Source organism: Eptesicus fuscus, chromosome 13 (genome assembly GCF_027574615.1).
Source record: "Eptesicus fuscus isolate TK198812 chromosome 13, DD_ASM_mEF_20220401, whole genome shotgun sequence".
NCBI lineage: Eukaryota > Metazoa > Chordata > Mammalia > Chiroptera > Vespertilionidae > Eptesicus > Eptesicus fuscus.
Genome location: NC_072485.1, coordinates 80,928,571 through 81,067,374, shown reverse-complemented (window position 1 = coordinate 81,067,374; position 138,804 = coordinate 80,928,571). Strand labels below are relative to the sequence as shown.

General features: G+C 55.1%; 7 protein-coding genes across 8 annotated transcripts in view; 1 reads left to right on the top strand and 6 right to left on the bottom strand.

Annotated features, from left to right (window-relative positions):
- PLAAT5 (phospholipase A and acyltransferase 5) overlaps positions 1–7,882 on the bottom strand; it is a 9,276-nt gene extending 1,394 nt beyond the window's left edge. Inside the window, exons 1-5 of the mRNA XM_008160752.3 lie at positions 7,659–7,882; positions 6,920–6,983; positions 5,409–5,517; positions 4,216–4,324; positions 1,850–2,112 (exon numbers count right to left, since the gene is read on the bottom strand). Of these exons, the coding sequence (XP_008158974.3) occupies positions 1,850–2,112; positions 4,216–4,324; positions 5,409–5,517; positions 6,920–6,983; positions 7,659–7,788 (675 nt within the window). The 5' untranslated portion in view covers positions 7,789–7,882. The remainder of the gene's footprint in view (positions 1–1,849; positions 2,113–4,215; positions 4,325–5,408; positions 5,518–6,919; positions 6,984–7,658) is intronic.
- A 3,804-nt stretch (positions 7,883–11,686) lies between these two features.
- On the top strand, positions 11,687–20,424 carry LGALS12 (galectin 12). 2 transcript variants are annotated; one of them, XM_028137905.2, is made up of 9 exons: positions 11,687–11,755; positions 13,361–13,449; positions 13,557–13,770; positions 13,981–14,070; positions 15,335–15,373; positions 16,007–16,033; positions 16,571–16,659; positions 19,387–19,537; positions 19,886–20,424. In XM_028137905.2, the coding sequence occupies exons 1-9, from the start codon at positions 11,687–11,689 to the stop codon at positions 20,030–20,032; spliced, it is 915 nt and encodes a 304-aa protein (XP_027993706.1). In that variant the 3' UTR covers positions 20,033–20,424. The 2 variants fall into 2 exon arrangements, with proteins under 2 accessions (XP_027993706.1, XP_008158939.1); XM_008160717.3 differs by having other exon boundaries at positions 13,951–14,070.
- Positions 20,425–27,632: 7,208 nt separating this feature from the next.
- LOC103304798 (uncharacterized) lies at positions 27,633–45,706 on the bottom strand. The gene is made up of 10 exons (XM_054725831.1): positions 45,493–45,706; positions 43,330–43,438; positions 42,493–42,743; positions 40,140–40,248; positions 37,312–37,562; positions 34,629–34,737; positions 32,479–32,747; positions 30,260–30,368; positions 29,162–29,416; positions 27,633–27,979 (listed from the first exon to the last, which is right to left on the bottom strand). The coding sequence occupies exons 1-9, from the start codon at positions 45,604–45,606 to the stop codon at positions 29,187–29,189; spliced, it is 1,551 nt and encodes a 516-aa protein (XP_054581806.1). The 5' UTR covers positions 45,607–45,706; the 3' UTR covers positions 27,633–27,979; positions 29,162–29,186.
- Positions 45,707–50,774: 5,068 nt separating this feature from the next.
- On the bottom strand, positions 50,775–62,528 carry LOC129151335 (uncharacterized). The gene is made up of 8 exons (XM_054725717.1): positions 62,523–62,528; positions 61,926–62,034; positions 60,150–60,400; positions 57,952–58,060; positions 57,123–57,373; positions 54,756–54,864; positions 52,980–53,230; positions 50,775–50,903 (listed from the first exon to the last, which is right to left on the bottom strand). Exons 1-8 carry the CDS (start codon positions 62,526–62,528, stop codon positions 50,775–50,777), a joined length of 1,215 nt encoding a protein of 404 aa, XP_054581692.1.
- A 1,120-nt stretch (positions 62,529–63,648) lies between these two features.
- On the bottom strand, positions 63,649–89,692 carry LOC129151334 (uncharacterized). The gene is made up of 12 exons (XM_054725716.1): positions 89,490–89,692; positions 87,226–87,334; positions 86,408–86,658; positions 84,023–84,131; positions 82,241–82,491; positions 71,653–71,761; positions 70,814–71,064; positions 68,498–68,606; positions 67,659–67,909; positions 65,341–65,449; positions 64,285–64,535; positions 63,649–63,720 (listed from the first exon to the last, which is right to left on the bottom strand). Exons 1-12 carry the CDS (start codon positions 89,565–89,567, stop codon positions 63,649–63,651), a joined length of 1,950 nt encoding a protein of 649 aa, XP_054581691.1. The 5' UTR covers positions 89,568–89,692.
- A 10,720-nt stretch (positions 89,693–100,412) lies between these two features.
- Positions 100,413–121,488, bottom strand: LOC114228894 (uncharacterized). Its single transcript, XM_054725715.1, has 12 exons — positions 121,483–121,488; positions 120,884–120,992; positions 119,104–119,354; positions 116,651–116,759; positions 115,813–116,063; positions 113,404–113,512; positions 110,826–111,076; positions 108,484–108,592; positions 106,319–106,587; positions 103,239–103,347; positions 102,136–102,390; positions 100,413–100,445 (listed from the first exon to the last, which is right to left on the bottom strand). Exons 1-11 carry the CDS (start codon positions 121,486–121,488, stop codon positions 102,161–102,163), a joined length of 1,803 nt encoding a protein of 600 aa, XP_054581690.1. The 3' UTR covers positions 100,413–100,445; positions 102,136–102,160.
- A 17,243-nt stretch (positions 121,489–138,731) lies between these two features.
- Positions 138,732–138,804, bottom strand: part of LOC129151333 (phospholipase A and acyltransferase 4-like) — a 2,936-nt gene continuing 2,863 nt past the window's right edge. The window contains exon 4 of the mRNA XM_054725714.1: positions 138,732–138,749. Coding sequence (XP_054581689.1) covers positions 138,732–138,749 — 18 coding nt within the window. The remainder of the gene's footprint in view (positions 138,750–138,804) is intronic.

Genomic DNA, 138,804 nt, shown 5'->3' with positions numbered 1-138,804 from the left:
GAGGCTGGGAATCCATATTGTTTCATATAAAATTTCTATATTTTTAAATGCAGGCAAATAAGTAAAAAATGCTACTCATTCAATTTGCACCGTTAGCAGCTAAGCACCTGCCTCGGTTAATCCCCGTTCTGTAAAGGAAGGGACCGTCTCCAAGGAGACCAGGCCAGTGATAGCCCAGTGGTCCTACCACGTCGCCCAGCGCCTTTCCTACTCCTCGACGGGTTCATAGGGAGGAGAAGGACGCAAAGTCCTCGGAAACGGAAGGCCCCACCAGTGCAACAGGTAACATGAAACCCGGATCGCCATTCGGACCACCGTGAGAGGAGGAGCCCAGACCGCTCAGCGGAAGCGGCGTCCATCCCAGCCACTGGCTCCTGGGCACGCCTACCTGCTGGCTCCTGGGCACCCACACCTGCTGGCTCCTGGGCACCCCTACCTGCTGGCTCCTGGGCACCCGCACCTGCTGGCTCCTGGGCACCCCTACCTGCTGGCTCCTGGGCACCCGCACCTGCTGGCTCCTGGGCACGCCTACCTGCTGGCTCCTGGGCACCCCTACCTGCTGGCTCCTGGGCACGCCTACCTCCTGGCTCCGGGGCACGCCTACCTGCTGGCTCCTGGGCACGCCTACCTGCTGGCTCCTGGGCACACACACCTGCTGGCTCCTGGGCACGCCTACCTGCTGGCTCCTGGGCACCCCTACCTGCTGGCTCCTGGCATGCCTACCTGCTGGCTCCTGGGCACCCCTACCTGCTGGCTCCTGGGCACCCCTACCTGCTGGCTCCTGGGCACGCCTACCTCCTGGCTCCTGGGCACGCCTACCTGCTGGCTCCTGGGCACGCCTACCTGCTGGCTCCTGGGCACCCGCACCTGCTGGCTCCTGGGCACCCCTACCTTCTGGCTCCTGGGCACCCCCACCTGCTGGCTCCTGGGCACCCGCACCTGCTGGCTCCTGGCAGCCTACCTGCTGGCTCCTGGGCACCCCTACCTGCTGGCTCCTGGGCACCCCTACCTGCTGGCTCCTGGGCACCCCTACCTGCTGGCTCCTGGGCACCCCTACCTGCTGGCTCCTGGGCACGCCTACCTGCTGGCTCCTGGGCACCCGCACCTGCTGGCTCCTGGGCACACGCACCTGCTGGCTCCTGGGCACCCCTACCTGCTGGCTCCTGGGCACCCCTACCTGCTGGCTCCTGGGCACGCCTACCTGCTGGCTCCTGGGCACCCCTACCTGCTGGCTCCTGGGCACCCCTACCTGCTGGCTCCTGGGCACCCGCACCTGCTGGCTCCTGGGCACCCGCACCTGCTGGCTCCTGGGCACCCCTACCTGCTGGCTCCTGGGCACCCCTACCTGCTGGCTCCTGGGCACCCGCACCTGCTGGCTCCTGGGCACACCCACCTGCTGGCTCCTGGGCACGCCTACCTGCTGGCTCCTGGGCACCCCTACCTGCTGGCTCCTGGGCACGCCTACCTGCTGGCTCCTGGGCACGCCTACCTGCTGGCTCCTGGGCACCCCTACCTGCTGGCTCCTGGGCACAAGCACCTGCTGGCTCCTGGGCACCCCTACCTGCTGGCTCCTGGGCACGCCTACCTGCTGGCTCCTGGGCACGCCTACCTGCTGGCTCCTGGGCACGCCTACCTGCTGGCTCCTGGGCACCCCTACCTGCTGGCTCCTGGGCACCCCTACCTGCTGGCTCCTGGGCACGCCTACCTGCTGGCTCCTGGGCACCCCTACCTGCTGGCTCCTGGGCACGCCTACCTGCTGGCTCCTGGGCACGCCTACCTGCTGGCTCCTGGGCACGCCTACCTGCTGGCTCCTGGGCACCCCTACCTGCTGGCTCCTGGGCACGCCTACCTGCTGGCTCCTGGGCACGCCGTATCTGAGGTCGTTGACGAAGTGCTCGCAGTTCCCGTCGATCAGGCTGTACTGCACGATCTTGTTGACCAGGCCGCGCGTGCGCTGGAGGATCTTGTCCACGGGCAGCGGCAGGTACGTCCCGTCCAGCTTGTTGTTGACCTTCCAGGAGCAGCCGTGCAGCACGTCCTCCAGGCGGCTGCACTTGACCACGGCCCGGTTGCTGAAGATGGAGGTGATGCTGCCGGCCACGAACTCCTCACCTGAGGCCAGAGGCAAACAGGGCTGGAGAGCCGCCAGGGCAGCGCGGCAGAGCCCGGCGCTCGCCCATGCCGGCCAAGCTGCTGTCCTCCGGGGCCTCAGTTTCCCCACCTGTCGGAGGCGTGCCGGGGATGGGGAGCTGGTCGATGAGCGAAGGGACAGCTTGCCCAGGAAGCCCGGGCCTTGCCCTGCACCCCGCTCTCCACCCACGGCCTCGCTCAGGAAGCTCTAACAGAGCCGATGGCGTGGCCCCGACGGCTCTGTGTCCTCCCCACCAGACGCCAGGCGCCTCCACACGTGTGCCGAGCGCCCGGCCGTGTAGGCGCCGGCTCCTGGGTAAGGGGCTCACGTGTGGGTCCATGACACGCGTCCTTCCGTAGCCACAGCCAGGGCGCAGGCGAGGCCACACAGATGGGGCTCTGGATGGGGACCCCCACTCTGCCTCTCCCCACTCAAACATGGGGGTTTTCACCAAGGGCTCCAGCCACAGCCTTGACAAAAGGGACGTTTGGAAGCCGGTAAGTTACCATGTTCAGCCCTGAGCGGGGACAGAGGCTCGGAGAGGGCCCGGAAGCTGCCCACGGGGGGGTGGGGGTGGCGGTTTACCACCAGGCTGTTTTTCTGCAAACGTGTCTCCGCCCCCTGCGAAGCTGTTGGAGGGCGAGTCACGTCCCCAGCTCTTTCCTTACATATTTGAAGAAAATCCGCTATTTCACACAAGCTGGCAGGAGGCAATTCAGCCTCCGGGGACAGGGATGGCGAAGTCACGTTTAGAGACAGATCTGAGGGGAGGGGGGATGTGGCTGTGCCAGCCCCTTCGGTTGTGCAGAGGGAGGCTCCTGGGAAGGAGAGATGGGGTGTGTGTGCAGCGTGAAGCGATGTCGCCTTCGCTCTGCTCTCCGTGTGGGCCCCCGGGAAGTGGGGGTGCGGGTGGCGGGGCTGAAGGGAGGGCTGGGAGAGGGGCCGGTCTGCGGGAAGGTCTCAGCCAGGGGCCGGGCTGGGCCGGAGAGGTGACAGGACACAGGCGGGGCGAGAGCCGTGAACAAGGCCCTGGGCCTTGGGCGCCAGTGACGCTCTGTAATTTAACCTCGAACGGGCCGGGTGGGCCGGGTGGGCCGGGTGGGCACAGGGCACACGTCCCCCAGGCATCAAAGGACCGGCCGCGGCCCCTCCCTCCCGCGCCCTGGCCCCGCCTCCTGAGGCGGTCACCGTGGCCAAGGGCTCCAATGCCACTTCCAATGGCTTCCCAGTCTACGCTGTAACCCCGTCCCCCCACCCCCCATCGCCAGACGCCACAGCCTCGGGTTCATGCTGCCTCGAGGAAGGAGCGCTGAGGGTGGGCGCCGGGAGCGGGTGGGGAGGAGCTGGGGACCAGGTGAGGGTGGGGGGCCAGAGGTGAGGAAGCGGGAGCAGCACTGGGGACAACAGGAAGCAAGTGGCGGCCAGGGTGTAAGCACCCCTCCCGGGGGCCCCCGGGAACACGAGGACGCATGTGAACTGCCGTCAACACCGACGGGCCGGGGCTCACGTTCCTAAACGCCACGGAAACGAAGGGGACCTGGGACCCTGTCACTCGCTTCTGCTTTAGGGCTGGACACACGGCGTGTCTGGTAGACAGAGGCCAAGCTCTGTCACAGGACCGTTAGGTCTAGTCTGTGTGTGTGTGTGCACGGGGGTGTGTGTGTGTGTGTGTGTGTGTGTGTGTGTGTGTGTGTTCATCCTCCCCCGAGGATATTGTTCCATTGATTTTTAGAGAGAGTGGCAGGGAGGGGGAGAGACAGAGAGAGAGAGAAACATCGATGTGAGAGAGACACATCGATTGGCTGCCTCCCGCATGAGCCCTGACCAGGGTGGGGATCCAGCCTGCAACAAGGTACATGCCCTTGACCGGAATCGAACCCGGGACCCTTCAGTCTGCAAGCCAACGCTCTCTCCACTGAGCCACACCGGCCGGGACTCAGTCTAGTCTTGCGTTGGGGTGTTTACTGCTAAGTGGGCCGCGCCGAGGACGCGGGAATGAGCTGGGCTGAGGGCGCGGGAATGAGCTGGGCCGCTTCACTCGGCGCGCCCCAACGCCGCCAGCTTGGCGGCGCCTCCGCTCTTACTCGGGGGCGCCAGGTGGACCACGCGGTCGTCCTCCACGCAGATGGCCCAGTGCTCGTAGCCGATTCGGAAAATCTCGATCAGGTCCCCAGGTCTCGGTCTCGGTTTGCCCTACGAGGTAAAAAGGCACCAATCGATCCGAGGCGCATGCCCACCGGACTCCGAGACCCCGTCCGGGCATCGGCCACGCTCAGCCTGCAGACGCGGGCCTCCTCGCGGTGCAGAGCCCCGGCGGGGAGCGCTCCTCACACGCGGGACCCAGGCCGCCCTCCCGCCCGCTGTCTCTCCTTATTGAGGCGGCGAGGCTACCAGCTGGGTACCCACCGCGCCCTCCGTGCAGGCACGAGCTGCGGGAGGAGCGAGGGCTCCTGCAGGCGTCTCTGCTGGACGCTGCGCACCAGGCTAAGCTGTCTCGGTGGAGGGACAGGTGGAGGGACGTTGCTCCTGCCACGTCTGGCTGGGGGGAGGGGACCACGGTCCGGGCCGTATGGGGGGTGAGGACATCTGTGGAGCTCTGTCTGAGCCCAGACCCCTCCGTCCCCACCCGCTGCAGCCTTGGCCTGGTGATCGCCTTTCTGGGACTTCCGCCCCCAGCGCTAACGTCACGCTGCCCGCATGCGTCCTCGCCCGGCGCTGAGGTGAAGCTGCCGGCCTGCATCCCCGGCTAAGGACATGACACTGTCTGCGTGCGTCCCCGTTCACTTCAGTGCTGACCTGACGCTGTGGGGGAGGGAGCTGGGCTCGACGGGGGACCTGAGGCTGCGCCCCCCCACCCAGAGGGGCTTGATAAGGGTGAGTCCAGCCGGATCTGGGTCTCCTGCATTTCCGAAGTGCGTGTGGGTGGTGGGCGGGGACTTGACTCTAGGTCCTGTGGCGCGCCCCAGACTCTGACAGGAGGGAGATTTTCATACATATTTACTAATTTTCTTTCATCTCTGACACTTCTATTATAGAAAAAGGGCAAGTAGCAATACTAAAATATTTCTTCTAATTAATCCCCTTTTAATGTGCACGAATTTCATGCACCGGGCCACTCGTACCTCAATCAAGCTCAGTAAACAGCTCACCAAAAACGGTTTCTACAAAACTAAAAAGCCATAGCCAACATCCCAAGTCAGGATGCAGATCAACCTGCCACACGGTCTAAACCGAGAATGTGGAGACGTCCCCGGGCTGAGAAGCCTGTGGCACCCACCTCGGCGGCTTGCTTCGCTAACTGGCCGGAGCTCTCAGACCTCAGGGACAAGCTCGACTCCGTTCTCTTCTGGCTGGGCGTGGTTTCCGCGTTGACGCCCGGCTTCTCCCTGGATGAGTTTTGTGATCATGTAGTTAACGGATAACACGACTTCACAACGACGGGACACTCTGCATTCCTTCCGGCGTGTGACTTTAAGACACCTTTCACTTTTGAGATCCTCGGACACATTCCCCCCCGAAGCTTGCTGCTGGGACACCACTCACTGCCACACAGAGGATGGCCGCTTACTGCTCTCCAGACAATTGTTTGAAAATGCCAGTGGTAACAGCGAGTCGCTTTCAGAATGTTTGTATTTGCTAATAATATTTTTTGAACGTTTATCAAAGTGATACTTGCGTATAGCTTTGTCAAAAAATGGCAACAGGCCCCAGCCGGTTTGGCTCAGTGGATAGAGCGTCGGCCTGCAGACTGAAGGGTCCTGGGTTCAATTCCGGTCAAGGGCACATGCCCGGGTTGCGGGCTCGATCCCCAGTGTGGGGCGTGCAGGAGGCAGCCGATTAATGATTCCCTCTCATCATTGATGTTTCTATCTCTCTCTCCTTCTCCCTTCCTCTCTGAAATCAATAATAAAAAAATTAAAAAAAATGGTAACAGTACATAATGGCTTATAACGAAATGCAAGAGACCTCTGCCCCCTCCTGGTCACCCGGGTCCTGCTGCCGGAGGCAGGCCCCTGGAAGCCCTGAGCTGCTTCTTCCCACAATCAGCTCCACGTCTGAGAAATCTTGTCGAGCCCCACCACTGTGACCGCACGCGATGTGACAGAAATCGGTATATCCTGTCCCTTGAGACAGAATGCTGTCGGAGAGGACTGGCCCTGGGAGCGAGACAGTAGAGGGAAATACACCGGAGCCCAAAAGACCCGGGTTCGAGACCTGGCTCTGAGAGCCGTTGCCCAACCTTGAGCTAGTAAATCAATCCGTCTGAAACGCGTGTGATTTTCTCTGAAATGGAGACGGTGATGTTGGTGTCACAGAGCTGTCAGGAGGCTTCAATGAGAGAGCGTGTGTACCTGTCCGGCACTGTACCATCCCCAAAAGGCATTTTCTTGACCTTTCCCCGGCTTTAACTCTCCTCTAAAGTGTAGTGAAGGGGGGCGGGGGGCGGCTGTTGTATTTAATGTGGGTCTGGAAACTCTCAGCCCCTCGGGATTTTACAAAAGAAGCAAAGCCTGTTGTCAATGAGAGGGAATTGAGGAACTGCCCTGGTCACCAACTGGCAGTGTCGAGAGGTCCTTCAAAGCAATGCGGTCCTCAGGTTCCGGAGGGGGCCTGTGGGAAATGGCTGCAGAACCCCCTCCTGTGGCTCAGACCACACCTGCCTGCTGCCCGCTGCTTAGGGGTTTGCACAGAAATCACGCCAAGATTTGCTTTTCCAAAACTACCGGCAACACCCCCCTCCAAAAGGCTGTCCCGCTCGGACCCAGGCCTCCCAGGCGGAGAACTCACCCCTCCTCCAACGGGACAAGCTTGGGCGAGAGCTGCACCAGCGCTTGAGAGCCCATGGATTCTTCTATTTCAAGAAAAAAAAAAAAAGCGGGTTAAGCCACACGTGCCTTCCCTGGAGGCTGAACCTGTGAACGGTGGGCTCGAAGCTCTGGTCTAGGACCCGGCGGGCCGGCTAGCCTGGGATCGATTCTTGGATGAACCAAGGGGTTTGTAGGACTGGACGCTGGAGAGGGCTCCGTTCCTCCGGGACGGAGAGACTTTGGAATTCCAGGGGACAGGATCTGGGAGAGGAGGAAGGCAGGTGTCTCTATTCCAGATTGCAGACACCTCGGGGCTGCCCTCGCCGGTGTGGCTCAGTGGATAGAGCGTGGGCCTGCGGACCGAAGGGTCCCAGGTTCGGTTCGGGTCAGGGGCGCCTGCCTGGGCTGTGGGCTCCGTCCAAGTGCAGGAGGCAGCCAATCAATGATTCTCTCTCATCATTGATGTTTCTCTCTCTCTTCCTCTCCCTTCCTCTTTAACATCAATAAAGAGGACGCCTGCCCCACCTAGGTTAGTAGTAAGCCATCATTCCCAAGTTCCCGTTAGCAGGCATTGGGCACAAACAACCAACGTCTACAAGAAGGACTCGAAGACAACCAAGGTGACTTTTCTGGGGGGACCACCCAGCGTGGCGGCTCCATGGGGAGGGCGACCCTCCCCCCAATGTCCGGAGCAGCTTGCTCGTCACCTGGCCCCATACCTGCCGTTCTTGAGGTCGGTTTGGGCCCGAACCTGGGGAACCTAGAGGGACAGAGCCGGCCCTTTCTCCCCGCATCCGGGCTCAGGCCCATCCCGCAGCTGTGGCGTGTGGGGTCCGGGCTCAGGCCCATCCTGAAGCTGTGGCGTGTGGGTCCTCAGGCCTCGCAGTGGAGAGGAGGCAGACCCGTTCCCGGTGGGCGTGGCCCCTGGTCCCCGCGGGGCAGAACGTCGGAGGGGGATCGCGGGGCGCCCACAAACGGGCGGGGCGCGGGGCGAGGAGCGCGGGGCGGGGCACGGGGAGAGGGGCGCGCGCGCGCGGGGAGAGGGGCGCGCGCGCAGGGCCAACGGGCTGAGCGCACCCAAGGGAGAGGGCGCCAATGGGCTCTGAGTGGAAAGGCGGGGAAGGGGGCTGGGAGGCTATTCGAGGGGTGCCAGGAAACGCAGCACAGAGTGCGCACAGGCTGGGGGGGCACGGTGTGCGCGCAGGCTGGGGCGGGGCACGGTGTGCGCGCAGGCTGGGGGGCACGGTGTGAGCACAGGCTGGGGGGGGGCAGGGGGGGGGGGGGGCGGGGCACGGTGTGCGCCCAGGCTGGGGGGCGCACGGTGTGCGCGCAGGCTGGGGCGGGGCACGGTGTGCGCGCAGGCTGGGGGGGGGCACGGTGTGCGCGCAGGCTGGGGCGGGGCACGGTGTGCGCGCAGGCTGGGGGGGGCACGGTGTGCGCACAGGCTGGGGGGGCACGGTGTGCGCACAGGCTGGCGGGCGTGGGGGGGGGGGCACGGGGCGCGGCTGGAGAAGCTGGAGGTCGCGGGCGGCGGAGGAGAGAGGGATGGAGGCCAGGTGAGGAGGGACTGGGGCGGCTCGCTCAGGAGTTAAAATCTTGAGGGATTCAGCGTTTTATATGCATTTTTTCACAAATATATTTTATTTTATATCTTTAATGTAAATTGCATACACCATGTACCATAGACAAAAGGATACAGGAAGCTCATGCAGTTGTGACACATGAATACGCCCGTGGTTAACGCACAGGTTCTGCCCACGAATGCGCCGCCCAGGAGAGAGCGGGCACCCGGCGCAGTGCCCCTCCCGGTCCCGTCTCCCCTGGAGGCCGCCGAGCCTCCCCAGCACCCGGCCAGGCTGGAGCCACTCCTTTGGAGCCCCTCCCCGGCTCCCTTCTCCGGCCAGCGCCCGCTCTGCCAGGTTCTGTGGATTCTTCTCGCCGAGCGTTTCTCCTGATCACCCCCCTTCTGTTCCAGGTGCCGCAACTGGTCCCCCGCGAACGAGGGTCCCTGAGGGTTTCCGGGGACGCAGGAAAGACTCGGGTGGAAGAAAAGGGAGGCCCATTGGAGACCGGGGACTGTGAGCGAGGCCGCCGGGCCACAGGATGGGGCAGCGGGCACCACGGGATCCCTGGCCGCGGACTGCGTCCCCCGGGCCGTGGGCTGGTAACGGATCACTGGTCACCTGTGCCGGTTAGAACGGTACGGACTCGTTTGTGGCGTGGGCCACAATCCCTCCTCTGCTGGCGGAGACCGAGGAGGCGGCCGAGACCGGACAGGGGCCCTGCCCCACCCCTGGCTGTTGAACTCCATTTTGAGCGCTGGCTCTGTGTCCGGCGTCCGCGCAGCACGGAGGGTGTGAGACCCAGCCTGCCTCATGGGACTGCTGTTGGAGGGCAGGGAGACACACAGCCAACAGACGTCAGCGTGCTGTGACGAGTTCTGATGAGTGCTCAGACCGGAAAGAAAGGGAGTGGGGCGCCAGCATGGGGAAGAGGGGGATCCCCCCTGCAGGAGTCAGGGTCATGGCCAGGGTGGACCTCCCCGAGGCCCCTCCCTCGGGCTCAGGATGGAGGCGTTGCCCTCCCCCGGTCCAGACAGACTCACAGGCACGAAGGCTCTCTCCTCCCCTGGAACCTCTCTGTTCAGCAAGCTCTGGGGGTGCGAGAAGCCCCCCCAAGCTGCCAAGTCCCAGTCACCAGCAAAGGCAAACGGAATGTGCCGTCCTCCTTCCTCTGCCCCCCCCCCCCCCCGCCTGCAGGGGTCACCAGCCCCAGGCCTGGCTGGGCACCAGCCTTGGGGGTCGGAAAGTGAGCAGTTACAGCCACTGTGGAATCGTGTTCCTCCAAATCCCGCGCTGTGCCTAGAACGTGACCGCCTTTGGAGACAAGGACTCTAAGTGGGTAGTGAGGCCCTGTGGGTGGGCCCTAGTCCAACAGGACTGGCCCCTTATAGGAAGGGGTTAGGGCACAAGCACACAGAGGAGGGCCCACCGTCCGCAATCTGAGCAGAGAGGCCTCGGGGAAAGGACCCTGCCGCTCTGTGACCTTGGCCTTCCCGCCTTCAGAGCCGAGAGACACGCGATGTCTGTGGTATAAGCCGCCCGGTCTGTAGCAGCCCGAGCGAAGGAACACGTCTCCTGGTTGATTCACAGACCGGAGCTGAGGCCGGGGTGGGAAGGAGGGAGGTGGTGCATTGCCTCAGGCTGGGAGGCTGGGAACGGGGCCCAGATCTGGTGCCCAGGGCCGCTGCCCAGCTGGTTTTTCCACCTTTGCCCCCCCATACCCTCCCCCCACGTCTGTATATAGATTTTTCTACCTGAACACACCTCGGATCGAATTTCCCCACACAAGGCAGCCCAGCTCCACCCCCCCGGAAAGATCTGAACACACTTCCCGGCTCCATACTCCCAGCCCTGCCACTTAGGGCCGAAGCCAGTGCTTCTCAGGCCTCAGCGTGCCTCAGTCACCTGGACGGGGCGGGCGTTACATGGAGACTCCCGGGCCCTGAGGTCCCTCCGCACCAAGTGCATGTCTAACAAGCTTCTAGGTGAGGCGCCCTTGAGTGGCAGCTGCGTTGCCTTCCCCTCCCCCACGCCCCATGCCCTCGCCCTCCTTCAACACAGCCCTGGCCCTTCCCCGCACCCCCTGCACTTGAGCCTCTGCCCAGCCCGGTCCTGCCATGAATTCCCTGCTGCCAAGTCTGACGCTGGGCAGATCCCGGGACTTCCCAACTCGGGATAAAGGGGAACGGCTGTGCTGCTTTTAACAGGGCAGCCTTGTTGGCATTCAAACCGTAACTGGTCCGCCTCTGTCTAAAGGGTCCTGGGGAGCTTGATAAAAATGCGGGTATCTGAGTGCACCCCCAGACACAGACCTCCCTGACACACACACACACACACACACACACACACACACACACGGCTGTGGTCGCCCTGTCTGCATACAGACGACTGGAGGGAGTCCCAGCGAGGGACGTGGCCTGTCCCAGGGCACACAGCCCAGTGGCTGAGCAAGAAGCCAGGTCCCCTTGGGTGCGCTGTGCCTCTCTGTGCCTCGCTGCCTTTTCTGAGCTCAAAGGGGGCCCTCCTCTCTTCCTGCCCTTTTCTCTGCACCCCCCCCCGCCCCCCACTTTCTTGGGGCACCAGCTGGGCCCTGGCATTTCCAGCCGATGCTGAAACGGGGCCCCAGGGAAGGATACAACTTACAAAACTGAGAAAAATGGAGAAAAGGGCAAGGGAATGAGGGAGAGCGGAGAACCTCTGGTGGGGAGTGGGGAGGGGAGGAGGGAATGGGAAGCCGGTCCGGTCTGGTCCGAGGTGTCCAGGGAGCTGGGGAGCTGGGGCGGGGCCACCAGCCTGCTCTGGCCTGGGAGGGCTCCGGGGGCGGGCCTGGAAACCACACCTCCCCGGGCCCCCAGGAGCCAGCCTCTGCCCCCTCCACCCCGCTCTGCGACAGCCAGCCCTGTGCTTCAGGCCCAGAGGGGCCAGTCGGTCGGTTGGTTGGTTGGTTAGTGTGAGTTTCCTACCCGGACACGGATTTCTGCAGACAGCCCAGTCCGGCCTTCGGGGCTAGGCCGCGGGCGGGCGTGGCACCAGGAGTGGGTGGGCCATGCCCCCCCCCCCCCAGGCCAGCGCCAAGCAGCATTAGGACCAACAGCTGGACCCGCCGCCCGGGGCTAAGGAGTCAGCCAGCTGGCGGTGCTCCTGGAATCGGGACCAGCAGCTCCCGCTGGAGGCGCCCACCGCCCATGTCACCGGCAGAAAACCTGGACCCGCTTCCTGACCCCTTCATCCTGCAGCCGCCCGCCTTCCACCCGGTGAGCAGCCTCCTCCCTTCCAGCGGGCCGGCCTCCAGGTGGAGGGATGGGGAGACCAGCCCTGGGCCAGCTGCCCCAGCATCTGCCCTCCAGCTCCCGAAAGGCCCTCCTGAGCTTGGCAAAGTGCTGACCAGCTGCTCCCACTTGGGTGTGAGTGACTGCTGAGCTCACAGGGTGCTTGCATTTAAAAAGCAGTAGAGCTGTGACTAGGAGCATCTGGGGGAGTGGGGGAGCAGGAGGGCCTGGGGGAGTGGGTAGTATTGTTGGGGGGACACTGAGCACCTGGCAGGGAGTCAGGAGGGAACTTCCACCTCAGGGATGGGGCGGGCTTAGCTTCCTCCTCCCGCTGTGTCCGTGGGGATTTGTGGGAGCCTGGCTGAGCTTTGCAGAAGGCTGAGCTGCAGGCGACGGCACCCTCCCCGGAGGGGGCAGGAGCCCTTTCTCCCCACGTGGCCTCTTCTCTCACAGGAGCCCAGCAGCTGTTACAAGCTGAGCCTGGAGCCTGGGGAGCGGGAGGGACAGGGAGCCAGCCCAGCCGAGTTGTGGGTGCTCTGGCCTTCGGACCTCCCACATCGCTCCAGGCCCTAGTAATCGGGGGAAGCAGCGGCACCCCGCACTCCCCCCTCCATCTGTCCTCCTCCATCCTCCCCCCTCCATCCTCGCCACCCCCCAGCCCCTCCTTGCTTTCCAGGCTGCAGCTCCCGCCCAGTGAGGTCGGAAGGTTGGCGACCGCAGGTGCAGGTGGCTGGGCCTCTGGAGGTGCTGGCGGTGGGGAAACCGCCCGCTGTGCACCTGCTGCAGACACCTGCTCAGAGCCCACGCTGTGCCAGGCCGGGCACTGAGCCCACAGAGGGAGAGATGGGGCTGCGGCTTTGAGGGCCTTGTGCCTCCCACGGCCAGCCAGCCACACGTCGCCCGTGAGCCGGCGGCAAGGGCCACGCTCGCCAAACCGGCAGCGTTCTGGAGCACGGGGAGGGGAGACCAGTTCAGACACTAGAGGGTGTGGTGCCAGAGAAGGTGCCAGGAGCCTCGAAGGTCAGGGCGGAGGAAGCAGCCGGAGAGGCGTGTGTTTTGTGGCTGCCAGGCAGCTTCGAGGTCAGTGTCAGGTTCCTGTCCAGGCGTCCCCATCAGGGGCCACGCTCAGGTCCCCGCCTGTCCGTCCCCCTGCCTCCCGGGTCCCAGGCTCTGGCCGGGGAACCGTCCTCAGGGAGCCTCGCTAGCCCACTCCTGGAGGCCAGGGTGCCAGCAGTGGGCACCGAGCCTCCCTGGGCACGGCTGTGCCCTAGGCGCCGGGGGAGGGGCTGGGCTGGTGGTGGGAGGGAGGGGTTGGGCTGGGCTGGCGGGGGTGGGGGCGTGGGGGGCGCACAGAGGAGCTGAATTTGGCTTTCCCAGGGCTGTGTGGCTTCGACAGGTGGGGGTGCAGGAAAGGGGAGTGGGTAGAAGACCACATTCCAGAGAAAACTAATCCCCCAGCTGCTTGGGGGGGACGGGGGGGGGAAGTCAAGTTTTCTCGTTCTTGTCCCTCCCCCCCCTCCCCCCGTGATATGGGGCCCCTTGGCCTCTTCTCCGACCACGTCAGTCAGGGTGGGTTTCTCCCTCGTTCAGGTGGTTCCTTATGTCACAACCATTTTCGGCGGCTTGCGCGCGGGCAAGATGGTCATGCTGCAGGGCGTGGTCCCGCTGGACGCGCGCAGGTAAGGGGCGCTCCCCGGAGCGGGCTCAGCCCAGGGGGCGGAGCGGGGGCTCCTCCCTGCCTCCGGGCCTCTGGGCGGAGTGCCCTTCAGAGCCTCGCCGCCCACAGGTTCCAAGTGGACTTCCAGTGCGGCTGCAGCCTGCACCCCCCGCCCGACATCGCCATCCACTTCAACCCCCGCTTCCACACCACCCAGCCGCACGCCATCTGCAACACGCTGCAGGGCGGCCGCTGGCAGGCCGAGGTCCGGTGGCCCCGCCTGGCCCTGCGGAGGGGAGCCAGCTTCCGCATCCTCTTCCTCTTCGGACACGAGGACGTGAAGGTGAGGGCACGGGCCCGTCCTTCCGTCCGTCCTTCCGCCCATCCTTCCGCCCATCCTTCCTCTGCCGAGTCCCCACGGCACTGTGTTCAGGGGGTGGGGGAGGGTCAGGTACCCAGAGGACCAAGGAGCTGCCCCATCCGGGGCCTGATGGGAGCTGCGCTGAGCGGCCCCGCCCTGCAGGTGAGCGTGAACGGCCGGCACTTCCTCCAGTACCGCTACCGGCTCCCGCTGTCCCGCGTGGACACCCTGGGCATCTTCGGGGACATCCTGGTGAAGGCTGTTGGATTCCTGAACATCAACGTAAGTTCCCGTGGGGCCAGGGCCGGCGGGGCAGTGGCCTCTGACCCCCTCGGACATGTGGGCAGGCCCGGGACCCCCGTCCGCCCCAGACAAGTCCTGTCGCCCCAGCTGTGGCCAAGGTGGGGGGGTTCGTGGCGGTGCCAGATGTGAGTGGGGTGAGGGCGGGAGAAGGTGACGACAGGAGGGGCCCAGGAGCCGGGGACGGAAGTCCACACCGGGCGTGGGGTTCGTTTAACACGGGGAGCGGAGGTCAGGAGGCGTGGCACTTGGAGACGTGGTGCCGAGGGGCCCCGACATAGCAGCTGGCTGTCACTCCCCCTGAGGGGCGTGAAAAGCCAGGTTTCTGGGGGCCGAGGCCAGAGATTCTGATTCCAAGTCTGAGATGGAGCCTGGGAACCCACGAGGCCAGCTCTGAGCACCACTGTCCAGGCCTGTGGGCAGCACTCAAGGCCCAAGCGACCTCTGCCAGCATCTGGGCCAGGCAGGCAGGCAGGCAGGCAGGCAGGCAGGCAGGCAGGCAGGGCCAGGCAGGCAGGCAGGACCAGGCAGGCAGGCAGGCAGGCAGGCAGGCAGGCAGGGCCAGGCAGGCAGGGCCAGGCAGGGCCAGGCAGGCAGGCAGGCAGGCAGGCAGGCAGGCAGGCAGGCAGAGCCAGGCAGGCAGGCAGGGCCAGGCAGGCAGAGCTAGGCAGGCAGGCAGGGCCAGGCAGGCAGAGCCAGGCAGGCAGGCAGGCAGGCAGGCAGGGCCAGGCAGGCAGGCAGGACCAGGCAGGCAGGCAGGCAGGCCAGGCAGGCAGAGCCAGGCAGGCAGGGCCAGGCAGGCAGGCAGGGCCAGGCAGGCAGGCAGGGCCAGGCAGGCAGGGCCAGGCAGGCAGGCAGGCAGGGCCAGGCAGGGCCAGGCAGGCAGGGCCAGGTAGGCAGGCAGGGCCAGGCAGGGCCAGGCAGGCAGGCAGGCAGGGCCAGGCAGGGCCAGGCAGGGCCAGGCAGGGCCAGGCAGGGCCAGGCAGGCAGGCAGGCAGGCAGGCAGGGCCAGGTAGGCAGGCAGGGCCAGGCAGGCAGGACCAGGCAGGCAGGCAGGGCCAGGCAGGCAGGCAGGCAGGCAGGCAGGCAGGCAGGCAGGCAGGCAGGCAGGGCCAGGCAGGCAGGCAGGCAGGCAGGCAGGACCAGGCAGGCAGGGCCAGGCAGGCAGGGCCAAACAGTGGCCCCGGGGGTGGGGGTGGGGGGCAGCAGTTCTGATCCCGGGGTTGCCTTTTCTCTTTCCCAACAGCCGTTTCCAGAGGGCGGCAGCGAGTACCCAGTTGGATATGTGAGTCTCTTGGGAGCAAGGTGGGCCCTTGTCCCAGACACCAGAGCTGAGCCCCTGGTTCTCCCTCCCCCGGCGTGACCTGCCCCTCGCCTGCTGGGCTGCTGGTCCCCTGACACAGGCCCAGCTGCCCCTTCCCTCGCTGCATGGTTGCCATGGATACGACTAGCTCTGCCTTGGCCCCTGGAGAGCCTGGATTGGCCTTGCCCAGCACCCAGCTGTCTCCTGGGCCAGCTTGGGAAGAGGAATGGGGGAGGGGTGCCCTGAACGGGCAGGCCCCGCATTCATAGCAGAAGATCCCTGTAGATCGGAGCTTTGATTCCCACAGCCAGCCCACGAGGCGGCTGGGCTGGGCTGGCCTGCGGGGGTGAGGGTGGGCAGTTGGGGGGGATGAGGCGCAGGTATTGCCAAGGCCACGTGTTGAGTGAGCGACAGACCCTCTGCCAGTCCCTCCCCGTGTCCAGAGCTGGCGTCCATCTGAATTCACGAGGGGCCCCCGGGGTCCCACTCGCTCACCTGCACTGTCTCCGAGAGAGACCAACCCCACAGACCCCCGTTTTTAACAATTGTGTCCAGCGTCTCCCTTTCACTGAGCGAACCCCGCCTGACCTCCGCGTCCCTCTTCTTCCCTTACAGCCCTTCCTGCTGGGGAGCCCCAGGCTGGTGAGTGAGCGCCCCCAGCCCTCACCTGCCCTCGGGTAGGAGGCCCCCACCTGGCAGGAAGTGCCCCCCCCCACACCAGGGTTCTCCCTCCCTTCAGAGAGAAGTGCGGCCGCGGGCGGCTGGCTGCGCTCCAGTTCCCCTTGACCTTGACCTTCATTCTGCTCACAGTTACTGGATCCTCCCGGGCCAGGCTCCAGGGTAGAGGGACAAGCCAGCCCCCAGGCCTCCAGCTGCTCACAGGCTGGTGGGAGGCAGACCAAGGAACGGGCCGTTACAGTTCGGGGTGCAGGATGGGGGGCATCGCACAGCGGCAGCGAGCTCACCCTGGAAAGGCAGGGAGAGCAGGCAGAGGCCAGGCCCGCAGGGTGTCGGATAAACGGGCAGAGCCAAGTCCCTCCAGCTGCAGGCCTAGAGGCAGAGACTTACCTGCTCCAGGGCCCCCCGCCCCTGAGGGTGGCCCCCAAAGCTGCTCCTGGGGGTGGCAGCCCTCCCTGAGCCCTCTGTGAGTCCCCTCAGTCGCCTCCCATGTTCCTCCAGGAGGTGCCCTGCTCACGCCCCCTCCCCCGGGGCCTCTGGCCGGGACAGGTCATCCTGCTGCGGGGGCTGGTCCTGCCGGAGCCCAAGGAGTGAGTGTGCCGACGGAGGAGGGCGGGACCCTGCGCCGCGCCAGGCACCGGGTTACACGCATTTGCCTCTTCGCCTCCAAAGCCACCGTTCACCCCGTTTGACGGAGGAGGAGGAGCGGACTGAGGAGCGGAGAGGAGTCAGCTGGTCGGGGTTGCAGAGCTTGCACGAGGCGGGCTGGGATTGGGGCCGGGATCCAGCTGCCTTCTGGGCCCCAGCAGCCCCGGTTCTAGTAGCCCTCGCTGGGGCCTCCCCGGAGAGGCACGGGCTGAGCCCCGAGAGGGTGCGCCCTCCAGCGGTGACACAGCGCACGGCTTAGGAAACAGCAGGCGCCCAGAGAGGCGGCCAGGCGCTGGGGGTGGGGACTTGGAGGGACACGGTAGCCAAGGAGACGCTGCCAGCTTCTCCCCTTGGGGGCACCCCTGCTCCATCCCCAAACCCTGCCCTCTTTTCCCTTTCCTGGAACTGCTTTGGACATCCTGGTTTTTCTGGGCCACACTGCCTCCTGGGTTTGACGGGGGGGGGGGGGGGGGGGGGGGGGGGGGCGGGGCGGGGAGTCGGGGACCGCCTCTGTGCTCCCACTCTTCCCGTTGGCTCTGTTACTGTTTGAGGTCACTGACCTCACTCAGCCCTTGCCCTCCTGCCCCGCCCTGGACAGCGCGGGCCTCAGAGCCCGGCTCCGCGGGGCTGGGTTCCTGATGTTGCCTCCTGCACCGTGTGGTCTTGGGTAGGCACCCCTCCTCTCTGCGTCGGGGGTCCTGAGTTTCCCCACCAGGAAAACAGAAGGAGAAATAATCCCGGTCATACAGGGAACGCGACTGGTTCCCAGGGATAAAGAGCACCTTCCCCTGTCCCCCCATAACGCGGAGGCATGAGGCCAGGCTCCTGGTCCAGCTCCGAGGCCCGCGGTTACGAGGGACACGGCCAGTGATGTAGCTGCTCGGCCGCCAGGCCCGTGAGCCCGCGGGCCCTCTGAGGCCGGACCGGTGGCGGAGCAGGCTGGGGCGCTGGCGGCGTGGAGAGCACGTGTCCACAGACCTCGCGTGACAGATGGGATCATTTGAAGGAGAAGCTGGGAGCCGTCCTCACACAAAGGCTCGCAGTTGGGAACAGGGAGTGGCCTTAGAGCGGAAGAGTAGTGTGGACCAGCCGGACACTTGTGCAGGCCGCCTGGCCGGCCCCCCACAGCCGGGCTCGCACAGTGGCTGCGGCAGGTTTTCGGAAAGCAGCTGTGGCTGGGCTGCGGCAAACGGGGCGAGCATGTGAGGCGCGGGCCTCAGGTGCACTGAAGAGTGTCCTCCTCCTCTGACCCCTCCCCCCAGCACTGAGGATCTGGGGGTTCGGCAGCAGCCTCGGAGAGCTCCCCCAGAGCTCCCCCGGGCCTCCCGAGGGAGTCGGTACCCACGGGGCTGTGCTGGGCAGGGCTGAGGGGGGACACTGAGGCCCCCAAGGGTTCTCAGGCCACTGGGGAGACAAGGCCTTTCTGGGGAGGAGTCTGGGGAAGCGGTGGGTGGGGCTGGCCGGCTCCTGGCCACTGTGGGCTGGAGGCTCCCTGCAGGCCCCTCTCCAGGGTCCCCGCCTTCAAGCTTCTGCCCGGCGTCGAGTCCTTGCCGTCTTCTTCCCAAAGCTGCACATGCATGGCGTGCCCGCCAGGAACAGGTTCCAGAAGGGATTCCCTGAAAGGGCCCCCCCCCCCCGCCCCGAGGCAGGCTCTCCCAGGCTCCGCGCCCTCTGAGCCCGAGGCTCCTCTCCACTCCCAACCACTTCCTGCCCAGGGCTCGGGCCACAGTGTCGGGGCTGTCATTTCAAAGAAAGTGACTGGAGCAGAACCTGGCTGTCCTGACAGGCGGGTGCCAGGCGGCAGAAGGACACCCCCTGCCCCCCGAGTCCTGAATCCTGGCTCACACCCCGCCGGAAGCCCTGCAGCTGTGACTCGTAGCAGGGAAGTCCTCTACCCTCCCGTCCTCCTCCGAAAAGTGGGCTGACACACCCCAGCACAGGGTTTTGGTGAGGGGTCCAGAAAAGCAAACACTGCATCTACAAAGCACCTACTGCGTGCCAGGCACTTGCTACGTGTCACATACATTGCCTCCTCTGCTCCTCGCAGCGCCCTCAGAGGTGTGGTCTGGTATTTTCACATTGATTTTATAGCATTTTTAAATGATAGGGGTAGTTTGAATGCTTGTTGTTCAGCAGCTGCAGTTCTGAGCACTTGGAGTTAAATGTGTTAACTCATTTAATTCTCCTCACCACCCCACAGACAGGTGCAGTCCTGTTGTCGTCCCCATGCTACAGATGGGGAAACTGAGGCACAGAGCCACTGACTTGCCCAGGCCCGCGGGGCTGGAGAGTGGCCGAGGCAGAGCTGAGCCCAGGCGGCCTCACTCTAACCCCTGCGCCGTTTGCAGAACACTTAACACGGGCCCTCAGGAGGCGCTGGCCATCGCTAGTACCGCCATTATCCCTGTTCCGAGGAGGGAAACTGAGGCTCGGGCGAGATCGTTGGCTCCCCCGGGGTCCTGCAGCCAGTGTGTGGCCACGTGGGGGTTCAGTCTCCACGTGGGGTTCCCACAGGCGGTTCCCTCCGCACGGTCGGGGGTCCAGAGCTGCTTTCTGGGGGCAGACCCGCCCAATCTTCCAGCCGCCCCCCCAGCTGGGAGCGGGGGTGGGGGAGTCAGGGCGTCAGGGCCGGGGAGGAGGCTGAGCCCCTTCTCCGCTCCTGCCCGCAGCGTCACGCTGAGCCTGCTGGACGCGGCCGCGCGGGTGCCGGTGGCGCTCAGGGCCTCCTTCGCGGACAGGACGCTGGCCTGGGTCTGGCCCTGGGGGCGGAGGCAGCTGATCTCGGCCCCCTTCCTCTTCCACCCGCAGCGGTTCTTCGAGGTGGGTCAGAGCCAAGCGCCCCCACCCCCCGGGCACCGAGGAGGGGGTGCGTCCGGGGGGACCTCCACGCCAGGGCTCTCCGCCCGGGCACCGTGGCCAGGGACCCAGGGACCGGGCGGGGCCTGGCACCGGCGTCGGGCACAGCCCTGGCGCAGCTGCTGGAGCTGAGGCCGAGCTGAGAGGCCCCTGGTGGGAGGATGGTGACCAGCGGGCCGTTCTGTGCGGGGCAGCACCGGGCGCCCCGGGGCCCGTGGGGGGAGGGGGGCTGGCTGGGTGGGCAGCGGGGAGGCAGCGGGAGGCAGCGGAGGGCCCAGCGGGAAGCCGCGGCCTCACGCGCTGCTTTGCCAGGTGCTGCTGCTGTGCCAGGAGGGCGGGCTGAAGCTGGCGCTCAACGGGCAGGGCCTGGGCGCCGCCCGCCTGGGCCGGCAGGTCCTGGAGCGGCTGCGGGAGCTGCGGGTCAGCGGCACCGTCCAGCTGTACTGCGTGCACCACTGAGGCCCGGACAGGAGGCCGCCAGCCCGCGCTCTGCCCGCCCCTCCGAGTGCCTGCCTGTCGCCGCCTGCCAGGCCCAGCTCGCTTCCAGGGGCCGCCGGGGCTCCCCCCGCACCCCGCCACAGAGGGCAGGCAGGGGGTGTGAGGGCGCCTCCAGCTCTGCCCCCCAGCTCTGCCCGCCCCCCCACCCCCAGGAGCCGGGGGTTTGCCTCCGTCTTCCTTCAGGCCCGGAGAGGAGGCGGGTTGTGTACCCCGAAGGGAGGTACTCGGAGTCCTGGCCCAGGGCAGGGAGAGGCCCGCCGCCCTCCTGACAGCGGGGAGAGGGGCGCCCACGGACCCCAGGGTCGTCCTGGCCAGCGTCCCACCGCCCCAGGCTGGTGGCGTCGGTGTGGCTCTGCTGCTCACACGTCCTTCTTGTGAGAAGCCAGGGACGCGGACAGGATGGAGGGCGGGATGGAGGGCGAGGCGTGGCGGGCTTGTCCCATGTCGCAGAGCTGGCCCCTGGGCGCCAGGGCAGAAGCAGCTCCGTCCCCTGGTCAGCGCTGGCGCTCAGGGTCCCGCGGGCGGTCCTGGGTGTGCGGCTCCCCCGGCCGCAGCGCTGTCCCCGGAGGAGAAACACCAACCTGGGGTCGCCTCCTGGCACCTGCAGGAGCTCAGGAGCCTGGGTCTGGGCAAACACCGTGTGCTCCCCGGAAGGGCGTGCGGAGTGGCATCCACCGAGCGGGCGGTTGTGCGAATTTGTGAGTGGAAATTGCTTAACAGGCCGCGTACCGAGTTGGAATCAATAAATGGTGGCTCTTACTGCTATTGGGGGACTGGGCCATTTACATTCATCTCCCTTTAACTCTCTCTCTCTCTCTCTCTCTCCATCTATATACACGTACAGATGACATGTTTACATTATTGCTATGTTGTTTTCTACTTGTCCCATGATTCCTCTCTTCCCTTCTCTTTCTCCTTCTGCTTTGGGTCGTAACTGAGTGTGTTTGTTTGCATTTCACCGGTTACGGACTCCCCAGCTGGGCCCCTCTCCTGTGCTTTCGGTGATGGCTCAGGGCAGAGACTCCGCCGCAGCACCAATGCCTGCTGAGCCGGGGGCCTGTGCCTTGCGGGACACTGAGCAGCATCCCTGAGCTCTGCCCGCTGTGCCCGAGCCTCCCAGGCCCGCAGGGGGCGGTCAATGGCAGCGCAGGTCCGAGAGCCTCTAGAAGAGCTTCACAGCTCACGAGGCCGAGGCAGGGACAGCACTCCCTCTGCAGAGCCGCGGGCAGGAGGCTCCGGGGGCTTGGCCGGCGGGCGGCGATGGGGGGGGGGGGGGGGGTCCTGGCTGGTGGGCGGGCTTTATGCCCCAGTGGAGACGTTCACTTCCGTTTCCTTCCGACGGCGCTGGGAGACATGCTCCGCGTCGAGAAGCTAACCGTCCACTACATCGGAAGATGGACGCATCGGTGCAGCGTCCTACCTGGACGTGTGCAGTACCTGCACCCAAACGCCGGCTCCCCGGGGCCGCAGTCCCCCCGGGAGCAGCCCGAGCAGGCGGGGAGCCGCATCTCTGCCCCTGCTCCCCCTGCTCCCCCGCTCCCCCTGCTCCCCCTGCTCCCCCTGCTCCCCCTGCTCCCCCTGCTCCCCCTGTTCCCTCTGCTCCCCCTGCTCCCCCTGTTCCCCCTGCTCCCCCTGTTCCCTCTGCTCCCCCTGCTCCCCCTGCTCCCCCTGCTCCCCCTGCTCCCCCTGCTCCCCCTGCTCCCCCTGTTCCCTCTGCTCCCTCTGCTCCCCCTGCTCCCCCTGCTCCCCCTGCTCCCCTGCTCCCCCTGCTCCCCCTGTTCTCCCTGCTCCCCTGCTCCCCCTGCTCCCCCTGCTCTTCCTGCTCTTCCTGCTCCCCCTGCTCCCCCTGCTCCCCCTGTTCCCCCTGTTCCCCCTGTTCCCCCTGTTCTCCCTGCTCCCCCTGCTCCCCCTGCTCCCCCTGCTCCCCCTGCTCCCCCTGTTCCCCCTGTTCCCCCTGTTCTCCCTGCTCCCCCTGCTCCCCCTGCTCCCCCTGTTCCCCCTGTTCTCCCTGCTCCCCCTGCTCCCCCTGCTCCCCTGCTCCCCCTGCTCCCCCTGTTCTCCCTGCTCCCCTGCTCCCCCTGCTCCCCCTGCTCCCCCTGCTCCCCCTGTTCCCCCTGTTCTCCCTGCTCCCCCTGCTCCCCCTGCTCCCCTGCTCCCCCTGCTCCCCCTGCTCCCCCTGCTCCCCCTGCTCCCCCTGTTCCCCCTGTTCTCCCTGCTCCCCCTGCTCCCCCTGCTCCCCTGCTCCCCCTGCTCCCCCTGTTCTCCCTGCTCCCCCTGCTCCCCCTGTTCCCCCTGCTCCCCCTGCTCTCCCTTCTCCCCCTGCTCCCCCTGCTCCCCCTGCTCCCCCTGTTCCCCCTGCTCCCCCTGCTCCCCCTGCTCCCCCCGCTCCCCCTGCTCCCCCTGCTCTTCCTGCTCTTCCTGCTCCCCCTGCTCCCCCTGTTCCCCCTGTTCCCCCTGTTCTCCCTGCTCCCCCTGCTCCCCCTGCTCCCCCTGCTCCCCCTGCTCCCCCTGTTCCCCCTGTTCCCCCTGTTCTCCCTGCTCCCCCTGCTCCCCCTGCTCCCCCTGTTCCCCCTGTTCTCCCTGCTCCCCCTGCTCCCCCTGCTCCCCTGCTCCCCCTGCTCCCCCTGTTCTCCCTGCTCCCCTGCTCCCCCTGCTCCCCCTGCTCCCCCTGCTCCCCCTGTTCCCCCTGTTCTCCCTGCTCCCCCTGCTCCCCCTGCTCCCCTGCTCCCCCTGCTCCCCCTGCTCCCCCTGCTCTTCCTGCTCTTCCTGCTCCCCCTGCTCCCCCTGTTCCCCCTGTTCCCCCTGTTCCCCCTGTTCCCCCTGTTCTCCCTGCTCCCCTGCTCCCCCTGCTCCCCCTGCTCTTCCTGCTCTTCCTGCTCCCCCTGCTCCCCCTGTTCCCCCTGTTCCCCCTGTTCCCCCTGTTCTCCCTGCTCCCCCTGCTCCCCCTGCTCCCCCTGTTCTCCCTGCTCCCCTGCTCCCCCTGCTCCCCCTGCTCTTCCTGCTCTTCCTGCTCCCCCTGCTCCCCCTGCTCCCCCTGCTCCCCCTGTTCCCCCTGTTCCCCCTGTTCCCCCTGTTCTCCCTGCTCCCCCTGCTCCCCCTGCTCCCCCTGCTCCCCCTGTTCCCCCTGTTCCCCCTGTTCTCCCTGCTCCCCCTGCTCCCCCTGCTCCCCCTGTTCCCCCTGTTCTCCCTGTTCCCCCTGCTCCCCCTGCTCCCCTGCTCCCCCTGCTCCCCCTGTTCTCCCTGCTCCCCTGCTCCCCCTGCTCCCCCTGCTCCCCCTGCTCCCCCTGTTCCCCCTGTTCTCCCTGCTCCCCCTGCTCCCCTGCTCCCCCTGCTCCCCCTGCTCCCCCTGCTCCCCCTGCTCCCCCTGTTCCCCCTGTTCTCCCTGCTCCCCCTGCTCCCCCTGCTCCCCTGCTCCCCCTGCTCCCCCTGCTCTCCCTGCTCCCCCTGCTCCCCCTGTTCCCCCTGCTCCCCCTGTTCTCCCTTCTCCCCCTGCTCCCCCTGCTCCCCCTGCTCCCCCTGTTCCCCCTGCTCCCCCTGCTCCCTCTGCTCCCCCTGCTCCCCCTGTTCCCCGTTCCCCCTGCTCCCCTGCTCCCCCTGCTCCCCCTGCTCCCCCTGCTCCCCTGCTCCCCCTGCTCCCCCTGTTCTCCCTGCTCCCCTGCTCCCCCTGCTCCCCCTGCTCTTCCTGCTCTTCCTGCTCCCCCTGCTCCCCCTGTTCCCCCTGTTCCCCCTGTTCCCCCTGTTCTCCCTGCTCCCCCTGCTCCCCCTGCTCCCCCTGTTCTCCCTGCTCCCCCTGCTCCCCCTGCTCCCCCTGCTCTTCCTGCTCTTCCTGCTCCCCCTGCTCCCCCTGTTCCCCCTGTTCCCCCTGTTCTCCCTGCTCCCCCTGCTCCCCCTGCTCCCCCTGTTCTCCCTGCTCCCCTGCTCCCCCTGCTCCCCCTGCTCTTCCTGCTCTTCCTGCTCCCCCTGCTCCCCCTGCTCCCCCTGCTCCCCCTGTTCCCCCTGTTCCCCCTGTTCCCCCTGTTCTCCCTGCTCCCCCTGCTCCCCCTGCTCCCCCTGCTCCCCCTGCTCCCCCTGTTCCCCCTGTTCCCCCTGTTCTCCCTGCTCCCCCTGCTCCCCCTGCTCCCCTGCTCCCCCTGCTCCCCCTGTTCTCCCTGCTCCCCTGCTCCCCCTGCTCCCCCTGCTCCCCCTGCTCCCCCTGTTCCCCCTGTTCTCCCTGCTCCCCCTGCTCCCCCTGCTCCCCTGCTCCCCCTGCTCCCCCTGCTCCCCCTGCTCCCCCTGCTCCCCCTGTTCCCCCTGTTCTCCCTGCTCCCCCTGCTCCCCCTGCTCCCCTGCTCCCCCTGCTCCCCCTGTTCTCCCTGCTCCCCTGCTCCCCCTGCTCCCCCTGCTCCCCCTGCTCCCCCTGCTCCCCCTTCTCCCCCTTCTCCCCCTGCTCCCCCTGTTCCCCCTGTTCCCCCTGCTCCCCCTGTTCCCCCTGCTCCCCCTGCTCCCCCTGCTCCCCCTGTTCCCCCTGCTCTCCCTGCTCCCCCTGCTCCCCCTGCTCCCCCTGCTCCCCCTGCTCTCCCTGCTCCCCCTGCTCCCCCTGCTCCCGGAGCTCGGGACCTCTCCACTGGACCCTGGGCTGCCATTTCTGTCTGGAGAGAATAGGCATTTCCAGGCACAGAGATGTGGACCCCAATCCCCCCGCTAGGACTTGGTCTTAGCAAAGCCTTCAGAAATACTGGGCCGCAGACGGTGGGGCAGACCAGGGCTCCTGCACCCCGCAGGGGGGACCTCCAGCAGGTGGCGCCTTAGAACAAGGGGCCCAGGAGCTCATTGGCCTCGGGGTGCATGCGGGTGGGAGAAGCAGAACTTCCCTGAGAGCGGCTTCCACAGCCGGCCGCCCGCTGTCCCTGGGACGAGGGCGTGGGGGAGGCAGGGGCGCAGGCTCCGTCCAGCAGCTCCCGAGGCCACTGAGGGACCCGCAAGGAGGCTCTTTTTGCCCAAACGACCTCAGGAGCGTGTTTGCCGTGGGAGAAGGTGGTGATGGGGGGCGGGCTGGTTAGGCAGCCAACGGTGCTCTCTGTCTCCGAAGCCACCAGAATGGAAGCTGGGGGGCAGAGCGGCCTGGGGACACTCAGCTGTCCTACCCGGAGGGACAGAGCATGAGGAGGGACGGAGCAGGGAGGAGGGGGCAAGGGGACAAGGGGACTCAGCGGGAGCTCCGGACACGCCCGGAAGGAGGGGTGCGCGGGTTAGCCACTTTCGGGGAGTGGGCCGCATACACTGGAGCAGAGCGCATACCCCTCGGCTGTGTGGCCACGGACGCGAGAGAATTTGTGCACGTGTCCGTGAAAGCACACGCCCTGCAGGGCTTCCTTAAGTCCTGACGCCCCGTCCTCCCGCTGAGCTGTCTGCTGCCCCACGGCTGGCGGCTCGGGGCTCCTGGGGGGCGCGTGCCCTGCTTTTATGGCCGCGGGCACCCCCTCGTCCACACCGGGCTTCCCCCAGGGGCAGCAGCCACACAGACTTGCCACGTGCACACAGAAATGGCTCCCTTTGCAGTTTCTCAGGGACACACTTCTAGTTGTACCCCCGAAGCTCTGGGCGGCGTTTCCATCGTCCTCCCCCTCTCACCAAGGGGTTCTTTCTTTTGGGGCTTCAGCTCCTGCAGAGCCCAGCGCCCCTTCCTTAGCTCTCCTGGCGCAGCGCGGACACCCCTGTCCGCACAGGCACGGCGGCTCCCCTCGGAGACCTCTGCGGGCTGGACCGGGACCAAACCCGCACATCTGCGCTCCTCGCTGGGGCACCGGTGCCGGCTCGGGGTCACTGCACCTTCCCCCGCGCCCCCGGCCCCCGGGAGATCAGCGTTTCTGTTCAGTCGTACACTAAGTCGGCATTTTCAGGGGGGGCATCTTCATATTCGTGATGGGACGGTGGGCTCGGGGCTGACAATGGGGAAGGGAAGGCGTCCGAGGCCTGGCGTGGAGAGGAACATTTCTTGTTGGGAAAACACGTATTTGCCACAAAAGCACCCAGTCCAGGGGACGGAGTGTGACAAGTGCTGCTCCCGAGCGGCACTGGGAGGCTCGCCCTCGTCACGGAGCAGACGCAGGGGAGAGCCCGTGTCCCGCAAGGGCAAGGCCACGCGCGTGGTCAGCTGTCCTGGGAGACACTGGTCCGGGGCAGCTCAGGTGTCAGGGCCGTGAGTCAGGCTGGGACAGGGAGGTCCTCCTCCACGGGGTGTGGCCCGGGATGTTGTGGCCTGGGCCCCGGGAGGGCCATGTCCCAGCGTCGCCCTGTGGAAGGTGAGCTGAGCCCACGGGCGCAGAGGCAGATCAGGGTCCTTGCAGGGACAGCCATTCTTGACTCTGTAAATACATGAACCCACGTGCGTCCTGGATCGGAGCATGGTCACGTGACATCGTGGCAGCGATGTTTCCCCCTAGCTCTTCTTCCTTCTGGTAAATTCTCTGAGCTTCTGGTAAATTCTCTGTATTAGCTACCGGCTGGGATTTGCTGAGCTCTGGGGGTGGAGGGTCCAGACTTTCGTATCTTTGGGATGGGAAGCGAAGTGGAAAGTGCCCCCTGTCCGCAGGGCCAGAGGAGTGGCGGCCATGGTGACCCCAAGGCGGACACTCTCCTGGGGCCACCTCTGGGAAGCTTGGTGGCAGACGCAGCAGCCCAGCAGCCTTGAAGGAGAGGGGCGTCGCCACTTCCGAGCCCACACGGGACGCAAACAGGAAAACAGCTGGGACTGACATCAAGAGGAGACACCTTCCAGAAATCAGACCCGGAGCCCATGAAGTGACAGTGATCTCACGCAATAGTCACGGGCAGGGAAGGCTGGACCCTGTGTCTTAGCTGCCACCTTTATCGCAGTGGAGGCCGGCCCCCCAAGGCACTGCCGTGGCGGGAGGTGGCCGCCTGCTCTCACGCTGGACTCATCGCCGGATGCTGGGGTCAGCCAGAGGAATTTGAGTCCCTTGTCCACCCAGAGAGTAAAACTAATCGAGGCAGGAGCCAAAGTGAGTGGAACCAATTTATTGAACGTCTGCGGATGGCCCGGCAGTGTGCTAAGGCAGTGGTCGGCAAACTCATTAGTCAACAGCCAAATACCAACAGCACAACGATTGAAATTTCTTTGGAGAGCCAAATTTTTTAAACTGAAACTTCTTCTAATGCCACTTCTTCAATATAGACTCGCCCAGGCCTTGGTATTTTGTGGGAGAGCCACACTCAAGGGGCCAAAGAGCCGCATGTGGCTCGCGAGCCGCAGTTTGCCAACCATGGTGCTAAGGCATCTTACACCACCTCAAGGAAACCAGCGGCGAGGCAGTCACTCTCACCCCACATGACAGCAGAGGGAGCTGAAGCTCAGATTTCAAGGGTCTTTTTCAAGATGAGCCAGTCGAAGTGGCCAACGCGTACTCAATGGTAGATGCTTCCTTTCCAAAGATTTTTTTCTCCAGTTTTTTTATTTCAAGAAAAATGATTTTAAATATAATAATGTTACATGCAGTAAACCTTAATATTTCAAGAAAAATGATCTTAAATATAATAATTTAAATGCAATAAATACCCATTATTCAAGCAAAAGGATCTTACCTATAATAATATTACATGCAATAAACATTAATATTTCAAGAATATCCAAAGATGCTTGGGTTTGCAGGAAAGCAGGGGAAATATTTGATGAAGGGGTCACTGGACTCATTCATTTTCTTCAAGAAGCTGTGGTCTTGTTAGAAGTGGTTCCTCACGATGCCAGGGCGAGAGAACCAGGCACAGAGGGGAGCAGCTGGTGCTTGACGCAGCCTCTAGCTGGAGACTTCAGTGGCTTCCTCACGCACTTACTGCTTCTGGGGAGCACGGGAAGCAGCAGCCAGGATGGTGGCCCAGCCGCACAAGCACCAGCTGACTCACAGCTCCACCCTGCGAAGCAGAACAGTGCCTTGCTCAGAGCTAAAAGGAAGTCCGAGATTGATGGTCCCTCCCTCTCGAGTCACACAAACACGTGAATCCTCCTGTCCACGCCAGAGACCTTACCCCAGGGAAGAAGCGGACCGTGTCCCCAAGAGCTCCCGTCTGAGCAGCTCTGGGCCTGGAGGTCCTCTGCGGGGGAAGGTGATCTTATCTGGACCCTGGCTCATCCTAGACTCTCCCTGACAACCCCCAGGACTTTTCAGGGTCTGCCTTCAGAGCTGAGCGCAGAGGTCAAGGACTGCACGTGCTCAGAGCCAGCCAGGCCCTCCCTCACAGGTCCTCCATCTGCCCCCTCCTTCCGCACACGAGGAAGGCCCAGGGGGCGAAGTGACCTCCCCAGAGCCCTCAGCGGACGGGAAGCCGGTTTGGGGTTTGAGCTAGGTGTCCGCTATTCGCAGGCAGCACAGTATTTGGAAGGGACCCAGACAGCTGCGAGCACAGAGGGCGAGAGGGGGTGCTGCTGCGGAACTGGGGACGAGAGGGCCCCGGTGCATCCTGGTGGCAGGCGGCTTCGGGGTCACGGAAGCTATGCTGATGAGCCTGGGCCCCTCTGAGCCTGCGCCCCTCCTCTGGAGACGGGACAAGGAATGCCTGCCTGATGGGCCACGGGCCTGTGGGAGGAGCACCTGCTAGTCAGAGTGGCTCACAATGAGCGGCGCTTCCCCGATCATGTAATGCTCACAGGGACCATGACGTGGAGGGGACAGAGGCACGGGGCTGGTTCTGGATAGAAACACGAGTCGAGGCAGGAACGTGATCCTGTGGCAGGTCTCCTGGCTGGGCGGGGGCGGTGCCAGCACCGACACCCGTTTTTCCTGGCATGCAGGGCAAGGAGCCCTCCCCGGGCTGCACTGGTGACCCTTCGAAAGAGGGCTCCCCACGGAAAAGGGCTCTTCAAAGAGCAGAAAGCAGTCACACTCAGTGGACAAAACCCTGCTTTTGGAGTCAAAGCAATTGGTTCACACACTGAAGTGTGCGCGTAGCTTTGGGGCCTTGGGCTGGTTAAGTGCTTGGTCCCTGGGTGTTCCCGTAAGAGATGTCAGGGGGGCGCCTCTGATATTTACCAAGAGCTGCGCCCCCCCCCCTCCTGTGAAGGGAACTCCACGTGGAATCACCCCCGAGGGCTCTTACCTGTTGGCTGCAGGGCGGCCATTTCTCAGTTTAGCGACAAAGCGCTCACAGTTGGGAAACAAAGGTTGTCATTCCAGGTTTCACCAACTTTCTTCCTCGCCAAACTGACAATGTCATGCCCAGGCCGGGGCCTGACCTGGTTATCCAAGTAGTTGTTGACCTTGTACTTGTTATCCTCTGCCACTGCCTTCAGAGGGTCACATTTCACCACATAGTCATGGACATTCTTGGAAGAGCTCGGCCCGCAGGACACACCTGGGATCACAGAGAGACTAAGATGCTGCCATGCTCAGCAGTGCATGTCGGACAAGGAGGGGAAGAAGAAAGGAAGTCGCTCTATTGACATCCGAGGTCATGGTCCCTTCCTTCTACTACCATTCCCTCTTGTTGGAAGTTAAGTTTAGCAGGAGTGCAATTGTTTGATCCACTCTTTTGTAACTTAAATACTTAAGGATCTGTTGCCAGCAGGTTCCCAGAGCAACAAGTGGCAACTCCGCCATAACTTAGAATGGCTGCCGTGGTATTCCACTGTCAGACTTTGATGCGTTTAACAAATCTCCAATTGTTGGGTGTGTCAGTTCTTTAAACTTGTCTTTGACGACACACAATGAAATCATAAAAATGCTTGCAGATGGTGCATCTTTGGGCATGGGTCTGACTCAGACAACTTTTTGAGTTTTTCAGAATCTACCTGGAAGAAGCCAGTCTCAACTGATTCGCTTACCACCTCTCCCAGGTGGTAACTTGTCTCCATTTCACAGAACACATTTTGAGCCAGAGAACTTAAGCGACAAAAGTTGTGGAGCAAGGATTCGAAAGAACTCAAGGCCTAGCGATTTCTACTGTTGTGTAGAAGCTGTGTGGCCAGAGGGAACTTCTCATCGTGTTCTTATGTCCTATCACCTGGCTTAGTTCTGGACACTTAAGAGAGAGTCAACAGAATTGTCAACTGATGGAGTCCCCATTCCATTCCTTAGTGTAAAGATCTGACATGTCATAGTTCAAAAGCAAACAGATGCTATTAGCATAGCAATGAGTTCTCTTTTATTCCCTCTTTTCAACATAAAGCTGGTGATTAAACAAATATTTTACCTTTACCTGAGGTTGTCGCATGAATCACAAAGCCGTCTCCCACATAGATTGCCCAGTGCTTATGAACACCTTGACCGATTTCAATCAGGTCTCCAGGCATTGGGTCTTCACTTGACTACAACAGAAAAGCAGAGAGAGTGCAGACAGACGGTAGGCAGCAGCAGAGGCCGGGCTGGAGACCTGCAGGCTGCTCCCTGCCACACACCTACTAGTAACCCCGGGAGAGGAGCCTCCGGGACTGCTGGGGTCACCAGCTTTGCTGTCCTGTCCGTTGGGGTCAGGAGGGACAGGAAGCCTGGACAAGGTCAGGCTGAAGCCTCTCCTCTCAGGGCCCTAGCACAGCTGTCCCGCCCCATTGCTCCTGCCCCTTTGCTGGGCATTAGCCTGGCTTTCCTCTTCTGCTGACACTTCCCCCGGGAGCCTGACTGCAGCTGAAAGACTGCCCTCCCAGGCCGCCAGTTCCTGCAGACAGCTCACCCCAGCCCCTCACCGGCCTTTTCCCTGCAAACGACCCAACCCGAGCTCACTGCGGCCACTGTCCACCTCCCCCAATGGCCCAGGTCCAGGTCCAAGCCAACTAGAGACAGCGCCTCCCCCAGAGCCTGCAGAAATTGTTCTCCCAGCCAGTCCTCAGCCTGCTCGCCCGCCTCAGTCACTCCTCCCACGGAATCCACAGGCAAGGCTCTTGCCCATGCTTCTCCCCACTTTCTCGGCCTCTCACCCTCATCCCTCACCCTCGTCCCTCTTCACCCTCGTCCCTCTCATCCTCACCTTCATCCCTCTCACCCTCGGCCCTCTCACCCTCCTCCCTCTTCGCCTTCCTCTGTTCTGCTCCTCCTGAGTTACATGTGTTCCCCACCTCATGCTCTCTCTCCTGCTGCTTTGACGCCATGTTCTCTCTACCTCCTACACCCTCCGTGCCCTCCCCGTGTGAACACGCTCTCCTCCCAGCAGACAGTCTCTCCTCTGGCACCTCCCTGCCTCAGGCTGGACCAGCTGCCCTCCTCTCTGTGCCCAGATGGCTTTTGATACAACTTTCCGTGCCTCTCTGCCAGCGCCTCTGGTTGGATCTCCTGGGGGATGGTAAGAGCAGGACATGAGGACCAGCCTGCCCAGCACCTCTTCCTTTAGGACGAGGCCAGATGTCTGGGCGGACACATTGGGTGAAGGGCCTTGACGAAGGTCTCCCAGCTGGGCAGCCGCCGTTGAGACCGGACTGGCTGTCGGTGACCTTCAGAGCACTGGGTGCCCACAGCCACTTGTCCTGGGACGAGGATCCTTGGAATGTGCTTCCGGACTGGAAGGTGCTCTTCGGGGACAGATGCACCCGGCTCACTCCTCACCTCATGTCAGACACTTTGGAGAAGTTTCCTGAACTCTGTGTGCCCAGGGCTTATGGTCCTGACTTAGTGAGCTAGGAGCTCTCACATGCTGGGCACTCTAGCAGTACTGTGAGAACCAATGTGCAGCATTACTGTGAGAACCAATACTGTGGCATTACTGTGAGAATTAATACTGTAGCATTACTGTGAGAATTAATACTGCAGCATTACTGTGAGAATTAATACTGCAGCATTACTGTGAGAATTAATACTGCAGCATTACTGTGAGAACCAATGTGCAGCATTGCTGTGAGAATTAATACTGCAGCATTACTGTGAGAATTAATACTGCAGCATTGCTGTGAGAATTAATACTGCAGCATTACTGTGAGAATTAATACTGCAGCATTACTGTGAGAATTAATACTGCAGCATTACTGTGAGAACCAATGTGCAGCATTACTGTGAGAATTAATACTGCAGCATTACTGTGAGAACCAATACTGCAGCATTACTGTGAGAACCAATGTGCAGCATTACTGTGAGAACCAATGTGCAGCATTACTGTGAGAATTAATACTGCAGCATTGCTGTGAGAACCAATGTGCAGCATTACTGTGAGAACCAATGTGCAGCATTACTGTGAGAATTAATACTGCAGCATTACTGTGAGAACCAATGTGCAGCATTACTGTGAGAACCAATGTGCAGCATTACTGTGAGAATTAATACTGCAGCATTACTGTGAGAATTAATACTGCAGCATTACTGTGAGAATTAATGCTGCATATTAATATAACAAATACCATGCAGGCTTCACTGGGGGTTCCCCCAAATCCCACCCATTTTCCCACTCTAGGAAGAACTCCAGAGAGTAAAGGGTCACCCCAGGAGGGGCCTTACCAACTCCCGGCGGGACAAGCCATATCTCAGGTCAGCGACAAAACGCTGGCTGTTTTCCAGAAGAACTAAGTAAGTCTTCTGGTTACCAATCATCTCCTTGGCGGAAGTGATGATCTCATGCTCAGGCCGGGGCCTGTACTTATGGTCCAAGTGGTTGTTGACCTTGTAGGGACAGCCGGAAGCCGCCTTCAGCAGAGGCTCTTTTGTGACCTCAGCCCTGCCACTCAGAAACATAGACAAGTTCGAGAATCCAGTACTGCGCCACTGACCTGGAACCACAGAGAGAGCCACAGGCAGGTGAGACAGGGAGACAGGAGGAGGGGACAAAAGGCACAAACCCACCAGTTGAGGGGATCGGGGTGGTAGCTTTCCCAGGAAGGATGCGCAGAGTCACATATTCTGCTCTTTTCCTGAGCAAGGTGTCCTGAATTATTTTCACATGTCGTAAATGCCAGGGTTGTCAATGTCATAGTGTTGTGTGAATGTGACCCGTGCCCTTTTCCTGAGCATTTGGGTTGATGGAAAGCTGAGCCATGAGAAGCAGTCCTGTTAGGAATATACTCATCTACCTGTGCATCTTTATACCCGGCTGTGCTTAGAATCAGATCTATTTTCATATATTGTCTAGCTTAATTCTCGTTGAACCCTTCAAGGAAAATATTATCATCTCCATTTTGCAACCGATATTGGGCCCAGAGGGACATTAACAGTCAGGTCGGTGCTGCGAAAGCTCCTAGAACCACCATGTGACACTTCCTCTCTCCAGCTCGGAAGGCCAGGCTCCTTCCCCGCCCAGAGCTGAGGCCGAGGGAGCCCTGCACATCCGTGTCTCCTGTCCCATGGCCTGGCACAGCGCCGGGCACGGGGAGAGGCCACAGAACAGCTCTCAGCTGATGGACTCCCAAGTCCGTTCTTTTAAAAAAATATGTCTTTATTGATTTCAGAGAGGGAGGAAGAGGGAGAGGGAGTTAGAAACATCAATGGTGAGAGAATCATCAATTGGCTGCTTCCTGCGCGCCCCCTATCTGGGATCGAGCCCGCAACCCAGACATGAGACCTGACGGGGAATCGAACCATGACCTCCTGGCTCATGGGTCGATTGATGCTCAACCACTGAGCCACACTGGTGGGGCCCAATTCCATTCTCCTAGGGAGTCCTGGGTGTGTTTTCTAAGAGGAAGAGGAGCAATGAGCACCTAATTAAGCACCCTACTATCTGCTTCCAATCTCAAGGAGGAAGGCTGCACTTGGAACCCATCCTCTTAACAAAACCCGCCCACCCTGGGAGATCAGACACAAAAAGGACCACATGTCCCCGCAGTCACGCTCTCCCCTACAAGGCCCCTACGTGTCATCCGGGTAAAACGAGCTTGATTCACTTTTTACACTAAACCCCTGCGCTCCTCCAACACCGTCAGGACAAACGATGACTTGCGGGAAACAGGTAAGATGCAAACGTCGCATTCCCACTTGGATGACAAGTATTTTCCCCTGACGAAGACAGAGCATCAGAGGTTACGTCGCCATTGCTCTGGGGGCACGAGCCAGTCTGCATCGAACGCAGCAGGCTTCGTCCGGCCACCGTGGTGTTCCTCACGGACCATCACCAGGTCCGTGCGTTCTGTGAACCGGCTTGTCACCGTCCTGCTTCTGCCACAGGTATGAGGCCGATGAACTATTCCCAGGTGCCTGCTACGCATTCTCATGAGAATTTTCCTTTGGGTGGGCCCGTGGAAAGCTGCTGCTAAGCCGCATCCGTCACCGACACTAAGACACGGAGTGTGTGACGTCACACACGTTCGAAAACCAAACACGGACGGCCCTTCGTATGGAGACCTGGACCGTGAGCTCCCGATGAACGTGGCTGCGTTCAATCCCATCATCGGCGCCCCAGGCACAGAGGGAGCCAGCCCTGCCTGCCGGGCCAGGTGCGGAAGCGGCCCAGTGGCACGGGAGCCTCCGCTGCGCTGCCAGGCCCGCTCGCTCGGACCCTGTGGGCACAGGGGCTGGGCTTGGACTCCGCCCTGCACGAGCTCTGCGCAGGGAGAACGTGTCTCCCGACTCAGGCTCCCGTGCTGGGCTTTCATGGCAGCTGCTCTCATTACCTTATTAACAAATCCCTGGCGAATCCTGCTGTCAACAGGCCTTACCTCGAGGAGTCAGATGGACCACATAACCCTCGCCCACATAGAGCGCCCAGTGACAGTAGAGCCGGTGAGAGATCTCGATCATGTCTCCGGGCCTGGGCTCTTCAACGTGCTGCAGGGGAAAACCAGAGATGGTACACAGGTGTTGGTGCCAGGGTGTAAGCTGACACGGTCCTTGCACCTGAAGGGACTAGCAAGGCTGGGACCCCTACCCACACAGCTTTCCCACACTTGTTTGGATGGCGGTTATCAGTAGAATGAGAGCAACCCTTTCATGGCTTGCCAAGAAGTCTGTAACTATTTACTGAGAATCTGCCTGATTTACTGTACCAAGAATTTGTCCTTCTGCTCTATCTCTCCCTTAGAGATTAAGAGGAACAAAGAGTACATTCCTTTTCACAGACCTCCTATTCAGTGTTTTGTGTATAAAAGGCATTACACAGTTAATAAACGGTGCTACAGCCTCTCGAAGACTCGTAGACCTCCCGATCCCGCTGTCCTGTCTTTTTTTCTTTTCTCAAATCCCACCTCCCTACCTCAGCCTGGTTCAACCTGTCAGGCTGGCCCTGACAGATAGGCTGCCAGGCAACAGCAGAGGCCCCGGCGGGAGCTGCAGCACCCCAGGCTTCATCACCTGTCACCCTGGGAATCCCTTGTCTTTCCTCTTTCCGATGGTCCCCTCTGAGGGGGGACCAGGAGCTAGAACCCAGGAGAACGAACGTCTGGAATGGAGAAGGGGCACGGTCTGGGGGACGTAGGATGTGTGTGTGTGTTGTGTGTACATGCACACACACAGTGCATGCAGGCATGTATATGCAGGTGGGATGCACATGTGTCCTGATTGTAATGACATGACAGGCTGCATATAGAACCCCTTCCCTGAGGCAGGGGCCACAGGCCCATCCCCAACAACCTGGGGCAGGTGAGTCTGAACATCTCGTCCCTTACTCACTGCCCTCCTGTCTCCATCACGCCTCTGGCCCTGGCTGTGCTTGGCCGCAACACAGGCCTCCTCCAGCCCGGAGACGCCACCCTTGGAGATGCCGACCAGACAGACACGAAGTGGGAGCAGCCTACCAGCCCCGAGCCTCCCACGGGGCCATGTGGCTGCCCAGCTTCCTGCACTGGTCAGGGCGGCAGGTGGGGCTCACACACTCAGGCAGCAGGCTCTCCTGGCACACTGCCCACCATGACTGCCACCCTCCCAAGCCCAGAGGAAGGAAGCAGCGCCCCTTGCTCAGCTGGGGAAACTGAGGATCAGAGAGGTAGAGGGACTTGCCCAGGGACACAAAGCTGGCAGTGGCTGCGCTGGGTCTTCTCTGCCCATCCTATCTTGGTCCCATTTCCTCCCCCTCTCCCTACTTTGCCCACCTCCTCCCTGCTCCTCAGTATCCCTCCCCAGGGCACTGTAGCTTCCTGATTTGAGAATTTTTCAGTTTATCTTCCTGTTTGTGGGTGACCTCAGCAAACCTCCTGCAGCGCTCACCCCAGGAGCCCATTCTGAGACCAAGGGCCAGCTTCCCTTTGCCCTCATTCCATGCCAATATCCTACAATGGTCACTTAGCCTGGAAGCTTCTCTGGAATCCACTTCTTTGTTCATCTTTCCCCCATGACTTTATTCAGGGCCATCCTGTTCCCGAATATGTGACCCCTCGTTTCGCAGACTTTTGTCCCACCCACTGCAGGGCCTGTGTGAGCCTCCATGGTGGGGCCACTTGGTCCTGACGGGGGTGGACAGGGGAGGGGCTTCCTGCCTGGGCTCCTGGGGCCAGAGCTCTGGGGCTGAAAGTGGGAATGGCTCTGTGGTCGGGGCTCTACCTGGGCTCCAGCTCTGCAGAGTGAGTTGGTGGCAGAGCTGAGGGGGGACGATGGGAAACCATGGCCTCAGGGATCACTGTGCTCTGTGTACTATTCTCAAGTGCAGCCTGGAAACTTCTATCTCCACCCACACCTCAGCCTGAACTCCAGACTCACATCCAACTTCTACTCAACAGCTCTACCTGGATGTCTAACAGGTCACCTCAAAACAACCGCACCTGAGCGTCAAAACCTTAATTTCCCTCCCAAACCTGCTCCTCCTCCAATCATTCTCCTCCATCCAGGCTGCCATGACCCATGTGAGCCCTGGAGGTGCTATGGTTCAGCAGAAAGAGCAGGGACCACTGGGGATTGAATCATGCTTCTGCCTCTTAACTCACTGTGTGTTGGTAAGAGGGAAAGAGGAGAGGGGTAAGGCTGTGCCCAGACCTTACATAACATGTCCTTGAGCTCTCACATAGGCCACAGAACTGAGCATCTATTTCCTGAGGGCTCTCTGGGGGTTTAGCAATTGGCCCAGACTTTCCCTGACAGCACACACGGCATCAGGAGCTGCCTTTAGGGTGGATATTAGAGGCAAAGGATCCTAAAGAGATAGAGGAGCCCAGAGCCCCAGAGGTCCCCCAAACATCCCCTCCTTCTACACATGGGGAAACTGAGGCCCGGAGAGAAATTACCCTATCCAAGGACACTGAGTGGATCAAGAACTGACCCGAGATTTCTTCTCAGACATCCTAACGCCCAGGCAGCAAGAGGCAGGGAGCATAATTTTGCATCATTCCTGGTAAATTTTTCTTCTGGGTGCACAGTCCCCCATTCCAAACAGACCCCCAGAAGGGAGAGGGAGCCCTCCACAGAGGGCCTTACCTGCTGGCTGGGGTCTTTGCCATATCTCAGATCGGTGACAAATTGCTCACAGTTCCTGCTCAGAACATGGTATTCCGTCTTCCTACCAACCAACCAGTTCCCAAATGCGATGATCTTCTTTATGGGTGATGGTTTGTACAGGTGGTCCAAGTAGTTGTTGACCTTATAGGAGCAGTTTCCCGCCACGTCCACGAGGAGCTCCTTTTTCACCACCCCTAAGCCGGTGGGGGCGCCAGCCTCAGAGTCCTCCCCTGGAATCAGACACACGAGTATCAGCAACTGCAGGGAGGCCAGGGAGGGAGAGAGGAGACACAAGACAGGGAGGAAGGGCCAGGGATCACACTATTGAGCTCTGGTGTCTGTCCCTTCACCAATGTGATTGGCTGATCCCATCAATTTGCTCTTTTCCTTAAGGAGCTGTGAATACTTTTCATGTTAATCAATGTTGTGATGGTCAGTGGCTGCCACTGTGTTCCATTATATGAATGGACTTCATCTAGTTGACCAAGTCCCTACTATTGGCTGGTCCATAGCTTATCCATTGTAAACAACAGTAGAAAATTGTATTTATTCATTGCACTTGTGTGTTTCAGAAAGAGATCACAGTTGTTTTAGTCCCATGTTTAGACACTCTGCTGTGATAATCCTATATTATAAAAGTACAGCAACCGAATGGCAGAACAACCGGAATGACTGAACGACCATGGCCCCTTGCCTGGTTGGCTCGCCCGCATGCCCCCCACCCCTGGCTGCCCTCCACGCCTAAATCACTGCCTGGCTCCCGGGTGCATGTACATTTAGTGAAGCACAAGAAAATAATCATCAGTCCCTTCTGTCCCTGACCAGAGCTCCCAGAGGGCTCTGCTGATACTGCAGTCAAGGTGTGGAATTCTCCCTCCATGGCCCGCAGCCCCAGGAGACCTTCCAAATTAGCCAAAAGGACAACCGAAGCATTAAGGGGATGAAGGCCCTTTGCAGAGGAATGGAGAGAGGCTGGGTGGGGTTTGTGAAATTGCACTGCCTTGCAGATTAGGTGAGCTTTCAATCTCTCTTTAAAAGCAGTGGCCAAGAGGACCCGCAGGCTGCCAGGAGCCACAGCGAAGGGTAGGCACATTCAAAAACAGAAAAACTTTTAAACAAACAGACATGAAGATCATCTTGGGAAACTGAGGGCAGAGCCCCGTGAAGAAGGCAAAAATCATTCAAGGGCCATCATCCATCTTTTTTTTTTTTCTTAAAATATATTTTATTGATTTTTTACAGAGAGGAAGGGAGAGAGATAGAGAGCTAGAAACATCGATGAGAGAGAAACATCGATCAGCTGCCTCCTGCACACCCCGCACTGGGGATATGCCCGCAACCAAGGTACATGCCCTTGACCAGAATCGAACCTGGGACCCTTCAGTCCGCAGGCCGATGCTCTATCCACTAAGCCAAACCGGTTAGGGCCCATCATCCATCTTGATACACTTTGGCAAAGAACACATAAACAACTTTATCTCATAGCACATGAAATGCACAACAGTTCTCTTGGGGTTTTTTTTGTACCATCCTTAAAGTATAATTAGATCCAGCTGGGGGAAAGCTATAGCTGCCAGCATTAGACCCCATGGCGGGCCCTGCAAATGGTCCCCCATCAGGGCAGAGCCGCCGTACCCCACCTGTGCACGAATTCATGCACTGGACCTCTAATTACATATATTCCCTCACTTATTCTCCTTTTGAATTTCATGGTACAACTCTAATCTCCATTTTAGAACCGATATTGGACCCTGAGGCATCATCGGCCTTTTCTGGCCCAGCTCTGGCCACATGGAGAGGCCACACAGCGCTTCCAGCTGGTGGCGTCCAGTCCATTGAGCCTGGAGCCCGGGATTTGCTCTCTAAGAGGAGGGAGCTGAGGAGCACGCTAACCAGCAGGCTCCTTTACGTGTGAGTCTCGAGGCTGATGCTGCATTAGCACCGCCCTTGAGGAAGCTCTATCTGCACCCTCACACACAAGCAGGACCCGCTCCTCACACTCACCTCCCTGTTCCAAGCCTCCTAAGTGTCATCTGTATTAGGGGGTTTCGCTTACTATTTGCCATCAATGCTGACAGTTTTCAACGCTGTCAGTGTGGGTGACAGCGCATAGAACTCTGGTTAGTTACAAGGAGAGTCTTGTGATCATGAGACGGTGTCTGTCCAGCGAGAACGCACACGCTTGCTGTCCGAGGTGTGGGTGCCATTGCTCTGCAGGGCACCGGCCCCTGTGCCTCCCAGTCCACGGTCTCAACCCAGCACTTTCCTGTCATGGACGATACACATGTGTGGGCCCTGCCTGCTCCTCTGACAGCCTGTCATCCTCTTCTGCTCTCCCTGCGTTACATCAGGGCCCAGGTGCTCGTGTGCGTGTGTGTGAGACTCTCTGTGACGTGTGACCTGGGAGAGCTGCTCTGTGGAGGGTGTTCAGGAAACCCTCTCAGGACGCCCTGTTCTGTGACGTCCTCTGAGCACAGGACACAGCCTGAGAGGCAGTCCCTCCGTGAGACCGGGACACCCAGACACGCTGCTGGTTTAGAGAACTCTGTCTGCTCACCCAGCTAACGGGCCTGAGCTGGAGAGCATCCAATGCGGGGGCAGCCATGCGTCCCTGGGGCCCACAGACTTCTTTCCCTGCTGAGTCAGGACCCAAGAGACCAGTGAGATGCCCCCAAGGGACACGGATGTGCAGTGAGCACACGCACTGCTCAGGGAGAACCAACACGGGTTCCAGGGTGGCATTTGGCATTCAATTGTTCTCGTCATGTTAACAAATCTTTGGAAAGTTACACTTTCAACCCCCTTACCTGGGGGAGCCAGGTGGATCACATAACCATCGCCCACATACAGGGCCCAGTGCTCATAGCCAATTCGGAAAATCTCAATCAGGTCCCCAGGCTTGGGCTCTTCACGAAACTGCAAACAAACAGCCAGGAAGGTGAGGCAGAGTTCAGAGAGCTGCAGAGGCCCAGCTGGGAGCTGTGCTCTGCCTGGGGATTTGCTTACTGATGCTCACCCCATGGGAACAATGTGTGTGTGTGCATGGGCGGGGGGAGAGACTCTTGTTCCCTGTGAGGTCCTCAGCCTGCAGTAGCTTCTAGCGGTTGCCCTGTGAGTAACTGGAAGCCTGGAAATATGAGCAGTACATTGGCAAGGAAGATTTGTCCAGAATGTGTGTGTGATGCATGTGTATCTGTGTGTATTGTACATGGATATGTTGTGTGTTGCATGTACATACACTCACACATGGATGTAGAGATGCATATGCAGGTGTATTGTGTATGTGTCTGGAGGATGATAACACAACAGCCTGTATGTACACCCCCTTCCCTGAGAAAAGGGCCCAGTCCCATCCCACACAACATTTTCCAGGTGAGTCTGAGCTTCTCTACTCGCACACACTGACCATCATGTCTCCATCATGTGTTTGTCCTGGCTGTGCATGGGCCCAACACCCACCACCTCACACTCTGCCCTCCCCAGCCCCGGCACACGGACCCTTGAAGATGCTGAACTGACAGACAGCAGGTGACAGCATCCTAAGGGCACCTGAGCATTGGAGAAGGCCCTACTGTTGTTGCCCAGCTTCCTGCCCTGGGAACAGGGCTCACAGTCACACAGCAGGCTCTGCTGGCACATTTCCCCCCATAACTGCCACCCTCCCAAGCCCATGGGAAGGAAGCAGCACCCACGTGCTCAGCTGAGGCCTTGAGAGGTAGACCAGGGACACTCAGCTGGCAGTGGCTACACTTGGTCTTCTCTGCCCAGTCCCTTCCTGGTCCCCTTTCCTCCCTCCCTCCCTTGCTCACCTCCTCCCTGCTCCTCAGCATCCCTGCCCAGGGCACCACAGCTTCCGGATTGGAGAATTTTTCAGTTTATCTTCCTGTTTGTGTGTGACCTCTGCAAACCTCCTGCAGCGCTCACCCCAGGAGCCCATTCTGAGACTACTGGCCAGCTTCCCTTAGCCTTCATTCCATGCCCATATCCTACAATTAGCCTGGAAGCTTCTCCTGAATCCACTTCTTTGTTCATCTCTCCCCGATGACTTTATTCAGGGCCAACCTGTTCCCGATTATGTGACCCCACGTTTTCCTGACCAACCCCCAGACTTCTGTCCCACCCAATCCAGGGCCTGTGTGAGCCTCAATGGGGGGGCCACTTGGTCCTGACAGGGTGAGTAGGGGAGGGGCTTCCTGCCTGGGCTCCTGGGGCCAGAGCTCTGGGGCTGACAGTGGGAATGGCTCTGTGGTCTGGGCTCTACCTGGGCTCCAGCTCTGCAGAGGGAGGTGGTGGCAGAGCTGAGGGAGGACGATGGGAAACCATGGCCTCAGGTATCACTGTGCTTTGTGTACTGTTCTCAAGTGCAGCCTGGAAACTTCTATCTCCACCCTCACATCTCCCTGAACTGTAGACTCACATCCAACTGGTACTCAACAGCTCTACCTGGATGTCTACCTGGTCATCTCAACACCCCACATGAGCATAAAATCCTTAATTTCCCTCCCAAACCTGCTCCTCCCCTCATTCTACTCAATCCAGGCTGCCCATCACCCAATCACAGGGGCTGTGAGCCCTGGAGGTGCTGTGGTTCAGCAGAAAGAGCAGGGACCACTGGGGATTGAATCCTGCTTGTGCCTCTTAAATAGCTGTGTGTTGGTAAGAGGGAAAGAGGAGAGCGGTAAGGATGTGCCCAGACCTTACATAACATGTCCTTGAGCTCCTACATAGGCCACGGAACTGAGCATCTCTTGCCTGAGGGCTCTCTGGGGCCTTAGGACACCTGTCATGGTGCAGGGCTGGCCCAGACTTTCCCTGACAGCACACAGGGCATCAGGAGCTGCCTTTAGGGTGGGTCTTAAAGGCGAAGGATCCTAAAGGGATAGAGGAGCCCAGAGCCCCAGAGGTCCTCCAACATCCCCTCCTTCTGCTCATGGGGAAACTGAGGCCAGAGAGGGAGTGACCTGTTCAAAGACCCTGAGTGGATCAGGAACTGTCCTGAGATTTTGATCTCAGATATCCTAACTCCCAGCTAGCAGAAGGCAGGGAGCATAATTTTGCATCATTCAGGGTAAATTTTTCTTCTGGATCAAAGCCCTCTCCTTTCCTATCCCCCAAGCAGATGTCTAGGAGGGAGAAGGAACCCCCTACAGACGGCCTTACCTGCCGGCTGTGGGCCTTGCCATATCTCAGATCGGAGACAAAGTGCTCACAGTTCCTCCTCAGATCACTGTCCTCCATCTCCTTACCAACCATCTCCTTCCCAGACTTGAGTATCTCCTTTATGGGCCGAGGTTTGTACAGGTGGTCCAGGTGGTTGTTGACCTGATAGGAGCCGTTTTCCAACACTTCCTCAAGGAGCTGCCTTTTCACCACCCCTAAGCCGGTGGGGGCGCCAGCCTCAGAGTTCTCCCCTGGAATCAGACACACGAGTATCAGCAACTGCAGGGAGGCCAGGGAGGGAGAGAGGAGACACAAGACAGGGAGGAAGGGCCAGGGATCACACAATTGAGCTCTGGTGTCTGTCCCGTCACCAATGTGACTGGAGGATTCACGGATCTTACTCTTTTACTTAAAGAGCTGTGACTACTTTCTCAAGCTCATGAACACTGTGATGCTCAGTGGCTGCTTTGTGCTCCATGATGTGAATGGACATCATCTAGTTGACCAACCCACGGTCATTGACCCTTCTCCTTCATGAGACCGGGACACCCAGAGAGGCGGCTGGTTTAATGAAATCTAGCTGCTCGCCCAGCTAAAGGGCCGGAGCTGGAGAGCTCCTAATGCTGACGTAGCCCGACTTCACTGAAGCCCACGGACCCCTTTCCCTGCTGAGTGAGGGGCTGTGAAACCACTGAGATGACCCCAAGGGACACAGATGTAGGGGGAACCCAAGCACAGCTCAGGGAGAACCAACACGGGTTCCAGGGTGGCATTTGGCTTTGAATTGTTCTTGTCATGTTAACAAATCTCTGGAAAGTTACACTTTATCCCCCTTACCTGGGGGAGCCAGGTGGATCACATAACCATCGCCCACATAGAGGGCCCAGTGCGAGGAGCCCATGTGGGAAATCTCAATCAGGTCTCCAGGCTTGGGCTCTTCACGAAACTGCAAGAGAACAGCCAGGAAGGTGAGACAGAGTCAGGGAGCCGCAGAGGCCCAGCTGGGAGTTGTGCTCCGCCTGGGGATTTGCGTACTGATGCTCACCCCATGGGAAGCACGTGTGTGTGTGTGTGTGTGTGGGGGGGGGGGGGGGTAGAGACTCATTTCCCCTGTGATGTCCTCAGCCTGCTGTTACTTCTGTAACTGGAAGCCTGGAAAACTGACCTTGTGCATTGGGGAGTGAATATTTGTCCAGAATGTGTATGCAAGGCATGGGTGTGTATCTGTGTTTATTGTGCATGGATATATTGTATGTTGCATGTACATGTACATAATAGTATACAGACACGGATATACAGGTGTATTGTGTATGTGTCTGGAGGGTGATAACACAACAGCCTGTATGTGCACCCCCTTCCCTGAGGCTGGGGCCCAGGCCCATCCCCAACAACATTGTCCAGGTGAGTCTGAGCTTCTCTGCTCTCACACACTGACCCTCATGTCTCCATCATGTGTTTGCCCTGGCTGTGCATGGGCCCAACACCCACCACCTCATACTCTGCCCTCCCAGCCCAGGCACACGGGCCCTTGAAGATGCTGAACTGACAGACAGCAGGTGACAGCATCCTAAGGGCACCTGAGCATTGGAGAAGGCCCTACTGTTGTTGTCCAGCTTCCTGCCCTGGGGACAGGGCTCACAGTCACACAGCAGGCTCTGCTGGCACATTTCCCCCCATAGCTGCCACCCTCCCAAGCCCAGGGGAAGGAAGCAGCACTCACGTGCTCACCTGGGGAAACTGAGGATCAGAGAGGTAGAGGGACCACTCAGCTGGCAGTGGTTATGCTGGGTCTTCTCTGCCCCATCCCTTCCTGGTCCCCTTTCCTCCCTCCGTGTCTCGCCACCTTCCCCTGCTCCTCAGTGTCACTGCTCAGGGCAGCACAGCTTCCTGATTTGAGAATTTTTAGTTTAACGTCCTGTTTGTTCGTGACCTCAGCAAACCTTGTGTAGTGCTCACCTCTGGCTGCCCAATCTGAGACCAGGGGCCAGCTTCCCTTTGCCCTCATTCCATGCCCATATCCTACAATGGTCACTTAGCCTGGAAATTTCTTTGCAATTCACTTCTTTGACCATCTTTCCCCCATGACTTTACAGGGTCATCACGTTCCAAATTATGTGACCCCACATTTTCCTGACCAACCCCCAGACTTCTGTCCCACCTACTCCAGGGCCTGTGTGAGCCTCCATGGTGGGGCCACTTGGTCCTGATGGGGGTGGACATGGAGGGGGCTTCCTGCCTGGGCTCCTGGGGCCAGAGCTCTGGGGGTGAAAGTGGGAATGGCTCTGTAGTCGGGGCTCTACCTGGGCTCCAGCTCTGCAGATGGAGGTGGTGGCAGAGCTGAGGGGGACGATGGGAAACCATGGCCTCAGGGATCACTGTGCTCTGTGTACTGTTCCCAAGTGCAGCCTGGAAACTTCTATCTCAACCCCCACCTCAGCCTGAAACTCTAAACTCACACGTCCAACTGCTACTCAACAGGTCCACCTGGATGTCTAACTGTACACCTCAAACTCCCCATCTGAGCAAGAAATCCTTTGTTTCTATGTGCAACCTGCTCTACTTCCTGTCATTCCCCTCTATCTACGGATAGATAACCCAATCATTGGTCCTCCAGTCCTGGAGGTGCTGTGATTAAGAAGAAAGACCAGGGACCACTGGGGTTTCAATCCTTACTAGCTTGTGTTGGGAGAATGGCAAGGAGGAAGGGGTTAAAGCTGAGCCCAGATCTTATATCAATTTGGGTGGAGAGGGGAGGAGGCAGCACCCAGTTGTTCACATGGCGAAACTGAGGCTCGGGGAGGAAGTGCCCTGTCAGAAGACTCTGAGGGGATTAGTAGAAGACCTAAGTTCTGCTCTCAGAAGTGACTCCCAGCCAGTGGAACCCCAAGAGCCCATGTTTGCATCATTCAGGGTAATTTTTCTTCTGGGTAGTTAGGTCCGTCACCCCCATCCCAGGTAGACCTCCAGAAGGCAGAGGGAGCCGACCAGAGAGGGCCTTACCTGCCGGCCGCTGGCCTTGCCATATCTCAGATCGGTGACAAAGTGCTCACTGTTCCTGCTCAGATCACTGTACTCCATCTCCTTACCAACCACCTCCTCCGCAATAGTGAGCATGTGCTTTATGCGCCGTGGTTTGTACAGGTGGTCCAGGTGGTTGTTGACCTGATAGGAGCCGTTTTCCAACACTTCCTCAAGGAGCTGCCTTTTCACCACCCCTAAGCCCGTGGGGGATCGAGCCTCACACTTCTCCCCTGGAATCAGACACACTGGTATCAGCAACTGCAGGGAGGCCAGGGAGGGAGAGAGGAGACACAAGACAGGGAGGAAGGGCCAGGGGATCACACTAGTGGGCTCTGGTGTCTGTCCCTTCACCAATGTGATTGGAGGATCCCATCATTTTGCTCTTTTCCTTAAGGAGCTGTGAATACTTTTCATGTCAATCAATGTTGTGATGGTCAGTGGCTGCCACTGTGTTCGATTATATGAATGGACTTCATCTAGTTGACCAAGTCCCTACTATTGGCTGGTTAATAGCTTATCCATTGTAAACAACAGTAGTAAATTGTATTTGATCATCTTTGTACTTGTGAGTTTCAGAAAGAGATCACAGTTGTTTTAGTCCCACTGGGTTTCAGACTCTGCTGTGCAAATTTCATACATTCCCTCACTTATTCTCCTTTTGAATTTCATGGTAAAACTTATCTCCATTTTAGAACCGATATTGGATCCTGAGGCATCATCGGCCTTTTCTGGCCCAGCTCTGGCCACATGGAGAGGCCACACAGCGCTTCCAGCTGGTGGCGTCCAGTCCATTGAGCCTGGGTCCGGGTTTTGCTCTCTAAGAGGAGGGAGCTGAGGAGCACGCTAACCAGCAGGCTCCTTTACATGTGAGTCTCGAGGCTGATGCTGCACTTAGCACCGCCCTTGAGGAAGCTCTACCTGCACCCTCACACACAAGCAGGACCCGCTCCTCACACTCACCTCCCTGTTCCAAGCCTCCTAAGTGTCGTCTGGATTAGGGGGTTTCGCTTACTATTTGCCATCAATGCTGACAGATTTCAACGCTGTCAGTGTAGGTGACAGCACAGAGAACCCTGGTCAGTTACAAGGAGAGTCTTGTGATCATGAGACGGTGTCTGTCCAGCGAGAACGCACACGCTTGCTGTCCGAGGTGTGGGTGCCATTGCTCTGCAGGGCACCAGCCCCTGTGCCTCCCAGTCCGCGGTCTCATCCCAGCACCTTCCTTTCATGGACGGGACACACGTGTGGGCCCTGCCTTCCCCTCTGACTGCCAGTCATCCTGCTTCTGCTCTCCCTGCGTTACATCAGGGCCCAGGTGCTCATGTGCGTGTGTGTGAGACTCTCTGTGACGTGTGACCTGGGAGAGCTGCTCCGTGGAGGGTGTTCAGGAAACCCTCTCAGGACGCCCTGTTCTGTGATGTCCTCTGAGCACAGGACACAGCCTGAGAGGCAGTTCCTCCATGAGACCGGGACACCCAGACACGCTGCTGGTTTAGAGAAATCTGTCTGCTCGCCCAGGTAACGGGCCAGAGCTAGAGAGCAACCAATGCGGGCGTAGCCCGGCTTCCCTGGGGCCCACGGACCCCTTTCCCTGCTGAGTCAGGACCCGAGGGACCACTGAGATGCCCCCAAGGGACACGGATGTGCAGTGAGCACAAGCACTGCTCAGGGAGAACCAACACGGGTTCCAGGGTGGCATTTGGCTTTGAATTGTTCTCGTCATGTTAACAAATCTCTGGAAAGTTACACTTTCAACCCCCTTACCTGGGGGAGCCAGGTGGATCACATAACCATCGCCCACATAGAGGGCCCAGTGCGAGGAGCCGATGCGGGAAATCTCAATCAGGTCTCCAGGCTTGGGCTCTTCACGGAGCTGCAGGCAAATAGCCAGGAAGGTGAGACTGAGTTCAGGGATCTGCAGAGCCCCTGGCCGGGAGCTGCAGCTGTGCCTGGGGATTTGCTTACTGACGCTCACCCCATGGGAAGAGTGTGTGTGCGTCTGGGAAACTTAAGTCCCCTGTGAGGTCCTCAGCCTGCTGTGGCTTGTAGAGGTTGCCCTGGGAGTAACTGGAGGCCTGGAAAAATGACCTTGTACATTGGGAGCATGAAGATTTATACAAATATGTTTGTAAATCATGTGGATGTGTATATTGTGCATGGGCATGTTTGGTGTTGTGTATACATGAACACACACAGGGATGCAGACACGCATATGCAGCTGTACTGCGTATGTGTCTGGAGGGTGGTAACATCAGAGCCTGTATGTAAACCCCCTTCCCTGAGGCTGGGGCCCAGGCCCATCCCCAACAACATTGTCCAGGTGAGTCTGAGCTTCTCTGCTCTCACACACTGACCCTCATGTCTCCATCATGTGTTTGCCCTGGCTGTGCATGGGCCCAACAGGCACCGCCTCACACTCTGCCCTCCCAGCCCTGGCACATGGGCCCTTGAAGATGCTGAACTGACAGACAGCAGGTGACAGCATCCTAAGGGCACCTGAGCACTGGAGAAGGCCCTACTGTTGTTGCCCAGCTTCCTGCCCTGGGGACAGGGCTCACAGTCACACAGCAGGCTCTGCTGGCACATTTCCCCCATAGCTGCCACCCTCCCAAGCCCAGGGGAAGGAAGCAGCACCCACGTGCTCAGCTGGGGAAACTGAGGATCAGAGAGGTAGAGGGACTTATCATGGGACACTCAGCTGACAGTGGCTACACTGGGTCTTCTCTGCCCCTTCCCTTCCTTGTCCCCATTCCTCCCTCCATCCCTTGCTCACCTCCTCCCTGCTCCTCAGTGTCCCTGCCCAGGGCTCTGCAGCTTCCTGATTTGATAATTTTCAGTTTAACTTCATGTTTGTGTTTGATCTCAGCAAAACCTCCTGCAGCGCTCACCCCAGGAGCCCAATCTAGACCAGGGGCCAGCTTCCCTTTGCCCTCATTCCATGCCCATATCCTACAATAGTCACTTAGCCTGGGAGATTCTCTGGAATCCACTTCTTTGTACATCTTTCCCCCATGCCTTTATTCAGAGCCATCCTGTTCCTGATTATGTGACCCCATGTTTTCCTGACCAACCCCCAGACTTCTGTCCCACCCATTCCAGGGCCTGCGTGAGCCTCCATGGTGGGCCATTTGGTGTTGACAGGACTGGATAGGGGAAGGAGCTTCCCGCCTGGGCTCCTGGGACCAGAGCTCTGGGGGTGAAAGTGGGAATGGCTCTGTGGTCGGGGCTCTACCTGGGCTCCAGCTCTGCAGAGGGAGGTGGTGGCAGACCTGAGGGGGTTAATGGGAAACCATGGTCTCAGGGATCACAGTGCTCTGTGTACTGTTCCCAAGTGCAGCCTGGAAACTTCTATCTCCACCCCCACCTCAGCCTGAACTCCAGTCTCACACGTCCAATTGCTACTCAACAGCTCTACTTGCATGTCTAATGGTCACCTCAAAATAACCGCACCTGAGCAGAAAATCCTTAATTTCCCTCCCAAACCTCCTCCTCCTTTTCCCATCTACTCAATCCAGGCTGCCCATGACTCAGTCACAGGGGCTGTGAGCCCTGGAGGTGCTGTGGTTCAGCAGAAAGAGCCGGGACCACTGGGGATTGAATCCTGCTTCTGCCTCTTAACTTGCTGTGTGTTGGTAAGAGGGAAAGAGGAGAGCGGTAAGGCTGTGCCCAGACCTTACATAACATGTTCTTGAGCTCTCACATAGGCCACAGACCTGAGCATCTCTTGCCCGAGGGCTCTCTGGGGCCTTAGGACACCTGTCATGGTGCAGGGCTGGCCCAGACTTTCCCTGACAGCACACAGGGGCATCAGGAGCTGCCTTTAGGGTGAGTCTTAGAGACAAAGGGTCCTAAAGGGGTTGAGGTGGCCAGAGCCCCAGAGGTCCTCAAACATCCCCTCCTTCTGCACATGGGGAAACTGAGGCCAGAGAGGAAGTGACCTGTTTAAAGATTATTAGTGATCACGATCAGATCTGAGATTTGATCTCAGACATCCTAATTGCTACCCAGCAGGAAGCAGAGAGCATAATTTTGCATCATTCGGGGAAAAGTTTTCTTCCAGTAGTCAGCCCTCTCACATGATCACAAGTAAAAACTCAGAAGATAGAGGGAGCCTCTCAGAGGGCCTTACCTGTTGGCTGCGGGCCTTGCCATATCTCAGTTCAGTGACCAAGTGCTCATAGTTCCTGCTCAGATCACTGTACTCCATCTTCTTACCAACCATCTCAATCCCAGATCTGAGCACCTCCTTTATGGGCCGAGGTTTGTACAGGTGGTCCAAGTGGTTGTTCACCTTATAGGAGCATTTTCCCACCACGTCCACAAAGAGTTCCCGTTTCACCACCCCTAAGCCGGCGGGGGCGCCAGCCTCCGAGTTCTCCCCTGGAATCAGACACACTGGTATCAGCAACTGCAGGGAGGCCAGGGAGGGAGAGAGGAGACACAAGACAGGGAGGAAGGGCCAGGGATCACACTATTGGGCTCTGGTGTCTGTCCCGTCACCAATCTGATTTTACTCTTTTTACTTATTGATTTTTCATTTTTTTTGTTTGTTTACTTTTTTTTACTTTTTTTAAAATTTCTTTATTGATTAAGGTATCACATATTTGTCCTCATCCCCCCATTCCCATCCCACACCCCTCCCCACACATGCTCCCACCCCCCTGTTGTCCTTAACCGCTGGTTAGGCTCATATGCTTGCACACAAGTCCTTTGGTTGATCTCTCCCCTTTACCCCCACCCTCCCCTACCCTCCCTCTGAGGCCCGACAGTCTGATCCGTGCCTCCTTGTTTCTGGGTCTGTTCTTGTTCATCAGGCTATGTTGTTCATTATTTCCCCTAGATGTACTTACTGATTTTTCAAGCTAGGAATAATTTTTCAAGCTAATGAATATTTTCTAGGCCAGAAGCTGCTATTGTTCTCCATTTTATGAATGGACATTATCTAGTAGACTAATCCACAGTTATTAATCATTCTCCTTTATGAGACTTGGACCCCAAGATTCATTGCTGGATTAATCTCTATGCACACCCAGCTGAAGGGCATGGACCTGGAGAGTTTTAAATGCTGATGAAGCCCAGCTTTGCCGAGGCTCATGGACCTCTTACCCTGCTGTGAGTGGACCCGAGGGACCACTGAGATGCCTCCAAGGATCAGGGACAAAGGTGAGGTCAAGCACAGCTCAGGGAGAAACCAACACTGGTTTCCCAGGGTGGCATTTGACTTTGAATTGTCCTTGTCATGTTAGCAAATCTCTGGAAAGTTACACTTTATCCCCCTTACCTGGGGGAGCCAGGTGGATCACATAACCTACTCCCACATAGAGGGCCCAGTGGGAGTTGAAAAATCCAACAATCTCAATCAGGTCTCCAGGCTTGGGCTCTTCACGAAACTGCAAGAGAACAGCCAGGAAGGTGAGACAGAGTCAGGGAGCCGCAGAGGCCCAGTTGGGAGTTGTGCTCCGCCTGTGGATTTGTGTACTGATGCTCACCCATGGGAAGCACGTGTGTGTGTGTGTGGGGTGGGGGGTGGGGGAGAGACTCATTTCCCATGTGATGTCCTCAGCCTGCTGTAGCTTCTAGAGGTTTCCCTGTGAGTAACTGGAAGCCTGGAAAACTGACCTTGTGCATTGGGAGAGTGAAGGTTTGTCCAGAAGGTGTATGCAAGGCATGGGTGTGTATCTGTGTTTATTGTGCATGGATATGTTGTACATTGCATGTGCATGCATACTAGGATGCAGACACGCATATACAGGTGTACTGTGTGTGGGTCTGGAGGGTGGTAATACAAAAGCATGTATGTAAACCCCCTTCCCTGAGGTTGGGGCCCAGGCCCATCCCCCGCAACATTGTCCAGGTGAGTCTGAGCTTCTCTGCTCTCACACACTGACCCTCATGTCTCCATCATGTGTTTGCCCTGGATGTGCATGGGCCCAACACGCACCCCCTCACACTCTGCCCTCCCCAGCCCCGGCTCACGGGCCCTTGAAGATGCTGAACTGACAGACAGCAGGTGACAGCATCCTAAGGGCACCTGAGCACTGGAGAAGGCCCTACTGTTGTTGCCCAGCTTCCTGCCCTGGTGACAGGGCTCACAGTCACACAGCAGGCTCTGCTGGCACATTTCCCCCAATAACTGCCACCCTCCCAAGCCCAGGGGAAGGAAGCAGCACCCACGTGCTCAGCTGAGGAAACTGAGGATCAGAGAGGTAGAGGGACTTGCCCAGGACCACTCAGCTGGCAGTGGCTGCTCTGGGTCTTCTCTGCCCCTTCCCTTCCTGGTCCCCTTTCCTCCCTCTTTGTCTTAACACCTCCCCCTGCTCCTCAGTGTCACTGCACAGGGGCACCACAGCTTCTTGATTTGAGAGTTTTTAGTTTAACGTCCTGTTTGTGCGTGACTTCAGCAAACCTCATGTAACGCTCACCTCAGGCTGCCCAATCTGAGACAGGGGCCAGCTTTCCTTTGCCCTTATTCCATGCCAATATCCTACAATGGTCACTTAAACTGGAAGTTTCTCTGGAATTCACTTCTTTGGTCATCTTTATCCCATGACTTTATTCAAGGTCATCCCGTTACAAATAATGTGACCTCATGTTTTCCTGACCAACCCCCAGACTTCTGTCCCACCCACTCCAGGGCCTGTGTGAGCCTCCATGGTGGGGCCACTTGGTCCTGACGGGGGTGGACAGGGGAGGGGCTTCCTGCCTGGGCTCCTGGGGCCAGAGCTCTGGGGGTGAAAGTGGGAATGGCTCTGTGGTCTGGACTCTACCTGGGCTCCAGCTCTGCAGAGGGAGGTGGTGGCAGAGCTGAGGGGGACGATGGGAAAGCATGGTCTCAGGGATCATTGTGTTCTGTGTACTGTTCCCAAGTGCAACCTGGAAACTTCTCTATCTCCACCCCCACCCCAACCCTGAACTCGACTCATAAGTCCAACTGCTACTCAACAGCTCTACCTGGATTTGTTACTGGTCACCTCAAACACCTCATCTGAGCAAGAAATCTTTAGTTTCTATCTTCAACCTGCTCTACTTCCTGTCATTCCTCTCTATCTACGGTTAGATAACTCCATCATTGGTCCTCCAGTCCTGGAGGTCCTGTGATTAAGCAGAAAGAACAGGGATCACTAGGATTTCAATCCTTCCTAGCTTGTGTTGGGAGAATGGCAAGGAGGAAGGGGTTAAAGCTGAGCCCAGATCTTATATCAATTTGGGTGGAGAGCGGAGGAGGCAGCACCCAGTTGTTCACATGGCGAAACTAAGGCTCAGGGAGGAAGTGCCCTGTCAGAAGACTCTGAGGGGATTAGTAGAAGACCTAAGTTCTGCTCTCAGAAGTGACTCCAGCCAGGGGAACCCCAAGAGCCCATGTTTGCATCATTCAGGGTAATTTTTCTTCTGGGTAGTTAGGTCCGTCACCCCCATCCCAGGTAGACCTCCAGAAGGCAGAGGGAGCCCACCAGAGAGGGCCTTACCTGCCGGCCGCTGGCCTTGCCATATCTCAGATCGGTGACAAAGTGCTCACTGTTCCTGCTCAGATCACTGTACTCCATCTCCTTACCAACCACCTCCTCCGCAATAGTGAGCATGTGCTTTATGCGCCGTGGTTTGTACAGGTGGTCCAGGTGGTTGTTGACCTGATAGGAGCTGTTTTCCACCACTTCCTCAAGGAGCTGCCTTTTCACCACCCCTAAACCGGTGGGGGCGCCAGCCTCACACTTCTCCCCTGGAATCAGACACACTGGTATCAGCAACTGCAGGGAGGCCAGGGAGGGAGAGAGGAGACACAAGACAGGGAGGAAGGGCCAGGGATCACACTAGTGGGCTCTGGTGTCTGTCCCTTCACCAATGTGATTGGAGGATCCCATCATTTTGCTCTTTTCCTTAAGGAGCTGTGAATACTTTTCATGTCAATCAATGTTGTGATGGTCAGTGGCTGCCACTGTGTTCCTTTATATGAATGGACATCATCTAGTTGACCAAATCCCTACTATTGGCTGGTCCATAGCTTACCCATTGTAAACAACAGTAGTAAATTGTATTTGATCATCTTTGCACTTGTGTGTTTCAGAGAGAGATCACAGTTGTTTTAGTCCCACTGGGTTTCAGACTCTGCTGTGCAAATTTCATACATTCCCTCACTAATTTTCCTGTTGAATTTAATGGAGAAACTCTCATCTCCATTTTAAAACTGATATTGGACCCTGAGGCATCATCGGCCTTTTCTGGCCCAGCTCTGGCCACATGGAGAGGCCACACAGCGCTTCTAGCTGGTGGCGTCCAATCCATTGAGCATGGAGCCCGGGGTTTGCTCTCTAAGAGGAGGGAGCTGAGGAGCACGCTAACCAGCAGGCTCCTTTATGTGTGAGTCTCGGGCTGATGCTGCATTAGCACCGCCCTTGAGGAAGCTCTGCCTGCACACTCACACACAAGCAGGACCCGCTGCTCACACTCACCTCCCTGTTCCGAGCCTAATAAGTGTCGTCTGGATTAGGGGGTTTCGCTTACTATTTGCCATCAATGCTGACAGTTTTCAACGCTGTTAGTGTAGGTGACAGCGCAGAGAACCCTGGTCAGTTACAAGGAGAGTCTTGTGATCATGAGACAGTGTCTGTCCAGCGAGAACGCACACGCTTGCTGTCCGAGGTGTGGGTGCCATTGCTCTGCAGGGCACCAGCCCCTGTGCCTCCCAGTCCGCGGTCTCATCCCAGCACCTTCCTTTCCTGGACGGTACACACGTGTGGGCCCTGCCTTCCCCTCTGCCTGCCTGTCATCCTGCTTCTGCTCTCCCTGCGTTACATCAGGGTCCAGGTGCTCGTGTGTGTGAGACTCTCTGTGACATGTGACCTGGGAGAGCTGCTCGTGGAGGGTGTTCAGGAAACCCTCTCAGGACGCCCTGTTCTGTGATGTCCTCTGAGCACAGGACACAGCCTGAGAGGCAGTCCTCCATGAGACCGGGACACCCAGACACGCTGCTGGTTTAGAGAAATCTGTCTGCTCGCCCAGCTAACGGCCGGAGCTGGAGAGCAACCAATGCGGGCGTAGCCCGGCTTCCCTGGGGCCCACGGACATTGTTCCCTGCTGAGTCAGGACCCGAGGGACCACTGAGATGCCCCCAGGGGACAGGGATGTACCATGTGCACAAGCACAGCTCAGGGAGAACCAACATGGGTTCCAGGGTGGCATTTGGCTTTGAATTGTTCTCGTCATGGTAACAAATCTCTGGAAAGTTACACTTTCAACCCCCTTACCTGGGGGAGCCAGGTGGATCACATAACCATCGCCCACATAGAGGGCCCAGTGCGAGGAGCCGATGCGGGAAATCTCAATCAGGTCTCCAGGCTTGGGCTCTTCACGAAACTGCAAGCGAACAGCCAGGAAGGTGAGACAGAGTTCAGGGAGCTGCAGAGGCCCTGGCCGGGAGCTGCAGCTGCGCCTGGGGATTTGCTTACTGACGCTCACCCCATGGGAAGAGTGTGTGTGTATGGGTTGGGGGACTCAAGTCCCCTGTGAGGTCCTCAGCCTGCTGTGGCTTGTAGAGGTTGCCCTGGGAGTAACTGGAGGCCTGGAAAAATGACCTTGTACATTGGGAGCGTGAAGATTTATACAAATGTGTTTGTAAAGCATGTGGATGTGTATATTGTGCATGGGCATGTTTGGTGTTGTATGTACATGAACACACACAGGGATGCAGACACGCATATGCAGCTGTACTGCGTATGTGTATGGCGGGTAGTAACACCACAGTCTGTATGTAAACCCCCTTCCCTGAGGCTGGGGCCCAGGCCTATCCCCCACAACATTGTCCAGGTGAGTCTGAGCTTCTCTGCTCTCACACACTGACCCTCATGTCTCCATCACATGTTTGCCCTGGCTGTGCATGGGCCCAACAGGCACCGCCTCACACTCTGCCCTCCCCAGCCCCGGCACACGGGCCCTTGAAGATGCTGAACTGACAGACAGCAGGTGACAGCATCCTAAGGGCACCTGAGCACTGGAGAAGGCCCTACTGTTGTTGCCCAGCTTCCTGCCCTGGTGACAGGGCTCACAGTCACACAGCAGGCTCTGCCGGCACATTTCCCCCCATAACTGCCACCCTCCCAAGCCCAGGGGAAGGAAGCAGCATCCACATGCTCAGCTGGGGAAACTGAGGATCAGAGAGGTAGAGGGACTTGTCCTGGGACACTCAGCTGGCAGTGGCTGTGCTGGGTCTTCTCTGCCCCTTCCCTTCCTTGTCCCCATTCTTCCCTCCCTGCCTTGCTCACCTCCTCCCTGCTCCTCAGTGTCCCTGCCCAGGGCACTGCAGCTTCCTGATTTGAGAATTTTCAGTTTAACTTCATGTTTGTGTTTGACCTCAGTAAAACCTACTGTAGCGCTCACCCCTGGAGTCCAATCTAGACCAGGGGCCAGCTTCCCTTTGCCCTCATTCCATGCCCATATCCTACAATGGTCACTTAGCCTGGAAGCTTCTCTGGAATCCACTGCTCTGACGATCTTTCCTCCATGACTTTATTCAGGGCCATCTTGTTCCTGATTATGTGACCCCACATTTTCCTGAACAACCCCCCAACTTCTGTCTCACCCACTCCAGGGCCTGTGTGAGCCTCCATGGGGGGTCCACTGGGTCCTGATGGGGGTGAGTAGGGGAGGGGGCTTCCTGCCTGGGTTCCTGGGGCCAGAGCTCTGGGGGTGAAAGTGGGAATGGCTCTGTGGTCGGGGCTCTACCTGGGCTCCAGCTCTGCAGAGGGAGGTGGTGGCAGAGCTGAGGGGGGACGATGGGAAACCATGGCCTCAGGGATCACTGTGCTCTGTGTACTGTTCCCAAGTGCAGCCTGGAAACTTCTATCTCCACCCCCACCTCAGCCCTGAACTCCAGACTCACACTTTCAACTGCTACTCAACAGCTCTACTTGCATGGCTAATGGGCACCTCAAAACAACCGCACCTGAGTATCAAATCCTTAATTTCCCTCCCAAATCTGCTCCTCCTCCCCTCATTCTCCTCCATCCAGGCTGCCCATCACCCAATCACAGAGGCTGTGAGCCCTGGAGGTGCTGTGGTTCAGCAGAAAGAGCAGCTGGGGACTGAGTCCTGCTTCTGCCTCTTACTAGCTGTGTGTTGGTAAGAGGGAAAGAGGAGAGCGGTACGGCTGTGCCCAGACCTTACATCACATGTTCTTGAGCTCTCACATAGGCCACAGACCTTGAGCATCGCTTGCCTGAGGGCTCTCTGGGGCCTTAGGACACCTGTTATGGAGCAGGGTTGGCCCAGACTTTCCCTGACAGCACACAGGGCATCAGGAGCTGCCTTTAGGGTGGGTCTTAGAGACAAAGGATCCTAAAGGGATAGAGCTGGCCAGAGCCCCAGAGGTCCTCTAACATTTCCTCCTTCTGCACATGGGGAAACTGAGGCCAGAGAGGAAGTGACCTGTTTAAAGATTCTTAGTGATCACGATCAGATCTTAGATTTGATCTCAGACATCCTAACTGGTACCCAGCAGGAAGCAGAGAGCATAATTTTGCATCATTCGGGGAAAAATTTTCTTCCAGTAGTCAGCCCTCTCACATGATCACAAGTAAAAACTCAGAAGTTAGAGGGAGCCTCTCAGAGGGCCTTACCTGTTGGCTGTGGGCCTTGCCATATCTCAGTTCAGTGACCAAGTGCTCATAGTTCCTGCTCAGATCACTGTACTCCATCTTCTTACCAACCATCTCAATCCCAGACCTGAGCACCTCCTTTATGGGCCGAGGTTTGTACAGGTGGTCCAAGTGGTTGTGGATCTTATAGAAGCATTTTCCCACCACGTCCACGAGAAGTTCCCTTTTCACCACCCCTAAGCCGGTGGGGGCGCCAGCCTCAGAGTTCTCCCCTGGAATCAGACACACTGGTATCAGCAACTGCAGGGAGGCCAGGGAGGGAGAGAGGAGACACAAGACAGGGAGGAAGGGCCAGGGATCACACTATTGGGCTCTGGTGTCTGTCCCTTCACCAATCTGATTTTACTCCTTTTACTTACTGATTTTTCAAGCTAGGAATAATTTTTCAAGCTAATGAATATTTTGAAGGCCAGAAGCTGCTATTGTTCTCCATTTTATGAATGGACATTATCTAGGAGACCAATCCACCATTATTGATCATTCTATTTTATGAGACTTGGACACCAAGATACGTTGCTGGATTAATCTCTATGCACACCCAGCTGAAGGGCATAGACCTGGAGAGTTCCAAATGCTGATGAAGCCCAGCTTTGCCGAGGCTAATGGACCTATTACCCTGCTGAGAGTGGACCCGAGGGACCACTGAGATGCCTCCAAGGATCAGGGACTAAGGTGAGGTCAAGTACAGCTCAGGGAGAAACCAACACTGGTTTCCCAGGGTGGCATTTGGCTTTGAATTGTCCTTGTCATGTTAACAAATCTCTGGAAAGTTACACTTTATCCCCCTTACCTGGGGGAGCCAGGTGGATCACATAACCTACTCCCACATAGAGGGCCCAGTGGGAGTTGAAAAATCCAACAATCTCAATCAGGTCTCCAGGCTTGGGCTCTTCACGAAACTGCAAGAGAACAGCCAGGAAGGTGAGACAGAGTCAGGGAGCCGCAGAGGGCCAGCTGGGAGTTGTGCTCCGCCTAGGGATTTGCGTACTGATGCTCACCCCATGGGAAGCACGTGTGTGTGTGTGTGTGTGTGGGTGTGTGGGGGTGGGAGGGGTGGGTAGAGACTCATTTCCCCTGTGATGTCCTCAGCCTGCTGTAGCTTCTAGAGGTTTCCCTGTGAGTAACTGGAAGCCTGGAAAACTGACCTTGTGCATTGGGAGAGTGAAGATTTGTCCAGAAGGTGTATGCAAGGCATGGGTGTGTATCTGTGTTTATTGTGCATGGATATGTTGTACGTTGCATGTACATGTACATACTAGGATGCAGACACGCATATACAGGTGTGTTGTGTGTGTGTCTGGAGGTGGTAACACAACAGTCTGTATGTACAGCCCCTTCCCTGAGGCTGGGCACAGGCCCATCCTCCGCAAGATTGTCCAGGTGAGTCTGAGCTTCTCTGCTTTCACACACTGACCCTCATGTCTCCATCATGTGTTTGCCCTGGCTGTTCCTGGGCCCAACAGGTACCACCTCACACTCTGCCCTCCCAGCCCCGGCACACGGGCTCTTGAAGATGCTGAACTGACAGACAGCAGGTGACAGCATCCAAAGGGCACCTGAGCATTGGAGAAGGCCCTACTGTTGTTGCCCAGCTTCCTGCCCTGGGGACAGGGCTCACAGTCACACAGCAGGCTCTGCCGGCACATTTCCCCCATAACTGCCACCCTCCCAAGCCCAGGGGAAGGAAGCAGCACACACGTGCTCAGCTGAGGAAACTGAGGATCAGAGAGGTAGAGGGACTTGCCTAGGACCACTCAGATGGCAGTGGCTGCTCTGGGTCTTCTCTGCCCCACCCTTCCTGGTCCCCTTTTCTCCCTCTGTGTCTTACCACCTCTCCCTGCTCCTCAGTGTCACTGCTCAGGGCACCACAGCTTCCTGGTTTGAGAATTTTTAGTTTAACGTCCTGTTTGTGCGTGACCTCAGCTAACCTCGTGTAGTGCTCACCCCAGGAGCCCAATCTGAGATCAGGGGCCAGCTTCCCTTTGCCCTCATTCCATGCCCATATCCTACAATGGTCACTTAGCCTGGAAGCTTCTCTGGAATTCACTTCTTTGTACATCTTTCTCCCATGACTTTATTCAGCATCATCCTGTTCCAAATTATATGACCCCACGATTTCCTGACCAACCCCCAGACTTCTATCCCACCCACTCCAGGGCCTGTGTGAGCCTCCATGGTGGGGCCACTTGGTCCTGATGGAGGTGTATAGGGGAAATGGCTTCCTGCCTGGGCTCCTGGGGCCAGAGCTCTGGGGGTGAAAGTGGGAATGGCTCTGTGGTCGGGGATCTACCGGGGCTCCAGCTCTGCAGAGGGAGGTGGTGGCAGAGCTGAGGGGGACGATGGGAAACCATGGCCTCAGGGATCACTGTGCTCTGTGTACTGTTCCTAGTGCAGCCTGGAAACTTCTATCTCCAACCCCACCTCAGCCTGAAACTCCAGACTCACACGTCCAACTGCTACTCAACAGGTCCACCTGGATGTCTAACTGTTCACCTCAAACATCCCATCTGAGCAAGAAATCCATAGTTTCTATCTGCATCCTGCTCTACTTCCTGTCATTCCCCTCTATCTACGGATAGATAACCCAATCATTGGTCCTCCAGCCCTGGAGGTGCTGTGATTAAGCTGAATGACCAGGGACCACTGGGGTTTCCATCCTTACTAGCTTGTGTTGGGAGAATGGCAAGGAGGAAGGGGTTAAAACTGAGCCCAGATCTTATATCAATTTGGGTGGAGAGCGGAGGAGGCAGCACCCAGTTGGTCACACGGCAAAACTGAGGCTCGGGGAGGAAGTGCCCTGTCAGAAGACTCTGAGGGGATTAGTAGAAGACCTAAGTTTTGCTCTCAGATGTGACTCCAGCCAGTGGAACCCCAAGAGCCCATGTTTGCATCATTCAGGGTAATTTTTCTTCTGGGTAGTTAGGTCCGTCACCCCCATCCCAGGTAGACCTCCAGAAGGCAGAGGGAGCCGACCAGAGAGGGCCTTACCTGCCGGCCGCTGGCCTTGCCATATCTCAGATCGGTGACAAATTGTTCACTGTTCCTGCTCAGATCACTGTACTCCATCTCCTTACCAACCACCTCCTCCGCAATAGTGAGCATGTGCTTTATGCGCCGTGGTTTGTACAGGTGGTCCAGGTGGTTGTTGACCTGATAGGAGCCGTTTTCCACCACTTCCTCAAGGAGCTCCCTTTTCACCACCCCTAAGCCCGTGGGGGATCCAGTCCCTGAGTTCTCCCCTGGAATCAGACACACGAGTATCAGCAACTGCAGGGAGGCCAGGGAGGGAGAGAGAAGACACAAGACAGGGAGGAAGGGCCAGGGGATCACACTATTGAGCTCTGGTGTCTGTCCCATCACCAATGTGATTGGAGGATTCAATGATTTTGCTCGTTCCCTTAAGGAGCTGTGCATACTTTTCATGTTAATCAATGTTGTGATGGTCAGTGGCTCCCACTGTGTTCCATTATATGAATGGATATCATCTAGTTGACCAAATCCCTACTATTGGCTGGTTAATTGCAAACAACAGTAGTAAATTGTATTTGTTCATCTTTGTACTTGTGTGTTTCAGAAAGAGATCAGAGTTGATTTAGTCCCATTGGGTTTCAGACTCTGTTGTGCAAATTTCATATATTCCCTCACTTATCTTCTTTGGAATTTCATGGTAAAACTCTCATCTCCATTCAACAACTGATATTGGACCCTGAGGCATCATCGGCCTTTTCTGGCCCAGCTCTGGCCACATGGAGAGGCCACACAGCGCTTCTAGCTGGTGGCGTCCAATCCATTGAGCCTGGAGCCCGGGTTTTGCTCTCTAAGAGGAGGGAGCTGAGGAGCACGCTAACCAGCAGGCTCCTTTATGTGTGAGTCTCGAGGCTGATGCTGCACTTAGCACCGCCCTTGAGGAAGCTCTGCCTGCACACTCACACACAAGCAGGACCCGCTCCTCACACTCACCTCCCTGTTCCAAGCCTCCTAAGTGTCGTCTGGATTAGGGGGTTTCGCTTACTATTTGCCATCCATGCTGACAGATTTCAACGCTGTCAGTGTAGGTGACAGCGCAGAGAACCCTGGTCAGTTACAAGAAGAGTCTTGTGATCATGAGACGGTGTCTGTCCAGCGAGAACGCACACGCTTGCTGTCCGAGGTGTGGGTGCAATTGCTCTGCAGGCCACCAGCCCCTGTGCCTCCCAGTCCGCGGTCTCATCCCAGCACCTTCCTTTCATGGACTGTACACACGTGTGGGCCCTGCCTTCTCCTCTGACTGCCTGTCATCCTGCTTCTGCTCTCCCTGCGTTACATCAGGGTCCAGGTGCTCGTGTGCGTGTGTGTGAGACTCTCTGTGACATGTGACCTGGGAGAGCTGCTCCGTGGAGGGTGTTCAGGAAACCCTCTCAGGACGCCCTGTTCTGTGACGTCCTCTGAGCACAGGACACAGCCTGAGAGGCAGTCCCTCCATGAGACCGGGACACCCAGACACGCTGCTGGTTTAGAGAAATCTGTCTGCTCGCCCAGCTAATGGGCATGAGCTGGAGAGTGTCCAATTCAGGCACATCCCATTTTCCCTTGGGTCCACAGACCTCTGTCCCTGTTGAGTCAGGACCCGAGGGACCTCTGAGATGCCCCTGATGGACACAGATGTACAGTCAGGTCAAGCACTGCTCAGGGAGAACCAACATAGGTTCCAGGGTGGCATTTGGCTTTGAATTGTTCTCGTCATGTTAACAAATCTTTGGTGAGTTACACTTTCAACCCCCTTACCTGGGGGAGCCAGGTGGATCACATAACCAGCGCCCACATAGAGGGCCCAGTGCGAGGAGCCGATGTGGGAAATCTCAATCAGGTCTCCAGGGTTGGGCTCTTCACGAAACTGCAAGAGAACAGCCAGGAAGGTGAGACAGAGTTCAGAGAGCTGCAGAGGCCCTGGCTGGGAGCTAAAGCTTCGCCAACTGATTTGCTTACTGATGCTCACCCCATGGGAAGAATGTGTGTGTGAGTGGAGGGGAGAGGCGGGGGGGAACTCATATCCCCTGTGATGTCCTCAGCCAGCTGTAGCTTCTAGAGATTGCCCTGTGAGTAACTGGAAGCCTGGAAAACGGACCTTGTGCATTGGGAGAGTGAAGATTTTTCCAGAATGTGTAATACATGTGTGTTTTGTGCATGGATATATTGTATGTTGAATTTACATGAACGCACACTAGAATGCAGACATGCCTATGTAGGTGTATTGTGTATGTGTCTGGAGGGTCAGAACACAATGGCCTGTATATAAACCCCCTTCCCTGAGGCTGTTGCCCTGGCCTATAGCCCACAACATTGTCCAGGTGAGTCTGAGATTATCTGCTCTCACACACTGACCCTCATGTCTACATCATGTGTTTGCCCTGGCTGTGCATGGGCCCAACACCCACCACCTCACACTCTGCCCTCCCAGCCCTGGCACACAGGCCCTTGAAGATGCTGAACTGACAGACAGCCCGTGACAGCATCCTAAGGGCACCTGAGCATTGGAGAAGGCCCTACTGCTGTTGCCCAGCTTCCTGCCCTGGGAACAGGGCTCACAGTCACACAGCAGGCTCTGCTGGCACATTTCCCCCCATAACTGCCACCCTCCCAAGCCCAGGGGAAGGAAGCAGCACCCACGTGCTCAGCTGGGGAAACTGAGGATCAGAGAGGTAAAGGAACCTGTCCTGGAACACTCAGCTGGCAGTGGCTGCTCTGGGTCTTCTCTGCCCCATCCCTTCCTGGTCCCTTTTCCTCCCTCCCTGCCTCGCTCACCTCCTCCGTGCTCCTAAGGGTCCCAGTCCATGGCATCACAGCTTCTTGAACAGAGAATTTTTACCCTTTCTTACTGTTTGTGTGTGACCTCAGCAAACCTCCTGCAGCGCTCACCCCAGGAGCCCAATCTAAGACCAGGGGTCAGCTTCCCTTTGCCCCCAATCCATGCCAATATTCAATAATGGTGTTTTAGACTGGAAGCTTCTCTGGAATCCACTTCTTTGTTCATCTCTCTCCCATGCCTTTGTGTTCCCAATTATGTGACCTCATGTTTTCCTGACCAACCCTCAGACTTCTGTCCCACCCAATCCAGGACCTGTGTGAGCCTCCATGGTGGAGCCATTTGGTGGTGACAGGACTGGACAGGGGAGGGGCTTCTTGCTGGGCTTCTGGGGCCAGAGCTCTGGGGTGAAAGTGGGAATGGCTCTGTGGTTGGGGCTCTACCTGGGCTCCAGCTCTGCAGATGGAGGTGGTGGCAGAGCTGAGGGGACACGATGGGAAACCATGGCCTCAGGGATCACTGTGCTCTGTGTACTGTTCCCAAGTGCAGCCTGGAAACTTCTATCTTCACCTCCACCTCAGCCTGAAATTCTAAACTCACAATCCAATTGGTACTCAACAGGTCCACCTGGATCTGTAACTGGTCACCTCAACACCCCTCATGAGCATCAAATCCTTAATTTCCCTCCTAAACCTGCTCCTCCCTTCATTCTCCTCCATCCAGGCTGTCCATCACCCAATCACAGGGGCTGTGAGCCCTGAAGGTGCTGTGGTTCAGCTGAAAGAGCAGGGACCGCTGCGGATTGAATCCTGCTTCTGTCTCTTAACTCGCTGTGTGTTGGTAAGAGGGAAAGAGGAGAGCGGTAAGGCTGTGCCCAGACCTTACATAACATGTCCTTGAGCTCTCACATAGGCCACAGACCTGAGCATCTCTTGCTTGAGGGCTCTCTGGGGCCTTAGGACACCTGTCAAGGTGCAGGGCTGGCCCAGACTTTCCCTGACAGCACACAGGGCATAAGGAGGTTCCTTTAATGTGGGTTTTAGAGGCAAAGAATTGTAAAGCAATAGAGGTGACCAGAACCTCAGAGGTCCTCCAAACATCCCCTCCTTCTGCACATGGGGAAACTGAGGCCAGAGAGGAAGTGACCTGTTCAAAGACCCTGAGTGGATCAGAAATGGTCCTGAGATTTGATCTCAGACATCCTAACTGCTAGCAAGCAGGAAGTAAAGAGCATAGTTTTATATCATTTGGGTTAGTTTTTCTTTTGGATGCAGAGGCCTGAAACTGCCTCCCCAAGGAGACCTCCAGAAGGGAGTTGGAGCCCCACACAGAGAGCCTTACCTGCCGGCTGCTGGCCTTCCCGTATCGCAGATCCGTGACGAAGTGCTCATTGTTCCTGGTCAGATCACTGTCCTCCATCTCCTTCCCAACCATCTCCTTCCCAGATCTGATCATCTCATGTATGGGCCGAGGTTTGTACAGGTGGTCCAAGTGGTTGTTCACCTTATAGGAGCAGTTTTCCAACGCTACTGCAAGGAGCTCCCTTTTCACCACCCCTAAGCCGGTGGGGGCGCCAGCCTCAGAGTTCTCCCCTGGAATCAGACACACGAGTATCAGCAACTGCAGGGAGGCCAGGGAGGGAGAGAGGAGACACAAGACAGAAAGGAAGGGCCAGGGGATCACACTATTGAGCTCTGGTGTCTGTCCCTTCACCAATGTGATTGGAGGATTCACGGATCTTACTCTTTTACTTAATGAGCTGTGACGACTTTCTCAAGCTCATGAACACTGTGATGCTCAGTGGCTGCTATTGTGCTCCATGGTATGAATAAACATCATCTAGTTGACCAACCCACCGTCATTGAATTGTGGAGCCAATGGTCTCCTTTATGAGACTGTGGGCACCCAGAGACGCTGCTGGTTTAGAGAAATCTGTCTGCTCGCCCAGCTAATGGACATGGAGCTGGAGAGCATCCAATGCTGCCCCAGCCGAGTTTCAATGGGGCACACGGACCACTTTCCCTGCTGAGTCAGGACCCAAGAGACCACTGTGATGCCTCTAAGGGACAAGGATGTGCAGTGAGGACAAGCACTGCCCAGGGAGAACCAACACTGGTTTCCAGGGTGGCATTTGGCTTTGAATTGTTCTCTTCACATGTCCCACCATAAGTGCCACCCTCCCAAACCCAGGGAAACTCAGCTGGCAGTGGCTGTTCTGCGTCTTCAATAGCCCAACCCTTCCAGGTCCCCTTTCCTCCCATCTTTGCTTACCTCCTCCCTGCTCCTCACTGTCCCTGCTTAGGACAGAACAGCTTCCTAATTTAAGAATATTCAGTTTATCTTCCTGTTTATGTCTGACCTCAGCAATCTCTGAAAGTTACACTTTATCCCCCTTACCTGGGGGAGCCAGGTGGATCACATAACCATCGCCCACATAGAGGGCCCAGTGTGAGGAGCCGATGCGGGAAATCTCAATCAGGTCTCCAGGCTTGGGCTCTTCATGAAACTGCAAGAGAACAGCCAGGAAGGTGAGACAGAGTTCAGGGAGCTGCAGAGGGCCTGACTGGGAAATGCAACTCCACCTGGGGATTTGCTTACTGATGCTCATCCCATGGGAAGAGTGTGTGTGTGTGTGGGGGGGGGTATGGGGGGCGAGAACTCTTGTCCCATGTGAAGTTCTCAGCCTGCTGTAGCTTCTAAAGGTTGCTCTGTGAGTAAATGGAAGACTGGAAAAATGTACTTGTACATTGGGAGAGTGAAGATTTCTCCATAATGTGTGTGTAATGCATGTGTATCTGTGTGTGTATTGTGCATGGATATGTTGTATACATGCACACACAGAGGGATGCAGACACGCATATGCAGGTGTATTGTGTATGTGTCTGGAGGGTGATAACACAACAGCCTGTATGTAAACACCCTTCCCTGAGGCTGGGGCCCAGGCCCATCCCCTGGAACATTGTCCAGGTGAGTCTGAGCTTCTGTGCTCTCACACACTGACCCTCATGTCTCCATCATGTGTTTGACCTGGCTTGCATGGCCCCAACACCACCACCTCATACTCTGCCCTCCCCAATCCCGCACACGGGCCCTTGAAGATGCTGAACTGACAGACAGCAGGTGACAGCATCCTAAGGGCACCTGAGCATTGGAGAAGGCCCTACTGTTGTTGCCCAGCTTCCTGCCCTGGGGACAGGGCTCACAGTCACACAGCAGGCTCTGCCGGCACATGTCCCACCATAAGTGCCACCCTCCCAAACCCAGGGAAACTCAGCTGGCAGTGGCTGTTCTGCGTCTTCAATAGCCCAACCCTTCCAGGTCCCCTTTCCTCCCATCTTTGCTTACCTCCTCCCTGCTCCTCACTGTCCCTGCTTAGGACAGAACAGCTTCCTAATTTAAGAATATTCAGTTTATCTTCCTGTTTATGTCTGACCTCAGCAAACGTCAAGTATTGCTTACATCAGGAGCCCAATCTGAGACCAGGGGCCAGCTAACCTTTGCCCTCAACCCATGCCAATATCCAAATATGGTCATTTAGCCTGGAAGCTTCTCTGGAATCCACTTCTTTGTTCATCTATCCCCCATGCCTTTATTCAGGGCCATCCTGTTCCCGATTATATGACCCCACGTTTTCCTGACCACCCCCCAGACTTGTCCCACCCACTCCAGGGCCTGTGTGAGCCTCCATGGTGGGGCCACTTGGTCCTGATGGGGGTGGACAGGAAGGGGCTTCCTGCCTGGGCTCCTGGGGCCAGAGCTCTGGGGGTGAAAGTGGGAATGGCTCTGTGGTCGGGGCTCTACCTGGGCTCCAGTTCTGCAGAGGGAGGTGGTGGCAGAGCTGAGGGGGACGATGGGAAACCGTGGCCTCAGGGATCACTGTGCTCTGTGTACTGTCCCCAAGTGCAGCTGGAAACTTCTATCTCCACCCCCACCTAAGCCCTGTACTCCAGACTCATAATCCAACTGCTACTCAACAGGTCCACCTGGATGTCTATCCGGTCACCTCAAAACACCCCTCATGAGCATCAAATCCTTAATTTCCCTCCCAAAGTTGCTCCTCCACTCCTCATTCTCCTCCATCTAGGGTACCTATCACCCAATCACAGGGGCTGTGAGCCCTGGAGGTGCTGTGGTTCAGCAGAAAGAGCAGGGACCACTGGGGACTGAATCCTGCTTCTGCCTCTTACTAACTGTGTGCTTGTGACAATGAACTCAGAGGAGCGAACAGTGGATGGATTAAAGCTCTGTCCAGACCTTACAAAACATGGTTTTGAGCTCTCACATAGGCCACAGACCTTGAGCATCTTTTGCCCGAATTCTCTATGGGGCCTTAGGAGACCTGTCATGGTCAAGGTCGGCCCAGACTTTCCTGGACAGCACACAGGGCATCAGGAGCTGCCTTTAGGGTGGATCCTAGATGCAAAGCATCCTAAAGGGAAAGAGCTGGCCAGAGCCTCAGAGGTCCTACAAGCATCTCCTCCTTCTAGTCATTGAGAAACTGAGGCCAGTGAGGAACTGACCTGTTTAAAGATCCTGAGTGGATCAGGAACAGACCTGAGATTTGTTCTCAGACATCCTAACACCCAGCAAGCTGGAAGCAGAGATCATATATTTGCATCATTTTTGGTAATTTTGTCTTCTGGGTAGGGATCTCTGTCACCCCCACCCTAAGCAGACCTCCAGAAGGGAGAGGGAGCCCCCACAGAGGGCCTTACCTGCCGGCTGTAGGCCTTGCCATATCTCAGGTCCGTGACAAAGTGCTCACAGTTCCTGCTCAGAACACTGTCCTCCATCTCCATACCAAACATCTCCTTTGCAGACATGAGCATCTGCTTTATGGGCCGAGGTTTGTACAGGTGGTCCAGGTGGTTGTTGACCTGATAGAAGAAGTTTTCCACCACTTCCACGAGGAGCTCCCTTTTCACCACCCCTAAGCCGGTGGGGGCGCCAGCCTCAGAGTCCTCCCCTGGAATCAGACACACGAGTATCAGCAACTGCAGGGAGGCCAGGGAGGGAGAGAGGAGACACAAGACAGGGAGGAAGGGCCAGGGGTCACACTATTGAGCTCTGGTGTCTGTCCCGTCACCAATGTGATTGGAGAATTCACGGATCTTACTCTTTTACTTAATGAGCTGTGACTACTTTTTCAAGCTAATGAGTATTCTGATGGTCAGTGGCTGCTATAGTGCTACATGGTATGAATGGACGTCATCCAGTTAACCAATCCACCATCATTGATCCTTCTTCTTTATGAGACCGGAACACCCAGAGATGCTGCTGGTTTCATGAAATTTGTCTGCTCGCCCAGGTAAAGGGCCGGAGCTGGCGAGCTCTGACTACTGATGCAGCCCATCTTCACTGGGGCCCACCGACCTCTTTCCCTGCTGTGTGAGTGCCTGCAGGATCACTAAGATGCATCCAACGGACATGGATGTAGGGGGAACCCCAGCACAGGTCAGGGAGAACCAACATGGGTTCCAGGGTGGCATTTGGCTTTGAATTGTTCTCATCATGGTAACAAATCTCTGGAAAGTTACACTTTCAACCCACTTACCTGGGGGAGCCAGGTGGATCACATAACCATCGCCCGCATAGAGGGCCCAGTGCGAGGAGCCGATGCGGGGAATCTCAATCAGGTCCCCAGGCTTGGGCTCTTCACAAAACTGCAAGAGAACAGCCAGGAAGGGGAGACAGAGTCAGGGAGCTGCAGAGGCCCAGCTGGGAGCTATAGCTCTGCCTGGGGATTTGCTTACTGATGCTCACCCCATGGGAAGAATGTGTGTGTGTGTGGGGGGACTCATATCCCCTATGTGGTCCTCAGCCTGCTGTAGCTTTTAGAGATTGCCCTGTGAGTAACTGGAAGCCTGGAATTATGGCCTTGTATATTGGGAGAGTAAATATTTGTCCAAAATGTGTATGTAATGCATGTGTGTCTATGTGTATTGCGCATGGATATGTTGTGTTTTCCGTGCACATGCACACACACAGAGATGCAGACACGCATATGCAGGTCTATTGTGTATGTGACTGGGGGGTGATAACACAACAGCCTGTATGTACACCCCCTTCCCTGAGGCTGGGTCCCAGGCCCATCCCCCACAACATTGTCCAGGTGAGTCTGAGTTTTTCTGCTCTCACACACTGACCCTCATGTCTCCATCATGTGTTTGTCCTGGCTGTGCATGGGGCCAACACCCACCACCTCACACTCTGCCCTCCCCATCCCCGGCACACGGGCCCTTGAAGATGCTGAACTGACAGACAGCAGGTGACAGCATCCTAAGGGCCCCTGAGCATTGGAGAAGGCCCTACTGCTGGTGCCCAGCTTCCTGCCCTGGGGACAGGGCTCACAGTCACACAGCAGGCTCTGCCGGCACATTTCCCCCCATAACTGCCACCCTCCCAAGCCCAGGGGAAGGAAGCAGCACCCACGTGCTCAGCTGGGGAAACTGAGAATCAGAGAGGTAGAGGGACTTGCCCAGGACACTCAGCTAGCAGTGGCTGCACTAGGTCTTCTCTGCCACGTCCCTTCCTGGTCTCCTTACAGGGCACCACAGCTTCCTGATTCGAGAATATTTCAGTTTTTCCTTCTGTTTTTGGGTGACCTCAGCAAACCTCCTGCAGCGCTCACCCCAGGAGCCCAATCTGAGACCAGGGCCAGCTTCCCTTTGCCCTCATTCCATGCCCATATCCTACAATGGTCACTTATCCTGGAAGCTCCTGGAATTCATTCTTTTGTTCATCTATCCTCCTTGACCTTATTCAGGGCCATCTCGTTCCAGATTATGTGACCCCACGTTTTCCTGATCAACCCCCAGACTTCTGTCCCGCTCACTCCAGAGCCTGTGTGAGCCTCCATGGTGGGGCCACTTGGTCCTGACGGGGGTGGACAGGGGAGGGGCTTCCTGCCTGGGCTCCTTGGGCCAGAGCTCTGGGGTGAAAGTGGGAATGGCTCTGTGGTCGGGGCTCTACCTGGGCTCCAGCTCTGCAGAGGGAGGTGGTGGCAGAGCTGAGGGGACACGATGGGAAACCATGGCCTCAGGGATCACTGTGCTCTGTGTACTGTTCCCAAGTGCAGCCTGGAAACTTCTATCTCCACCCCCACCTTCAGCCCTGAACTCCAGACTCACAGTCCAACTGCTACTCAACAGGTCTACCTGGGTGTCTAACTGGTCACCTGAACACGCCTCATGAGCATCAAATCCTTAATTTCCCTCCAAACCTCCTTCTCTCCTCATTCTCCTCCATCCAGGCTGTCCATCACCCAATCATAGGAGCTGTGAAGCCTGGAGGTGCTGTGGTTCAGCAGAAAGAGCCGGGACCACTGGGGACTGAATCCTGTTCTGCCTCTTAACTCGCTGTGTGTTGGTAAGAGGGAAAAAGGAGAGGGGTAAGGCTGTACCCAGACCTTACATAACATGTCCTTGAGCTCTCACATAGGCCACAGACCTGAGCATCTCTTGCCTGAGGGCTCTCTGGGGCCTCAGGACACCTGTCATGGTGCAGGGCTGGCCCACACTTTCCCTGACAGCACACAGGGCATCAGGAGCTGCCTTTAGGGTGGGTCTTAGAGACAAAGGATCCTAAAGGGGTTGAGGTGGCCAGAGCACTAGAGGTCTCCCAAATATCCCCTCCTTCTGCACACGGGGAAACTGAGGCCAGAGAGGAAGTTACCTTTTCAAAGCCCCTGAGTGGATCAGGAATAATCCTGAGATTTGATCTCAGGCATCCTAACTCCTAGCCAGCAGGAAGCATGGACCATAATTTTACACCATTTGGGGTAGTTTTTTCTTTTGGATGCAGAGGCCTGATACCGCCTCCCCAAGCAGACCTCCAGAAGGGAGAGGGAGCCCCCCAGAGAAGGCCTTACCTGCCGGCTGCGGGCCTTCCCATATCTCAAATCGGTGACAAAGCGCTCACTGTTCCTGCTCAGAACACTGTCCTCCATCTCCTTACCAACCACCTCCTCCGCAGACCTGAGCATCTCCTTTATGGGCCGAGGTTTGTACAGGTGGTCCAGGTGGTTGTTGACTTTACAGTAGCAGTTTCCCACTACTTCCAGGAGGAGCTCCCTTTTCACCACCCCTAAACTGGTGGGGGCGCCAGCCTCAGAGTTCTCCCCTGGAATTAGACACACTAGTATCAGCAACTGCAGGGAGGCCAGGGAGGGAGACAGAAGACACAAGATAAGGTAGAAGGGCCAGGGATTACACTATAAGCTCTGATGTCTGTCCCTTCACCAATGTGATTGGAGGATTCACGGATCTTACTCTTTTACTTAATGAGCTGTGACTGCTTTCTCAAACTAATGAATACTGTGATGCTCAGTGGCTGCTAATGTGCTCCATGTTATGAATGAACATCATGTAGTTGACCAATCCACCGTCACTGACCCTTCTCCTTTATGAGACTGTGGGCACACAGAGATGCTGCTGTTTTAATGAAATCTGTCTACACACCCAACTGAAGGTCATGAAGCTGGAGAGCATCCAATACGGACGCAGCCCGGCTTCCCTGGGGCCCACGCCTCTTTCCCTGCTGTGTCAGGACCCGAGGGACCACTGAGATGCCTTTAAAGGACATGGATGTACCATGTGCACAAGCACAGCTCAGGGAGAACCAACACTGGTTCTCAGGGTGGCATTTGGCTTTGAATTGTTCTCATCATGTTAACAAATCTTTGGAAAGTTACACTTTCAACCCCCTTACCTGGGGGAGCCAGGTGGATCACATAACCATCGCCCACATAGAGGGCCCAGTGTGAGGAGCCGATGTGTAAAATCTCAATCAGATCCCCAGGTTTGGGCTCTTCACAAAACTGCAAGAGAACAGCCAGGAAGGTGAGACAGAGTTCAGGGAGCTGCAGAGGCCCTGCTGGGAGCTAAAGCTTCGCCAAAGGATTTGCTTACTGATGCTCACCCCATGGGAAGAATGTGTGTGTGTATGTGGCAGGGGTGGGGGGTGTTTTGGGGGACTCTTGTCTCCTGTGAGGTCCTCAACCTGCTGTCGCTTCTAGAGGTTAATCTCTGAGTAACTGGATACCTGGAAAAATGACCTTATACTTTGGGGGAGGGAAGTTGTGTCCAGAATGTGTGTGCAATACATGTGTGTTATCTGTGTATTGTGCATGGATATTTTTTGGGGGGTTTGTTTGTTTTTTACAATATCCTATCTAATAAAAGAGTAATATGCAAATTGACCATCACTCCAACACACAAGATGGCTTCCCCCCATGTGGTCAAAGATGGCTGCCTCCATGTGGGCACAAGATGGCCACCACAAGATGACCAGCAGGGGAGAGCTGTTGGGAGAGACAGGCCTGCAAGGGAGGGATGTTGGGGGCAATCAAGCCTTCAGGGGAGGGCAGTTAGGGGTGACCAGGCATGCAGGGGAGGGCAGTTGTGGCGGGGGGGGGGGGACCAGGCCTGCAGGGAAGAGCAGTTAGGGGTGACCAGGCCTGCAGGGGAGGGCAGTTAGAGGTACCAGGCCTACAGGGAAGGGCAGTTAGGGGTGACCAGGCCTGCATGGGGGGGCAGTTAGGGGCAATCAGGCTGGCAGGGGAGCAGTTAGGCATCAATCAGGCTGGCAGGCAAAAGTGGTTAGGGGCAATCAGGAAGGCAGGCAGGCGAGCAGTTGGGATCCAGCAGTCCTGGATAGTGACAGGGATGTCCCAGATTGGAGAGGGTGCAGGCTGGGCTGAGGGACACACACACCCCCGTGCAGGAATTTCGTGCACTGGACCTTGAGGACAAAATAAATCTATTACCAGATTGTAGATACAAAATAATTAGCTATTTATTAATGTTTCAAGAAAAATGATCTTAAATATAATTATATTCCTTGCAATAAACATTAATATTTCAAGAAAAAAAAGATTTTAAGTATAATAGTATTACCAAAACTGTACTTTTATAGTCCCAATATAATATCACAAAAGTTGTAGGAAATATTCATAATCTGCAAATAACTGGATTACTTCAATGATATTCTAAAATATATTTTTATCTGGCTCTATTTTTGTTTATTGGTTTATGTTGTTCATTATATTCCACAAATGAGTGAGATCATGTGACATTTATTTTTCTCTGGCTTATTTCACTTAACATAATGCTCTCCAGTTCCATCCATGCTGTTGCAAATGGTAAGAGTTCCTTCTTCGTTACAGCAGCGTAGTATTCCATTGTGTAGATGTTCTACAGTTTTCTAATCCAGTCTTCTACTGATGGGCACTTAGGCTGTTTCCAAATCTTAGCTATGGTGAATTGTGCTGCTATGAACATAGGGGTGCATACATTCTTTCTGATTGGTGTTTCCGATTTCTCGGGATATATTCCTAGAAATGGGATTCCTGGGTCAAATCAAATTCCTACTTTAATTTTTTTCAGGAAACTCCATACTCTTTTCCACGGTGGCTGCACCAGTCTGCATTCCCACCAGCAGTGCACGATTGTTCCTTTTTCTCTGCATCCTTGCCAGCACTTGTCGTTTGTTGATTTGTTGATGGTAGCCATTCTGACAGGTGTGAGATGGTACCTCATTATCTTTTTTGATTTGCATCTCTCAGATGATTAGTGACTTTGAGCATGTTTTCATATGTCTCTTGGTCTTCCTTATGTCTTCTTTCGAAAAGTATCTATTTAGGGCCATTGCCTATTTTTTGATTGGCTTGTTTATCTTCCTTTTGTTAAGTTGTATGAGTTCTCTGTAAATGTTGGAGATTAAACCTTATCAGTGATAACATTGACAAATATGTTCTCATGCTGTGGGCTTTCTTGTTGTTTTGTTGATGGTTTCTTTTACTGTACAGAAGCTTTTTATTTTGATGTAGTCCCATTTGTTTATTTTCTCCTTAGTTTCCATTGCCCTAGAAGCTGTATCGGTAAAGATATTGCTATGACATATGTCTGCTATTTTGTTGCCTATAGAGCCTTCTAAGATTTTTATGGTTTCCCATCTTACATTTAGTCCTTTATCCATTTTGAGTTTATTTTTATGTATGGTATAAGTTGGTGGTCTAGTTTCATTTTTTTTGCATGTATCTGTCCAATTTTCCCTACACCATTTATTGAAGAGACTATCTTGTCTCTATTGTATGCTCTTGCCTCCTTTGTCAAATGTTAATTAAGTATAATGGCTTGGGTCGATTTCTGGGTTCTATGTTAGGTTCCACTGGTCTATATGTTTGTTCTTGTGCCAGTTTTACCAGGAAGTTTTGAGAACAGTGGCTTTGTAATATAGCTTGATATCTGGTATTGCGATCCCTCCAATTTTGTTCTTCTTTCTCGGGATTGCTGCAGCTATTCGGGGTCTTTTTTAATTCCATATAAATATTTTTGAGAGTTTGTTCTAGGCCTGTGAAATATGCCATTGGTATCTTAATGGGGATAGCATTGAATCTATAGACTGCTTTGGGTAGTGTGGACATTTTAATGATGTTTATTCTACCAATCCATGAACACATTATATTCTTCCATTTGTTTATGTCTTCCTCTAGCTCTTTTTTCAACATCCTGTAGTTTTCTGAGTACAGGTCTTTTACCTCCTTAGTTAAGTTTATTCCTGGGTATCTTAATTTTTTGTTGAAATGGTAAATGGTATTATATTTTTAGTTTCTATTTCTGTGAGTTCATTATTGGTGTATAAAAAAGCCATCGATTTTTAGGTGTTAATTTTGTATCCTACTACATTGCCGAATTCATTTATTAAGTTTAATAGTTTTTTGATGGATTCTTTAGGGTTTTCTAGTTTTCAATGTACAGTATCATGTCATCTTTGAATAACAACAGTTTTACTTCTTTTCCAATTTGGATGCCTTTTATTTCTTCTTCTTGTGTGATCGCTATAGCTAGCACTTTCAGTACTATAAGAACAGGAGTGATGCAAGTGGGCATCTTGTCTTGTTCCTGTTCTTAGGGGAAATGGTTTTAGTTTTTTCCCATTGAGTATGATGTTGGCTGTAGGTTTGTCATATATGACCTTTATCTTGTTGAGATATACTCCCTCTATTCCCACTTTGCTCAGAGTTTTTATCAAAAATGGGTGTTGGATTTTTTCAAATGCTTTCTCTGTGTCTATTGATATGATCATGTGATTTTTGTCTTTCAATTTGTTTATGTGATGTATCACATTTATTGATTTGTGAATATTGTACCAGCCTTGCATCCCTGGGATAAATCCCACTTGATCATGGTGGATGATCTTTTTAGTATATTGCTGGATGTGATTTGCTAATGTTCTGTTGAGGATTTTAGCATCTATGTTCATCAGGGATATTGGCCTACAACTCTCTTTCTTTGTAGTATCTTTATCTGGTTTTCAAATTAGGATAATGCTGGCCTCATAAAGAGTTTGGAAGTGTTCCTTCCTCTTGGATTTTCTGAAACAGTTTGAGGAGTATAGGTGTTAGTTCTTCTTTGAATGTTTGGTAAAACTTCCGTGAAGCTGTCCAGACCTGCGCTTTTGTTTGGTGGGAGTTTTTTTTATTTTATTACTGCTTGTATTTCATCAGTTGTTATTGGTCTATTCAGGTTTTCTGATTCTTCCTGATTCAGTCTTGGGAAATTATGTTTTTCTAGGAATTTGTCTATTTCATCCACATTGTCCAGCTTGTTGGCATATAGTTGTTCATAGTATTTTCTTACAATCCTTTGTATTTCTGTGGTGTCAGTGGTTACGTTTCCACTTTCGTTTCTGATTTTATTTACTTGTGTCCTCTCTCTTTGTTTCTTGATGAGTCTGGCTAACAGTTTATCAATTTTGTTTATCCTTTCAAAGAACTAGCTCTTGGTTTCATTGATTTTTGTATTGTGTTTTAGTCTCTATGTCATTTATTTCTGCTCTAATCTTTATTATTTTCTTCCTTCTACTTACTCTGGGCTTTTCTGGTTGTTCTCTTTCCAGTTCTTTATTTTATTTTATTTTTTTTTGAGGTAGGCCTGTAGTGCTGTGAACTTCCCTCTCAGGACTACTTTTGCTGTGTCCCAGAGATTTGGGGTTGTTTTGTGTTCATTTTCATTTGTTTCCAGGAAGTTTCTTATTTCTCTCTTGACCTCATTGGTAATCCATTCATTGTTTAATAACATGCTATTCAGCCTCCATGTGCTTGAATGTTTTGGGGTGTTTTTACTGTAGTTGATTTTTAATTTCATTCCACTGTAATCTGAGAAGATGCTTGATATGATTTCAATCTTCTTGAACTTGTAGAGACTTGTTTTGTGTCCTAAAATGTGGTCTATCTTTGTGAATGATCCATGTGCACTTTTGAAGAATTTGTCTTCTGCTGCATTGGGGTGATATATTCTATAAATGTCAGTTAAATCCATCTGATCCAGTATGTTCTTTAGAGTCTCTGTTTCCTTGTTAAGTTTTTGTCTGGAAGATCTATCCTGTGAAGTCAGGATATTACTGTATTGTTGTTGATCTCTCCATTAAAGTCCTCTAGAAGTTTTTTAAATATATTTAGGTGCTCCGATATTGGGTGCATATATGTTTACCAGGTTATATCCTCTTGTTGGATTGATCCCTTTAGTATTATGTAGTGACCTTCGTTGTCTCTTGTGATGGCCTTCATTTTAAAGTCTATTTTGTTGGATATGAGTATTTCTACTCCAGTTTTTATTTATTTTCCATTTGCATGGAAAAATATTTTTCCATCCATTCACTCTCATCCTTTGTGTGTCTTTTGTTTTGAGGTGGGTCTCTTGTAAACAGCATATAGTTGGGCCATGTTTTTGTACCCATTTAGCTACCCCATGCCTTTTGATTGGAGCATTTAATCCATTTACATTTAGGGTTATTATTGATAGGTACTTATTTATTGCCATTTTAAATTTGTATGGCTAGGTTTCTCTCTCTCTCTCTCTCTCTCTTTCTTCTCATTATAGCAATCCCTTTAGCATTTCTTGTAATGCTGGCTTGGTGATGAACTCCTTTAGCCTTTTTTTCTTTGTGTGTGTTGGAAGTTCTTTATTTCACCATCTATTTTGAATGATAGCCTTACTGGATATAGTAATCTTGGTCTCAGATCCTTGCTTTCCATTACCTTGAGTTCTTTATGCCATTCCCTTCTGGCCTGTAGAGTTTCTGATGAGAAATCAGTTGTCAGCCTTATGGGAACTCCTTTGTAGGTAACAGTTTTCTTTTCTCTGGCTGCCTTTAAGATTCTCTCTTTGTCTTTAATTTTTGCATTTTAATTATGATGTGTCTGAGCATATGCCTGTTTGGGTTCTTTTTGCTTGGGGTTTTCTGTGTCTCCTGAACTTGTGTGACTTTTTCCTTTATGAGGTTAGGGAAGTTTTCTGCCATTATTTCTTCAAACACGTTCTCTATTCCTTTCTCCCTTTCTGCCTCTTCTGGCACACCTGCTTTTCCTAATATTGTTACGTTTCACATTGTTCCACAGCTCCCTTAAGCTGTCCTCCTATTTTTTAATTGTTTTCTCTTCTTGGTTCTCTAATTGAGTGATATTTTCAACTCTGTCTTCTAATTCGCTGATTCAATCCTCAGCTTTTCCTAATTTGCTGTGTATTCCTTCCAATGTGTTCATTTGTGTTATGTCGTTCTTTATCACAAACTGTTCTTTTTTCATAATTACTATATCTTTTTTTATGCTGTTCAGCATCTTCACCATCATTACTCTGACCTCTGTTTCAGATAAATTTCTTATCTCTGCTTCATTTATCTCTTCTTCTGGAGAATTCTCTAGTTCTTTCATTTGGGAGTTGTTTCTTTGTCTCCTCATTTGGGCTGTCTGTCTGGGTTTGTGACCCTGTATTAGGTAGGTCCTCTATACCCATGGTTGGCAAACTGCGGCTCGCGAGCCAAATGCGGCTCTTTGGCCCCTTGAGTGTGGCTCTTCCACAAAATACCACGGCCTGGGCGAGTCTATTTTGAAGAAGTGGCGTTAGAAGAAGTTGAAGTTTAAAAAATGTGGCTCTTAAAAGAAATTTCAATCGTTGTACTGTTGATATTTGGCTCTGTTGACTAATGAGTTTGCTGACCACTGCTCTATACTAAGCATGTCAAACTCAAAGGCTAACATGGGCCAAATAAACAAGGTTTAAGTTTATGTGGGCCACAAAAAAACAAAAGCTTCATTTTCATAGAAACATAGGTTTATTTTGATAGAGATATGCTGAATACAAAGGGCTGAAACAAATAAGTCATCGTGAACAAAATAATAGAACATTTTAATAAAATATAATATTTTTTCTTGAACATTCACTTACCAGACACGGAATAACTGCACAAATTAATAAGTGTAACACAAATAAACCTATTTTTCTTGTTCTCCAAAAGTGAAATATTTTCTGTTGCACACACCAAACAAGTCAGTATAAGACTAATGATGTGGCAATCGGTTGCTAAAATATTTGCTGCTAGTATTAGTGGAGAGAAATGGTGCACCTGCATGTAAGGCACATAAGGGAAATGGATAGAACAGGATTATAATGATCAGTCATTAGTGAACATTGTAGTTTGTTACTAATAATTATGTATAACAGGATATTGTCAAAATTGAGTTACGAAATGTTTATTAAAATGTTTCTTATGCCCTGGCCAGTTTGGCTTGGTGGATAAGAGCATCAGTGTGCGAACTTAAGGGTCCCAGGTTTGATTCCGGCAAAGGGCACATGCCCTGGTTGTGGGCTCGGTCCCCAGTGGGGAGCGTGCAGGAGGCAGCCGGTCAATGATTCTCTCTCGTCATTGATGTTTCTATCTCTCTCTCCCTCTCCCTTCCTCTCTGAATTCAATAAAGAAATATATTTTTAAAAAATGTTTCTTACATACCAATATATTGGGTGGGCCACAAAAATATTCATTGTGGGCCCTGAGTTTGACATGCTTGCTCTACACCTCTCAATCTCTAGTGCAGAACAGTGCTAAAGGCTCTTTCTGACTAATTAGATCAGGCAAATACTCAAAGCCTCCAGAGACTGCTTCTTCCTACAGCAGCGGTTCTCAACCTGGGGGTCTCGACCCCTTTGGGGGTAGAACGACCCTTTCACAGAGGTCACCTAAGACATCCTGCATATCAGATATTTACATTACAATTCATAACAGTAGCAAAATTACAGTTATGAGTAGCAACGAAAATAATTTTATGGTTGAGGGTCACCACAATATGAGGAACTGTATTAGAGAATCGAGGCATTAGGAAGGTTGAGAACCACTGTCCTACAGCCTGATAGGATTCAGACTTGAATTGACCGCCCCAGGCAATCATCCTCAGGTGTGGCAAGTGTTTTTTTTCAACAGGTGGGGCATTTGCTTCTGCCTGGAGGCTAATTGTTATTTTTCAGCTCTTAAGTGGCCTCAGGGCAAAGTATTTTCTAATAAGGTGTGTCAACTGTCTTTTCCCCAGGCAAGGCAAATGTCAATGTGGGAACCATGTCCTCTGCTGCATGAAGGAATGACTCAGCCCAGGAAACTTGGAGTGTCTGCCTTCTGAGCTCTATTCCCTGAGTGTGCAGTCCTGGCTTCTGCTCTCATAGCTCCAGTCCACTTCACCCTCCCTCTGCCAGAGCACAAGGTAGGTAGCCCCACAGGGAATTTTTTATATTGGCCCTTTAAGATGGTGCCTGAATTTACACCTGTCACTTCCTGGCACATAGCATCCCACTGCTTTTCACAGCCAGATGTTATATGGGTACTCTTCTCAGTTTTGGTGCTCTCTGCTAGAGGGCTCAGCTTGGGGATTAGATCCCAGAGTTCTCAGAGGCACCCCCCACAGCTGAGATATCTCTCCAGGACTTCAGTTGCTGTCTGTGGGCACTAGGTCAGCACTTTGGCTCCTCTGCCCCTCCTACCAGTCTCTATGTAGTTGCCACTTAAAGTGCTCGGATATCAGTTCTCTCCTGCGACGTTTCCATTGATTATTCAGGAAGTTTTTCTGTATTTTAGTTGTAATTCCAGTTTGTTCCTAGGAGAGTCTCCATGCAGCATCCACTTATTATGCTGCCATTTTTCTTTTTCAAATCTGAGGATTTCTTAAATTTAGGAGAGTGCTCTATTGTATGCATGTGACACCTTATCTAAGAGGAAAATGTCCTGGGCATGGATATGTTGTGTGTTGTGTGTACATGCACACACACTAGGATGCAGACATGCATATGCAGGAGTATTGCCCATGTGTCTGGAGGATGATAACACAGCAGCCTGTATGGAAACCCCGTTAACTGAGAATGAGCACAAGCCCCAACACCCACAACATTGTCCAGGTGAGTCTGAGCTTCTCTGCTCTCACACACTGACGCTCATGTCTTCATCATGTCTTTGCCCTGGCTGTGCCTGGCCCAAACAAGAACACCTTAGACCAGGGGTCTTCAAACTTTTTAAACAGGGGGCCAGTTCACTGTCCCTCAGACTGTTGAAGGGCCGGACTATAGTTTAAAAAAAATTATGAACAAATTCCTATGCACACTGCACATATCTTATTTTGAAGTAAAAAATCAAAATGGCAAAAACACCCACATGTGGCCCGCGGGCCGTAGTTTGAGGACGCCTGCCTTAGACTCTTCTCTCTTCAACATGGTCCCTCAAAGATGCTGAACTGACAGACAGCAGGTGACAGCATCCTAAGGGACCCTGAGCATTGGAGAAGGCCCTACTGTTGTTGCCCAGCTTCCTGCCCTGGGACTAGGGCTCACAGTCACACAGCAGGCACATTTCCCAACATAACTGCCACCATCCCAAGCCCAGGGGAAGGAATCACCACCCCTTGATCAGCTGGAGACACAGAGGATCAGAGAGGTAGAGGGACTTGCCCAGGGACCTTCAGCTGGCAGTTGCTGCTCTGGGTCTTCTCTGCCCCGTCCCTACCTAGTCTCCTTTCCTCCCTCCCTTCTGGCATTATCACCTCCTCCCTGCTCCTCAGTGTACTCACCATGGGCACTAAAGCTTCCTGTGTGAGAATATTTCAGTTTATCTTCCTGTTTGTGGGTAACGTCAGCAAACCTCATGCAACACTCACCCCAGGAGCCCAATCTGAGACCAGGGGCCACCTTCCCTTTGCCCTCATTCCATGCCTATATCCAATAATGGTCATTTAGGCTGGAAGCTTCTCTGGAATTGCCTTCTTTGTTCATCTTTCCCCCATGACTTTAGTCAGGGCCATCATGTTCCCAATTATGTGACCCCATGTTTTCCTGACCAACCCCCAGACTTCTGTCCCACCCACTCCAGGGCCTGCGTGAGCCTCCATGGTGGGGCCACTTGGTCCTGACAGGGGTGAGTAGGGGAGGGGGCTTCCTGCCTGGGCTCCTGGGGCCAGAGCTCTGGGGGTGAAAGTGGGAATGGCTCTGTGGTCTGGGCTCTACCTGGGCTCCAGCTCTGCAGAGGGAGGTGGTGGCAGAGCTGAGGAGGACACAATGGGAAACCATGGCCTCAGGGATCACTGTGCTCTGTGTACTGTTCCCAAGTGCAGCCTGGAAACTTCTATCTCCAGGCTCACAGGTCCAACTCCTACACATCAGGTCTAACTGGATGTCTAACTGGTGACCTCAAGCACCCAACTGAGCAAGAAATCCTTAATTTCTATCTGCAACCTGCTCTTCCACTTCTCATTCTCCTCCATCCATGGGTCCCCAAGACCTGGGCCTCCAGCCCTGGAGATGCAGTCGTTCAGCAGGAAGAGCAGGGACCACTGGGGATTGCATCCATAGTAGCTTGTTTTGGTAAAAGGGCAAGGAGGAAGGGGTTAAAGCTGTGCCCAGATCTTACATTATTGGGTTGGATAGAGGAGGAGGGAGCACCCATTTCTTCACATGGGAAATGAGGATCAGAGAGGTAGGGAGACTTGCCAAGAACACTCGGCTGGAAGTGGCTGCACAGCGACTTCTCAGAATAAACTTCTTTAACCCTTACATAGGTCACAGACCTGAGCATCTCTTGCCTGAGAGCTCTCTGGGGCCTTAGGACACCTGTCATGGTGCAGGGCTGGCCCAGACTTTCCCTGACAGAACACAGGGCATCAGGAGCTGCCTTTAGGGTGGGTCTTAGAGACAAAGGATCCCAAAGGGATAGAGGAACCCAGAGCCCTAGAAGTCCTCCAAACATCCCCTGCATTTGCACATGGGGAAAATGAGGCCAGAGAGGAAGTGACCTGTCAAAAGAGCTAGGGTGGATCAGGTACAGACCTGAGTTTTGCTCTTAGCCATCCTAACTCCCAGCCAGTGGAACCCTAAGGTCCCATATTTGCATGACTAAGGGTAGTGTTTTCTTCTTGGTAGTCAGGCCTGTCACAGCCACCGAAAGCTGACTGCCAGAGGGGACAGGGAGCCCCCACAGAGGGCCTTACCTGCCAACTGTGGGCCTTGCCATATCTCAGGTCCGTGACAAAGCGCTCACTGTTCCTGCTCAGATCACTGTACTCCATCTCCTTACCAACCACCTCCTCTGCAGACCTGAGCATCTCCTTTATGGGCCGAGGTTTGTACAGGTGGTCCAAGTGGTTGTTGACCTGATAGGAGCAGTTTTCCAACACTTCCACGAGGAGCTCCCTTTTCACGACCCCTAAACTGGTGGGGCCGCCAGCCTCAGACTTCTCCCCTGGAATCAGACACACAAGTATCAGCAACTGCAGGGAGGCCAGGGAGGGAGAGAGGAGACACAAGACAGGGAGGAAGGGCCAGGGGATCACACTATTGAGCTCTGGTGTCTGTCCCTTCACCAATGTGTTTGGAGGATTCTATCATTTTGCTCTTTTCCTTAACGAGCTGTGAATACTTTTCATGTTAATCAATGTTGTGATGGTCAGTGGCTGCCACTGTGTTCCATTATATGAATGGACATCATCTAGTTGACCAAGTCCCTACAATGGCTGGTCCATAGCTTACCCATTGTAAACAACAGTAGTAAATTGTATTTGTTCATCTTTGTACTTGTGAGTTTCAGAGAGAGATCACAGTTGTTTTAGTCCCACTGGGTTTCAGACTCTGCTGTGCAAATTTCTTAAATTTCCTCATTATTCTCCTTTTGAACTTCATGGTAAAAGTCTCATCCCCATTCAACAACCGATATTGGACCCTGAGGCATCATCGGCCTTTTCTGGCCCAGCTCTGGCCACATGGAGAGGCCACACAGCACTTCCAGATGGTGGCATCCAATCTCATTGAGCCTGGAGCCTGGGATTTGCTCTCTAATGGGCATGAACTGAGGAGCACGCTAACGAGCAGGCTCCTTCATGTGTGTCTCGAGGCTGATGCTGCACTTAGCACCGCCCTTGAGGAAGCTCTACCTGCACCCTCACACACAAGCAGGACCCGCTCCTCACACTCACCTCCCTGTTCCAAGCCTCCTAAGTGTCGTCTGGATTAGGGGGTTTCGTTTACTATTTGCCATCAATGCTGACAGATTTCAACGCTGTCAGTGTAGGTGACAGCACAGAGAACCCTGGTCAGTTACAAGGAGAGTCTTGTGATCATGAGACGGTGTCTGTCCAGCGAGAACGCACACGCTTGCTGTCCGAGGTGTGGGTGCCATTGCTCTGCAGGGCACCAGCCCCTGTGCCTCCCAGTCCGCGGTCTCATCCCAGCACCTTCCTTTCCTGGACGGGACACACGTGTGGGCCCTGTCTTCCCCTCTGACTGCCTGTCATCCTCTTCTGCTCTCCCTGCGTTACATCAGGGTCCAGGTGCTCGTGTGCGTGTGTGTGAGACTCTCTGTGACGTGTGACCTGGGAGAGCTGCTCCGTGGAGGGTGTTCAGGAAACCCTCTCAGGACGCCCTGTTCTGTGATGTTCTCTGAGCACAGGACACAGCCTGAGAGGCAGTCCCTCCATGAGACCGGGACACCCAGACATGCTGCTGGTTTAGAGAAATCTGTCTGTTCGCCCAGCTAACGGCCTGAGCTGGAGAGCATCCAATGCGGGCGCAGCCCTGCTTCCCTGGGGCCCACAGATCTCTTTCCCTGCTGAGTCAGGACCCGAGGGACCACTGAGATGCCTCCAGGGGACAGGGATGTGCAGTGAGCACCAGCACTGCTCAGGGAGAACCAACACGGGTTCCAGGGTGGCATTTGGCTTGAATTGTTCTCGTCATGTTAACAAATCTTTGGAAAGTGACACTTTTAACCCCCTTACCTGGGGGAGCCAGGTGGATCACATAACCATCGCCCACATACAGGGCCCAGTTGGCGTACCCGATGCGGGAAATCTCAATCAGGTCTCCCGGCTTGGGCTCTTCAAGAAACTGCAAGAAAACCCCAGGAAGGTGAGACAGAGTTCAGAGAGCTACAAAGGCCCTGGCTGGGAGCTGTGCTCCGCCTGGGGATTTGCTTACTTATGCTCACCCCATGGGAAGAGTGTGTATGTGAGGGCGGAAGTGTGTGTGTGTGGGGGGGACTCTTGAACCCTGTGAGGTCCTCAGCCTGCAATAGCTTCCAGCAGTTTCCCTGTGAGTAACTGAAGCTTGGAAAAATGACCTTGGAATTGGGACAGTAAAGATTTGTCCATAACGTGCGTAACGCATGTTTGCCTGTGTGTGTTGCACATGGATATGATGTGTGTTTCCTGTACATACACACATACTAGTATACAGACATGCCTATGCAGCTGTACTGTGTACGTGTCTGGGTGGTGATAACACAACAACCTGTATGTACACCCCCTTCCCTGAGGCTGGGGCCCAGGCCCATCCCACACAACATTGTCCAGGTGAGTCTGAGCTTCTCTGCTCTCACACACTGACCCTCATGTCTCCATCATGTGTTTGCCCTGGCTGTGCATGGGCCCAACACCACCACCTCACACTCTGCCCTCCCCAGCCCTGGCACACGGGCCCTTGAAGATGCTGAACTGACAGACAGCAGGTGACAGCATCCTAAGGGCACCTGAGCATTGGAGAAGGTCCTACTGTTGTTGCCCAGCTTCCTGCCCTGGGGACAGGGCTCACAGTCACACAGCAGACTCTGCCGGCACATTTCTCCCCATAACTATCACCCTCCCAAGCCCAGGGGAAGGAAGCAGCACCCGCGTGCTCAGCTGGGGAAACTGAGGATCAGAGAAGTAGAGGGACTTGCCCAGGACCACTCAGCTGGCAGTGGCTACTCTGGGTCTTCTCTGCCCCATCCCTTGTCTGTCCCCTTTCCTTCCTCCCTGTCTTGCTTACCTCCTCTCTGGTACTCAGTATCCCTGCCCAGGGCAGTGCAGCTTACTGATTTGAGATTTTTCAGTTTATCTTCCTGTTTGTGTGTGACCTCAGCAAACCTGCAGCGCTCACCCCTGGAGCCCAATCTGAGACCAGGGGCCAGCTTCCCTTTGCCCTCATTCCATGCCCATATCCTACAATGGTCACTTAGCCTGGAAGCTTCTCTGGAATTTACTGCTTTGAACATCTTTCCCCCATTACTTTATTCAGGGCCATCCTGTTTCCGATTATGTGACCCCACATTTTCCTGACCAACCCCCTCACTTGTGCCCCACCCACTCCAGGGCCTGTGTGAGCCTCCATGGTGGGGCCACTTGGTCCTGACGGGGGTGGACAGGGGAGGGGCTTCCTGCCTGGGCTCCTGGGGCCAGAGCTCTGGGGTGAAAGTGGGAATGGCTCTGTGGTCGGGGCTCTACCTGGGCTCCAGCTCTGCAGAGGGAGGTGGTGGCAGAGCTGAGGGGGACAATGGGAAACCATGGCCTCAGGGATCACTGTGCTCTGTGTACTGTTCTCAACTGCAGCCTGGAAACTTCTATCTCCACCCCCACCTCAGCCCTGAACTCCAGACTCACACGTCCAACTGCTACTCAACAGGTCCACCTGGATGTCTAACTGGTCACCTCAAACCCCCTCATGAGCATCAAATCCTTAATTTCCCTCCCAAACCTCCTCCTGCCCTCATTCTCCTCCATCCAGGCTGCCCATCACCCAGTCACAGGGGCTGTGAGCCCTGGAGGTGCTGTGGTTCAGCAGAAAGAGCCGGGACCGCTGGGGACTGAGTCCTGCTTCTGCCGCTTACTAGCTGTGTGTTGGTAAGAGGGAAAGAGGAGAGCGGTAAGGCTGTGCCCAGACCTTACATAACATGTTCTTGAGCTCTCACATAGGCTACGGACATGAGCATCTCTTGCCTGAGGGCTCTTTGGGGCCTCAGGACACCTGTCACAGTCCAGGTTTATCCCAGATTTTCCTGACTTTCCTGACAACAGTATCAGGAGTTGCCTTTAGGGTGGGTCTTAGAGGTGCAGAATCCTAAAGGGGTTGAGGAGGCCAGAGCCCCAGTGGTCCTCCAAACATCCCCTCCTTCTGCACATGGGAAACTGAGGCCAGAGAGGAAGTGACCTGTCCAAAGACCCTGAGTGGATCATGAATAGCCCCACAATTTGTTCTCACACATCCTAACTCTCAGCCAGAGGAAGCAGGGAGCATAATTTTGCATCATTAGGGGCAAGTTTTTCTTCTGGATGCACAGTCCTATCACCATCCCCCAACCCCAAGCAGACCTCCAGGAGGTAGAGGAAGCCCCCCAGAGAGAGCCTTACCTGCCGGCTGCAGGCCTTGCCATATCTCAGATCGGTGACAAAGCGCTCACAGTTCCTGCTCAGATCACTGTCCTCCATCTCCTTACCAACCACCTCCTCTGCAGATCTGAGCATCTCCTTTATGGGCCGAGGTTTGTACAGGTGGTCCAAGTGGTTGTTCACCTGATAGGAGCAGTTTGCTACCACTGTCAGGAGGAGCTCCCTTTTCACCACCCCTAAGCCGGTGGGGGCGCCAGCCTCAGAGTCCTCCCCTGGAATCAGACACACTGGTATCAGCAACTGCAGGGAGGCCAGGGAGGGAGAGAGGAGACACAAGACAGGGAGGAAGGGCCAGGGATCACACTATTGAGCTCTGGTGTCTGTCCCTTCACCAATGTGACTGGAGGATTCACGGATCTTACTCTTTTACTTAATGAGCTGTGACTACTTTTTCAAGCTAATGAACACTGTGATGCTCAGTGGCTGCTTTGTGCATCCAGTAGACTAATCCACCGTCACTGATCTTTCTTCTTTATGAGACTGTGGACACCTGGGCATGTGGCTGGTTTAGTGGAATCTGTCTTCACGCACAGCTAAAGGGCCGGAGCCGGAGAGCTCCAAATGCGGCCCCAGCCCGGCTTCACCTGGGCCCACGGACCCGTTTCCCTGCTGAGCCAGGATCTGTGGGACCACTGACAGGCCTCCAAGAAACACAGATGTAGGGTGACCTCAGTCACAGCTCAGGGAGAACCAACACGGGTCCCAGGGTGGCATTTGGCTTTGAATTGTTCTCATCATGTTAACAAATCTTTGGTGAGTTACACTTTCAACCCCCTTACCTGGGGGAGCCAGGTGGATCACATAATCGTCTCCCACATAGAGGGCCCAGTGCGAGGAGCCGATGCGGGAAATCTCAATCAGGTCTCCAGGCTGGGGCTCTTCACGGAGCTGCAAGCAAACAGCCAGGAAGGTGAGACAGAGTTCAGGGAGCTGCAGAGGCCCAGCTGGGAGCTGCAGGTAGTCCTGTGGGCCCCATGGTTATGTTCATCACCTGGCAAATGTGTGTGTGTGTGTGTGTCGGGCGGAGGGGGTGTGGTCAGGGGAGCAGGAGAGTCTCTTGGTCCCTTGAGCTCCTTAGCCTGCTGTAGCTCCTAGAGGTGCCCTGTGGGGAAGTGGGCGCCCGGCATGCCCTGTTTTCTGTGCATACATATCTTGTGCGTGTTGCCTACACACACACTTGGATGCAGACATGCACATGCAGGTGTATTGTGCACATGGAGGCTGTTGACACAGCAGCGGTGTATCAAGCTCTTCCTGAGGCTGGGTGACCAGGCCCCGCCCAGGCCACGTCAGACACGGGACTTGCATCCTGTCGGAGACGTTGACCTGAGGCCCAGGGGTCAGCCTCATGAAGGACCTGAGATGGCAGCGTGCTCCTAGAGCGGCTGCCTGTTTCCTCAGGGACAGGGGCAAGGTTGGGCCTGACACAGTCACCCAGCAGGCTCTGCCGGCACATTTCCCCCCATGACTGCCACCCTCCCACAGCCCAGGGGAGGGAGCAACACCCCGTGCTCAGCTGGGGAAACTGGGGATCAGAGAGGGAGAGGGACTTGCCCAGGGACACTCAGCTGGCAGTGGCTCCACAAGTTATTCTCTTCCCCATCCCTTCCTGGTCTCCTTTCCTCCTCCCCTTTGCACACTCCCACCTGCCCCTCAGTGTCCCCGCCCAGCACACCACAGTTTCATGTTTGATAATTTTTCAGTTTTCTTCCTCTCTGTGCCTGACCTCAGGGAATGACAAGCCTTCTGCCTCCCTCACCCGAGGCAGCCCGTTCTGAGACCAGGGGTCAGCTTATCTTTGCCCCATTCCATGCCAATATTCAACACCAATGGTGACCCTGGAAGGTTCTCCTGAATTCACTTCCTCCTTCATCTCCCACCCAGGACTTGGCTAAGGTTGGCCCAGTTATAATTATGTGACCCCCCGTTTTCCCGACCAGCCCCTAGACTTCTGTCCCTACCATTACATATCCAGTGTGAGCCTCCATGGGGGGGACACTTGGTCCTGACGGGGGTGGACAGGGGAGGGCCTTCCTGCCTGGGCTCCTGGGGCCAGAGCTCTGGGGCTGAAAGTGGGAATGGCTCTGTGGTCGGGGCTCTACCTGGGCTCCAGCTCTGCAGAGGGAGGTGGTGGCAGAGCTGAGGGAGATAATGGAAACCCATGGCCTCAGGGATCACTGTGCTCTGTGTACTGTTCCCAAGTGCAGCCTGGAAACTTCTATCTCCACCCCCACCTCAGCCTTGATATGTATGCACAGTGGGGCAAGTTTTTCTTGAACTCCAGACTCACACGTCCAACTGCTACACAACAGGTCCATCTGGATGTCTAACTGGTCACCTCAATACCCCTCATGAGCATCAAATCCTTAATTTCCCTCCCAAATCTCCTCCTCTCCTCATTCTCCTCCATCCAAGCTGCCCATCACCCAATCACAGGGGCTGTGAGCCCTGGAGGTGCTGTGGTTCAGCAGAATGAGCCAGGGCCACTGGTTTCTGAATCCTGCTTCTCCCTCTTTCTAGCTGTGTTTTGAGACAAACAACTCAGAACAGGCAAAGGGGATGGGTTACAGAAATTGAAAATCTTACATAACATGTTCTTGAGCTCTTAATTAGGCTAGAGACCTTGAGCATCTCTTGCCTGAGGGCTCTCTGGGGCCTCAGGACACCTGTCATGGTGCAGGGCTGGCCCAGACTTTCCCTGACAGCACACAGGGCATCAGGAGCTGCCTTTAGGGTGGGTCTTAGAGGCGAAGGATCCTAAAGGGATACAGGAGCCCAGAGCCCCAGAGGTCCTCCAATATCCCCTCCTTCTGCACATGGGGAGACTGAAACCAGAGAGGAAGTGCCCTGTCCAAAGACCCTGAGTGGATTGGGAACGGACCCAAGATTTGATCTCAGACATCCTAACTGCCAGCCAGCAGGAGGCCGGGAGCATAATTTTATATCATTCGGGGTAATTTTTTCTTTTGGATGCAAAGCCCTGTCACCTCCACCCCAAGCAGACACCCAGAAGGTAGAGGGAGCCCCCCAGAGAAGGCCTTACCTGCTGGAAATGGGCCTTGCCATATCTCAGATTGGTGACAAAGAGTTTACGGTTTCTGCTCAGAAGACTGTCCTCCATCTCCTTCCCAGATCTGAGCACCTCCTTTATGGGCCGAGGTTTGTACAGGTGGTCCCAGTGGCTGTTCACCTCACGGGAATAGTTTCCCACTGCTTCCCGTAGGAGCTGCCTTTTCACCACCTATAAACCGGTGGGGGCGCCAGCCACAGAGTTCTCCCCTGGAATCAGACAAACTGGTATCAGCAACTGCAGGGAGGCCAGGGAGGGAGAGAGGAGACACAAGACAGGGAGGAAGGGCCAGGGATCACACTATTGAGCTCTGGTGTCTGTCCCGTCACCAATGTGATTGGAGGATCCCATCATTTTGCTCTTTTCCTTAACAAATGTGAATACTTTTCATGTTAATCAATGTTGTGATGGTCAGTGGCTGCCACTGTGTTCCATTATATGAATGGACTTCATCTAGTTGACCAAGTCCCTACTATTGGCTGGTCCATAGCTTATCCATTGTAAACAATAGTAGTAAATTGTATTTGATCATCTTTGCACTTGTGTGTTTCAGAGAGAGCTCACAGTTGTTTTAGTCCCACTGGGTTTCAGACTGCTGTACAAATTTCATATATTCCCTCATCATTCTCCTTTTGAACTTCATGGTGTGGGGCGCAGCTACAGTGTTGGGACAGGTTCAAGCCTTGGACTGATGAGAGGGCACAGTCCTCTGCCACGTGCAAGTCCCAGCCTGGAGGGCAGAGCCTCCCAGCACGATGACAGCCAACAGCTGGAGTTGTCAGTGTGAACCTATGGTCCGAACACGTGGCCCCAGGTGCCTGAGTGATACAGGCTGCAAGTAAACAAAGCTTGATCAGGTGCATGTAATTGAGTGGGATGGAAACCCACGAGAATGTTGTAAACATCTTGACCAGCCCTCACTGTGCCTCGTGGCATCGGCTATAAAATAAAGACCCGGCTTGTAGTCCGTGGCGCTGCCTCTCAGGGAGCAGCATCCCACCCAGACTCAGCTCTCATTCTCGTGTTTGTCTTTTCCAAGCCTTTCAGCCGCCCCCACTCAGGGTCACTGAACCTGGCTGAGCTGGTGTGGCACAGAGGCGCCCTGGGCTGAGTATGCCATGGCCGTACCAGCCCGCCACATCATGATGAAACTCTCATGCTCGTTCAACAACCGATATTGGACCTGAGGCATGATTGGCTTATTCTGGCCCAGGTCTGGCCACATGGAGAGGCCACACAGCGCTTCTAGATGGCGGAATCCAATCCCATTGAGTCTGGAGCCTGGGATTTACTAAGAGGAGGGAGCTGAGGAGCACGCTAACCAGCAGGCTCCTTTACGTGTGAGTCTCGGGCTGATGCTGCATTAGCACCGCCCTTGAGGAAGCTCTGCCTGCACCCTCACACACAAGCAGGACCCGCTCCTCACACTCACCTCCCTGTTCCAAGCCTCCTAAGTGTCGCTGGATTAGGGGGTTTCGCTTACTATTTGCCATCCATGCTGACAGTTTTCAACGCTGTCAGTGTAGGTGACAGCGCAGAGAACCCTGGTCAGTTACAAGGAGAGTCTTGTGATCATGAGACGGTGTCTGTCCAGTGAGAACGCACACGCTTGCTGTCCGAGGTGTGGGTGCCATTGCTCTGCAGGGCACCAGCCCCTGTGCCTCCCAGTCCGCGGTCTCATCCCAGCACCTTCCTTTCATGGACGGGACACACGTGTGGGCCCTGCCTTCTCCTCTGACTGCCTGTCATCCTGCTTCTGCTCTCCCTGCGTTACATCAGGGTCCAGGTGCTCGTGTGTGTGTGTGTGTGTGTGTGTGTGTGTGTGTGAGAGACTCTCTGTGACGTGTGACCGGGGAGAGCTGCTCTGTTGAGGGTGTTCAGGAAACCCTCTCAGGACGCCCTGTTCTGTGACGTCCTCTGAGCACAGGACACAGCAAGAGATGCAGTCCCTCCATGAGACCGGGACACCCAGACACGCTGCTGGTTTAGAGAAATCTGTCTGCTCGCCCAGCTAACGGCCGGAGCTGGAGAGTGTCCAATATGGGTGCAGCCCGGCTTCCCTGGGGTCCACGGACCTCTGTCCCTGCTGAGTCAGGACCCGAGGGACCACTGAGATGCCTCCAAGGGACACGGATGTACAGTGAGCACACGCACTGCTCAGGGAGAAACCAACACGGGTTCCCAGGGTGGCATTTGGCTTTGAATTGTTCTCATCATGTTAACAAATCTTTGGAAAGTTACACTTTCAACCCCCTTACCTGGGGGAGCCAGGTGGATCACATAACCATCGCCCACATACAAGGCCCAGTGGCAGTAGCTGCTGTGGGAAATCACAATCAGGTCTCCAGCTCCCGATGTTCAACAAACTGCAAGCAAACAGCCAGGAAGGTGCTGACAAAATTGCAGGCAAATTCCAGGCCCCTGTCGTGGCGCTGCTGCTTGGTTGGGGACACCCTTACGGATGTTCTTCCCTGGGCAAGCGTGTGGTGGGGACTCTTGTCCCCTGTGAGGTCTTCAGCCTCCTGCAGCTTCTAGAAGTTGCCCTGGGACCCGGGAGTCTGGAATCTTTTCCCAGAGGGCAGAGCCTGGAAATACGACCTTGTGTATTAGGAGAGTGAATATTTGTCCAGTGTGTGTATGTCATGCATGTCGGGGGGGGGGGGCGGTGCTGTCTGTCGGTGTGTATTGTGCATATGTATGTTGTGTTGCGTGTACACGTACACAACTAGGATGCAGATGCAGGTGTATTGTGCACGTGTCCAAAGGGTGATGACATAACCTGTATGCAAACCCCCTTCCCTGAGGCTGGGCCCGGCCAAACCCCTGCACCGTTGTCCAGGGGAGTCCCGAGGTTCTCTGCCTCACAGACCCTCCTGTCTCCGTCAGGTTTTCCGCACAGGGGGTCTATGACGGCATCAGGGCCTCCTCACCCTCTGCCCCTGCAGCCCTGCGACCCCCACTCTCGGAGATGCCGACCTGGGGGACAGGACTGACAGCCTAGTAAGGGGACTGAGCTCTGAGGAGGCCCTGGTGTGGCTGCCCAGCTTCCGGAGCTGGGTGAGGGAGGGGGCAGACGGGGCTCACACACTCAGGCAGCCTCTGCGGGCACTTTCCCCCCATGACTGCCACCCTCCCACAGCCCAGGGGAGGGAGCAGCACCCCTTGCTCCGCTGGGGAAACTGAGGATCAGAGAGGGAGAGGGACTTGCCCGGGGACACTCAGCTGGCAGTGGCTGCGCTGGGTCTTCTCTGTCCCATCTCCTCCTGTCCCTTTCCTCCCTCCCTCCCTCCCTTTCTGGCTCACCTCCTCCCTCTCCTCAGGGCCCAGCCTAGGGCACCACAGCTTCATGATTAGAGAATTTTTCAGCTTTTCTTTATCTCTGTGTCTGACCTCAGCGAATGAGAAACCTCCTGCAGCCCTCACCCCAGGCGGCCCAACCTGAGGCCAGGGCTCAGCCTCCCTTTGCCCCATTGCATGCTGGTACCCAGCAGCCCACGCTGACCGGGACACTTCTCCCGATTCCCCTCCTCGTCCATCTCCCGCCATGACTCGGTTCAGGCACCCACTCCTGGATTTTGTGACCTCACAGTTTCCTGACAAGGTTCCCTGCCTCCTGTCCCTTCACTTCCCTAGCCAGTCCCCCAGAACCCCCTGTGTCCTTCCCAAATGTCCCATCTGTCCATGACCCTCCTCTGGCCTCAGGGCACAGGCCTGCCCCTGGGAAGCCACAGCCCCTCCTGACCCTTCCCCCACCCTCCTGCCCCCCCCCTGTCCTCGGCCCCCCGAGCTGGCTGAAGGCCTTGCCTTTCCCTCCCACAGCTCCCTCTGGCCTCTGCTCCTCTGCACCCCAGCTTCTCTCTGCCCCCAGCCCCTGCCCCACGCCCACTCCTCCTCTCCTCCCCCCAGACAGACACCTCCTCTGAGGAGCTCCCTGAAGGCCCAGCCTGGCTCAGCTGCCACGCTCAGGGTCCTCAGCCCCCGGGACGCCACCTCTCCCCACGTGATCCTGCTCTGCTGCGGTCCCTGTGCCTGTCTCACCCCCTCTGGGCTGTGAGCTCCATCAGGGGGTCCTGTGTGCTCGGCCCTCCCTCCCTGCATCCCCTGGGTCCTGAGAGGGGCCTGGTTTGGAACAGGAGGAAAGGACCTGTGGGAGCAGGAGGGCTGGAGGGCCAGGGGCCAGGGCTCAGGCCAGGTAGGCCCAGAGATGGTGTCCATCTGGGGGAGAACAGGGCATTTCTCACTCTGAAATGAAATGAGGACTTAAGGGGAGGCCTGGGCCCTGTGCCAGGAGCAGGGCAGTGAGCTGGGGCCTGGTCTGGGGAGGCAGTGGTTCCCAGGAGCAGTGATGCAGGTGGACTGAGCTCTGGAATGTGCAGGCGCCTTCCCAGAATTGCCCCACTTCCTGTAACAGCCCGGCCCAGCTGGCTGCCTTTCTGCTGCACATCACGTGCTGGGCCGGCCCCTCCCGGATGACCTCCCAGTCCTGCAGCAAAAGAGACTTAAACAACATACAGGTCTCCATGGCAGCCTTAGAGACAGCGCTGGACTTACCAGCAGGAACAGGTGTGAGTCTGAACTCCAGGGCTATTGCGGCCAGCTGTCCGCGTTGGACGCTGAGAACCGAATGTGCAGCATCCGGCAGACACCGGCCTGGGAGGAAGGGGGAGCGAGAACAGAGTGGCTGAGGAGGCACCGAACCCCAGCAGCAGCTGAGCCCCACAGCCCGGAATCCACTGCTCCCCAAGTCCCGGGTCCCCCATCAGCCCACATTGCAGCTCCTTCCCCTGCTCAGGCGGGCACAGACCAGAACCCACACATCCTCCCACATGACCCCCAACCCCACACAGTGTCAGACCCAGAGCGGGGACTCCCTCTGCCCGATGGCCTCCCAGTCCAACAGCAAAAGAGACTTAAACAACATGCAGGTCTCCATGGCAGCCTTAGAGACAGCACTGCAATTACCAACAGGAACACAGCCCCAGGCCTTCATTTGTAACAGGGAGCTGCCCTCCCCTGTAGAGCTGGTTCTAGAAAGTTCTGAGGACTTACCGAATCCCTTGTTAGCCAGAGTGAGTCTGGCTTTCTGCTCCTAATGCAACAGGTTTTATACCCAGGTGGACACTTTCGCTTTCACTTTCCTTTCTTGTTCAGAAGGACTGAATCCTAAATGCTTTAAAGGGACTCTCAGTATTTCTCTAAGTCAGTGGTTTTCAACCTTCCTAATACAGTTCCCCATGTTGTGGTGACCCCAACCATAAAATTATTTTCGTTGCTACTTCATAACTGTAATTTTGCTACTGTTAATGAATTGTAATGTAAATATCTGTGTTTTCCGATGGTCTTAGGAGACCCCTGTGAAAGGGTCATTCGACCCCCAAAAGGGTCGCGACCCACAGGTTGAGAACCGCTGCTCTAAGTGGGCAGGTCCATGATTTCCAACCTCAAGGCCTGGAATGGCCGGGCCTGGAAGCAGTCGGAGTCAGAGGGAAGCCTTACACCTGCCCTGCCCTGGCCATGGGCTCCCGCTGCAGGACAGGGAGCATGAGGCCCAGCTGTCAGCCCCAGGCCCACGTGTGTCCTTATCCTATACCCACCCCACGAAGGACAGGAACCCCGGGCAGCCTTCAGGGCGGGACCCCACGGGAAGGCCTCAGCAGGCGGGTGCCTGGACCTGGGGATCCCAGGGCTCAATGGCATGGGGTGCATGTGGGTGGGAGAAGCGGAACTCCCCTGAGAGCGGCTGCCCCAGCCTGGCCGTCCGCTGTCCCTGGAGCAGGAGGCGGAGGCAGGCGCAGGCTCAGTCCCGCAGCTCCCGGGGCACCAGGGCCCAGGCTTCTCCCTCCTGCTGGTCCACGTCCGCTGTGCTGGTCGCTGTGGTCACAGCCTCCAGGGCCCATCCTCAGCTGGCCCTGTCCCAGGGCAGTAAGAGGTGCTTTTCGCCTTTTGGCCGGTACTGCCATCTGCCAGTAATCGCCAAAACGGCTGAACGAAGGGAAAGAGGAGGCCCCCCTGTATGTTCTCTAGGCCTTTGGGAAAACATGCAGCTGCTCCTTGGCCGCGTACATGCGAATCTACAAGAAAGGTGATCCTGTGGGCATCAAGGGGCAAGAGTCTTGCCAAGAGAAGTCGTGTAGGTCGTGAGGGACAGGGTTGAGAATAAGAGGGGCAGAGGAATCGCGCTGTGCTCTGCGGGAATCCTGCAGAAAGCTTGCAGCCTTGAGCAGGGGAGCCCGGATGAGCACAGGCATGGGGGCGGAACCAGCCCGGACAGGCCCCTGACGTCAGCGGAACGGCTGCAGCCAGCAGCGGTTCGTCCACCGCCTCCCCCTCGGGCTCCGCTGATTCCTTTTCGTCCGACTCAGCCCACCTGCTCCCAGGCGCCCGAAATAAAATCTCTTTGGATGCTTCATGGCCTCACGTCCCCGGTGGCAGCCTGGCCCGCTCCGAACCTGTCCGCGAGCACGTGAGGCAGGACCAGAAAGAGAAGGCAGCCCAAGGGAAGGCGCCGGGGTCCCGGGAAGCTCCTCTGTGGGCGCCGATGGGAAGGAGCCAGAGCCGGGACCGCTCCCTGTGAATCCATGGCCGCAGGGGGGCGGGGGGGGGGGGTGAAAAAGGCTCTGCGCCAATACAAATGTTTCTCTTCACTGATGAAGTGTGGCGTCCCGTCCCCCAAAGAATAAAGAAAACTTCGTGTCCTAAAAACAAGAGAGGTGCTCTTCCTCCCCTGGTCTCCTCCGTGCAGGGAAGCCTCTCCACAGCCGCCTGCGGCCTTTCCCGCCTTCCCGTCCCGTTTCCACGCAAACCCATGGTGGGCAGCGGGGCAGGGGCTCCTGGCGGCCGCCCCTCGGGCCTCAGCCAGGTCTGTGAGGGGCCGGTGCTGCCCCATGAAGGGCCGGCTGTGCGCGCCTCAGAAGTGAGTGACGTGTGTGCGTGTGCGTGCGTACGCATGGTGCGTGCGCGTGCGCGTGCGCATGGAGGTGGAGCGGGCAGGGGAGGTGGCTATTGGCTAAGCTGCGCTCACCCCTCCCTCCCGCTGTCAGGCACAGCTTTGCTGGAGGCCACGGGGAGGCCCAGCTCTCAGGCTTCAGGGGGCTGGAGGAGAGCCGCCCTGCAGACAGAGGGGAGCACAGCCCCTGGCAGAGCCCCCTCCATCAGGAAGCGCTGAGTGCAGGGGCGCGGAAAGGCGCCCCCTCTCCCAGCATGACCCCCGTGACCCCGGCTCCCGCTTCCCTGGGACACACAGGCTCCGGACTGGTGGGTCCAACGGCCATGGCTCCTCTGGCCGGGAAGGCAGAATGGCCTCCGGGCAGCGTCCTCCCTGTTTCCAATGAGTCTCACTCAGAAAGGCGTCTGAGCGGCACAGAGCGCCCACTGCCCGCAAGCAGGCCATGCCCTTCACGGTGTGGCTCTGGGCCACTGCCTGCCCCCCCTCCTCTCACGCCCCCCTGCTCAGGGTGAGGGCCTCACTGTGCCAGCCCAGAGCCCTGAGTGTGGCCTGAGCGCCCCACGGGGGTGTCTGCCCCCCCCTCCTCTCACGCCCCCCTGCTCAGGGTGAGGGCCTCACTGTACCAGCCCAGAGCCCTGAGTGTGGCCTGAGCGCCCCACAGGGGTGCTGCCCCTCGCAGGCCCGGCTGCAGCTGCTGGGCCAGGGACTCCCTCTGAGGCCCGTGTCCAGGGTCCACGTGCTCAGGTGGTTCTGCAGCCGCGGTCTGGCCTCTCCCGCAGCTGCCCCCCTGGTGGCCCGGCCTGTGGGCCTGTTGCTCGCCCACCTTCCTGAAGCTGCCCATTTGTCTTCACTAGCAGAGAGGTGTGGACATATATATATATCAGAGAGGGAGAAAGAAATAGAAACATCAATGATGAGATTCATCGATCAGCTGCCTCATGCCCACCCCCCACTGGGTTGAGCCCACAACCCAGGCATGTGCCCTTGCCCTTGATGGGAACCTAACCTGGGACCCTCAGTCCACAGGCAGATGCTCTATGCAGAGCCAAACCGGCTAGGGCGGGTAAGTGTTTTTAAGGTCAATGAGATCAAGGTGGCTGATGGTGTGTTAAGGTCCCCCACACCCTTGCTGATGTGACTAGTAGCTTCATTACTAGTTTAGAGATGTGATGTCAGTCACCAATTACATGTGAATTTGCTCCTTTCTCCTCTCTTCTCTCAGTTTTTACTTCTCCTGCTTCATGTATTTTGCAGCTTTGGTCCTCGTTGCACATGCTCTTGGGGCTGTTATATTTTCATGGGAGACTGACCTTTGTATCCTTATGGAATGTCCCTCGCTCTCCTTATCATTTTCTTTCCTCTGAGGTTTGACATGGTCTTATATTGTCACCTGTTTTTCCTATGGGCCGTGTTTGTGTGGGGTATTTTAAAAGTCCTTTTATTTTCCACTTACATGTGTCATTATTTGTGAATGAATTTCGAGTAGACAGTCATGTTTCTCTCTCCTCTGTCGTTCTCTTTTTCAAATTGGTTTAGTTTGCCATTGTATTCTGTGTGTATGTTAGCTCTGAAGTTTGCCCTTTTGATTTGCCTTTTCTGTTGGTTTTCTCTGCTCTCCCACTGCCTCCTCCCACCCTGCTCGCCACCTTCTGGGTCATTTTTCCTGCCCTTCTATGGATACCCTGACATGTAAAATGTTCTGTTTGATTTATACAGTGTTTTGAATGTTTCTGTTTGTGTCGTGGTTGCTCTGGTATTGCATTCTGCAAACACGACATTATGATTTACTGCTGTCAGCTGTTCCCCAGTTTGAGTGAAACACTGAAACCTCACTTCTCTTTATATCCCATTAGCTCCCCCCCACACATTTATTATATAATTGTCTGAAATACTTCCTGCATGTACATTGGGAAACACTTCAGATGATGTTATAATTTTTGCTTCAATCATCAAACAGAATCTGGAACTGTCAAGAGGGGAGAATAGTCTCGTGCAGTGGTCAGCAAACTCATTAGTCAACGAGCCAAATATCAATAGGACAATGATTGAAATTTCTTTTCAGAGCCAAATTTTTTCAACTTAAACTTCTAACGCCACTTCTTCAAAATAGACTCATCCAGACCGTGGTATTTTGTGGAAGAGCCACACTCAAGGGGCCAAAGAGCCGCATGTGGCTCGTGAGCCACAGTTTGCCGTCCACTGGTCTAGTGTATTTACCCATATTTTTACCTAATGGATTTTCTTTCTTGTTTTCTAAATTTCCAACTTGTCTTTTTTTCCTTTCTTTGGGAATTACTTCCTTTGACAATTTTGGGGGAGTTGTGATGGTGACAGATTTTCTTAGTGTTCATTCATCTGAGGGGGTCTAATTTCCCCTTTATTCCTGAGGATCACTTCACTGGATACAGAATTCTGGGTTGACAATTCTTTTCTTTCAGCACGTGAAAAGTGTCGTGTCATTACCTTCTGGCATCCACAATCTCTGATGGCAAAGCTATCATCAATAATATTATTGACCCCCTGAGTGTAATGCCTCATTTCTCCTAGCTGCTTACAAGGTGTATGTTTGTTTTCCATTTTCAAAAGTTTTCCAGAGATGTGTCTGGCGTGGATTTATTTGGGTTCATCCTGGAGTATGCTCAGCTTCTTCAATCTTTGACAGGTTTATGTTTGTCACCGTATTTCAGGAAATGTCAGCCAGTATTTTTACAAAATCTTGTCAGGCCTCATCATGTCTTCAGAAGGCCTTTGCTCACGCCATGGCTGTTGGGAAATGAGGTTGGGCCACCTCTTGGATCACCAGGTGGGGATGGAATTATGGCTCTTCACTCAGTCTCCACTGATTTCCCTTGGGGGCAGACACCTGACTCATTGCCACTAGGAAGTCCAGGCTGCCCACCAGGGCTCTGCTGACATCATCCCGAGAGACAAGGGGACAGGTCTTTATTTCTCCCGGATTAGGGGGAACGTCAGGTGATTCCGCATAGCCTTGGCTGATGGAGATGATGTGCAGATATAGCTCTTTTGTGGTGTGTCACTGGGGTAGGGAAAAGAAAGTTATCACCTAAGATTTCTGCCTTATATGCCCCTTTCTTGGTCTTTTGCAAAGAAATCAAACATCTCTTGGGGCTCTCTTTGTCTGCATGTGTGTGTGTTTCTAAGATGCAGGTCTGCAGAACCCAGTCTGGAATCTATGAGCAAAAAAGATAGTAAAGAAACTCACCTCCTGTTCTTCTTCAAATCCCTGGGCCCCGAGCTTGTATTCCGGCCTCTGTCCATCTTCAAAGCCTTTGGGAGTCTACTTATGGTTGTTTCATATGTAAATACCCAAAGTCTCTGGCTGTGTTTAGCGGAGGTGTAGGTAGAAATGTGTCTATGCCTTAATGTCCAGGCCCAGACGTTTTATTTATTAAAATTTTTTTGTTTAAATTTCTTTATTGATTAAGGTATCACATATTTGTCCTCATCCCCCCATTCCCATCCCAAACCCCTCCCCACGCGTGCCCCCAGCCCTCTGTTGTCCTTGACGACTAGTTAGGCTCATATGGATGCACACAAGTCCTTTGGTTGATCTCTCCCCTTTATCCCTCCCCTCCCTCCCCTCCCCTCCCCTCCCTCTGAGGCCTGACAGTCTGATCCATGCCTCCTTGTCTCTGGGTCTGTTCTTGTTCATCAGTCTATGTTGTTCATCATTTCCCCTAGATGAGTGAGATCATGTGTTACTAGAAATACACTTAAAAGAACCGAAAATGAGACAAGCAATAATGGTTATGCTGAAAGGCAAATGAATCAGTCTGTAGTGAGTTTCTTTCTGGACCAACAGTTCTTTTGAGACCCAATTTCAATGTCCACCAGTTCCTTATGTGCACATGTCAGCAATGATATTTCAGTTCTGGATGGTGGCCAGACGTTTTCTGATGACATGATTTTTGTTCACCAGAGGACACAATGGGAAAGTACATGGGAGATGTTCCCTGTAGGATCTGAAACAAGCAAGAAGCAGAGAGCTAGAATATTCATTGAATTCTTTCAAAAGAACACAAAAGGGACAGAATCCCCAAATGAGAAAGTAATCTAAAAGTATACATAGGCAATTTACATAAAGCATCCTGACCGGGTGCCAGTAGAGGGCAGCCGGCTCCTATCCCCAGGCTTGTCATCAGCCACCAGTGAGCCAGCAGAACAGTGACAACATAGGAGCTGCCACAGAGCCTGGCTGCTTAGACTGACATTCCCAACACCAAATGTGCTTCTCCTTCACTTCCACTTGGCAGTTCCCATGCACTTTCTCGCGCAGCCAACCCCATCTGGGAACCAGACACTGAGGCGAGTTCTTGGACAGAGAGCTTAGCCGAGTGGACACAGCCAACCAAAAATTACTATCAGGGACTAAATCGACCACATGACCAGATGAAAAGAGAAAGGTCCTATGATCATCTCAGTAGAAGCAAGATATACACTCACTACCATTAAAAACTCATTCATGGTTTTAAAATAGAACTTAGCCTACAGATAAGAGAAGAGGTTCTCCTTATACTTATAGAGACCATTCAAACACTTAGAGCAAATATATGTAATAGTAAAATATGGAAAGCACAGCCATAAAAATGAGGACGTTTTCATTCCGTGACTATACATAATAACTATGAGATTTGAATTTTAGAGTTTAGTGAGAATGTTGTACACACGATCAACTATTATAAATTATAACATTCATGATGTGCATTAAAAATGCAATAGAAAATTGGATTGATTTAAAATAGAAAATATATATCCCTCAGAATAACTCTATTAAATCTGCCCTGGATGGTGTGCTTCAGTTGATTGGGCATCGTCTCGTACATCAGGAAGTTGCCGGTTCGAATCCTTGTCAAAGGCACATGCCAGGGTTGGGGGCTCGATTCCCAGTAGGGGGGCATGTAGGAGGCAGCCGATCCATGTTGTGCTCTCACATTGATGTTTCTGTCTCTCACTCTCGCTTCCTTTCTCTCTAAAAATCAAACTATTTTGTAAATATATTTTTGTATCAGAGAGGAAGGGAGAGAGATAAACATCAATGAGGAGAGAGAATCATTGATTGGCTGCCTCCTGCATGCCCTCTACTGTGGCATGAGTCCACAACCCAGGAATGTGCCCTGACCAGAATGGAACCCAGGACTCTTCAGGCCGATGCTCTATCCATTGAGCCAAACCGGTTAGGGCTCAAACTATTTTAATATTTTTATTGATTTCGGAGAGGAAGGGAGAGGGAGAGGAAGAGAGAGAAACATCCATGAGAGAGAATCATGGATCGGCTGCCTCCTACACACCCCACAATGGGGATGAAGCCCGCAACCCAGGCATGTGCCTTGACCAGGAATCGAACCCTGACCTCCTGGGTCATAGGTCGGTGCTCAACCACTGAGCCACGCTGGCTGGGCTCAAACTATTTTTTAAAAACCCATTAAAACCTGTAGAGGAAACTGTTCAAAACTACCCTGCTTTTGGAGTCAAAGCAATTGGTTCATACTCTGAAGTGTGCGCGTAGCTTTGGGGCCTTGGGCTGGTTAAGTGCTTGGTCCCTGGGTGTTCCCGTAAGAGATGTCAGGAGGGCACCTCTGATATTTACCAAGAGCTGCCCCCCCCCCTCCTGTGAAGGGAACTCCACGTGGAATCACCCCCGAGGGCTCTTACCTGTTGGCTGCAGGGCGGCCATTTCTCAGTTTAGCGACAAAGCGCTCACAGTTGGGAAACAAAGGTTGTCATTCCAGGTTTCACCAACTTTCTTCCTCGCCAAACTGACAATGTCATGCCCAGGCCGGGGCCTGACCTGGTTATCCAAGTAGTTGTTGACCTTGTACTTGTTATCCTCTGCCACTGCCTTCAGAGGTTCACATTTCACCACATAGTCATGGACATTCTTGGAAGAGCTCGGCCCGCAGGACACACCTGGGATCACAGAGAGACTAAGATGCTGCCATGCTCAGCAGTGCATGTCGGACAAGGAGGGGAAGAAGAAAGGAAGTCGCTCTATTGACATCCGAGGTCATGGTCCCTTCCTTCTACTACCATTCCCTCTTGTTGGAAGTTAAATTTAGCAGGAGTGCAATTGTTTGATCCACTCTTTTGTAACTTAAATACTTAAGGATCTGTTGCCAGCAGGTTCCCAGAGCAACAAGTGGCAACTCCGCCATAACTTAGAATGGCTGCCGTGGTATTCCACTGTCAGACTTTGATGCGTTTAACAAATCTCCAATTGTTGGGTATGTCAGTTCTTTAAACTTGTCTTTGACGACACACAATGAAATCATAAAAATGCTTGCAGATGGTGCATCTTTGGGCATGGGTCTGACTCAGACAACTTTTTGAGTTTTTCAGAATCTACCTGGAAGAAGCCAGTCTCAACTGATTCGCTTACCACCTCTCCCAGGTGGTAACTTGTCTCCATTTCACAGAACACATTTTGAGCCAGAGAACTTAAGCGACCAAAGTTGTGGAGCAAGGACATGAAAGAACTCCAAAGGCCTAGCTACTGGATTTCTACTGTTGTGTAGAAGCTGTGTGGCCAGAGGGAACTTCTCATCGTGTTCTTATGTCCTATCACCTGGCTTAGTTCTGGACACTTAAGAGTCACAACAGAATTGTCAAATGATGGAGTCCCCATTCCATTCCTTAGTGTAAAGATCTGACATGTCATAGTTCAAAAGGAAACAGATGCTATTAGCATAGCAATGAGTTCTCTTTTATTCCCTCTTTTCAACATAAAGCTGGTGATTAAACAAGTATTTTATCTTTACCTGAAGTTGTCGCATGAATCACAAAGCCGTCTCCCACATAGATTGCCCAGTGCTTATGAACACCTTGACCGATTTCAATCAGGTCTCCAGGCATTGGGTCTTCACTTGACTACAACAGAAAAGCAGAGAGAGTGCAGACAGACGGTAGGCAGCAGCAGAGGCCGGGCTGGAGACCTGCAGGCTGCTCCCTGCCACACACCTACTAGTAACCCCGGGAGAGGAGCCTCCGGGACTGCTGGGGTCACCAGCTTTGCTGTCACTCAGAGAAGCTCTGTTGGGGTCAGGAGGGACAGGAAGCCTGGACAAGGTCAGGCTGAAGCCTCTCCTCTCAGGGCCCTAGCACAGCTGTCCCGCCCCATTGCTCCTGCCCCTTTGCTGGGCATTAGCCTGGCTTTCCTCTTCTGCTGACACTTCCCCCTCCGGAGCCTGACTGCAGCTGAGAGACTGCCCTCCCAGGCCGCCAGTTCCTGCAGACAGCTCACCCAGCCCCTCACCGGCCTTTTCCCTGCAAACGACCCAACCCGAGCTCACTGCGGCCACTGTCCACCTCCCCCAATGGCCCAGGTCCAGGTCCAAGCCAACTAGAGACAGCGCCTCCCCCAGAGCCTGCAGAAATTGTTCTCCCAGCCAGTCCTCAGCCTGCTCGCCCGCCTCAGTCACTCCTCCCACAGAATCCACAGGCAAGGCTCTTGCCCAAGCTTCTCCCCACTTTCTCAGCCTCCTCCCCAACCCAGTGCTCCCTCGTGTGGCCCTGAGTGGCGGGCCATGCTCCCTCCTCTTAGGAACTGGGTGTCACAAGCTGCTTTCTCCTCTGCAATCGCCTCCTGACCTGTTGTCTTTACTGAACCTCAACGAGTCTATAAAGACGGCAGGTGCAAAAGCAGGGTGTCCACAGAGGTGCTGAGTAGCCTCCTCCTCAGATTCAGCCCCAACCTCTGGGCACTCACTCATGTGAGACACAAATGAAGGCTCCTTGGGCCACACAGTGGGCAGCTGGGCCAGGCATCCGCCCAGGTGGCAGCCACGCAGCTGCCAGTGGGACATTTCCATCACACGCACCCACTCAGCCAACAGCGCCTCAGTCTAAGGGGCACAGCGCGTCCCCACTCGCGGGTGTGGGCACAGGGACTGGTGAGGTTGAGGGACTTAACCAAGATCGCTCAGCCAGACAGCATTTTGTGCTTCCCACTCCCACGCCCGTCCCCCAGTGGAGGCTGCTGTTCTCCACGTTCACACGCCCTTCCCAGGGAACGAGTGACCCCCCCACAGGGCATCCGATCCCCATGGAATGAAGCCTTCTCTCTGTCCCTCTGCTCTTCCTGTCCCCTTCCTTCTGGCGTCATTCAGCCCAGCTTGCTCCATCAGAGGCCTAGTCTTCCTTCACTCTCCTTCTCCCTCAGCCCCACGTCCAAGTACCAAGTGCCTTCAATGCCATCTTCCTCCATCCCCTCCCTCTAATACAGGTCCCATTCCACCCACTCCTTACCCACCGGTGTTGTCCAGTGGGACCTTCAAGGGGAACATCTGGCACAGACCTACCTGGACCCTCAGAATGCTGCCCACATCCTTTAGGCAGCTCATGGTTCAGCTCTTCACCCTCATCCCTCTCACCCTCCTCTCTCTTCTCCCTCCTCCCTCTCACCCTCGTCCCTCTCACCCTCATCCCTCTTCAACATTGTCCCTCTTTACCCACGCCCCTCTTCACTCTCCTCCCTCTTCACCCTCCTCCTTCTCACCCTCATCCCTCTTCCGCCTCATCCCTCACCCTCGTCCCTCTTCACCCTCGTCCCTCTCACCCTCACCTTCATTCCTCTCACCCTCACCCTCCTCCCTCTCACCCTCCTCCCTCTTCGCCTTCCTTTGTTCTGCTCCTCCTGAGTTACATGTGTTCCCCACCTCATGCTCTCTCTCCTGCTGCTTTGACGCCATGTTCTCTCTACCTCCTACACCCTCCGTGCCCTCCCCGTGTGAACACGCTCTCCTCCCAGCAGACAGTCTCTCCTCTGGCACCTCCCTGCCTCAGGCTGGACCAGCTGCCCTCCTCTCTGTGCCCAGATGGCTTTTGATACAACTTCCCGTGCCTCTCTGCCAGCGCCTCTGGTTTGGATCTCCTGGGGGATGGTAAGAGCAGGACATGAGGACCAGCCTGCCCAGCACCTCTTCCTTTAGGACGAGGCCAGATGTCTGGGCGGACACATTGGGTGAAGGGCCTTGACGAAGGTCTCCCAGCTGGGCAGCCGCCGTTGAGACCGGACTGGCTGTCGGTGACCTTCAGAGCACTGGGTGCCCACAGCCACTGTCCTGGGACGAGGATCCTTGGAATGTGCTTCCAGACTGGAAGGTGCTCTTCAGGGACAGATGCATCCGGCTCACTCCTCACCTCATGTCGGACACGTTGGAGAAGTTTCCTGAACTCTGTGTGCCCAGGGCTTATGGTCCCGACTTAGTGAGCTAGGAGCTCTCACATGCTGGGCACTCTAGCAGTACTGTGAGAACCAATGTGCAGCATTGCTGTGAGAACCAATACTGCAGCATTACTGTGAGAACCAATGTGCAGCATTGCTGTGAGAACCAATACTGCAGCATTACTGTGAGAACCAATGTGCAGCATTACTGTGAGAACCAATGTGCAGCATTGCTGTGAGAACCAATACTGCAGCATTACTGTGAGAACCAATGTGCAGCATTACTGTGAGAATACTGCAGCATTACTGTGAGAATTAATACTGCAGCATTACTGTGAGAATTAATACTGCAGCATTACTGTGAGAACCAATACTGCAGCATTACTGTGAGAACCAATACTGCAGCATTGCTGTGAGAACCAATACTGCAGCATTACTGTGAGAATTAATACTGCAGCATTACTGTGAGAATTAATACTGCAGCATTACTGTGAGAACCAATACTGCAGCATTACTGTGAGAATTAATACTGCAGCATTACTGTGAGAATTAATGCTGTATATTAATATAACAAATACCATGCAGGCTTCACTGGGGGTTCCCCCAAATCCCACCCATTTTCCCACTCTAGGAAGAACTCCAGAGAGTAAAGGGTCACCCCATGAGGGGCCTTACCAACTCCCGGCGGGACAAGCCATATCTCAGGTCAGCGACAAAACGCTGGCTGTTTTCCAGAAAAACTAAGTAAGTCTTCTGGTTACCAATCATCTCCTTGGCGGAAGTGATGATCTCATGCTCAGGCCGGGGCCTGTACTTATGGTCCAAGTGGTTGTTGACCTTGTAGGGACAGCCGGAAGCCGCCTTCAGCAGAGGCTCTTTTGTGACCTCAGCCCTGCCACTCAGAAACATAGACAAGTTCGAGAATCCAGTACTGCGCCACTGACCTGGAACCACAGAGAGAGCCACAGGCAGGTGAGACAGGGAGACAGGAGGAGGGGACAAAAGGCACAAACCCACCAGTTGAGGGGATCGGGGTGGTAGCTTTCCCAGGAAGGATGCGCAGAGTCACATATTCTGTTCTTTTCCTGAGCAAGGTGTCCTGAATTATTTTCACATGTCGTAAATGCCAGGGTTGTCAATGTCATAGTGTTGTGGGAATGTGACCCGTGCCCTTTCCCTGAGCATTTGGGTTGATGGAAAGCTGAGCCATGAGAAGCAGTTCTGTTAGGAATATACTCATCTACCTGTGCATCTTTATACCCGGCTGTGCTTAGAATCTGATCTATTTTCATATATTGTCTAGCTTAATTCTCGTTGTACCCTTCAAGGAAAATATTATCATCTCCATTTTGCAACCGATATTGGGCCCAGAGGGACATTAACAATCAGGTCGGTGCTGCGAAAGCTCCTAGAACCACCATGTGACACTTCCTCTCTCCAGCTCGGAAGGCCAGGCTCCTTCCCCGCCCAGAGCTGAGGCCGAGGGAGCCCTGCACCCCCGTGGCCCCTGTCCCATGGCCTGGCACAGTGCCAGGCACGGGGAGAGGCCGCAGAACACCTCTCAGCTGATGGACTCCCAAGTCCATTCTTTTAAAAAAAATATGTCTTTATTGATTTCAGAGAGGGAGGAAGAGGGAGAGGGAGTTAGAAACATGAATGGTGAGAGAATCATCAATTGGCTGCTTCCTGCGCGCCCCCTATCTGGGATCGAGCCCGCAACCCAGGCATGAGACCTGACGGGGAATCGAACCATGACCTCCTGGCTCATGGGTCGATTGATGCTCAACCACTGAGCCACACGGGTGGGGCCCAATTCCATTCTCCTAGGGAGTCCTGGGTGTGTTTTCTAAGAGGAAGAGGAGCAATGAGCACCTAATTAAGCACCCTACTATCTGCTTCCAATCTCAAGGAGGAAGGCTGCACTTGGAACCCATCCTCTTAACAAAACCCGCCCACCCTGGGAGATCAGACACAAAAAGGACCACATGTCCCCGCAGTCACGCTCTCCCCTACAAGGCCCCTACGTGTCATCCGGGTAAAACGAGCTTGATTCACTTTTTACACTAAACCCCTGCGTTCCTCCAACACCGTCAGGACAAACGATGACTTGCGGGAAACAGGTAAGATGCAAACGTCGCATTCCCACTTGGATGACAAGTATTTTCCCCTGACGAAGACAGAGCATCAGAGGTTACGTCGCCATTGCTCTGGGGGCACGAGCCAGTCTGCATCGAACACAGCAGGCTTCGTCCGGCCACCGTGGCGTTCCTCACGGACCATCACCAGTTCCGTGCGTTCTCCGGTTAATGGCTTGTCATCATCCTGCTTCTGCCACAGGTATGAGGCCGATGAACTATTCCCAGGTGCCTGCTACGCATTCTCATGAGAATTTCCCTTTGGGTGGGCCCTGGAAAGCTGCTTCTGCTGAGCAGCATCCGTCACCGACACTAAGACACGGAGTGTGTGACGTCACACACGTTCGAAAACCAAACACGGACGGCCCTTCGTATGGAGACCTGGACCGTGAGCTCCCGATGAACTTGGCTGCGTTAAATCCCATCATCGGCGCCCCAGGCACAGAGGGAGCCAGCCCTGCCTGCCGGGCCAGGTGCCGAAGCAGCCCAGTGGCACGGTGGCGCCAGGGAGCCTCCGCTGCGCTGCCAGGCCCGCTCGCTCGGACCCTGTGGGCACAGGGGCTGGGCTTGGACTCCGCCCTGCACGAGCTCTGCGCAGGGAGAACGTGTCTCCCGACTCAGGCTCCCGTGCTGGGCTTTCATGGCAGCTGCTCTCATTATCTTATTAACAAATCCCTGGCGAATCCTGCTGTCAACAGGCCTTACCTCGAGGAGTCAGATGGACCACATAACCCTCGCCCACATAGAGCGCCCAGTGACAGTAGAGCCGGTGAGAGATCTCAATCATGTCTCCGGGCCTGGGCTCTTCAACGTGCTGCAGGGGGAAAACCAGAGACGGTACACAGGCTGCTGGGCAACAGCAGAGACCCTGGCGGGAGCTGCAGCGCGGCCTGGGGCCCCAGGTTGCTGTTCATCACCTGTCACCCTGGGAATCCCTTGTCTTTCCTCTTTCCGATGGTCCCCTCTGAGGGGGACCGGGAGCTAGAACCCAGGAGAACGAACGTATGGAATGGAGAAGGAGCACGTTCTGGGGGACATAGGATGTGTGTGTGTGTGTGTGTGTGTGTGTGTGTGTGTGTGTGTGTTGTGTGTACATGCACACACACAGTGCATGCAGGCGTGTATATGCAGGTGGGATGCACATGTGTTCTGATTGTAATGACATGACAGGCTGCATATAGAACCCCTTCCCTGAGGCAGGGGCCACAGGCCCATCCCCAACAACCTGGGGCAGATGAGTCTGAACATCTCGTCCCTTACTCACTGCCCTCCTGTCTCCATCACGCCTCTGGCCCTGGCTGTGCTTGGCCGCAACACAGGCCTCCTCCAGCCCGGAGACGCCACCCTTGGAGATGCCGACCAGACAGACAGGAAGTGACAGCAGCCTACCAGCCCCGAGCCTCCCATGGGGCCATGTGGCTGCCCAGCTTCCTGCACTGGTCAGGGCGGCAGGTGGGGCTCACACACTCAGGCAGCAGGCTCTCCTGGCACACTGCCCACCATGACTGCCACCCTCCCAAGCCCAGAGGAAGGAAGCAGCGCCCCTTGCTCAGCTGGGGAAACTGAGGATCAGAGAGGTAGAGGGACTTGCCCAGGGACACACAGAAGGCAGTGGCTGCACTGGGTCTTCTGGGTCCATCCCATCTTGGTCCCATTTCCTCCCCCTCTCCCTACTTTGCCCAACTCCTCCCTGCTCCTCATTGTCATTGCCCAGGGCACTGCAGCTTCCTGATTTGAGAATTTTTCAGTTTATCTTCCTGTTTGTGTGTGACCTCAGCAAACCTTCTGCAGCGCTCACCCCAGGAGCACAATCTGAGACCAGGGGCCAGCTTCCTTTTGCCCTCATCCCATGCCCATATCCTACAATGGTCACTTAGCCTGGAAGCTTCTCTGGAATCCACTTCTTTGACCATCGTTCCCTCATGACTTTATTCAGGGCCATCCTGTTCCAGATTATGTGACCCCACGTTTTCCTGACTAACCCCAAGACTTCTGTCCCACCTACTCCAGGGCCTATGTGAGCCTCCATGGGGGGGGGGCCACTTGGTCCTGATGGGGGTATACAGGGGAGGGGCATCCAGCCTGGGCTCCTGGGGCCAGAGCTCTGGGGGTGAAAGTGGGAATGGCTCTGTGGTCGGGGCTGTACTTGGGCTCCAGCTCTGCAGAGGGAGGTGGTGGCAGAGCTGAGGGGACACAATGGGAAACAATGGTCTCAGGGATCACTGTGCTCTGTGTACTCATCCCAGGTGCAGCCTGGAAACTTCTATCTCCACCCCCACCTTAGCCCTGAACCCCAGACTCACATGTCCAACTGCTACTCAACAGATCAACCTGGATGTCTAACTGGTCACTTCAACATCCCACATGAGCATCAAATCCTTAATTTCCCTCCCAAACCTCCTCCTCCCCTCATTCTCCTCCATCCAGGCTGCCCATCACCCAATCACAGGGGCTGTGACCCTGGAGGTGCTGTGGTTCAGCAGAAAGAGCAGGGACCGCTGGGATTGAATCCTGCTTCTGCCTCTTAACTCGCTGTGTGTTGGTAAGAGGGAAAGAGGAGAGCGGTAAGGCTGTGCCCAGACCTTACATAACATGTTCTTGAGCTCTCACATAGGCCACAGACCTTGAGCATGTCTTTCCTGAGGGCTCTTTGGGGCCTTGAGAGACCTGTCATGGTGCAGGGTTGACCCAGACTTTCCCTGACAGCACACAGGGCATCAGGAGCTGCCTTTAGGGTGGGTCTTGGATACAAAGAGTCCTAAAGGGATAGAGGTGGCCAGAGCCCCAGAGGTTCCCCCAAACATCCCCTCCTTCTGCACATGGGCAAACTGAGGCCCGGAGAGAAAGTACCCTATCCAAGGACACTGAGTGGATCAGGAACGGATCCGAGATTTCTTCTCAGACATCCTAACGCATAGCCAGCAGGAGTCAGGGAGCATAATTTTATATCATTCCTGGTAAGGTTTTCTTCTGGCTGCACAGTCCTGTCACCTCCTTTCCAAGCAGACCCCCAGAAGGGAGAGGGAGCCCCCCACAGAGGGCCTTACCTTCTGGCTGGGGTCCTTGCCATATCTCAGATCGGTGACAAAGCGCTCACAGTTCCTGCTCAGAACAGGGTATTCCGTCTTCCTACCAACCAACCAGTTCCCAAATGCGATGATCTTCTTTATGGGCCATGGTTTGTACAGGTGGTCCAAGTAGTTGTTGACCTGATAGGAGCAGTTTCCCGCCACGTCCACGAGGAGCTCCTTTCTCACCACCCCTAAGCCGGTGGGGGCGCCAGCCTCAGAGTCCTCCCCTGGAATCAGACACACTGGTATCAGCAACTGCAGGGAGGCCAGGGAGGGAGAGAGGACACAAGACAGGGAGGAAGGGCCAGGGATCACACTATTGGGCTCTGGTGTCTGTCCCTTCACCAATGTGATTGGCTGATCCCATCATTTTGCTCTTTTCCTTAACGAGCTGTGAATACTTTTCATGTTAATCAATGTTGTGATGGTCAGTGGCTGCCACTGTGTTCCATTATATGAATGGACTTCATCTAGTTGACCAAGTCCCTACTATTGGCTGGTCCATAGCTTATCCATTGTAAACAACAGTATTAAATTGTATTTGTTCATCTTTGCACTTGTGTGTTTCAGAAAGAGATCACAGTTGTTTTAGTCCCATGTTTAGACGCTCTGCTGTGATAATCCTATATTATAAAAGTACAGCAACCGAATGACAGAACAACCGGAATGACTGAACGACCATGGCCCCTTGCCTGGTTGGCTTCGCCTGCCCACCATCCCCACTCCCCCCACGTCTAAATCACTGCCTGGCTCCCGGGTGCATGGACATTTAGTGAAGCACAAGAAAGTAATCATCAGTCCCTTCTGTCCCTGACCAGAGCTCCCAGAGGGCTCTGCTGATACTGCAGTCAAGGTGTGGAATTCTCCCTCCATGGCCCGCAGCCCCAGGAGACCTTCCAAATTAGCCAAAAGGACAACCGAAGCATTAAGGGGATGAAGGCCCTTTGCAGAGGAATGGAGAGAGGCTGGGTGGGGGTTTGTGAAATTACACTGCCTTGCAGATTAGGTGAGCTTTCAATCTCTCTTTAAAAGCGGTGGCCAAGAGGACCCGCAGGCTGCCAGGAGCCACAGCGAAGGGTAGGCCCATTCAAAAACAGAAAAACTTTTAAACAGACATGAAGATCATCTTGGGAAACTGAAGGCAGAGCCCGGGAAGAAGGCAAAAATCATTCAAGGGCCATCATCCATCTTGATACACTTTGGCAAAGAACACATAAACAACCTCATCTCATGGCACGTGAAATGCACAACAGTTCTCTTGTGGGTTTTTTGTGCCATCCTTAAAGTATAATTAGATCCAGCTGGGGGAAAGCTATAGCTGCCAGCATTAGACCCCATGGCGGGCCTGCCCAATGGTCTCCCATCAGGGCAAAGCCGCCGTACCCCAATTGTGCAGGAATTCATGCACTGGACCTCTAATTACATATATTCCCTCACTTATTCTCCTTTTGAATTTCATGGTAAAACTCTAATCTCCGTTTTAGAACTGATATTGGACCCTGAGGCATCATCGGCCTTTTCTGGCCCAGCTCTGGCCACATGGAGAGGCCACACAGCGCTTCCAGCTGGTGGCGTCCAGTCCATTGAGCCTGGAGACAGGGGTTTGCTCTCTAAGAGGAGGGAGCTGATGAGCACGCTAACCAGCAGGCTCCTTTACATGTGAGTCTCGGGCTGATGCTGCATTAGCACTGCCCTTGAGGAAGCTCTACCTGCACCCTCACACACAAGCAGGACCCGCTCCTCACACTCACCTCCCTGTTCCGAGCCTCCTAAGTGTCATCTGGATTAGGGGGTTTCACTTACTATTTGCCATCAATGCTGACAGTTTTCAATCTGTCAGTGTAGGTGACAGCGCATAGAACCCTGGTCAGTTACAAGGAGAGTCTTGTGATCATGAGACGGTGTCTGTCCAGCGAGAATGCACACGCTTGCTGTCCGAGGTGTGGGTGCCATTGCTCTGCATGTCACCAGCCCCTGTGCCTCCCAGTCCGTAGTCTCATCCAGCACCTTCCTTTCCTGGACGGTACACACGTGTGGGCCCTGCCTTCTCCTCTGACAGCCTGTCATCCTGCTTCTGCTCTCCCTGCGTTACATCAGGGTCCAGGTGCTCATGTGTGTGTGTGTGAGACTCTCTGTGACATGTGACCTGGGAGAGCTGCTCCGTGGAGGGTGTTCAGGAAACCCTCTCAGGACGCCCTGTTCTGTGACGTCCTCTGAGCACAGGACACAGCCTGAGAGGCAGTCTTTCCATGAGACCGGGACACCCAGACACGCTGCTGGTTTAGAGAAATCTGTCTGCTCACCCAGCTAACGGGCCAGAGCTAGAGAGCAACCAATGAGGGCACAGCCCGGCTTCCCTGGGGCCCACGGACCCCTGTCCCTGCTGAGTCAGGACCCCAGGGACCACTGAGATGCCTCCAAGGGACACGGATGTGCAGTGAGGACAAGCACTGCCCAGGGAGAAACCAACATGGGTTCCAGGGTGGCATTTGGCTTTGAATTGTTCTCGTCATGTTAACAAATCTTTAGAAAGTTACACTATCAACCCCCTTACCTGGGGGAGCCAGGTGGATCACATAACCATCACCCACATAGAGGGCCCAGTGCTCATAGCCAATTCGGAAAATCTCAATCAGGTCTCCAGGCTTGGGTTCTTCACGGAGCTGCAAGACAACAGCCAGGAAGGTGAGACAGTTCAGGAGGCTGCAGAGGCTCAGGCCGGGAGCTGCGCTCTGCCTGGGGATTGGCTTACTGATGTTCACAACATGGGGAGAATATGTGTGTGTGTGTGTGTGTGTGTGTGTGTGTGTGTGTGTGTGTGTGTGTGTATGTGTGCATGGGGAGTACTCTTGTCCCCTGTGAAGTCCTCAGCCTGCTGTAGCTTCTAGAGGTTGCCCTGTGAGTAACTGGAAGCCTAGAAAAATGAGCAGTACATTGGCAGGGAGGATTTGTCCAGAATGTGTGTGTGATGCATGTGTGTTTGAGTGTATTGTGCATGGATATGTTGTATGTTGCATGTAAATACACTCACATATGAATGCATATGCAGGTGTATTGTGTATGTGTCTGGAGGGTCAGAACATAACAGCCTGTATGTACACCCCCTTCCCTGAGGCTGGGGCCCAGGCCCATCCCCCAAACATTGTCCAGGTGAGTCTGAGCTTCTCTGCTCTCACACACTGACCCTCCTGTCTCCATCATGTGTTTGTCCTGGCTGTGCATGGGCCCAACACCACCACCTCACACTCTGCCCTCTCCAGCCCCGGCACACGGACCCTTGAAGATGCTGAACTGACAGACAGCCCGTGACAGCATCCTAAGGGCACCTGAGCATTGGTGAAGGCCCTACTGTTGTTGCCCAGCTTCCTGCCCTGGGGACAGGGCTCACAGTCACACAGCAGGCTCTGCTGGCACATTTCCCCCCATAACTGCCACCCTCCCAAGCCCAGGGGAAGGAAGCAGCACCCACGTGCTCAGCTGGGGAAACTGAGGATCAGAGAGGTAAAGGAACCTTACCTGGGACACTCAGAAGGCAGTGGCTTCTCTGGGTCTTCACTACCCCATCCTTTCCTGATGCCCTTTCCTTCCTCCCTGCCTTGCCCACCTCCTCCCTGCTCCTCAGTGTCCCTGCCCCGGGCACCACAGGTTCCTGATTTGAGAATTTTCAATTTATCTTCTGTTTGTGTGTGACCTCAGCAAACCTCCTGCAGCGCTCACCCCAGAAGCCCAATCTGAGACCAGGGGCCAGCTTCCCTTTGCCCTCATTCCATGCGCATATCCTACAATGGTCACTTAGCCTGGAAGCTTCTCTGGAATCCACTTCTTTGTTCATCTCTCCCCCATGAATTTTTCAGGGCCATCCTGTTCCCGATTATGTGACCCATATTTTCCTGACCAACCCCCAGACTTTGGTCCCACCCACTCCAGGGCCTGTGTGAGCCTCCATGGGGGGGGGGGCCTCTGGGTCCTGATGGGGGTGGACATGGAGTGGACTTCCTGCCTGGGCTCCTGGGGCCAGAGCTCTGGGGGTGAAAGTGGGAATGGCTCTGTGGTCTGGGCTCTCCCTGGGCTCCAGCTCTGCAGAGGGAGGTGGTGGCAGAGCTAAGGGGGACGATGGGAAACCATGGCCTCAGGGATCACTGTGCTCTGTGTACTGTTCCCAAGTGCAGCCTGAAAACTTCTATCTCCACCCCCACCTCAGCCTGAGCTCCAACTCACAGATCTGCATGGTAATCAACAGGTCCACCTGGATCTGTAACTGGTCACCTCAACACCCCTCATGAGCATCAAATCCTTAATTTCCCTCCCAAACCTCCTGCTCCCCCCATTCTCCTCCATCCAGGCTGCCCATCACCCAGTTACAGGGGCTGTGAGGCCTGGAGGTGCTGTGGTTCAGCTGAAAGAGCCGGGACCACTGGGGACTGAGTCCTGCTTCTGCCTCTTAACTCACTGTGTGTTGGTAAGAGGGAAAGAGGAGAGCGGTAAGGCTGTGCCCAGACCTTACATCACATGGCCTTGAGCTCTCGCATAGGCCACAGACCTGAGCATCTCTTGCCTGCGGGCTCTCTGGGGCCTTAGGACACCTGTCATGGTGCAGGGCTGGCCCAGACTTTCCCTGACAGCACACAGGGCATCAGGAGTTGCCTTTAGGGTGGGTTTTAGAGACAAAGGATCCTAAAGGGATAGAGAAGCCCAGAGCCCCAGAGGCCTCCAAACATCCCCTCCTTCTGCACATGGGGAAACTGAGGCCAGAGAGAGAGTGACCTGTTCAAAGACCCTGAGTGGATTAGGAACTGACCCGAGATTTTGATCTCAGACATCCTAACTACCAGCCAGTAGGAGGCAGGAAGCATAATTTTGTATCATTCAGGGTAAGTTTTTCTTCTGGTTCAAAGCCCTCTCCTTTCCTATCTGCCAAGCAGATGTCTAGGAGGGAGAAGGAGCCCCCTACAGTGGGCCTTACCTGCCGGCTGCGGGCCTTGCCATATCTCAGATCCATTACCAAGTGCTCAGATTTCTTGCTCAGATCACTGTCCTCCATCTCCTTACCAACCATCTCCTTCCCAGACCTGAGTATCTGCTTTATGGGCCGAGGTTTGTACAGGTGGTCCAAGTGGTTGTTGACCTGATAGGAGCTGTTTTCCACCACTTCCACGAGGAACTCCCTTTTCACCACCCCTAAGCCGGTGTGGGCGCCAGCCTCAGAGTTCTCCCCTGGAATCAGACACACTGGTATCAGCAACTGCAGGGAGGCCAGGGAGGGAGAGAGGAGACACAAGACAGGGAGGAAGGGCCAGGGGATCACACTATTGGGCTCTGGTGTCTGTCCCTTCACCAATGTGATTGGAGGATTCACAGATTTTACTCTTTTACTTAAAGAGCTGTGACCACTTTCTCAAGCTCATGAACACTGTGATGCTCAGTGGCTGCTTTGTGCTCCATGATGTGAATGGACATCATCTAGTTGACCAACCCACGGTCATTGACCCTTCTCCTTCATGAGACCGGGACACCCGGAGAGGCGGCTGGTTTAATGAAATCTAGCCGCATGTCCAGCTAAAGGGCCGGAGCTGGAGAGCTCCTAATGCTGACGTAGCCCGACTTCACTGAAGCCCACGGACCCCTTTCCCTGCTGAGTGAGGGGCTGTGAAACCACTGAGATGACCCCAAGGGACACAGATGTAGGGGGAACCCAAGCACAGCTCAGAGAGAACCAACACGGGTTCCAGGGTGGCATTTGGCTTTGAATTGTCCTTGTCATGTTAACAAATCTCTGGAAAGTTACACTTTATCCCCCTTACCTGGGGGAGCCAGGTGGATCACATAACCATCGCCCACATACAGGGCCCAGTGGGAGGAGCCCATGTGGGAAATCTCAATCAGGTCTCCAGGCTTGGGCTCTTCACGAAACTGCAAGAGAACAGCCAGTAAGGTGAGACAGAGTTCAGGGAGCTGCAGAGGCCCAGCTGGGAGCTGTGCTCCGCCTGTGGATTTGCTTACTGATGCTCACCCCATGGGAAGAGTGTGTGTGTGGGAGGGCAGGGGGAGAGACTTTTGTCCTCTGTGAGGTCCTCAGCCTGCTTAGCTTCTAGAGGTTTCTCTGTGAGTAACTGGAAGCCTGGAATAATGTCCTTGTGCATTGTGAGAGTGAAGATTTGTCCAGATTGTGTATGTAATGCATATGTATCTGTGTGTATTGTGCATGGATATTTTGTGCATTTCATACACTCAACTAGGATGCCGACATGCTTATGCCAGTGTGTTGTGTATGTGTCTGGAGGTATTAACACAACAGCCTATATGTAAAACCCCATCCCTGAGGCTGGGGCCCAGGCCCATCCCCCAAAAATTGTCCAGGTGAGTCTGAGCTTCTCTGTTCTCACACACTGACTGAGATGTCTCCATCATGTGTTTGCCCTGGCTGTGCATGGCCCCAACACCACCACCTCACACTCTGCCCTCCACAGCCCTGGTATACGGGCCCTTGAAGATGCTGAACTGACAGACAGCAGGTGACAGCATCCTAAGGGCACCTGAGCATTGGAGAAGGCCCTACTGTTGTTGCACAGCTTCCTGCCCTGGGGACAGGGCTCACAGTCACACAGCAGGCTCTGCCGGCACATTTCCCCCCATAACTGCCACCCTCCCAAGCCCAGGGGAAGGAAGCAGCACCCACGTGCTCAGCTGGGGAAACTGAGGATCAGAGAGGTAGAGGGACTTGCCCAGGGACAGTCAGCTGGCAGTGGCTGCTCTGGGTCTTCTCTGCCCCGTCCCATCCTGGTCCCCTTTCCTCCCTCCCTCCCTGCCTTATGAACTTCTTCCTGCTCCTCAGTGTCCCTTTTGGGGGCACCACAGCTTCCTTATTTGAGAATTTTCAGTTTAACTTCCTGTTTGTGTGTGACCTCAGCAAACCTCCTGCAGCGCTCACCCCAGGAGCCCAATCTGAGACCAGGGGCCAGCTTCCCTTTCTCCTCATCCCATGCCCATATCCAATGGTCACTTAGCATGGAAGCTTCTCTGGAATCTACTTCTTTGACCATCTTTCCCCCATGACTTTACTAAGGGCCATCCTGTTCCTGATTATGTGACCCCATATTTCCTGACCAACCCCCCAGACTTCTGTCCCTCCCACTCCAGGCCTGTGTGAGCCTCCATGGTGGGCCATTTTGTGGGAAGAGGGCTGGATAGGGGAGTGGGCATCCTGCCTGGGCTCCTGGGGCCAGAGCTCTGGGGGTGAAAGTGGGAATGGCTCTGTGGTCGGGGCTCTACCTGGGCTCCAGCTCTGCAGAGGGAGGTGGTGGCAGAGCTGAGGGGGACGATGGGAAACCATGGCCTCAGGGATCACTGTGCTCTGTGTACTATTCCCAAGTGCAGCTGGAAACTCTATCTCCAGCCCCACTCAGCCTTGAACCCCAGACTCACATGTCTAACTGCTACTCAAACTTTCTACCTATATGTCTAACTGATCACCTCAAACAGCCCACCTGATCCCCAACCTTCTTCTCTTCCCCTCATTCTCCTCTTTCTAGGTTCGCCCATGACCCAATCACTGGGCCTCCAGCCCAAGAGGTGCTGTGGTTCAGCAGGAAGAGCAGGGACCACTGGGGATTGCATCCATAGTAGCTTGTGTTGGTTAAAGGGCAAGGAGGAAGGGGTTATAGCTGTTCCCAGATCTTACATTAATGGGTTGGTTAAAGGAGAAGGGAGCACCCATTTATTCACATGAGGAATGAGGATCAGAGAGGTAGGGAGACTTGCCCACGAACACTCAGCTGGAAGGGATGCAAAGCGTCTTCTCATAAGAATCTTCTTGAACCCTTACATGGGCCACAGACCTTGAGCATCTCTTTCCTGAGGGCATTCTGGAGCCTTAGGACACCTGTCATGGTGCAGGGCTGGCCCAGACTTTCCCTGACAGCACACAGGGCATCAGGAGCTGCCTTTAGGGTGGGTCTTAGAGACAAAGGATCCTAAAGGGATAGAGGTGGCCAGAGCCTCAGAGGTCCTCCAAACATCCCCTCCTTCTGCACATGGGGAAACTGAGGCCAGAGAGGAAGTGCGCTGTCCAAAGACCCCAAGAGGATTAGAAGCAAACCTGAATTTTGCGCTCAACACCTAACTCCCAGCCAGTGGAATCCCAAGAGCTCATGTTTGCATCACTCAGGGTAATTTTTCTGCTGGCTAGTCAGACCTGTTATCCCGACCCCAAGCAGAAATCCAGAAGGTAGAGGGAGCACCCTAAAAAGGGCCTTACCCGGCGGCTGCTGGCCTTGCCATATCTCAGATCGGTGACCAAGCGCTCACAGTTGCTGCTCAGAACACTGTCCTCCATCTCCTTACCAACCACCTCCTCCGCAGACCTGAGCATCTCCTTTATGGGCCGAGGTTTGTACAGGTGGTCCAAGTGGTTGTTGACCTGATAGGAGCAGTTTTCCACCACTTCCACGAGGAACTCCCTTTTCACCACCCCTAAGCCGGTGGGGGCCCCGACCTCAGAGTTCTCCCCTGGAATCAGACACACTGGTATCAGCAACTGCAGGGAGGCCAGGGAGGGAGAGAGGAGACACAAGACAGGGAGGAAGGGCCAGGGATCACACTATTGGGCTCTGGTGTCTGTCCCCTCACCAATGTGTTTGGAGGATTCCATCATTTTGCTCTTTTCCTTAACGAGCTGTGAATACTTTTCATGTTAATCAATGTTGTGATGGTCAGTGGCTGCCACTGTGTTCCAATGTATGAATGGACTTCATCTAGTTGACCAAGTCCCTACTATTGGCTGGTCCGTAGCTTATCCATTGTAAACAACAGTAGTAAATTGTATTTGTACGTCTTTGCACTTGTGTGTTTCAGAAAGAGCTCACAGTTGTTCTGGTCCCACTGGGTTTCAGACTCTGCTGTCCAAATTTCGTACATTCCCTTATTCTCCTTTTGAATTTCATGGTCAATCTCTCATCTCCATTCAACAACCGATAGTGGAGACTAAGGCATCATCGGCCTTTTCTGACCCATCTCTGGCCACATGGAGAGGCCACACAGCGCTTCTAGCTGGTGGCGTCCAATCCATTGAGCATGGAGCCCGGGATTTGCTCTCTAAGAGGAGGGAGCTGAGGAGCACGCTAACCAGCAGGCCCCTTTATGTGTGAGCCTCGAGGCTGATGCTGCATTAGCACCGCCCTTGAGGAAGCTCTACCTGCACCCTCACACACAAGCAGGACGCGCTCCTCACACTCACCTCCCTGTTCCGAGCCTCCTAAGTGTCGTCTGGATTAGGGGGTTTCGCTTACTATTTGCCATCAATGCTGACAGTTTTCAACTCTGTCAGTGTGGGTGACAGCACAGAGAACCCTGGTCAGTTATAAGGAGAGTCTTGTGATCATGAGACGGTGTCTGTCCAGCGAGAACACACACGCTTGCTGTCCGAGGTGTGGGTGCCATTGCTCTGCAGGGCACCAGCCCCTGTGCCTCCCAGTCCGCGGTCTCATCCCAGGAGCTTCCTTTCATGGACGGGACACACGTGTGGGCCCTGCCTTCCCCTCTTACTGCCTGTCATCCTCTTCTGCTCTCCCTGCATTACATCAGGGCCCAGGTGCTCGTGTGCATGTGTGTGAGACTCTCTGTGACATGTGACCTGGGAGAGCTGCACCGTGGAGGGTGTTCAGGAAACCCTCTCAGGACGCCCTGTTCTGTGACGTCCTCTGAGCACAGGACACAGCCCGAGAGGCAGTCCCTCCGTGAGACCGGGACAACCAGACACGCTGCTGGTTTAGATAAATCTCTGTTTGCCCAGCTAACGGGCCTGAGCTGGAGAGCAACCAATGTGGGTGCAGCCCGACCTCCCTTGGGTCCACGGACCCCTTTCCCTGCTGAGTCAGGACCCAAGGGACCACTGAGATGCCCCCAAGGGACACGGATGTGCAGTGAGCACAAGCACTGCCCAGGGAGAACTAACACTGGTTTCCAGGGTGGCATTTTGCTTTGAATTGTTCTCATCATGTTAACAAATCTCTGGAAAGTTATACTTTCAATAACCTTACCTGGGGGAGCCAGGTGGATCACATAACCATCGCCCACATAGAGGGCCCAGTGCGAGGAGCCGATGCGGGAAATCTCAATCAGGTCCCCAAGCTTGGGCTCTTCAAGAAACTGCAAGAGAACAGCCAGGAAGGTGAGACAGAGTCAGGGAGCTGCAGAGGCCCAGCAGGGAGCTGTGCTCCGCCTGGGGATTTGCTTACTGATGCTCACTCCATGCGCAGAATGTGTGTGTGTGTGTGTTAGGGGTGCAATGATGGGAGAACTCTTGAACCCTGTGAGGTCCTCACCATGCTATAGCTTCAAGTGGTTTCCTGTAACTGAAGCTTGGAAAAATGACCTTGGATTTGGGAAAGTGAAGATTTGTCCATAACATGTGTGTAATGGATGTGTGTTTGAGTGTATTGAGCATGGATATGTTTTGTTTTCCGTGCACATGCACACACAGGATACAGACATGCCTATTCAGGTGTATTGTGTATGTGTCTGGAGGTGGCAACACAACAGCCTGTATGTAAAACCCCTTCCCTGAGACTGGGGCCCAGGCCCATCCCCCACAACATTGTCCAGGTGAGTCTGAGCTTCGCTGCTCTCACACACTGACCCTCATGTCTCCATCATGTGTTTGTCCTGGCTGTGCATGGGCCCAACACCCACCACCTCACACTCTGCCCTCCCAGCCCCGGCACACGGGCCCTTGAAGATGCTGAACTGACAGACAGCAGGTGACAGCATCCTAAGGGCACCTGAGCATTGGAGAAGGTCCTACTGTTGTTGCCCAGCTTCCTGCCCTGGGGACAGGGCTCACAGTCACACAGCAGGCTCTGCTGGCACATTTCCCCCCATAACTGCCACCCTCCCAAGCCCAGGGGAAGGAAGCAGCACCCATGTGCTCAGCTAGGGAAACTGAGGATCAGAGAGGTGAGGGACTTGCCCAGAACCACTCAGGTGGCAGTGGCTGCTCTGGATCTTCTCTGCCCCGTCCCTTCCTGGTCCCCTTTACTCCCTCCCTTGCTCACCTCCTCCCTGCTCCTCAGTGTCCCTGCTCAGGACAGAATAGCATCCTGATTTGAGAATTTTCAGTTTATCTTCCTGTTTGTGTGTGACCTCATTCCATGCCCATATCCTACAATGGTCATTAAGCCTGGTAGCTTCTCTGGAATCCACTTCTTTGTTCATCTGTCCCCCATGAATTTATTCAGGGTCATCCAGTTCCCAATTATGTGACCCCACGTTTTCCAGAACAACCCCCAGACTTCTGCCCCACCCACTCCAGGGCCTATGTGAGCCTCCATGGTGGGGCCACTTGGTCCTGACGGGGGTGGACAGGGGAGGGGGCTTCTGCCTGGGCTCCTGGGGCCAGAGCTCTGGGGGTGAAAGTGGGAATGGCTCTGCGGTCGGGGCTCTACCTGGGCTCCAGCTCTGCAGAGGGAGGTGGTGGCAGAGCTGAGGGGGACGATGGGAAACCATGGTCTCAGGGATCACTGTGCTCTGTGTACTGTTCCCAAGTGCAGCTGGAAACTTCTATCTCCACCCCCCACCTCAGCCTGAACTCAACTCCAACATACAACTGCTACTCAACATCTCTACCTGGATGTTTAACTGGTCACTTCAACACCCCTCATGAGCATCAAATCCTTAATTTCCCTCCCAAACCTGCTCCTCCTCCCATCATTCTCCTCCATCCAGGCTGCCCATCACCCAATCACAGGGGCTGTGAGCCCTGGAGGTGCTGTGGTTCAGCAGAAAGAGCAGGGAGCACTCGGGATTGAATAATGTTTCTGTCTCTTAAGCAGCTGTGTTTTGGTAAGAGGGAAAGAGGAGAGCGGTAAGGCTGTGCCCAGACCTTACATAACATGTTCTTGAGCTCTCACATAGGCCACAGACCTGAGCATCTCTTGTCTGAGGGCTCTCTGGAGCCTTAGTACACCTGTCACAGTCCAGGGTCGGCCTAGACTTTCCCTGACAGCACACAGGGCATCAGGAGCTGCCTTTAGGGTGGGTCTTAGAGGCGAAGGATCATAAAGAGATAGAGGTGGCCAGAGCCACAGAGTTTCTTCAGACATCCACTCCTTCTGCAAATGGGGAAACTGAGGCCAGAGAGGAAGTGACCTGTCCAAAGACCCTGAGCGGATCAAGAATAGTCCCAAGATTTCTTATCAAACATACTAACTGCCAACCAGAGTATAATTTTTCATCATTCGGGGTAATTTTTTCATGTGGATGCATAGGTCTCTCACCCCTACCCCCTGCAGACCTACACAAGGTAGAGGGGCCCCCCCAGAGAGGGCTTTACCTGCCGGCTACGGGCCTTGCCATATCTCAGATCCGTGACAAAGTGCTCACAGTTCCTCCTCAGATCACTGTCCTCCATCTCCTTACCAACCACCTCCTCTGCAGATCTGAGCATCTCCTTTATGGGCCGAGGTTTGTACAGGTGGTCCAGGTGGTTGTTGACCTGATAGGAGCTGTTTTCCACCACTTCCACGAGGAGCTCCCTTTTCACCACCCCTAAGCCGGTGGGGGCGCCAGCCTCAGAGTTCTCCCCTGGAATCAGACACACTGGTATCAGCAACTGCAGGGAGGCCAGGGAGGGAGAGAGGAGACACAAGACAGGGAGGAAGGGCCAGGGATCACACTATTGAGCTCTGGTGTCTGTCCCGTCACCAATGTGATTGGAGGATTCATGGATCTTACTCTTTTACTTAATGAGCTGTGACTACTTTCTCAAGCTCATGAACACTGTGATGCTCAGTGGCTGCTTTGTGCTCCATGATATGAATGGACATCATCTAGTTGAACAATCCACCATCATTGATCCTTCTCCTTCATGAGACCGGAACACCCAGAGAGGCGACTATTTTAATGAAATCTAGCCGCTCGCCCTGCTAAAGGGCCGGAGTTGGAGAGCTCCTAATGCTGACGTAGCCCGACTTCACTGGGGCCACCAACCACTTTCCCTGCTGAGTCAGGACCCCAGGGACCACTGAGGTGCCTCTAAGGGACATGGATGTACCTTGTGCACAAGCACAGCTAAGGGAGAACCAACACGGGTTCCCAGGGTGGCATTTGGCTTTGAATTGTCCTCGTCATGTTAACAAATCTTTGGAAAGTTACACTTTCAACCCCCTTACCTGGGGGAGCCAGGTGGATCACATAACCATCGCCCACATAGAGGGCCCAGTGCGAGGAGCCGATGCGGGGAATCTCAATCAGGTCTCCAGGCTTGGGCTCTTCACGAAACTGCAAGAAAACAGCCAGGAAGGTGAGACAGAGTTCAGGGAGCTGCAGAGGCCCAGCTGGGAGCTACAGCTCCTCCTGGGGACTTGCTTACTGATGCTCACCCCAGGGGAAGAATGTGGGTGTTGGGGGGGGGAGGGGACTCATTTCCCCTGTGCAGTCCTCAGCCTGCCGTAGCTTCTAGAGGTTGCCCTGTGAGTAACTAGAAGCCTGGAAAAATGACCTTGTGCATTGGGAGATTGAAGATTTGTTCACAATGTATTTGTAAAGCATGTGGATGTGTATATTGTGCATGGGCATGTTTGGTGTTATGTATACATGCACAGACACAGGGATGCAGCCACCATATGCAGCTGTACTGTGTATGTGTCTGAGGGTGGTAACACAACAGCCTGTATATAAACCCCCTACCCTGAGAAAGGGGCCCAGGCCCATCCCCAACAACATTGTCCAGGTGAGTCTGAGCTTCTCTGCTCTCACACACTGACCCTCATGTCTCCATCATGTGTTTGCCCTGGCTGTGCATGGGCCCAACAGGCACCACCTCACACTCTGCCCTCCCAGCCCCGGCACACGGGCCCGTGAAGATGCTGAACTGACAGACAGCAGGTGACAGCATCCTAAGGGCCCCTGAGCACTGGAGAAGGCCCTACTGCTGTACCCAGCTTCCTGCCCTGGGGACAGGGCTCACAGTCACACAGCAGGCTCTGCCGGCACATTTCCCCCCATAACTGCCACCCTCCCAAGCCCAGGGGAAGGAAGCAGCACCCACGTGCTCAGCTGGGGAAACTGAGGATCAGAGAGGTAGAGGGACTTCTCCTGGGACACTCTGCTGATAGTGGCTACGGTGGGTCGTCTTTGGCCGTCCCTTCCAGTTCCCCTTTTCCCCCTCCATCCCTTGCTCACCTCCTCCGTGCACCTCAGTGTCCATGCCCAGGACACTGCAGCTTCCTGATTTGAGAATTTTCAGTTTATCTTCTGTTTGTGCGTGGCCTCTGCAAACCTCCTGCAGCGCTCACCCCAGGAGCACAATCTGAGACCAGGGGCCAGCTTTCCTTTGCCCTCATTCCATGCCCATATCCTACAATGGTCACTTAGCCTGGAAGCTGCTCTGGAATTCACTTCTTTGTTCATCTTTCCCCCATGACTTTATTCAGGGCCATCCTATTCCCGCTTACGTGACCCATGTTTTCCTGACCAATCCCCGGACTTCTGTCCCACCCACTGCAGGGCCTGTGTGAGCCTCCATGGTGGGGCCACTTGGTCCTGACGGGGTTGGACAGGGGAGGGGCTTCCTGCCTGGGCTCCTGGGGCCAGAGCTCTGGCGGTGAAAGTGGGAATGGCTCTGTGGTCGGGGCTCTACCTGGGCTCCAGCTCTGCAGAGGGAGGTGGTGGCAGAGCTGAGGGGGACGATGGGAAACCATGGCCTCAGGGATCACTGTGCTCTGTGTACTGTTCCCAAGTGCAGCCTGGAAACTTCTATCTCCACCCCCACGTCTGCCCTAACTCGACTCACACGTCTAATTGCTACTCAAAAACTCTACCTGGATGTCTAATGGTCACCTCAAAACAACCACACCTGAGCATCAAATCCTTAATTTACCTCCCAAACCTCCTCCTCCCCTCATTCTCCTCCATCCAGGCTTCCCATCACCCAATCACAGGGGCTATGAGCCCTGGAGGTGGTGTGGATCAGCAGAAAGAGCCGGGACCACTGGGGATTGAATCCTGCTTCTGCTTCTTAACTCGCTGTGTGTTGGTAAGAGGGAAAGAGGAGAGCGGTAAGGCTGTGCCCAGATCTTACATCACATGTTCTTGAGCTCCTACATAGGCCACAGACCTGAGCATCTCTTGCCTGAGGGCTCTCTGGGGCCTTAGGACACCTGTCATGGTGCAGGGCTGGCCCAGACTTTCCCTGACAGCACACAGGGCATCAGGAGCTGCCCTTAGGGTGGGTCATTGTGACAAAGGGAATTAAAGGGATAGAGGTGGCCAGAGCCCCAGAGGTCCTCCAACATCCCCTTCTTCTGCACATGGGGAAACTGAGGCCAGAGAGGAAATGACCTGTTCAAAGACACTTAGTCGATCACGATCAGATCTAAGATTTGATCTCAGACATCCTAACTCCCAGCCAGCAGGAAGCAGAGAGCCCAATTTTACATCATTCGGGGCAAACTTTTCTCCCAGTAGTCAGCCCTGTCACATGATGACAAGTAAACCATGAAAAGATAGAGGGAGCCTCCAACAGAGGGCCTTACCTGCCGGCTGCGGGCCTTGCCATATCTCAGATCAGTGACAAAGTGCTCACAGTTCCTGCTCAGATCACTGTCCTCCATCTCCTTACCAACCACCTCCTCTGCAGACCTGAGCATCTCCTTTATGGGCCGAGGTTTGTACAGGTGGTCCAAGTGGTTGTTCACCTGATAGGAGCTGTTTTCCACCATGTCCAGGAGGAGCTCCCTTTTCACCACCCCTAAGCCGGTGGGGGCGCCAGCCTCAGAGTTCTCCCCTGGAATCAGACACACTGGTATCAGCAACTGCAGGGAGGCCAGGGAGGGAGAGAGGAGACACAAGACAGGGAGGAAGGGCCAGGGATCACACTATTGAGCTCTGGTGTCTGTCCCTTCACCAATGTGACTGGAGGATTCACGGATCTTACTCTTTTACTTAATGAGCTGTGACGACTTTCTCAAGCTCATGAACACTGTGATGCTCAGTGGCTGCTAATGTGCTCCATGATATGAATGGAGGTCATCTAGTTGACCAATCCACCGTCATTGACCCTTCTCCGTTATGAGACTGTGGGCACCCAGAGGCGCTGCTGGTTTAGAGAAATCTGTCTGCACACACAACTAAAGGGCTGGAGCCGTTGAGCGTCCAATTTGGCCCCAGCCCGGCTTCACTGGGGCCACCGACAACTTTCCCTGCTGAGTCAGGACCCCAGGGACCACTGAGATGCCTCTAAGGGACATGGATGTACCATGTGCACAAGCACAGCTCAGGGAGACCCAACACGGGTTCCCAGGGTGGCATTTGGCTTTGAATTGTCCTCGTCATGTTAACAAATCTTTGGAAAGTTACACTTTCAACCCCCTTACCTGGGGGAGCCAGGTGGATCACATAACCATCGCCCACATAGAGGGCCCAGTGCGAGGAGCCGATGCGGGAAATCTCAATCAGGTCTCCAGGCTTGGGCTCTTCACGGAGCTGCAGGCAAATAGCCAGGAAGGTGAGACAGAGTTCAGGGAGCTGCAGAGGCCCAGCTGGGAGCTACAGCTCCTCCTGGGGTCTTGCTTACTGATGCTCACCCCATGGGAAGAATGTGTGTGTGGGTGGGGGGACTCATGTCCCCTGTGCGGTCCTCAGCCTGCTGTAGCTCCTAGAGGTTGCCCTGTGAGTAACTGGAAGCCTTCAAAAATGACCTTGTGCATTGTGAGAGTGAAGATTTGTTAACAATGTGTTTGTAAAGCATGTGGATGTGTATATTGTGCATGAGCATGTTTTGTGTTGCGTGTACATGCAAACACACAGGGATGCAGACAGGCATATGCAGCTGTACTGCATATGTGTCTTGAGGGTGGTAACACAACAGCCTGTAAAACCCCTTCCCTGAGAAAGGGGCCCAGGCCCATCCTTCACAACATTGTCCAGGTGAGTCTGAGCTTCTGTGCTCTCACACACTGACCCTCATGTCTCCATCATGTGTTTGCCCTGGCTGTGCATGGACCCAACACCCACCCCCTCACACTCTGCCCTCCCCAGCCCCGGCTCACGGGCCCTTGAAGATGCTGAACTGACAGACAGCAGGTGACAGCATCCTAAGGGCACCTGAGCATTGGAGAAGGTCCTACTGTTGTTGTCCAGGTTCCTGCCCTGGGGACAGGGCTCACAGTCACACAGCAGACTCTGCTGGCACATTTCCCCCCATAACTGCCACCCTCCCAAGCCCAGGGGAAGGAAGCAGCACACACGTGCTCAGCTGGGGAAACTGAGGATCAGAGAGGTAGAGGGACTTGCCCAGGGACAGTCAGCTGGCAGTGGCTACGCTGGGTCGTCTTTGCCCTCACCATCATGGCCCCCTTTCCTCCCTCCATCCCTTGCTCACCTCCTCCCTGCTCCTCAGTATCCTTGCCCAGGGCACTGCAGCTTCCTGATTTGAGAATTTTCAGTTTATCTTCTGTTTGTGTGTGACCTCAGCAAACCTCCTGCAGCGCTCACCCCAGGAGCACAATCTGAGACCAGGGGCCAGCTTCCTTTTGCCCTCATTCTATGCCCGTATCCTACAATGGTCACTTAGCCTGGAAGCTTCTCTGGAATCCACTTCTTTGACCATCTTTTCCCCATGACTTTATTCAGGTCAATTCTGTTCCCGCTTACGTGACCCCACGTTTTCCTGACCAACCCCCGGACTTCTGTTCCCCCCACTCCAGGGCTTGTGTGAGCCTCCACAGGGGGGACGCTTGGTCCTGATGGTGGTGGACAGGGTAGGGGCTTCCTGCCTGGGCTCCTGGGGTCAGAGCTCTGGGGGTGAAAGTGGGAATGGCTCTGTGGTCGGGGCTCTACCTGGGCTCCAGCTCTGCCGAGGGAGGTGGTGGCAGAGCTGAGGGGGACGATAGGAAACCATGGCCTCAGGGATCACTGTGCTCTGGGTACTGTTCCCAAGTGCAGCCTGGAAACTTCTATCTCCACCCCCACCTCAGCCCTGAACTCCAGACTCACATGTTCAATTGCTTCTCAAAAGCTTTACCTGGATGTCTAATTGTCACCTCAAAACAACCGCATCTGAGCATCAAATCCTTAATTTCCCTCCCAAACCTGCTCCTCCTTTTCCCATCTACTCAATCCAGGCTGCCCATCAGCCAATCACAGGGGCTGTGAGCCCTGGAGGTGCTGTGGTTCAGCAGAAAGAGCCAGGACCACTGGGCATTGAATCCTGCTTCTGCCTCTTAACTAGCTGTGTTTTGGTAAGAGGGGAAAGAGGAGAGGGGTAAGCATGTGCCCAGAACTTACATAACATGTTCTTGAGCTCCTACATAGGCCACAGACCTGAGCATCTCTTGCCTGAGGGCTCTCAGGGGCCTTAGGACACCTGTCATGGTGCAGGGCTGGCCCAGACTTTCCCTGACAGCACACAGGGCATCAGGAGCTGCCCTTAGGGTGGGTCTTAGAGACAAAGGATCCTAAAGGAATAGAGGTGGCCAGAGCCCCAGAGGTCCTCCAACATCCCCTCCTCCTGCACATGGGGAAACTGAGGCCAGAGAGGAAGTGACCTGTTCAAAGACTCTTAGTGATCATGATCAGATCTGAGATTTGATCTCAAACATCCTAACTCCCAGCCAGCAGGAAGCAGAGAGCACAATTTTGCATCATTCGGGGCAAACTTTTCTTCCAGTAGTCAGCCCTGTCATATGATCTCAAGTAAACCCTGAAAAGATAGAGGGAGCTTCCAACAGAGGGCCTTACCTGCCGGCTGCGGGCCTTGCCATATCTCAGTTCAGTGACAAAGTGCTCACAGTTCCTGCTCAGATCACTGTCCTCCATCTCCTTACCAACCACCTCCTTCCCAGAACTGAGCATCTCCTTTATGGGCCGAGGTTTGTACAGGTGGTCCAAGTGGTTGTGGACCTTATAGAAGCATTTTCCCACCACGTCCACGAAGAGTTCCCGTTTCACCACCCCTAAGCCGGTGGGGGCGCCAGCCTCCGAGTTCTCCCCTGGAATGAGACACACTGGTATCAGCAACTGCAGGGAGGCCAGGGAGGGAGAGAGGAGACACAAGACAGGGAGGAAGGGCCAGGGATCACACTATTGAGCTCTGGTGTCTGTCCCTTCACCAATCTGATTTTACTCCTTTTACTTACTGATTTTTCATTTTTTTTGTTTGTTTACTTTTTAAAAAAATTTTTTTTTAAATTTCTTTATTGATTAAGGTATCACATATTTGTCCTCATCCCCCCATTCCCATCCCACACCCCTCCCCACACATGCTCCCACCCCCCTGTTGTCCTTAACCGCTGGTTAGGCTCATATGCTTGCACACAAGTCCTTTGGTTGATCTCTCCCCTATACCCCCACCCTCCCCTACCCTCCCTCTGAGGCCCGACAGTCTGATCCGTGCCTCCTTGTTTCTGGGTCTGTTCTTGTTCATCAGTCTATGTTGTTCATTATTTCCCCTAGATGTACTTACTGATTTTTCAAGCTAGGAATAACTTTTCAAGCTAATGAATATTTTCTAGGCCAGAAGCTGTTATTTTTCTCCATTTTATGAATGGACATTATCTAGTAGAGTAATCCACAGTTATTAATCATTCTCCTTTATGAGACTTGGACCCCAAGATTCATTGTTGGATTAATCTCTATGCACACCCAGCTGAAGGGCATGGACCTGGAGAGTTTTAAATGCTGATGAAGCCCAGCTTTGCCAAGGCTAATGGACCTCTTACCCTGCTGTGAGTGGACCTGAGGGACCACTAAGATGCCTCCAAGGATCACGGACAAAGGTGAGGTCAAGCACAGCTCAGGGAGAAACCAACACTGGTTTCCCAGGGTGGCATTTGACTTTGAATTGTTCTCATCAGGTTAACAAATCTCTGGAAAGTTATACTTTCAACCCCCTTACCTGGGGGAGCCAGGTGGATCACATACCCATCTCCCACATAGAGGGCCCAGTGTGAGTTGAAAAATCGAAAAATCTCAATCAGGTCTCCAGGCTTGGGCTCTTCACGAAACTGCAAGAGAACAGCCAGGAAGGTGAGAGATTTCAGGGCAGCAGCAGAGACCTGGGCTAAGAGCTGCAGCTCCGCCTAGGGATTTGCGTACTGATGCTCACCCGATGGGAAGCACGTGTGTGTGTGTTGGGGAGACTCATTTCCCATGTGATGTCCTCAGCCTGCTGTAGCTTCCTGAGGTTTCCCTGTGAGTAACTGGAAGCCTGGAAAACTGACCTTGTGCATTGGGAGAGTGAAGATTTGTCCAGAATGTGTATGCAAGGCATGGGTGTGTATCTGTGTTTATTGTGCATGGATATGTTGTATGTTGCATGTACACGCACGCACTAGAATGCAGACACGCATATACAGGTGTATTGTGTGTGTGTGTCTGGAGGGTGGTAATACCAAAGCCTGTATGTAAAACCCCTTCCCTGAGGCTGGGGCCCAGGCCCATCCCCCACAACATTGTCCAGGTGAGTCTGAGCTTCTCTGCTCTCACACACTGACCCTCATGTCTCCATCATGTGTTTGCTCTGGTTGTGCATGGGCCCAACACGCACCACCTCACACTCTGCCCTCCCCAGCCCTGGAACACGGACCCTTGAAGATGCTGAACTGACAGACAGCAGATAACAGCATCCTAAGGGCACCTGAGCATTGGAGAAGGCCCTACTGTTGTTGCCCAGCTTCCTGCCATGGGAACAAGGCTCACAGTCACACAGCAGGCTCTGCTGGCACATTTACCCCCATAGTTGCCACCCTCCCAAGCCCAGGGGAAGGAAGCAGCACCCATGTGCTCAGCAGGGGAAACTGAGGATCAGAGAAGTAGAGGGACTTGCCCAGGACCACTCAGCTGGCAGTAGCTGCTCTGGGTCTTCTCTGCCCCGTCCCTGCCTGGTCCCCTTTCCTTCCTCCGTGTCTTATCACCTCCCCCTGCTCCTCAGTGTCCCTGCCCAGGGCACCACAGCTTCCTGATTTGAGAATTTTTAGTATAACGTTCTGTTTGTGTCTGACCTCAGCAAACCTCATGTAACGCTCACCTCAGGCTGCCCAATCTGAGACCAGGGGCCATCTTCCCTTTGCCCTCATTCCATGCCTATATCCTACAATGGTCACTTAGCCTGGAAGCTTCTCTGGAATTCACTTCTTAGTTCATCTTTTGCTCTTGACTTTATTCAGGGTCATCCCATTCCAGATTTTGTGACCCCACGTTTTCCAGACCAACCCCCAGACTTCTGTCCCACCCACTCCAGGGCCTGTGTGAGCCTCCATGGTGGGGCCACTTGGTCCTGACGGGGGTGGACAGGGGAGGGGCTTCCTGCCTGGGCTCCTGGGGCCAGAGCTCTGGGGGTGAAAGTGGGAATGGCTCTGTGGTTGGGGCTCTACCTGGGCTCCAGCTCTGCAGAGGGAGGTGGTGGCAGAGCTGAGGGGGGACGATGGGAAACCATGGCCTCAGGGATCACTGTGCTCTGTGTACTGTTCCCAAGTGCAGCCCGGAAACTTCTATCTCCACCCCCACCTCAGCCTGAACTCCAGACTCACAATCCAACTGCTACTCAATAGGTCCACCTGGATGTCTAACCGGTCACCTCAAACACCCCATTTGAGCAAGAAATCCTTGGTTTCTATCTGCAACCTGCTCTACTTCCTGTCATTCCCCTCTATCTACGGATAGATAACCCCATCCATCGTCCTCCTGTCCTGGAGGTACTTGATTAAGCACAAAGACCAGGGACCACTGGGGTTTCAATCCTTACTAGCTTGTGTTGGGAAAATGGCAAGGAGGAAGGGGTTAAAGCTGAGCCCAAGCCTAATATTAATTTGGGTGCAGAGGGGAAGAGGCAGCACCCAGTTGGTCACACAGCGAAACTAAGGCTCAGGGAGGAAGTGCGCTGTCAGAAGACTCTGAGGGGATTAGTAGAAGACCTAAGTTCTGCTCTCAGAAGTGACTCCAGCCAGTGGAACCCCAAGAGCCCATGTTTGCATCATTCAGGGTAATTTTTCTTCTGGGTAGTTAGCTCCGTCAACCCCATCCCAAGCAGACCTCCAGAAGGCAGAGGGAGCCCACCAGAGAGGGCCTTACCTGGCGGCTATGGGCCTGGCCATATCTCAGATCGGTGACAAAGTGCTCACTGTTCCTGTTCAGATCACTGTCCTCCATCTCCTTACCAACCACCTCCTCTGCAGACCTGAGCATCTGCTTTATGGGCCGAGGTTTGTACAGGTGGTCCAAGTGGTTGTTGACTTCATAGGAGCAGTTTTCCAACACTACAACGAGGAGCTCCCTTTTCACCACCCCTAAACCGCTGGGGACGCCAGCCTCAGAGTTCTCCCCTGGAATCAGACACACTGGTATCAGCAACTGCAGGGAGGCCAGGGAGGGAGAGAGGAGACACAAGACAGGGAGGAAGGGCCAGGGATCACACTATTGAGCTCTGGTGTCTGTCCCGTCACCAATGTGATTGGAGGATTCCATCATTTTGCTCTTTTCCTTAAGGAGCTGTGAATACTTTTCATGTTAATCAATGTTGTGATGGTCAGTGGCTGCCACTGTGTTCCATTATATGAATGGACTTCATCTAGTTGACCAAGTCCCTACAATGGCTGGTCCATAGCTTACCCATTGTAAACAATAGTAAATTGTATTTGTTCATCTTTGCACTTGTGTGTTTCAGAAAGAGATCACAGTTGTTCTGGTCCCACTGGGTTTCAGACTCTACTGTGCAAATTTCATACATTCCCTCATTATTCTCCTTTTGAACTTCATAGTAAAACTCTCATCTCCGTTCAACAACCAATATTGGACCCTGAGGCATCATCGGCCTTTTCTGGCCCAGCTCTGGCCATATAGAGAGGCCACACAGAGCTTCCAGCTGGTGGCATCCAATCCATTGAGCCTGGAGCCAGGGGTTTGCTCTCTAAGAGGAGGGAGCTGAGGAGCACGCTAACCAGCAGGCTCCTTCATGTGTGAGTCTCAAGGCTGATGCTGCACTTAGCACCGCCCTTGAGGAAGCTCTACCTGCACACTCACACACAAGCAGGACCCACTCCTCACACTCACCTCCCTGTTCCAAGCCTCCTAAGTGTCGTCTGGATTAGGGGGTTTCGCTTATTATTTGCCATCAATGCTGACAGTTTTCAACGCTGTCAGTGTAGGTGACAGCGCAGAGAACCCTGGTCAGTTACAAGGAGAGTCTTGTGATCATGAGACGGTGTCTGTCCAGCGAGAACGCACACGCTTGCTGTCCGAGGTGTGGGTGCCATTGCTCTGCAGGGCACCAGCCCCTGTGCCTCCCAGTCCGCGGTCTCATCCCAGCACCTTCCTTTCATGGACGGGACACACGTGTGGGCCCTGCCTTCTCCTCTGACTGCCTGTCATCCTGCTTCTGCTCTCCCTGCGTTACATCAGGGCCCAGGTGCTCGTGTGCGTGTGTGTGAGAGTCTGTGACGTGTGACCTAGGAGAGCTGCTCCGTGGAGGGTGTTCAGGAAACCCTCTCAGGACGCCCTGTTCTGTGACATCCTCTGAGCACAGGACACAGCCTGAGAGGCAGTCCTCCATGAGACCGGGACACCCAGACACGCTGCTGGTTTAGAGAAATCTGTCTGCTCGCCCAGCTAACGGCCGGATCTGGAGAGCATCCAATGCAGGCGCAGCCCGGCTTCCCTGGGGCCCACGGACCTCTGTCCCTGCTGAGTCAGGACCCGAGGGACCACTGAGATGCCCCCAGGGGACACGGATGTGCAGTGAGCACACGCACTGCTCAGGGAGAAACCAATGCGGGTTCCCAGGGTAGAATTTGACATTGAATTGTTCTCGTCATGTTAACAAATCTTTAGAAAGTTACACTTTCAACCCCCTTACCTGGGGGAGCCAGGTGGATCACATAACCAGCGCCCACATACAGGGCCCAGTGCGAGGAGCCGATGCGGGAAATCTCAATCAGGTCTCCAGGCTTGGGCTCTTCACGAAACTGCAAGAGAAGAGCCAGGAAGGTGAGAGATCTCAGGGAGCTGCAGAGACACTGCCTGGGAGCTCAGCTCTGCCTGGGGATTTGCTTACCGATGTTCTCCCCATTGGAAGCATGTGTGTGTGAGAGTGGAGGGGAGGAACTCCTATCCCCTCTGATGTCCTCAGCCTGCTGTAGCTTCTAGAGGTTTCCCTGTGAGTAACTGGAAGCCTGGAAAAATGACTTTGTGCATTGGGAGAGTGAAGATTTGTCCAGAATGTGTAATACATGTGTTTATTGTGCATGGACACGTTGTTTATTGCATGTACATACACGCACACTAGAATGAAGACATGCATATGCAGTTTTATTGTGTGTATGTCTGGAAAATGATAACACAACAGCCTGTATGTAAAACCCCTCCCTGAGAATCGGGCCCAGTCACATCCCCCACAACATTGTCCAGGTGAGTCTGAGCTTCTCCGCTCTCACACACTGACCCTCATGTCTCCATCATGTGTTTGCCCTGGCTGTGCATGGGCCCAACACCCACCACCTAACACTCTGCCCTCCCCAGCCCTGGAACACGGACCCTTAAAGATGCTGAACTGACAGACAGCAGATGACAGCATCCTAAGGGCACCTGAGCATTGGAGAAGGCCCTACTGTTGTTGTTTAGCTTCCTGCCCTGGGGACAGGGCTCACAGTCACACAGCAGGCTCTGCTGGCACATTTCCCCCATAGCTGCCACCCTTCCAAGCCCAGGGGAAGGAAGCAGCACCCACGTGCTCAGCTGGGGAAACTGAGGATCAGAGAGGTAGAGGGACTTTCCCAGGGACAGTCAGCTTGCAGTGGCTGCTCTTGGTGTTCTCTGCCCGTCCCTTTCTGGTCCCCTTTCCTCACTCCCTGCTTTGCTCACCTCCTCCCTGCTCCTCAGTGTCCCTGCCCAGGGCACCACAGCTTCTTGAATAGAGAATTTTTACCCTTTCTTACTGTTTGTGGGTGACCTCAGCAAACCTCCTGCAGCGCTCACCCCAGAAGCCCAATCTGAGACCAGGGGCCAGCTTCCCTTTGCCCTCATTCCATGCCCATATCCTACAATGGTCACTTAGCCTGGAAGCTTCTCTGGAATCCACTTCTTTGTTCATCTTTCCCCCATGATTTTATTCAGGGCCAACCTGTTCCCAATTATGTGACCCCATGTTTTCCTGACCCACCCCCAGACTTCTGTCCCACCCACTCCAGGGCCTGTGTGAGCCTCCATGGGGGACCATTTATGGTGACAGGACTCGAAAGGGCGGTGCTTCGTGCTTGGGCTCCTGGGGCCAGAGCTCTGGGGGTGAAAGTGGGAATGGCTCTGTGGTCGGGGCTGTACCAGGACTCCATCACTACAGAGGGAGGTGGTGGCAGAGCTGAGGGGAGATGAGGGGAAACCATGGTCTCAGGGATCACTGTGCTCTGTGTACTGCCCCCAAGTGCAGCCTGGAAACTTCTATCTCCACCCCCACCTCAGCCTGGACTCCAGACTCACATATCCACCTGGTACTCAACAGGTCCACCTGGATGTCTAACTGGTCACTTCAACATCCCACATGAGCATCAAAACCTTAATTTCCCTCCCAAACCTCCTCCTCCCCTCATTCTCCTCCATCCAGGCTGCCCATCACCCAATCACAGGGGCTGTGAGCCCTGGAGGTGCTGTGGTTCAGCAGAAAGAGCAGGGATCACTGGGGATTGAATCCTGCTTCTGCCTCTTAACTCGCTGTGTGTTGGTAAGAGGGAAAGAGGAGAGGGGTAAGGCTGTGCCCAGACCTTACATAACATGTCCCTGAGCTCCTACATAGGCCACAGACCTGAGCATCTCTTGCCTGAGGGTTTTCTGTGGCCTTAGGACACCTGTCATGGTGCAGCGTTGGCCCAGACTTTCCCTGACAGCACACAGGGCATCAGGAGATTCCTTTAATGTGGGTTTTAGAGACAAAGCATTGTAAAGCAATAGAGGTGACCAGAACCCCAGAGGTCCTCCAAACATCCCCTCCTTCTGCACATGGGGAAACTGAGGCCAGAGTGGAAGTGACCTGTTCAAAGACCCTGAGTGGATCAGAAATAGTCCCGAGATTTGATCTCAGACATCCTAACTCCCAGCCAGCATGGAGCATAATTTTACATCATTTGGGATTAGTTTTTTCTTTTGGATGCAGAGGCCTGATACCGCCTCCCCAAGCAGACACCCAGAAGGTACAGGGATCCCCCCAGAGAGGGCCTTACCTGCCGGCTGCTGGCCTTGCCGTATCTCAGATCCGTGACGAAGTGCTCATTGTTCCTGGTCAGATCATTGTCCTCCATCTCCTTACCAACCATCTCCTTCCCAGATCTGATCATCTCATGTATGGGCCGAGGTTTGTACAGGTGGTCCAACTGGTTGTTCACCTGATAGGAGCAGTTTTCCAACACTACTGCAAGGAGCTCCCTTTTCACCACCCCTAAGCCGGTGGGGGCGCCAGCCTCACACTTCTCCCCTGGAATCAGACACACTGGTATCAGCAACTGCAGGGAGGCCAGGGAGGGAGAGAGGAGACACAAGACAGGGAGGAAGGGCCAGGGATCACACTATTGAGCTCTGGTGTCTGTCCCGTCACCAATGTGATTGGAGGATTCACGGATCTTACTCTTTTACTTAATGAGCTGTGACTACTTTCTCAAGCTCATGAACACTGTGATGCTCAGTGGCTACTATTGTGCTCCATGATATGAATGGACACCATCTAGTCCACCGTCATTGACCCTTGTCCTTTATGAGACTGTGGACACCCAGAGACGCTGCTGGTTTAGAGAAATCTGTCTGCTCGCCCAGCTAATGGACATGGAGCTGGAGAGCATCCAATGCTGACCCAGCCGAGCTTCAATGGGGCACACGAACCTCTTTCCCTGCTGAGTCAGGACCCGAGGGACCACTCACGTGCCTCCAAGGGACACAGATGTAGCTGAATCCAAGCACTGCCCAGGGAGAACCAATGCGGGTTCCCAGGGTGGCATTTGACTTTGAATTGTTCTCGTCATGTTAACAAATCTTTGGAAAGTTATACTTTCAACCCCCTTACCTGGGGGAGCCAGGTGGATCACATAACCAGCGCCCACATAGAGGGCCCAGTGCGAGGAGCCGATGCGAGAAATCTCAACCAGGTCTCCAGGCTTGGGCTCTTCAAGAAACTGCAAGAGAACAGCCAGGAAGGTGAGGCAGAGTTCAGGGAGCGGCAGAGGGCCAGATGGGGATTTGCTTACTGATGCTCACCCCATGGGAAGAATATGTGTGTGGGGGGGTCGGGGGGACTCATGTCCCCTGTGCGGTCCTCAGCCTGCTGTAGCTTCTAGAGGTTTCCCTGTGAGTAAATGGAAGCCTGGAAAAATGTCCTTGTACATTGGGAGAGAGAAGATTTTTCCAGAATGTGTGTGTAATGCATGCGTATCTGTGTGTGTATTCTGCATCGATATGTTGTGTGTTGCATGTACATGTACACACACAGGGATGCAGACACACATATGAGGTGTATTGTGTACGTGTCTAAAGGTGGTAACACAACAGCCTGTATGTAAACCCCCTTCCCTGAGGCTGGGGCCCAGGCCCATCCCCAACAACATTGTCCAGGTGAGTGTGAGCTTCTGTGCTCTCACACACTGACCCTCATGTCTCCATCATGTGTTTGTCCTGGCTGTGCATGGGCTCAACACCCACTCCCTCACACTCTACCCTCCCCAGCCCCGGCACACAGGCCCTTGAAGATGTTGAGCTGACAGACAGCCCGTGACAGCATCCTAAGGGCACCTGAGCATTGGAGAAGGCCCTACTGTTGTTGCCCAGCTTCCTGCCCTGGGGACAGGGCTCACAGTCACACAGCAGGCTCTGCTGGCACATTTCCCCCCATAACTGCCACCCTCCCAAGCCCAGGGGAAGGAATCACCACACCTTGATCAGCTGGAGAAAAAGAGGATCAGAGAGGTAGAGGGACTAGCCCAGGACCACCCAGCTG

Excerpts from the sequence above, each read along its gene's own strand:
- LGALS12 (XM_008160717.3), top strand. The coding sequence starts at position 11,687 with ATGTCACCGGCAGAAAACCTGGACCCGCTTCCTGACCCCTTCATCCTG. Across the intron at positions 11,756-13,360 it reads AGCCGCCCGCCTTCCACCCG|GTGGTTCCTTATGTCACAAC; the intron begins GTGAGCAGCCTC and ends TCCCTCGTTCAG. Across the intron at positions 15,374-16,006 it reads GCGAGTACCCAGTTGGATAT|CCCTTCCTGCTGGGGAGCCC; the intron begins GTGAGTCTCTTG and ends CTTCCCTTACAG.
- LOC103304798 (XM_054725831.1), bottom strand. The coding sequence starts at position 45,606 with ATGCTCACTATTGCGGAGGAGGTGGTTGGTAAGGAGATGGAGTACAGT. Across the intron at positions 42,744-43,329 it reads GATCCACCTGGCTCCCCCAG|GGGAGAACTCTGAGGCTGGC; the intron begins GTAAGGGGGATA and ends GTCTGATTCCAG. Across the intron at positions 29,417-30,259 it reads GATTCATGCGACAACCTCAG|GTGTGTCCTGCGGGCCGAGC; the intron begins GTAAAGGTAAAA and ends CTGTGATCCCAG.
- LOC129151334 (XM_054725716.1), bottom strand. The coding sequence starts at position 89,567 with ATGGAGGACAGTCTTCTGAGCAGAAACCGTAAACTCTTTGTCACCAAT. Across the intron at positions 68,607-70,813 it reads GGAAGGCCCGCAGCCGGCAG|TTTTGTGAAGAGCCCAAGCC; the intron begins GTAAGGCCTTCT and ends GTTCTCTTGCAG. Across the intron at positions 67,910-68,497 it reads GATCCACCTGGCTCCCCCAG|GGGAGGACTCTGAGGCTGGC; the intron begins GTAAGTGGGTTG and ends GTCTGATTCCAG.
- LOC114228894 (XM_054725715.1), bottom strand. Across the intron at positions 116,760-119,103 it reads GCAAGGCCAGCAGCCGCCGG|TTTCGTGAAGAGCCCAAGCC; the intron begins GTAAGGCCCTTT and ends GTTCTCTTGCAG. Across the intron at positions 111,077-113,403 it reads GATCCACCTGGCTCCCCCAG|GGGAGGACTCTGAGGCTGGC; the intron begins GTAAGGGGGTTG and ends GTCTGATTCCAG.
- LOC129151335 (XM_054725717.1), bottom strand. Across the intron at positions 60,401-61,925 it reads GATCCACCTGGCTCCCCCAG|GGGAGAACTCAGGGACTGGA; the intron begins GTAAGGGGGTTG and ends GTCTGATTCCAG. Across the intron at positions 58,061-60,149 it reads GCAAGGCCAGCGGCCGGCAG|TTTCGTGAAGAGCCCAAGCC; the intron begins GTAAGGCCCTCT and ends GTTCTCTTGCAG.